The 115553-nt window shown below is 46.0% G+C and overlaps 4 protein-coding genes across 4 annotated transcripts; 3 read left to right on the top strand and 1 right to left on the bottom strand.

The window, feature by feature from the left end:
- Positions 1 to 35764: 35764 nt before the first annotated feature.
- On the top strand, positions 35765 to 49729 carry YWHAB (tyrosine 3-monooxygenase/tryptophan 5-monooxygenase activation protein beta). The gene is made up of 6 exons (XM_082293064.1): positions 35765 to 35872; positions 43392 to 43692; positions 44687 to 44810; positions 45762 to 45925; positions 47261 to 47356; positions 47820 to 49729. The coding sequence occupies exons 2-6, from the start codon at positions 43399 to 43401 to the stop codon at positions 47874 to 47876; spliced, it is 735 nt and encodes a 244-aa protein (XP_082149190.1). The 5' UTR covers positions 35765 to 35872; positions 43392 to 43398; the 3' UTR covers positions 47877 to 49729.
- Positions 49730 to 52881: 3152 nt separating this feature from the next.
- PABPC1L (poly(A) binding protein cytoplasmic 1 like) lies at positions 52882 to 63592 on the top strand (the record flags this gene model as incomplete). The annotated part of the gene is made up of 15 exons (XM_082292805.1): positions 52882 to 53074; positions 53800 to 53993; positions 54481 to 54596; positions 55366 to 55505; positions 56279 to 56373; positions 56627 to 56764; positions 57256 to 57351; positions 58199 to 58465; positions 58969 to 59059; positions 59350 to 59478; positions 60495 to 60634; positions 60957 to 61050; positions 61837 to 61967; positions 62783 to 62872; positions 63469 to 63592. 14 exons carry the CDS (start codon positions 52882 to 52884, stop codon positions 62864 to 62866), a joined length of 1908 nt encoding a protein of 635 aa, XP_082148931.1. The 3' UTR covers positions 62867 to 62872; positions 63469 to 63592.
- A 2922-nt stretch (positions 63593 to 66514) lies between these two features.
- TOMM34 (translocase of outer mitochondrial membrane 34) lies at positions 66515 to 70877 on the bottom strand. The gene is made up of 7 exons (XM_082292738.1): positions 70749 to 70877; positions 70552 to 70651; positions 70257 to 70409; positions 69483 to 69643; positions 69084 to 69228; positions 68330 to 68456; positions 66515 to 67541 (listed from the first exon to the last, which is right to left on the bottom strand). The coding sequence occupies exons 1-7, from the start codon at positions 70861 to 70863 to the stop codon at positions 67443 to 67445; spliced, it is 900 nt and encodes a 299-aa protein (XP_082148864.1). The 5' UTR covers positions 70864 to 70877; the 3' UTR covers positions 66515 to 67442.
- A 65-nt stretch (positions 70878 to 70942) lies between these two features.
- STK4 (serine/threonine kinase 4) lies at positions 70943 to 115339 on the top strand. Its single transcript, XM_082292665.1, has 11 exons — positions 70943 to 71047; positions 73597 to 73677; positions 74533 to 74661; positions 76532 to 76646; positions 77177 to 77341; positions 77737 to 77904; positions 78460 to 78597; positions 79266 to 79394; positions 81646 to 81832; positions 94029 to 94186; positions 114205 to 115339. Exons 1-11 carry the CDS (start codon positions 71016 to 71018, stop codon positions 114361 to 114363), a joined length of 1461 nt encoding a protein of 486 aa, XP_082148791.1. The 5' UTR covers positions 70943 to 71015; the 3' UTR covers positions 114364 to 115339.
- Positions 115340 to 115553: the final 214 nt, after the last annotated feature.

The raw sequence follows: 115553 nt of genomic DNA, 5'->3' as shown, positions 1-115553 counted from the left end.
GGGGAGCGGCCGCGGGCACCGCGATGCGCCTTCCCCGCCCTGCCCCGAGCCTGGCCCCGCTGAGCCCCCGTTATGTTCCAGCCTTCCCCGGGCCGGAGAAGGTCCTTCGCATCCCGAGCAGAGAGATAACGCAGATGTAGGTTTGCCTGTGAATTGATCTGGGGAAGTGAAATGGACAGAGGAAGAGATGCAGGTGGCTGAGCGTGGTCCTGGCTTTGATCTCACTGAGTGAAACGGTGGAAAACAGCCTTGAAGCTTTCAGGAGTAGAGCCTTGACGCTTTCTTCCAAAAGAGAGGAGATATAAGTGACACCGGTGTGAATGAAGGAGCAGCCCGGCTCCCAGCCTTCTCCCACGTACCTCTCTTCAGACACACAAAAAAAGCCACTGTTTGGATGTGTACAAGCCCCCAAGCAGAAAGCACATAGCGGGAGGTTTTCCTTGGTGTGTTATGTTAAATGGGAAGGCTGCTGCCTGTTGTGGCTCAGCATTCAGCTCATTCTGCAGCACACCATGGGATAGAAGCTGCTGTGCTCTGTGAAATGAGCGAATTTTAGATCCTTCCCCAAGCCTGATTTCTTTTCCAACAAGCTTTATGGAGAATTAGTGGCTCAAGAGTGCCAGCTGTCCACAGGTGCTGCCCATGGCAGAGACATCACAGCATCACCCATTCCTGCTTTGGGGAAGGAAACCCAGCATAGCCTTATTTATTCAGTGCAAAAAAACCTGGAATGGTATTAGACAGAGTGTTTTCCACTAGTGACGTGGTCTGCACAGAAAGGTTGCTGTTCCATCAGGGAGCAAAGGAAGATGTTCCCCATGCTTGGTCTGTCCCCCCATCCTGATAACTAAATGTCATCCCACTGAAATGACAGGCCTGCTTTTACTATTCCAAAACTGCGTATCAAGAGTCCAGTATTTCCCTTAGGAAAAGTGTGGCTAAAACTAGTACATGTTGAGTGCTACAGAACAACAGCCTGTATTCTTCTCTCAAACAGTTACTAAATCAATCCATTTAAAGTCTTCTATCTACTGAAAATCCTACCAGAGCTGTATTGTATTTGTGGCTGCCAGTGCCAAGAAGCAGCAAGAGCAGGACTGCTCCCAGGAAAGGGGTGCCAGGAGCAGCCTCTGCACAGGGCAGGAACAACCCTGTGACCAGGCACAGTCCCATACCATGGGAGATAGAGCAGGGGGTGATGGCAGTGGCTCCTATCAATACACCATCTCCAAAGTCATCCATGGAAGGCCAAACATCAGGTCAGGAACAGGTCTGAGACAGTCTCACCTACAGCCCAGGCAAGAACTAGAAGCCCCCCCAGGCTTGGAGGTTAAAAGGAGCTCCTGACAGAGAGGGTAAATGTAAGGCCCAAATGAAGCTTTTTGGGGGAATTAAGGCCAGTTAGTGTACTCCCAGCCCTGACATCCAGACTCTTCATTACTGGTGATGCATCCAGAATGACAGAGGTCATATGAATATTCATATACTAATGTATGCCAAGCTGAGTTTGCAGGACTTCCCAATAGAAAATATGTTATTTAATTCAAAAACTAATCAAAAATTTGGTCTGGAATTACTGAGTTATATGAATTACTTCATCAAAGCTAGGCCAGGCAGGCAGCAAAGCAGAAGGAACAGAATGAACTTATTACAGACAATGATATCTCCAGGTCTGAGTTTTGAAAGGCAGGGAAATCAGTGAGGAATGTATTTCCATATGTTTAAGAAGAGATTTCAATAGCACCAATCAAGGCATTAACAGCAGCTACAGGGACAAATTTAGGTGCATTAAAACTGTTGAGACAGCTCCTGTCTACCAGTCCTGCCAGCACATTTGATCAGAGGAGCAAGAGGCATCTGTGAATCAAAATTTTCTTCCAGGTTGCCAGGCACAGAAGTTACCTAAAAGTGCTGACCACTGGTTTATTTTCATTTAAAGACTTCAATAAAAAATTCAAATGGGGAATAGAAGTTTAATCTCAGCTTTATGCTGTGGCATCTAAATTGCTCGTTTTACTACATCCTGAAAGCACAGTGATGGCAGACACAGGCCTGTGGTTTGGAGAGCTCATCTCTGTCTCCAACACTCTGTCCTCTGTTTTCTTCACCAGCATGCTAGGACTGAAGACCCTTCTGCTTTTAGTGCTTTGAGACCTCCTTTAGAGGTGCTGAGGAGGACCATCATCACCCCCACACCACCTCTGTGCAGCTTTCTCCATGCTCATCCATCTGCCAGCTTCCTCCACAGACACAGTCTGAACCCCTTGCACCTGCACAGCTCAGCACCACTTGGTCACATCCTCTCAATGCTCCTTTTGTGCATTTTTTTCAGGCTGTCTTCCACCTCCCTCTTTGCCATATCTGTGGGACCAGCCATGCTCGAGTCCTTCCCTGCTCCTTTCTGCCACAGTGTATCTTGGGCTGTGTGCTCTAAACATCACCCCTTGGCTTTGGTGTCATCTGCCTCTCATTTGACTGCTACGTTTTGCTCCTCAGGGTGGGGACAAATATGTGTCCTGCAGGGCTCTTTGATTATTGGTTGGGCCAAAACATCCTTAACCAAAACCATCTGCCTTGAAGTGAGACAAAATGCATTGACAGCTGGAAATCAGATGGACAGTTAAAGGCGTAATGCCCTCTGGATGCTTGGAGGAAACTGTTTGTTTTGGCTACCTGTTTAAGGGAAATAGGGATTTGCAGTGAAGCTGGAAACTGTTAATCTGTAAGAGTTCTTCTCATTGATCGACATGGACAGAAAAATCCTTGGGAGGGACTTGCAGAAGTGAGGATAAACAAGGAGGAAGATTCCTGTGATGTTGTAAATAAGCTGAGAGTGCAACCGAGAACAAATGAACTCAAAGATTTACTACCTCCAGAACAGCACGTCTGTGGCTGCCCTAGTGGAAGTGGTTAATTGATTGTTTCCCCAGTGAAGCTGGCTCTGACTGATTGAACCATGGAAAGCTCTGATAGATTTTTCCTGCTGGCTCTTTCTCTTCCCACTAGTCACGTAGCTTATATTTTTGCCTTTACTCTTAGGTGTCTGGGTCAGCCTAGGAAGTTTGTTTTTATACTGGAGCAAGAGGATATGCTGCCCTCTCCCTCTTGTACTCCCTACGGTTCTGTGTATGCCTGTTTGGAAATAAAACCAAACTCTCTGATTTGTGTATGTTTGCTCTTTCTGCTCTCTCTGCCCACTGCTTGCTCAAAAAATAGTCCACATGCTGGGAGCTCAAATGCAGTAGAGAAACAAGCCCTGCTAGTGAAAACACATCTCATGCATAAATCTGCTCAGAGTAAATACAGCATTCCTGAGGGTGAGGAGGGTTGGGCTCCCCCCTGTCTCAAGCTATCCCTTCCCTGCCCTGAGCAAAGCTGATACTGGAGCCAGGCAACTCATGGTTGGCAGCACACTATGTTCTCCAGCACCCAAAAACAAATGCAGACTTGACCATCCCTGCTCTTCAGGGCTCTAATTGATTCCACTTACAAGTTCCTCTTGGTCTTTCTGGGCAGGCTGGAGGGCAGGAGGTGAGGTGTGCTGAACATGGATACACAGAACCAGGGACTGAACAGCGCAGAAGGGCCTGTGGTTCCATGGCATTGCATCAATGCAGGGTGACACTCAGAGGTACTGGCTCACCAAGTACCACAGCTTCACTGGGCTTGGTTGTTGTACACTTACATAACAATACACATTTTAACTAATTTATTCTTTCTTGCTATTTGTGTAGAGGGAATATTGCAGGCTGACGCCTCAAAGAACCAGGCACAGTATAAATACAGAGTGAAAGCCTTTCTCTTCCCCAAGTGCTCACTGTCCAAGTAGCCAAGACAAAGAACAGAAGGCAGTATAATTTTTTTTTTATACAAGTTCATGGTACAAAGCATGTGAGTTTTGCTTGGCTTGCCCAACACTGTATAAGAAAAGTCTCTGTTGGAGCTAGGAACTGACTGTAGATTTCCTGCCATAATCTCAAAACTACCTTCTGCTTTTCACTAATAGAAGCAATATTCTAACCTTAGCAAAATTAAATTATAAGCCAGACAGGTTTTTACAACATCCTTTGTTGGCTGGGATCCACGCAAGCCAGGAGTGCTCTGGTTTGTGCACAGCTGAACGGCATCTGTGCCCTAAAGAGCGAGCCAGGCTGCTACCTGTGTGGAGTCTTTCACAATGTTCTGCACTTACTTAAACCTGACACCCCATCTAGAAGCAGAGATCCTGTTGTTTTAGTCACTTCTCTCTCACGCCCTCTCTAGCTATCAAAAACAAGCCCACAAAGGTGCTAAACGACTAGAGAGACAGAGCCCAGAGGATGAGTAATGGGAGGCTGAGCCGTCAGCCTTGGGTCCCTTGCTAGCCCTGCTTCTTCTCACATTTGTCTAGCCAGGATTTTCCTGAGTTAAGAGAACTCAAGGCTTCTCAGCACGTGCTGTACTCTGTTTTTACTGTTGGTATCTGCTAAAACTGCATGGGTTCAGCCCATTCAGTGGCTTCCAACCCCTGGCAGCAGGAGTTTGAATGGGCTGGACACTCCCCTGGCGTATAACTCAGCAGACCATCTTCTGCTTCACTGTGTCCTCCTCAATGCTGGGGTTTGGTTTGGGCTTTTTTTGGTTCAGCCAGCCAGGATGGGTAAAAGGATATTAAATCAGGCAGATTGTCTTCTGATGACTAAAATGCAGACCCAGACTGATGAAGTGCAGGGTAGTGGTGATTTGCAGACACGTTGTCTGCTGCAATATTCAGTCACATGCGAAAGGGAAGAGGAAGCACCTGCATGTAGAAAGTGCTGTTAAGAGCAAGTACTTGCTTATCCACTTCCCTGATTTTTCATAAACAAACCATCTCCCCGGGGGCTGTGCTATTCCCCAGCTCTCCAGGCTGGGAAATGGCTAGGCACAGTGAGGAAAATCTTGAGATCTGGGAAAAAGAGAATGGAAGATCAAAAGAAAGAAGGAGGCTAAAAATGCTGAAGTGTGGGAGGCACAAGAGGAGAAGGAAAGGACTGGGGAGTTTAATCAGTCAAAAAAAGTTTTGCAGCCAGAGGCAAGTTCAAGAGAACTGAAGAAATGGACTTGGGCACATCCTGTGGCTGGGAGAAAAAGGGGCGCTTAGTAGGAGCTCATGTACATGAACAGCTCATCTAACTCCTCCAAAAAGAAAGAAGCCCACCTGGAAATTCCATCAATAATCACGAGCATCAGTGTTTTAAAGCACCTGGTTGACTGACCCAAACTGACAGAGGGGTGCAGCTCAGGCAGGTGGGTGTCTGTCCAGCGTGGGTGTGAAAACACAGAGGCTTCTTTGGAAACCTGAACCACAGTGTCTTCATTCTATGAAGCATCCAACAGAGCAGACATTTTGTGGCAAATAACCCAAGGGCTTGGGAGAGGAGTTCGGCAGATTGTGGCAGAATGAAAGGATGGAATTCTGCAGACAAACCACTTCCTTCAGTCCTTTCGTTCCTTTCCGCTCATGGTGTTGGCATTGTCACAGCGGAGGCAATGCTGGGAATGACAGGTGGAATTTAGTGCATTTGAATTTTAATCAGCAATTATTGTAAAACACAATAATGCTTCAACTGGTGGGTAATTTAGCTCCAATTCCAAAAATATAGACTCATCCACTCTAAATGTCCAATCTCTTTCCTCCAAGCAAACTAGCATATAGAAATGTATGAATGATAACCAAACAAAGTAATGATGGCTGGAGAATTAAGATGGCTCAGAACTACTCAGCCAAATTACATATTAATAGTATGGCAGCCATCCCAGGCCAGGCTTAGAGAGACTCAGGCTTGCTTCCCTCACTGACACTTGAAGGGCTGTGTCTCTATCTGATTGCCCTGTGCACTCACACAGGCACAGAGGGAAGGAGAGGAAATGTTTAAATACTGTTGTAGCAACAATATTCAGTGCCAAGACTGGGAAGTTCTGCTACCTGTGCAACTACAGCATTTCTTGGAAGGAATACAGAAAATAGAATCATAGAATCATAACATCACAGACATTTCATCTTTCTGATATTCTGAGCTGGTGACTTTAGCTTTTTAGCTAAGAATGCATTCTTAGCTGCCCCCACATCTGGTGTTCAGCAGCCCTCAGTGCTGAACACCTCCCAGCCACTCTGGGAAGCATTCCATAGCAGGGATCAGCCCATGCCCTGGACAGTCCCTCCTGCACTAAACCAGCTCAGACCCTCATTGGGAGGCGCAGAAACCCAGCAAATGAGGGTACATGAGCTCTGTGCCCAATGTGCTGCTGGGGCTCAGGCTGTCTGGGAGCAGGTTTTGTTTGGGTTTTATGAAATCACAGAATAGTTTAGGTTGGGAGGCACCCTGAAGACCATCTCATTCCACCCCCCTGCTGTGGGCACCTTCCACTTGACCAGGTTGCTCAGGGCCCCATCCAACCTGGCCTTGAACACTTCCAGGGGTGGGGCAGCCACAGCTTCGTTGGGGAACCTGTGCCAGTGCTCACCACTCTCATAGATAAGAGTTTTTTCCTAATATCTAATCTAATCCTGCCCTCTGGAAGTTTGAAGTCATTTCTCCTTGTCCTGTCAGTCCATGCAAATCCTTGTCCAAAGTCCCTCTCCAGCTCTCTGTAGCCCCTTAAGGCACTGGAAGGAGCTCTAAGGGCTCCCCAGAGCCTTCTCTCCTCCAGGCTGAGTGCCCCCAACTCTCCCAGCCTGTATCCAGAGCAGAGGGGCTCCAGCCCTCGGAGCATCTTTGTGACCTTCTCTGGTCTCACTCCAGCAGCTCCATGTTCTTATGTTGTGGTTCCCAGAGCTGGATGCAGCACTGCAGGTGGGGTCTCCCCAGAGCAGAGCAAAGCAGAGCAGAGGGAGAGAACCTCCCTAATCCTGCTGGTTTTGCTGCAATCCCTGGCATAAACCTCCCTTAGAGCAGAGACCTCTCAGCAGCTCAGTGAATGGTAATTTAATTCAGTTTTAATGTTAGGATTTGGGTCCTTCAGTTGCCAGAACATATAATCATGTGGACAAAATGTTCCTCGCTGCCACCTGCCTCATCTCAGCATTTCTGCTCCCCTGCAGGAGAGGCCCATCAGGGCCATGGATGCTGCTGAAGTCAGTGACTTTTGGACTACAGCCCCTTTACACACAGTTCTCAGCCTGGGAGGCAAGCAGTTTGTGAAATTTCTCTTTTAGATGAGTCTGCTGAGGCTGTAATAAGAAGAGGACAGAAATAATCCTCTGTGAGGCTTCCTACAGATGGGCTTTAGTACCTGTAAAAGTTGTAGCAAATGGATTTGCTCTGGGATTGGATGCACATTGGCACATTTATGGGATGAGATGATGCAGCTGCAGCACAACTGGAACTTGTGGGGAGAAATCCCTGCAAACACTTGAGGGTACTTCAGATGTGTTTCCATCTTGTGCCTGTGCTTGGGCTGGGGGTGGTCTCAGCCTAAGGGGTTTCTGTGCCCCACAGTGCTGGGCAAGGCACTAGAAGCCAATGGAGAAGGGGGAAAATGCTTTTTCTTCATCTCAAATGCCAACAACAGTTTGGCCAAACGTGTTTGCATGTTTATGGTGCTGCCACAGAAGCTGCTTTAACCCTTTCTCTTGTTTTGCCTTGCCTTTTCCTTCCCTCCTTCCTCCAGGCTGTGATAACTCTGTCCCCAAATGAAAGGAAGATTCACTTGTCTGCAGTTAGCAGAGGGGCTAAATTTGTTATACATTATGCACATTCTTCACGATGCAGCATTTTTTGCTGAACTTGAGAGGAATAATCTTACATAAGAAGCCCCTAACAGATTGTCTATAGAACACTGTACAAGACAAATAGATCAAAGCTGTGATTCAAACTGTGGGACTACAAACTGAAAGCAAGGCCAGTGCTGATCAACCAAGTGATAACACATGTTTGATCATAATACCCTAAAACATTGCATCTGCTTGAAAATAAACAGAGATCTCAATGACCCATTGTAGTTACCACCATCAAGCTCACATTTAGCTTCACAACTCCATTCTGTCTTCTGGCAGTCCCAAAATCAAAAAAAATGTGCTCTACCTTTCAAAATGCCTTATCTATATATGCCATCAACAGACTGCTCCTTCAAGTGTTGTAACTCCTCTCTCTAAGTATAGAAAACTATACAAGGAAATGTAGGGGATTCTGTACTGGGCAGAATGTGTATCTTCTGAAAGTTTAAAATTAAAGCAGCACACGATGAAATTCACTACAAGCATGTCTTGGAAATATATTTTTACATTGATTGTTTTTGTACTCTCAGAGTTATTATATTTCTTATCATCTGCCTATAAAGATACACTGGTAGTACCAGTGAAAATCCAGATAATGTTTTCATGTTTTTACAGACACTATATTTCACCCCAAGTACTGGAGTATATCACTCCATTTCTTATCGCACCAGTCTTGTTTTTATTCCCCTCTTCACATTTAATTTCAACTCTTTTTTACATTTGCCGTCTCATCAAATCATTCACCTTTTTTTCAGTCTGTTTGAGGGCATGGTTGCCAGTATTGCGAATGCAATTCAGGCTGCATTCACACTTTCCACAAGGAAAATTTTTCAAGTTCATTCAGATTGCTTCCAATCTTCAAAATATTAGGCCTACTCATTCAAATACTAAGTAAAAGTACTGTGAAACACTTCACCATATTTTGCTTTTGCTGCCAAAAAACTCCCTCACTTTAGAGTTCAGCTATTAAAGTGTTTATCATTATTTCCTGAAAATCTTCCCCTTTTTTTACTTCAATTTTTATCATTAATGGCTTGATGTCCCCCATTTTACATAGATATTGTGCTCAGTTGCCTTGACTCTAGTGCAGAACATGTTCAGTTTGCCTCTGACAAAATGGAGTTGCAGCAGTGATTCAGGATTGCTGAAAAACTGCTTCAATAAAACAGGACACTTGTCATGTGAAAGCAAATATGGTTTGAATGCATCTTAGAGGTCAATAAATCTGCTGCTGGCTGGCTGCAGAGGTAACTACCTTGTCTTACAAGGTCCGAGATTGCTTTTAGTTTATATCAGTAAAACTGTGGGGGATGTAGAAATATGGGCAGGAGGGATTCACTGCTCATAATGCATCAGCACAGATTGTGCCAGTTCCTGGTTGGATCCCTGATGGACTGGGGGACAACACAGTCCCCTCCCTGGAGGTCCAGGTTTAGGGTTTTTTTTAATTTTGTAAACACCATGTTAGTTTCTTTCTCTCCTGTCTCTCTAAAATTCACATCACTAAAGGAGACAGGGATTTTGTTTATCCAGCAGCACCTGCCCAAGGTCTTAATGGGCTGATGACACACTCCTCAACATTTGTACCAGCCTCACTGGGGGGGGTCCTGTGGCTTGAATCCACTTCAGTTTTCCTTGAACAAAAGGCCAAATTCAACTTGTATGTGTCAGCTCTGGCAGAGATGTACTGTGGGCATGTAAGCCCAGGAGATGTCCTGTTTCCCTGGGCCACTGGGACTGTGCTCTGTTACCGTGCAGCATCCCAGCTCCACTGCCTGCTCCACTTTTACCTTGAGCACAGATGTGCTCCTTCTCCAGCAGATGCATTGCTGCCCTGGGCTAATCACTTATTGGAGCAGATGCTGATTTTTGTTTTTCAAGGCAAAATGCACGCAATGCTGGAGCCCTGGACAGACGGGAGGAAGTGCTCCCCCTGTACACACTTCCCCAGTCTCCAGCTGATGCCTCTGCGGGCATCTGCCCACCTTCCCTGTGCCAGGGGCTCTACTTCCCAACAAAGCCACTTTTCATCGTGCCAGCGAGTGTTAGAGGGGCCTACACACCCAGATATTTGAAGGAAATGTGAAATACTGTCATAGGAAGAGAGGAGATGTTTGGGTAATTGAAGACCGGGGTGAAGCCCAGAGCCCTGAATTCCAGGCAAATTCTCCCATAATGGATTTTGCAGCAGAAACCTGTGCAGCCTGTGAGCTCTACCCCAGGTCTGAAGGGTTTGCTCCCATCACTGCTGGGGGAGCTGCAGGGTGCTGCAGCACCAGCTCTGTTGTCCCCACCTTGCTGGGATAGGACTCAGAGAGTGTGGGAACACTCCTGTCCCCACATATATGGTGTGGGTGTTTTGTGCATAGATGCAGTGGGAGAACCCACCCAAGTTCTTCCTCAAGCAGGAAACAGAGGCAGGAGCTGTTTGAACACCTGTAGGACATCTGCTCGTCACATCTCGAGTCCCCTTTGTCTCTCATCAGTGCACAACTTTATTCTGGAGGTTTTTACTTGATGAGAGGAGGAGAAGCTCCTCACTGGTAGCAGGGTTTCCCTGATTTTGCCTGGTTTTCCCAGGTTTTAGCCCTGGGCCATCTCCCTGCTCGTCCCTGTCCCGTCCATGAACACACAGGGAGCCGGAGGAGAGCGGTGCTGTACCAGCACCAGCGGGATGCCCAAGGGGCACTGCTCCTCTTGGCTGCCAATTAGAGAAAAAATCTGGAAACTGGATCCATCTCCAAGAGACTGATTTTTTAATTTGCTTTCTGCTTGATTTAGCTATTTTCTGAAACAATCTCAGCAGTGAAAAGCCTTTTCAGAATAGAACAGGAAGGTTTTCTTTCTTCTGAAAACGTTGAAACAAGATGTTTTGATTCTGCCAGATTTTTTGTTTGTTTGTTTCATTTCAAAACAAAATTCCAGTGAAATGCAGTCAGTTCAGTCAGTTTTGTGAAGTACTTTGATTCTGATGGTTCTGTGTATTCTGGCTTAAATATTTTTCCGGCTATCTCCATTTGGGAGAAGCGGGAGGGAAGGCAGAGCAGATGTCACACCATGCGTTGCAGAACTGGAGATCTGGCACCCATCCGGCAAACAGCCTCAGGAAGAGTGGGAACATGGTGTGGGTGCAGCTGGGGCCCAGGAAGGGACAGCTAAGGAAGAGGGAGAGTCATGGAAACCTGTCTGATGACAGGGCCACTAAACCACTGATGGCCTGGCTCTGGCACCAGCCTCTGCTGCTGATTTCCAAGTGGCCTTGAACAAATGTTTGTGGCCCCATGACCTGTGAGGAGGCAATAACAAAGTGACCACGTGGACCAGGTGTCTGCTAAAGATTTAGGCTTTTTAGGGCTGTGAGACCTTTTCATTGAATCATAGAATCACTCAGGTGGCAAGAGACCTATAAAATCATTGAACCCACCTTTAACCCAGCACTGCCCAGACCACAACTAATCCATGTTCCCAAGACACGCCATGTCTACATGTCTTTCAAATCCCCTCAGAGATGGCCACTCAACAAACTTTTGTGTTGTTATTTTGAACACAGCCCTCATCTAGACAGGGCTCTTTGCTCTGCAAAGCAAGCAAGAGCAGTAATTGCCTGGACCTGTGAATTTTTGTTAAGACAGGCAGTGTCAGAAGAATTTAAATGCAGATCCCAGCATCCTGCCGACACAAAAAGAAATCCAGGCTTTGCAAAGTCAAAGAGAAGCAGTTTTGTCCTCCTGGGAGCTACAAAATAGGTTGGGATGCCAAAAATAACTTGTTACTAGTTATAGATGCTCCAGCTCTTTTACCAAGACATGAAAACTTGAGCTGGGTTTAATACAAGACACTTGTTTAGTGTCACTGTGACCTTCTGCAGATTTGCCACCCCAGCTTTAACCAAATTAAAGACTAATCCATCCTGTCACTTCATCGCTTTATTCTTGCATGAAGCTTCCTCAGAGAGATTCAACTCCTTTTCCTAATGACTTCCTTTCCTCTCTGAATTTATTTGCATGAAAACCTGATTCCTGAGTAGTTGGTCCAAGTTGTCAGGAAAGAGAGAGGAATTCAGGCTCCAGTTCTCAGGAGCACACAAATGAAATGGGAGCTCTCACAGGTGGTTTTGGGACTTGGGGTTGCTGCTCCCATCAGTTTAGGGCCAGAGACCCAGCTGGCTTAGGATGTTTAACAGTTCCACACCTGCATTAACAGAGCAACAAGCTATGCCAGATTTCAGAGAGAAAACATTTGGCCCTCCTAAGAGAGTTACGGCCCAAGGATTTTTCTAAGGGAATTAATCTAAAACACAAATCAAGCTGGCAAAAAAAGAGCAAATCCTGCTCTAGAGAGCATTCTCTTGGACACAGGGAAAACAGAGGAAATCATCTGAGCTGGGCCACAGAGGTGCCCATAGTGCTGGGGCTTGGGGTGCTGGAGTGACACAGGCAGTGCCCACACAGGGTCCTTCTCCTCCCCACCTTTCTCAACCCAGCTATTCCATACTTCTGGTGCTCCTTTCCAGTCTCAGGAGTGCCAAGCCCTGCTCTGTGTTCTGGAGAAACCATGAGCTGGACAAGAGGCAGAATTTTATCTGGAAGTGGAGATGGCTTGGAGGAAAGATCAACAGCCTGATACTCAGGGCTGGGAATGATCACATCTCCTGCTCCTTCTGCCCTCGCTGCTGCAACGCCCAAGCAGAGGGGAGAGGAGAGGCAGCAAAGGGGGTCACTGGAACAGAGATAAACAAAGGATAATCTTTCAGGCAACAATTCATCATTTAAAGCTAAAGCAGAGAAACAATTTCCCAGCTAGCACAGCATTAAACAGATGGGCTAAACCACTTCAGCAGCAAGCAGGTGTCTCAGGGCTCAGAAAACCCATCCCTCCAAGGCCACAGGGCGATTATCCTGGGTGACTCAGGTGTTCCCAAGACAAGAAGGCCAAATCCCTTCCTGTAGCCACTGCTTTTATTGATTTATTTATTTGCACAAAGTGCCAGTGATGCCTCTGGGGGATGCCTGCAGTGGTACAGCCCCTGCCTGAGGAACAGATGCTCCTGGAGAATCATTTCCATTTGCAAGACCTCACATCAAGAGAGCAAACATGAGCCATTCGTGCTGCTTTCACCCCAGCCTCCCCCTCTGTGCCAGCTCTACCCTGCTCTTGCTACAGCCAGAGCTACTGTATTTTTTCAGTGCCAAAGCATGCAGAAACAGGTTTAGTCTCATCTGGTTTGCCTGGTTTGTTCAGGTAGAGCCCTGGCTTTGTCCAGGTCATGTGGGAGGAGGCAAGGAGAGTGGGAAGGCCTGGAGTTAGTGTTACACTCTGGCACCTGGCACATTCATGAATTTTCTGAAGCCAGAGAAGGGGCTATGGAGCACTTTGGTAGGTAAAACCCTGGGCGAGGTTTGGAAGGGTGTGAGGGGTGTGGGAAGTACAAGGCAGAACCTGTTCTGGCACAGTGCTGCTGTGAGATCCCAGCTCCCATTCCCACTCCCAGGTGCAGGCTGAGCCGAGCCTGTCCCAGCCCGTGGAGGTCAGGGCTCAGGGACAGGGAGGTGGCACTGGGCATTGTCCTGCCTGTGCCAGGATGTCTTCATCTCAGAGCTCCAACAGCTCTGGAGCCATGTGGCATCCAGGGAGCATCTCCCCTTTCCTCCTCCACCTGAGAGCTCCACAGGCAGCAGGCAGGTAAGTGCTGGGGCAGCCTGCTTGTCTGCTCCAAAACCGAGCCACGGAGGGAAAGAAGGAGGAGGAGGAGAAGGAGAGCTCGGAGCTCCCAGAGGCGGCTGATGCTGCTGTCGCCTTGGTAAGTTGTGCTCTCCAATACCTCGACACCTCGCTGTGCAACTCTGACGTCAGACGCCTCTGACAACTCTGCTGTCAGTCAAAAGCCCTTTCACAAACAGACACTGACAGTTTGCAGTGCAACCACCAATCCTGGCTGGCTCCTTTCCTTTCTTTTCTTTTTTAAGCACACAGATGTAAATTTTAAATTGCTGGTCTGTTGCTGGCCTCTTGAGCAAATGAACCTTCCCGTGGTCCCTACAGCTGTGTCCTCTCTTCTGCCTGTCCCCCGCCCACTGCCACAGCCCTCAGACCAGCCTTGTCCTTGGGGGCCTCCCTGCAGCAGGCAAGAGCCTCAAGCCTTGGATCCACCAACACGACGAAGCTCTCAGGAGTCAGGAGTGTGGGCGATGGTGACTGGAACAAAATCCTGCATCTCCTGGGGCTGGTCATGTTTAGCAGGTAGTTGAGACCCCTCATTTTTCCCCTTCTCCTTCCATTTATCTTCCTTTTCTTTTCTCCTTTTCCTCCTTGCAGGAGGAAGCAGAGCTGGCCCCTGCTTTGGAGATCCTGGGTCCTCCAGCCTGAGGCTCTGATGGAAGACAGAGATCACTGGGGTTTAGGTGCTTGTGCAGGGAGGCAGCCAGCCAGTACCTTTTTCTCCTTTATCCTGCTGTGCTGGATCCCAGGAAGTGTAATATTTGCTCAAACAGGTCAGTAAATCCCCCCTGTGCTACAGGAGGTCACCCTCCCTAATCTATGATGTCCAATTGCGTAACTGAGATACCAAACAAATAGCTTAAATTTAATCTGTGTTTGCTTCCATCTCAGGCATGGCAAATCAATTCCTGGGAAAGCACAGTTTTAGCACAGTGCTGGGAACGCACACTGGTCATGGTAACCTCCAAAAGAGCAGAAAAAAATAGAGCAATAAACCAAGTAAGGTTTTTCTGCCTGTTGCAGCACCTCTCCCTGTCAAATATCATTCCAAGGCTGGGGTTTTGATGCCTTCAGCAGAGATCAAGACTTGCTGTGTCCAGGTGAGGTTCTGGGACAAAAGCAGGAGACATTGCTCTGGATCTCAGCAGATGGGTGCAGTTTTGAGGAGCTTCGTGTCAGTGTTATGAGGCACCAACTCTCCTCTTCCCTGAAACCCTCTCACCTCATCCAATGGGAGTGTGGCAGATTAAAGACAGCAGAAAAAAGCAGAGGACAAGGGGCAACAGGACTGCAGCAGGGCTTGGAAGATGTTCTGTTAACAACGTGGGTGATGGGAGGCAGAGAGGGATTCAGTTCTCTTGTTTCTCTCCACGCTCATTTTTCTTTGCTTCATTAATGACCTTCCATTCAACAGCAGAGATATTAATAGGATGCTTCAATTCCAAATGTCCCCATCTCCCCTCTCTGCTTCCCCTCTCTTCACACTTTCTGGCATTCTAACAGTTTCCTTCACATTAATTAAAACAAATAACAAGCTTATACATCTCATCAGGGTAACTCAGAAATTAAACACATTGGCCATCTATTGCCCCAGGCACTGCGGATGGAGCAAATCCAGCTCTTTCTCCCCTGCCATAGTTTCTTCCCCTCCCATTTGGAACAAGGATGTGTTTTAAATGTCCATCCTCAGCCAGACACTACGGTGGGTAGGAAATGTGCCTCTAAACACCCACTGGATCCTGCCTGCTCCGCTGCCTTGCCTTGAGCTGCTCTGGCGGGTGTCAACCCCATGTCACAAGCTGTCACTCTCTTCTGCATGGCACAGATGTCCCAGGTGCTCTGAACCCTGGTAAGCACTGCCCCACTCCCTGTAGCAGCTCAGGGCTGTGGCTGCCCCAGCTCTGCAGCCACTTATTGCCTCTGGCATCCATTTCCCATGAGGGATGGATAAACAGTCCCTGGCATGCTGTGGTTTGGATCTGGCCCTTGAATGCCCCTCTGCAATCAGGGATACAGCCCAGCCCTTCCCACAGCAAACACAGCATAGGTCTGCTGATGCTTACAGCTTATTTCAGGCACCAAAATTCAGAAGCAAACTGTTTTCTACTCCCTTAGCAGAGAGTCTTTGAGTGAGATCCCATCAGACAGTGAGAGGGGGCCAACACAGAGATGGCTGGGGGTTCACACCACTCCTGGGGATGGGAAATAATTCTGCACATGGATCCCAGGCAGCTGGGGTTTGCATGGGCATGTGTGTGGCAGGAAGATGCCTCTATGGCTCCAAGCCTGGCACTGCCAGGAGGCAACAAGCATGGGTTTCCAAGGGAAAGACAGCAGAAATTGAGTGAAAAGGAGCACATACTCCTCCTTCCAGGGCTGAAAAGAAGCACCAAATCTTTGTCCCTGGAGGTAGCCAGGGAGAGGAGACTGCTCCCACTCCATAGAGCATCATCTGTACATGAAAAGCCTTAGCTTCAAATCTCCTAATTTACCCTGAGTTTTTCTCTTTAATAGTATTCATAGTGGGAGCCATCTGGACCTGGTACTTTATTAGCTTAGAATAATTCAGCTGCTTTGTTAATCTCATCCCATTTCGTAGGGTTCATTCCAGTTTGCTCACGGTGCATCCCAGGACAGGGCAGTGCTGCTGCCCTGGCTCTCCCATCACCCATGCTGCCAGCATGGAGCAGCCACCTCTGTGCAGGTCCTGTCTCTCCAAACACGGCCTCACAGATTTTTTTTTAATGTCTGACTCTCTCAGCAGGCAGTTGGAGGCTTCTAAATCCACTGGGGTTTCCTGCTGGTAACTGGGGACTGCAGTGAGTCCCTGCAGCCCCTCACAAAGCCTCCCCAGCCCCTGGTGGGGACAGAACTTGGCTGTCCCCAATGGCCCAGACTTCCAGTGCCACATCCCACATCAGGGACCCTCCCCAGCCCCCCAGGAGCCCAGCAAGCCAGGCTGCTCCTCAGCCACAGGAGCCGCTTGCTGCCCTAAATGCTGGCCTTGTTACAAAGCTGTAATTGAGCTCCTATCAGCCTAAATGATCAAATTGCCCTCTATTGAGAGAAACCAATTTGCCAGCAAATTTTCTTCCACTCTGCCTGTAGCACTGTATCACTGCTTTCTGAGCTTGTATAGGGGGACAACACTCATGGACATCATGTTCCTCTCCCTCCCCTCTCTTTCTCCTCTCTTTCTCCTCTCTTTCTCCTCTCTTTCTCCTCTCTTTCTCCTCTCTTTCTCCTCTCCTCTCCTCTCCTCTCCTCTCCTCTCCTCTCCTCTCCTCTCCTCTCCTCTCCTCTCCTCTCCTCTCCTCTCCGCCGGAGAAATAGCAGGAACCACGTGAATGAGATCATCTGCTCCAAAATTACTCACAGTGAATTAATCACCCAGAACGGCAGCAACCGCAGTGGGAGTGAGCCAGGGTCACTAGAAGGAGCTGGTGGCTCGGGGAGGAGGAAGCAGCCCTGCATCAGGGATGGTGCTGCTTGGGCGAAGATGCTGGAGGGAAGGGCCCTTGTTTTCCTTGTCGGCTGCTGACCTGGTGCTTGTGCAAGGCATGTGCTGTGGCAGGTGTGGGCAGACCTGAGAGGGCACTGCAGTGTGCCCAGCCAGCTTTTCCTCCCAGGAGGGCATAGGGAGCAAGTAGTGTCAGGAGGTGTGCAAGGTGGTCTGGCACTGCATCCCTGCAGAGATCATATTGCTGTGCCAGGGAAACAGCACTGGGTACATGGGAGCAAGGCTAGAGCCTTCAGTGTCCTGACAGAGAGCCTGGCTGCAGCCTCAGTGGGGCCATTTCCTGATGGGGAGCCTCCTCTGCCAGCTCCCTCCACAGAGCCAGTGCTCCACGCCACCAGGGTTAGGTTTGGGCTGATAGCAGAGTGCAGTTGCCAGAAAACATCAAATTACTTCCCTCTGTCACCATTAATTAGAAGTGCTCCTCCTGCTGAGAGAACAGGGTTTCTCCCCAGTACCGAGCCAGCCCTGAACTAGATGAATATTTCCCTGCCCTTTGCCTTCCTGCTGCCTGGCAGAGAAGTGGGCATGGGCAGGGAGGATGGTGTTGCCACCAGCAGGGAGGATGCTGCAGGCCAGCCCTGCTGGCCCAGGGATTGCAGCCAGCATTTGTAAAACTGTTGGACAGAAAGGGGCCTTTGCCTGGACCAGTCTGTAATGGCAGGTGACCACAGCCACGGTGACAAGGACGCTTTCACAGCAGTGTGTTACCACACTACTCCTCAAACCATGTTTAATACCCACATCCATGGTGCCCATGATGCTCTCAGAGGTGCAGCTCCCTGGTGCCCACCTCAGGCACCCTGGTGCACAATGCTGCCCCACTTTGCCTCGTCTTCTCCAAATGAAAAGCGCAAAGGTGAAAAGGTCCTTGGGACCTGCACAAGCTGGAATTGCCCAGACTGAGCCAATTTAGAACACCATGTCAATCCCAGCAGGAATAAAGCAACTGAGCTGGGCTGGAAAGTGCAAAGCAGCAAGCAGAGCTGGGAAGGGCGAGCCATTATCGAGCAGTGGTGAGCCAGCAGCCCCGCAGCGGGAGGTGACAGGGAGCAGACCATTGTTCTGCTGCCGTGGCAGCTGTGACAGCGCCTGGCCCCAGCAGGGTCTCGCCAGCCTGCACGGGAGCCCTGCCTGTGGGGAGGTGGCACAGATCCGGTGCAGAGACACAGCAGAGAAGTGTTTCTGGTGCCGTGGATCTGACCTGCAAACACTTCAGTGTGGGCTTAGTATTTTGCTCCCTGTCTCGGACTGCTCCTTCCTTCTCCCAGCTCTCGGCCTTCGTGGTTCATTTAATGACGAGTGATCTATACCCGTGTTCACCTGGCACGGACCTGCATTGCCTGTAGATAAAAGGTGTTCACATGCTCAGGTCTGGCAACAGGAGTGAGTTATTTCCCACAGAGGGTCTCAAAGCACTTTGCATTTGTCACCCCACATGCAGAGGTGCAGAGACAGGAGCAGGTTTGTTCAATACCACCTGGCAAGAAGAGCACTTGCTGCTGGGTGATGGCACCAAGGACAAGCTGTGGGGAGCTGCTGTATGGGGAGCTCAGGGCCAGCACTGCCTGCATCAAGCCAGAGAGACTAGTTTCTTCTTTCCCAGGTATTTCTGCAGGCAGTGCTGTTTTGATAGCATGACATTACCAATCACACAGCTGGAGAGGGATGCCACCATGCAGCTGGGGACAGCCAGGTCCATTCTGCTCTGAGCCCAGCTCCCGGTCCCAGAGTTGGCTGCTAGCTGAATAAAGCCCCTTGATCAGAGACATCAATGGGGAAAAGTATTTGTCCCAGCTCCTGCCCTCTCTGCTACAGCAGTGATGCTCACTCAAAACCAAACATTTGTCTTGCACAGATACATCCACTGCACACCAAGACATGATGTCTGTGTGTTTGGATTAATTTGTCAGGTGGAAGATGGATAGATGTGGATACAGACACAGGTGTGAGCCCCTGGCAGCCCCTGAGCCCCCAGCCCCCCACCACCATAAAGCCACATCGTGTGTCCAGCCAGGGCTGTGGCCATCCAGGCACTGACAGAGCCCTGTACAGTGCATTAATCCCACCCGGCATCCCCCCAGAGCTGGGCTGTGGTCCCTGGAGCTCTAAGATAACCAGGAGGTTGCTTCCCCAAGGGAATGTTTCTGTGGTGTGTTGATGCTGGGATCAGTTCAAAACAGGGATGCTCAGACATGTGCTTCCCAGCAGGGGTGTGGATGCAGAACAGGAGGGTTCCCAGCAATGGGTGTGTGCATGTGCTCAGGGCTTCTTTGGGGTTTTAGGAATACTAGGGAAATTAGATTTTTTTTGGACCTTTTTGTGCTTTCTGGAAAATTGCATGCCTTAATGAAATGCTTGTGTGTGGGCTCTAAATCGTCAGCAGCCAGATAAAGTCCAAATCCATTTGGTGTATGTTTTGCCTGTTTCAGAGAATCCAAACTATTTCAGGGGGATTTATGCCCATCATAAAATCAAGCTCCTGTCCCAAAACAGCCATAAGAAGGTACAACTGAAAATATAAAGGTTTAATAAAAACTTCTGGAGTAATTTGACTCTTAATCCCAAACACAATCTCTCCCCTCAAATAACTGCAGTCCCTGCAAGATTAAATTCTCCCTACGTATTGTTTTTAAGTCTGATACCTTCTATTGAGCTTAGCTGGGTTTTAAGTTCTTAAATCATGGCTCTGTAATTGCACATCTTATTCAGTTTGTCATGCAAAGAGTTCCCAAGGAAGATTTTGTAAAGATTTCTCCATGTCTGGCAGTAGGGTGTGACACGTGTCTGTATTTTGAAGCTGCACAGTGCAGGGAATGCAAGAGGTCGATATTTTTGAAAAGCAAGAGGAGGCTGTGGCCTGTGTTCTCATTTTACCTTTGAGCAGCAGGTCCCAGGAAAATCAGGACAACTGCAAACTGTTGTTGAACTGGGTGATTCATAAGTGATGGGGAGCGTGTTCCTGAGGCAGAAAGGGCTTGGGGAAAGGCAGGACTAGTCACCCCCTTTTTCCTGAGCTTCCCTTTCTTCCAGTAATTAGCAAAATCCCAATTCACAATGCATAACTGAACAGAAGTTTTAAGTGTGGGCGACAAGGAGAAATAGGCAGTGATAAAAAGAGGCCTGAAACTCAGGAGACCTGGTGCACCACCAGACCCTCCCAGATGACCTCCAGCAAGTCCTTTGATCCTTACATCCCCCTGGAAACACTGATGAGATGTCCCTCTCCACCTGCTCTCATCAGCCTGGACTGAAGCACCTGGGGGTGATGCATGAGCTCCAAATGGTGGTCCACATCCAGCTGGAGCTGTGGAGCCAAGGACACAGAGCTTGTAGCATGGGATGCCCACATCTTCTTTCTTTTTTAGGTTTCCTCAGGCCGGGAATGTGCAGTGCTTCATTCCCAGGGCTTAGAAGATATCCCTCAGCTTTATTGCAGTTTGCCAGGACAAAAGCAGGACCCTGCAAAGGACTGGCTATGTTGGCTCTGTCCATGCAAAGGTCTCTGAAGTACCTGCTTCACCTGCTCCCCTGGGGCTCGCTGGAGAAAAGCCCTGGAAACGGTGCCACTGCAACAAGCAGGTCCTGTCTGCATCTCGCTCACTCAGCAAAACGTCACCACCTGGTTATATTTAAGTCCTCAGCTTGAAAATCATTGTGGTAACCTCCCCTGTGATCTGCCTGGGCAGTGTCATAATTAATGGTGCCCTTGCTCAGAGTACAAGTGGAACATGTGATGGCTCAGTGAGCTATAAATCACGACAGAGTTTCCATCTGGTCCAGCATCTATTTATACCTCACCAACCCCAATTAACTTTGAAACTTGGGGCTGGTGATTAAGGAGAAAAATGCTTCTTGAAAAGTGTGATGGGATATGTGGCGATGTGGATGGGAGGGAAGAGATGGTGGAGGATGCTCGCTTCTCCACAGAGGGAACTGCATAGCCCAGTGCTCCAGAGGCCACTGAAATGCAGCTCCTGAGACCAGGTTGGTCTTTGAATCAGTTCAACAGCAGCTGTGAAATCCCATGGGACACATAGAAGTTCAGGGCTGACTGTCAGTCCTGGATCCTAACACACATTCCCTAGAGCCAGCCGGTTGTCTGCCTCCCCCAGGCATTGCCAGCCGTGGCTCTGGTCCTACATCTCAGCCAAAGCCAGCAGCTCCACCGAGGCAAGGGGGTTGTAGATCAGGTCCAGCAGCACAAGAAGAATGAGCTATGGGATGTGGGACCAGGCTTTGTGGCATGACAGTCTCCTCCATGAAGGACCCTGGTCCACTTTACCACCAAACATAATAGGTCATCCCCAGTATTGATACTGGGGAACTGAAGCACAGCATGAGACAGCCAAGAGAACCCAGCAGAACCCTGGATGCACATGATCATCCTGTGTGCATCTAGATTCCTTCAAATAGGGGCACAAAACTGAGCCAGGAGGGCTTGGCTCCATTTGAGAAAACTCCTCAGCAAAGACTCCTGCACTGCCTCCCTCAGAAAGCACAGAGGGTTTCCTCCTGGTTTATAGCCTGGCAGAGCCACTTCCCTGATGCACAAATCACCTGGCAGCTATTGAGTTAGAGAGCACAGCCTGACCTGGTGCTTGACAGCCCTGAAATGCCTGGAGGAGTCTGAATTCAGCAGGTTTCATCCAGCTCTGAGGAAGGTCACAGAGGTGAGGCTGAAACTGTGGATTGGTCTCTGCAAGCACCACAGCCCAGTGACAGGGGTTTCCTACCATCAGCTGAAGGCTGTGGCTCCCTGTTCTGTCCCCAGATGCTCCAACCCATCTACATATTCCTCACCAGATTCTGGGACTGCTTTGGGCTCAAATCCTTATGTGCCATTCCAGCAGCAGTCAGGTGTGGATGCACATTGGGTCTGGCACGGGGTGTAACATGGCCCAGTGCAGAGTCCCGTGGAGCTGCTCTGGGCTCTGTGTGAGGGGCTGTGGCTGGGACACAGCAGTGAGGGATGGTACATGGGGTACCTGGGCCAGAGCATCCCCTGGGCAGATCCCCAGCTCTGCAGGGGGATGGGGTGGCTGGGAAGGGTGCAGCAGGCACGCACATCTCTCTCTCCATCCTTGCTGGATCAAAGCCCCAGCGACAGGCATAGTGCAGAGATGCTGTGCTATTGCCTTCCTAAAGAGAGTAAAAATCTGTGCCTGGTTCTCCAGTACCCACCTCCCCCATCCCTCACTCCCTCACATTTTTCATCTTTTGCTCTTGCAGCACTATGGCTTCTGGAGTCCTGGCCAGCTCCCAGCTCAGGTAATTACATGCTGTCCTCCGGTATTTGAACAGGATATTTGTTCTCCATGGTTTCCTGTCCTGCATGCCTGTGCAGGGCTGCAGGCAGCCTGTCACCCTGAGCGAGTGTACTTCCCTGGCAAAGGCACTCATCCCAGTGTGTCCAGCTCCAGCACTAAGTGGGCATTTTGTAAACATGGGATTATGTGGATGCCCTCCCCAGGGAGTCCAGGTGGGCTCTAGGACCTCCTGGGCCAGACACACAGGTGTGGAGCTGTGGCACTATCCATATTCCCACTTCAGCAGGACAACATTCAGCCTGGATCTGAAAACTTCCAGACACCCAGCTCCCTCTTTATAAGGCTGTTTGTGGCTTACACTCTGTCACCTCTTCTTGTTTTGTACAAACTTTCCTTTCTGTTTACATCAATCATTTACAGACACAATCTCCAGCACATACGGCTCATACCTGGCAGGAGGGTCAGAGAAATGGAGCTAATGTACATCTGCCCTATTCTAAAATCCCACCAGGTGATCGTGAACAGAGCAGTAGCATGGAGCCCTTTGCCAGCCCTCCAGGAGTCCTGCTGAGCCAGGGATCCACCACCTGCCTCTGGGCTTGTTCCCGCCACACTGCCATGTCCGGGTGGATCACTGTCTTGCAGCTTTCTCCGTGGCAATAGGAACAATCTCTAGGGATAAAAGTCCTAGTTTCTAGCAAATCAGATCTATTCCTGTGCTTTATTGGACTCCCTGTAAAGGAATCTCGAAGAAAGTTGGCAACAATTTACTTTTTTTTTCAGAGTTTCTGGAGCAGGGATGTCTCGTTAACTAAAGACTGCAGGGAGAAAGGAAAGTTCTTAGAGGAAAAAGTGGAGCACAGTTCTGTTTCCTGAGGGAGGAGGGCAAATGCCCTGGATGGTGGAGCTCAACCCTGCTCTCCAAGAAAAAACTTTGTCAGTGCTACCTGTCCACTGCACAGCCTGCTAAACTCACCCTGTCCTTGGGCAGGAAGGAATTGGTTTTGCTGGCCAGGCTGGACTTGACATTCCGCCCTTCTGATACGAAGAGTCCTGGGGCTTAATCCCTTCAGCTCTGTGATGTCCACACGAAGCAGTGCAGCAGGTTATCAGCCCCATGCAGCTGCACTGGAGTCCCAGTCTGCAGAAGGCCAGACAAGGGGCAATCCTAAGATGCCAGCTCCTTCTGTCCAGCCTCTGCTGACTGTGGCACAGCTCTAGGCTTTGTTGGAGTCCTCACAGTGCTGTTGGGCTGCAGCTGATTACTGTAAACCCCTAGAGAATAGGAGCTGCATTAGAAAGCCACATTTTCCTTCTTGGGAAAGAACTCACTCGTAAGCAGTTCAGAAGATTGGCATTCTTTTTTCTTTGCAAAGTTTCTGGATTTGAGCTGGGTGGCAGACAGGTGCCAAGCAGCCTGGGAATCAAGAAAGATGCCTGGCACAGGTTTGCTCCTTGTGCAGCAGTGATAACCCAGAGCAGCTTCTCTCCGCCACCGGCCTCAGCTTCCCAAGTGAAGGGAGTGCTCCAAGAGGATGATTAGGCTGGGCCCACTATTTCCTCACTCACTTCCTATGAGGTTTCCTCACTCTGGTGTTCACAGAGTCTACTGGCTCGTAGCTTTCCTGTGCTCAAGCCTGCTTGGAGACACTATAATCCCAAGGGTTGAGCCCCAGGGCAGGCAGAGCAGATGGCTGTCTCCAACAGGAAGAAAATTAGGAGAGGAAAGGGAGAGGGTAGAGGACAGTAAAATCTGTGACACCTTTAGTGCTCTTCAATAATAGTTTCCTCTTAAAATGGCAAATTCTTCTAGTTCAAGGGGAGTTGTACCCGTAAAGAAGGCAATGGACCACATGTGGGAAACAGGCCCTATAGAAAGCAAACACCAGGTCCAGGCTATCTTGTGCACCCATGGTAGGGACCGGCATGCATTCCATGGCCATGCTGTGGATGGAAGGCAGACTCAGCCCTGCAGCATCTCAAGGGGAAACCAGGGGCATCTGAGCTGCAGAAGAGGAGCAAGGCTGGCAGAGGAATCAGCAGTTTGGTAGACCCTGTGCAGGCCGGGGAGCTGGGCTCCAAATCTGCTCAAATAAACCGAGGTGCAAGGGGCTGCACATGCACAAGTTCCACACCCCAACACAGCACGGAGTCAATCTGTCACTGTGAGCTGTCTCCTCTCTCTTTTTAGGGAGGTTTCTTCAGACTTTTGTGAGGAAGCCACTCAAGATGAAGTAATTTTGCCCCATGGAGATGGTGGTTGTGTGAACTGGGCAGACTGAGCAGCCCTCGGCTTCAGCCAGGCACTTGCAGGACACCGTGCAGTGCCCCCACCTCATTTCAGAGCCCACACTCGGCACCCCTGCATGGGGTAGCATTTGCTACCAGCCTCCTTCCCCCAGAGCTAGTTTGCAGCCTTGCTTTGCAGAGCAGCCACACACTCAGGCAGTGCTTGGGGACGGCTGGTGGCAGATGGTGTGTGTGTGGTGGCGAAGCAGTGCCGCGTCACAAGCTCTCTGAGACATTTGGCCGGGCTTCCTGACAGCCGCGTCCCACCACCCAGGAGTTCAGCTTCCTGGCAAAGCCACTCCACTTCTGAGGAGTGCTCCTGTCCCTGTCACTGGGCAGAGCTGACACCAAACACTTTCTCTTTGCTTCCTTGCAGGTGAGAGGCTCCTCGGTTGGTGGGGCTGCCTCCTGCCCAGGGCCAGAGAGATCTGCCACACAGCCGAACAGGGAACGATGGTCCCTGCCAGTCTGGAACACCCCCACCTGTTGCATCACATCCTAAACTGCACTCTGTGTTCCCTCTGGTGAGGAATATCTAATTCCCATGCTTTTGGCTAAAACCCAGCACAAACAAACCATTAAATTGTAGATATGACAAATAACAATGGTCATGGGAATAGTGGCATCACTGCTGCTCCAGTGTTTCTTCTCATCTCTTCCTTTATTTAGATATATGTGCAGAGAAGAGCACAGAGGTCTGGCCATAGAAAGAGAAGTGGGCAGATAAAGAGGCATTGAAGGGATGTATTATGAAGGACAGTAACACCAGTCCTCTGACAACTAGCAGAGTGTAGCAGCCTGGGCAGTCTGAGCTCACCCGCTCAGGAGCCCACACTGTGCTTTGTCTTGCTGCCTGCTGGTCACAAGCTCTGTGCAGCTGCACTGTGGACTTGTCATCACTGAGCTTCGGGGTGCAGTTCTCAGGACACTGTCCTGATCCCTTACAGTTATTGCCTGGGTTAATGCCATTAACCACAGGGCCATACGTGCCACAGGAGGTCCCTAGGCACTGTGACAGGGTTGTCACACCATGCACAGATCGAGGCTTGGCTGCCATCCTGCCCACCATGGGGGTTCCCCAGGCCCAAAGTGCAAAATGACAGCTTTGTCAGACGAATGTGGTGTGATAATGCTGTAAGAGGTCTTGATTGTGGCTCCTACAGTCACAGACGCGCTTCAGAAGAGCAAGGCTGCAGCCTCTCCTGCTCCCCTCCCTGCCTGCCTTTAGATGGCATTAACCATCAGCTAAAGCCCGTGCCTGGCAGCCCTGACAACTGACAGCTCTTTCACCAGCACTGCTGCACCCTGGGAAAAGGTTTTATCTCTCTTGCCTGCAGCTTTGGCTGCAGAAATGAACTCTCTGAGCACTCCCATTAGACTGCAGGAGAGGATCATCTGAGACCTGGGCCTGTTTGCAGCACAGGATCAGAACAGCCAGAGAAGTAGATGGCAGGATTTGATTGAGTCCAGAATATGGTCGCCTGACAGGGGTGTAGATTTGCCTCTATTCTTACTCAAAGGTCATTAAATTAAGATTTCATGAGACCCCACACTGCTATAAATGTTGCTGAGCCCATTTCCCGCACTGGGCAGTGATTTATCTCGCAGCCTTGATAAAATGACTAAGCTAAAAATGTCACGCAGTGTCACTGAGCTGTAAGTAAGGTAGAAGGAACAGGAGATCGACACGATGGATTTTCCTACCACAGGAAGCATTAATAAATGGTTTCTTTCTGATGTTCTCATTAGTTCTCTCTCATTCATCCTCAGGACCTGCAAGCACAAATGACACCACCATTCTGCACCAGAATAGAGAGCAGATGCCCCCATGCAACGTTTCTGCATCCAAAACCCCATTTCTATCTCACTCTGCTTAGTAGTTGATGTATTCAAGGGGAAGCAAGCAAGATATCAGAGTACCTGAAGAACCTTTTACTGTCACATCCAGCCTTGTCTCCTGAAATTTTTTATACTCTGTCTGGAATGGTTTGGAGATGGCAAATGGCAGCACCACAGTTCTCTGACACAACCCTTTCTCCCTCCTCATCCAGCAGTGCAGGAGGTCACTTACCAAAAAAGATTACGTCCTAGATTCATTTCCCTTCCTTTCTGTCTGTGAGAAGGTTGTAGACTCCTCTACTTTCTTTGAATCTAATCAAGAATATATTTTTTTTCCTTGAATCCTTACTCCCAGGAATGAATGCCAAAGAATTATTCCTGTTGCTTAGTTGTGACTGATCATGAATCACATTAAATTGCTTCTGTTCCTTTATTGGACACGCTGGCTGGATCCTGGTATGTGTTATTAAATTACTGCTCTGACAGAGAAGAAATAGCAACTGAGTGGCAAGTGAGTGCCATAGGAAAAAGGCAGATTGGGAACGTTGCAGGACCACAGTCTCTGTTTTTCCTGATAATCAGGAAAAAGTCATATGCAGGAGATTACTTCAAGAAGGAAGCAGAGCAGTGGGCTTCGAGAAATTTCCCCCAGGGTTTCTGAGCACCCCAAAATCACATGTGTGAGGGGTAGGCTCAGAGCAGTGCCAGGGTATGCTGTGCATGTTATTCTGCTTGGGCTCTATCAGATGGATTGAGCAACAGAGCAACATGGAGAAGAGAAATACGGGAGCCTTAACACAACACTCCAACACTGCAGAAGGCTTCATACAAGGAGAGATATGGCTGGTCATCATAAAGATTGTTCAGAGGAGAAGAATTAGCCAAGAATTGGAGGTGAAGAGAGGTTAAACCTAGGCTGAGGGAGGCCCTGCAGGCATCAGGATGTTGGAAAGGTGTATGTTTCTAAACCACTTCTGTGTGGAAGGAGCACAAGCCATGCTTGAGCCATTTTCTGTTTTCTTCCTCTGAGTGAGCTGTTCACAACTTTCTCCTGGGTCAAATGCAGAATCACAACACTTCTGAATATTATAGCAAAGCAATTAAAGGAAGGGAGAAACAGTGGGCGCAGAACAGTGCATGTGTGTATAGAAACTTGCATCATTGCAGCTTGCTGAGCAAAGCTGCTAAGCCACAAATAAGGAACAGGAAAAGAAAAGCAACTTGACATTGCACCTTTATGTGCACGTGCAGATCCCACAGTTACGCCAGCTTGACAAGATCAGAAAGATTTGCCTTCTGCTCTTCTGTATTGCTATTCTGAGGAGCTTATTAACACTGAAGTGTCAGCTTTCCCATCCCTCTTTGCTTCCCTGTTGTGGTAGCAGTGTTGCTGTACCCTTGTTTAAGGTAACAATAAATTAAGCAAGACCAGTTTTGGGATGTGGAAACTCTTCCTCAGATCCTTGTGTCCAGATTCCTCATTTCCTCACACCATTACAGGTACAACACAAGCCCTAAATAAGGACACGTAAGTGCTCATTCCAGACAGATCAATTAGTCTGTTAAATTATATCTTCTCTCCTGCACCACCAAGTTTGGCCCCTCTCTGTCTGCAGCTGATGGGTGCAGTTTGAATGCAGCTCTGGGACATCTAGTGGCTGGTAGCCCTTACAGTTCAGGGCTTACAACAGTTTAGTGGTGCTTCTTCCAAGAAATCTGTCAGAAAACTGATTTAAGCCAAAAAGACACACTCTGCCTCTATTTCTGGGGCTACAATGACTTCATCCCTTGATATACTCATGTTTGCAAAATGTTTAGGTGTGCATTTGTGATGACTTTGTTGTTCCTTTGGATCTCTGTCTCACCCAGCCTGGGGAGACATCTTCAGCTATTCTCATTTCATTGTTTCTTTACCACAGTTGTTTCTTTATTAAGGGCTTTCCATGTTCCAAGCAGCTGGCATTAGCAGAGATAATTGGATAATGTTTTGGCAATCCAAGAGTAAATGTGTTAACACATTCCCATGTACTGCCCTGGCCTTTGGCTGATCTGTGAGTATTTGATAAATGAATCAGGCCTGAAATAAAGATGACTTGCAAAAACCAGGCAGATCTTTAATATTAACAGGGAAGTGTCAGTTGGGATTTTCAAGAAAGCCTCAGTCTGCTATGGGGCCCAATCCTTATTCCCTCAGGACTGAACTTAGGCAGGAACCTAAAGGAGTCAAAGAAGCAGCAATAGGCTTAGAATGCTTTTATGAACCTGGATAGTCTCCAAGGAGCTGTAGTGACAGTTGATGGCTTTCTGGGGATTTGAGAAAAAATTTAGCTATGTCTTCTATTCAGTCTTCAATGCAGCCTGTACCTTTCCATCCCTGATGATACCTATTAACCCTGGACAAAGCAGAGAGTGTATCTCAGCCCTGGGGATTGCCAGGCTACCAGGAGAAAGGATACAGTGCTGAAAAGAGCTTTGTAACTGTGGCAATTTTTTCTGATTCATGTTTGTGTCTGCACTGCTCTGAAAAGGTGACTTGAGGCACAGCTGAAAGTGCAGCAAATTGCCCAGGGCAGACCCCCTGCTCTTTCCCTTGCTAAAGCCTTTGGGCAGCCTGTTGGGAATCTCCAGCAGTGAATCCAGGCTTGCAACATCGAACTAACTTTGTTATAAACTCCTGGGTGTCATGTACTCCAGAGTACACTCTGTCACGGGTTAGGTATTGAGTCATTTATACAAATGTTAAGAGGAGGATCAATTTTCCCCTGATTCTTCTCCAGGAATCCTGCTGAGAAAACTCAGGGGGCCCAGCGTCAGCCTAGAGACTGTTTTCCTGCTCTGTTCCTGGAAAGCAGGAGAAGAACACTCATGATGTCAAGGGGTTCATTAAAAAGTGCATGTCAAAAGTGACTCATTTGGAGAGTTTCTCCTGGAGTCAAGGGACAGTTTAAACAGCTTCTTTAAAAGCACAAATTAATGTGCAAAAAGCTGACTTGCACAGGAGACCAAATTCTGGCCATCTCAACTGCCCCCCATTGCTCACATCAAGGTCAGCAGGAAGGAACTTTTTGTTTACACTATTGTTGGCTTGTGCCTGGGATAAAAATATGGTCTGTGCTTGGAAATCATTGTGATTTCCAAATGCTTGTCACTGGGTAAGTCTCAAAGCTAAAGTGAATCTTGGTTTTGGATTCTCTTTTTTGTTTTGCCAGATCAGACTGTCTTACAGTTCAGCAGGGAAATGACATTTTGTTTTGTAAATACTCTCAGACAGAACTTGAGATTTCCCTTAAAGGCTTTAAGCTTTGTGAAAAAGTAGATCAAATCTAGTAACATATTGAATCTGGTTACTGAAATTTCAGGAAGAGCAGTGTGATGAAATGTCCTTACTTTGCCCTTGGGAGAAATGGTACCTTCATTATAACCAAACAGCTTTTTCATATGGAAATAGCAGGTGGCAGGAGTAGAAACAGACTTTCATTTTCAGAGAAACAGACGGAACAATTCCAGCAAAACTGGAATAGCAGAGCTAGGTTGAAATGGTTGGCAGTTTTATTCTGCAAAAATATTCTACTTTTGCCATGAGAAAAGGTGTCACTCCTTCCTCTCTGTGTTTTTCAGCCCCCTCAGTACAGCTCAAATACAAGTGTGTACAGTAACGACCAGAGTTTAAATATAATTTAGGAAGAAATCTAGTTCAGTTTGTTTGGGAAAACTCTCCAAATCTATCCCAGAGCTGCACACAAAATTCTGGGGAGAAAAAGCAATTAAGAGCACTGAATGTACAAAATAATCCTTAGAGCCAGTGTCAGACAAAACTGAACTCTCAGCTCTCAGGACTGTGATTTATTAATCCTTTTATCAGGCCTATGCCATTCTCTGAGTTATTTTCCAGCTCTGACTGCTGGAAAGCATTTCCTTGGAAGCTGTGGGCTGGTAAACTATTAACGGTCTAGTGGTAGGTGCTTATTAAGAAAAAGACACCTTGAACCACAAGCCAGAATAAAGAACAGATATCCAGCTGGAGTTGTGCTACTTCAGAACTCTCACCCTGGCTCTTCTGAGAAAAATCAAGTTTTTGAGAGTCAATTGAACGGGGAGGTGGATGAACAGTCATCTCCTCCTCTGCAATTGATTCATTGCACCCTGGAATTTGAGATTTGGGGCAGAAATGGAAGGAAGGAAATTGCTGTCCTATTTAGGAACAGATAAAACTCCACCCTGTGCTGTAAATTCTTTTTTAAAAGTCTGGGTTTTCACAGGATGAAGGTTAAATATTTAATGCATTTATACTAATTATAAAGAAACACTTTGGTGCTCCAGGCAGCTTGTATAGTTCTTTAAACTTCAGATTTTTAGCCCTTTGAATAGTTCCTGTTTAAAAGGAGAAAAGCAAACACCAAAAACTCATGCTGGACTTTGAAGTATGGCCTGAAACAGATACATATTGCTGTGAGAGAAGCTGCCTTTCCCTGGAGACATCCAGAGAAAACGTCATGCCAGGCTTCCCTATGCATTATACCAAAGAAGGAGCTCCACCATTCTGTGTATTAAGAAGAGTTTTCTCCCACATTTGCCATAAGGGGCCTGGACTTGTCCAAGTTGATCTCACCAAATCCCAGAGGGACTCATCCTTCTGCCAAGTGGAGGTTTCTTGTCTGGCTGCATCTCCCCATAAAGAATTCCAGCTGACCTGCACACACTGAGGAGTGAAACATTATCAAAACTTTAGCAGACCTTACTGTCATTACCACAGGGAGGGTTATTTCTTCCATAGCTGCTTTTCTAGAAGAAATCCCACTTCAAAGGCACCTGGAAGATAGCTGGTTGTGAGGAAGCTGGAGCTCTGTGGGACCCAGGTAGCCAAGTCTTGGAACAGACACCGGCTTGGAAGTTCTGCACTGCAGACTGGTATTAAATACCAAGAGAGAAAAGAATGAGAAATCAGGAAATGGAATAATATTGGTATTTCCTAAAGATCAGAGTTTCCTATGAAAATGAACACATGCCATGCAATTTCAAAATATCAAGATGTTTGCCTTTCTTTAGGGCTTGTCAGAAACAGATAATAAATAAAGTTCAGGGTTTGGGAAGTCACCTCTTCAAACCTCTCTTCACATGCTTTGAAACTGAATTTCCTTGGGGTCACTGAGTTGGCAGCTTTGAAGAGTTTGCTATGTGTTCTTTGGCTTGAATTCTTCTTAGGCATTACCTGGCATCAGATGTACATGACAACCCTCCAGGTCTCAGCAGCTACAAAATTTACAGCAATATATTCCATTCCATTTCTGCTTGGGTTTTTTTGCACTGCCACTTTTTATGAGCAGAACATAAATTACCTGAGTTTAATTCATGACCCAGAGTTCAGTGCATTTCCCCAGAAATAGCATTCTCCGTTTGGGGCTCTACTGCCAAAATTGCATTCCTGGAGCTGAACTCCTATCCCATCCAAGACATTTGTTCCAACCATATTTCCCATCATATTATTTTATACTATTTAGGTCGCTAATATTTTCATGCTCCCACAGTTACTTCTTGTAAGTTGCTTTGCAGTTATGCTCTTAACTGTGTTCTCTAAAGTCACCTTCAGACCTTTAAACACCTTCAAATTAAAACATTCGACTTTGGTTCAAATCACATTTAATAGAGAAGCTGCACTAAACCACTTGCATTCCTTGGACAGAAGGAAGAACTGAAAGATGCCCAAACAAAGTATTATTTAGTCTAGCATTTAGTTGGCAGGGACCATGAGGAAAACCTTTTAAATGTTCTAAAACATTTAAAAACCTTTTAAATGTTGCTTCAATAAAGTTAATAATAGTTCTATCCTATGCAAGATGTTTATCCCTGAGCCCAGTTTAGTTGTAATTTTAGTTCTAACTAACCTAATTCTAGTTTTAACTTCATCACAGTAGTCTGTAATGTCACAAGCAGCTTATGCACAGAGAAAATACAAGACAGACAAGAAATACAGAATTTTTTCCCTTGGAGCTTTCTTCATTTCCTATTGCAGAAATATTAATGAAAACCAATACTGTTTTCCTCTTTTGTGTTCCTTGTTGCTTCCTTACAAGTCTCCTTCTTAAGGTCATCATGTGCAACTCAAAGTGCACCACAACCAGCACTGACAAATTATGGAATTCTTAATATATTGATGAGACTTCTGGTGGACATCCCAGCTGTCAGCCCCAGCAGCTCCAGCAGGACAGTTGTGACAGCTGCCATAAACCACTACACCAGTTCCATTTGGGATCCATCACCTAATCCATTATTTAGTGATCTGTGAGATCCAGCTCTAGAACAATTGAAACATCCAGACTGTACAATCTCATACACAGAGCAGAGGATAGAGAAAATGAATACCAGAAGAATCAAGAAATAAAATATACTTAATAGGTGACGATTACATTTTGTGAGTGTCTTTCCTACAGCATGGAAGTGAAACACCCTGGTTTTTCATTCAGAGTCAGGCTGCAGGGAGACACCAACTGCAGGGACAGCGATCATGCAGTGCCATCAACTGTTTGCTTCTGGTACCCACAGCAGCTGAGCCCGACTGCTTTCAACACAAATGACCAAAAAAACTCACAAAAATTGAGCAACTCCTCAGGATGGCATTTCTGAACAAAGGTTTATCAACCGCAATACAATATTTTAGTACAAATCTCAGGTTCATTTTTCCTGTGCCAGAAGCCGCACACCTGAGGGCAGGTACGGGCTGCCGAGAGCAGAGACTGAAGCAGCTCGAGCTCTTGTGCCATCTGCTGGGAACAGTTTCTTTTGACATTGCTGCTCGCACGGGGAGCAGAGCCAGTCCTCCCTCTTTGGCAACTTACATCTTTGACAAAGAGCTTGTTCCACTTCTCTTAACTGCTATTGATGTTCAGTACTAACTTAGTGCAAGAGAAGCGTTTTGAAGACCGAAATCCCCTCTCTGTAGTGAAGCAGTTGCAAAAGACAGGAACGAATTGTCCTTGCAGCCCCAGCTGCCTGCAGAGAGGCTTCTTCGAGAGGTGAAGCCCGTAGTGTAGCCAGGGAAGGGCTCGGGTCTCTCAGTCCTTGTAAAGAACCACTCCCCTAATCAGGGGGCTCCACCTCGGCCATGAGCTGTCTCCTTTTCCAAAGCAAATCCTGTGATTTCCTGTCTTTTGGATCTACTCTCTGTGAGGCAGTAGCTCAGTGTGAGCACTCTCTTAGCGCAGCTGTTCTGTGCTCCCCAGGGCAGTGACTGACCAGCTGCTAAAGCCAAATTCCATTTGTACCTCACACTTATTTACCTGAAATGTGGCTCTTTGGGAGAACACATAGCAGGACATTTTCTGCTGGAGAGCCAGGCAGGCTGGTCCCTCTGCTGTGCTTGTTTATTCATGGATCCAGCCTGTCCCTGAGGTAAAGGCTATTCTTGCACAGAGTTTTGGATCTCCTGTCTCAGATCCTTTGAGCTGATGTGCACTTCCTCCTCTGAAAGGTGACACTTCGAGCCACTCGCTGCTGTTACAACCTTTTTCAGAGCTGAGGTTTGGTGTTGGTTTCAGCCTTCACCCCTCTGTGCCTGGAGGCCCTGCTTACCTCTTGCACCAGACCAGGCACACCAGCACTGAGAAGGCCCCAAGGTAGGAAGAGCTCAGGGAGGAATGACCTGTATCATTAACACAGTTCTGTCTCAGTGGCCTCTGGCCCAGCAGGGACCCAGCTGCAGGAGCTCTGTGAAAGTAGAGCGTGGTGTTTCACCTCTGTGACTACACAGCGTGGAATTGTCCTGCTGGGATATTGTGGTGGAGATTGCATGGTCCAAAAATACCAGCTGAGAAGGATTGCAAGCACTTCAGTGATGATGATGAGAATTTTGTGGACAAATTGGAGGAGCAGTATGAAGGGAGCTCAGTGCACCTCACTGGAAGTAAGAGGCATGAGCTGGGAGAAGGGTGAGGGAGGCACAGCAGGAATCTAAATGAACAGGTGTCGACAGCACACCTCTGCAAACTGAGTATGATACGCAGATATGCAGGCAAGGAGTGTAAGGAGTGTCAAAACCAAGTAATTCTGCCATGAATCAGCACCCCCAAGGCCTCAGCAAGAGCACTGGGAATGGCCCAAATAGAAACTGAGAAGATACAGACTATGGAGAAGATCGGGGGAAAAAACAAGTTTTGCCTAGAAAAGAAAAAAGAGTGATGACAGCAACCGATGGAGCTGAATCAGTGTTTGCAGCTTAAGATAACTTATGGGTGCCAAGTAATTTTCCTTCTGACTTTCCAAAGTAATTAACCTTTGGACTGAGACTAAGCAGGAAATAAATGAAGTCCTTCCATCACCAAAAAGGAATCTGACAGTGACTTTGATGGGCCCGGGACTGTATCTGAAAGTAGAAGAGAAAATTGAACTCCAGGATGCTGTAATTGAACTAAGCCCCAATAATAACACTTTGACAAGTGCTGCTGCCATAAATTTGAGATCTGGGTGCAGTGCAAGGGGTTGTGTGTCCTGTCACTTCTTATCCAAAAGGATTATATGGATTACAAAACTGAACTCTTTTACTTGGATTCCTTTTGGAGGCCAAGCTAGACTTTCCCTCATGCCCGAAAAATGTTCTCTCTTGCCATTTCCCTAGAAAATGTAGTTTATTAGTTGCATAAAACTCATCTAGCCAATAAGGATCTTGATTTTTCAGTGAAAACATGCAATTTAAGTTGTAGGGAAGAGCCACTACTAAAACAGCATTTCAAGATGATTTTGCAATTAAAAGCATTTGCGAAATTTTATTTCTGTGAGGGTGCACAGAATGCCCTCACTGCCTGTTTTCCACGGGTATGTCCCTTACACGTCCCTTTGGAATGGTCTGCTCAGGGAGGCGGTGCAGTCACGGTCCCTGGAGGTGTTTGAGACTGGGTGCAGCACTAGTGCCATGCTCTGGCATGGTGGTGCTCCCTCATAGGCTGGACTCCATGATTTTAGAGGTCTTTTCCAACCTCATCAATTCTCTGATTCTGTGACTCCTACCGCGAGGTCCAGCCAAAGAACAGCAGTGAGAAATGGCCAGAGAAAACCAGAAACTCTTTCTTTTGTTGCCGGAGAAGCTGCTGCACTTCCAGGCCGGAGCAGCCCCCTCCCCTGGACTCCCACCCCAGCGCTTCCTGCGGCACCACGGAGCTCCGAGGAGACAAAGAGCGCCCAGCGCGGCGGCTGCCGAGGTGCGAGCGTGCCACAGGCCGTGTCTCGGGGGTTCTCCCCGCTCCGGGTGTGCACACAGGGCGGGCGGGCGGGCACCGGCAGCCCCGGGCCCCGCTCAGCCCCGGGGCCGGCCCGGCCCGGGCGGGCTGAGCCCCCGTCGCCATGGCGACCGTCCCGCTGGGGCGGTGCGCGGGGCGGCGGCGCCCCCTGGCGCCGGAAGGGGCGTGCCGCGCGGCGGAAGCGGGGCCGAGCGCCGCAGGGTGTGTGCGCGTGTCCGTGCGAGCGGCCGCCGCTCCCGTCGCCTCCGCCCGTGGGATCCGAGCGCGCCGCCAGGTGAGGGGCCGCGCCCGGCATCGGGGTGGGCATCGGCGTCGGGGATCGAGATCGCGACCCGCGGGGGAGTCCGCCCCGGCCTGCCCGCCGTCCGCCCGGCCCGCTGCGCTCCACCCCGCGCGGGGAGCCGCAGGCCGCGGCGGGCGCGCCGCGCGGAGGTCCCAGCGGGAGGGTCCGCGGTGCTGCCTCCCCGCTCCTGCGTTCACCGGCCCGGCTAACGGTGTGACCCTCGCTCGGCGGCCGCTGGCGGGCCCGAGCGGGCGGTGCCGCCCCCTCCCCGAGCGCCCGGCGCTGCCCCGCCCCGGTGAGTCACTCGCTGCCCGGGGCGCGGCCGCGCTCACCTGGGCCCGCCCGGCGGGAAGGGCTGCGCGCCCGGGGCCGAGAGCGAGCCCCGCCACGCCGGGGCCGGCAGCCGGCACTGCCCGCAGCTCGCCCACGCCGCGGCAGGGTTGGGCCGGCCTCGGGCTTCCCGAAGCCGGGAGCTCCGTGCCCAGCCCGGGAGAGCGCAGCTGCCGTGTCCGTGCCGGTGGCTGTGAGCCGGCCCACGTAGGGCCGAAGGTGGTCGTGGCCGTGCATGAGCGCTTTAGAAGGGAATAAAATGCTTTTATTGTTACTCTCCAATTTTGATCATTCGTGTCCATTTGGGAATAGAGATGCGTTTAGGGAGCACTCCACAGGGAAAGAAGGTTGGTTCAAGCCAGTCCCAGCCTATAAAAAGGCTGGGCGGTAGCCCAGATCTAACGGCCATGGGTTTTGTTTGAGATATGTATAACCAGGTATTAATTGGGATGATGAAATGGCAGTGGCACACAATCACTGTATTGGCATAAATGCATCTCACACAAAGATCACAATATAAATTGGTTACTTTCAGATATATTTTTTTATTAATAGTTAAAATACCTTTTCCAGTGATAGGAAGACAAAAAAACACATCATGCAGCACCATAAAAACTAAATTCCCATGGAAAAATATCAGAGACTTTGGGAATGTTTGTAGTGTTTTGTATCTTCAGTGGCTGTAGGAATATTTGTGTTTTTACATGTTCGCTAATGAAGGACACCTCAGTCAAAATTTTTAATCCTTTTATATGAAAAAGATGAGCTTACTTTTATTTTAGAACAATAATGAGATATAATCTGGTCTAGAAAAGAAAACAAGCGCACAAGTGCCTTTTTCTCATATTAAAGGACTGCAAAAATATCCCGTGTATCATATTTTGTTTATTAAATTGGTACCAATAAAGTGATAGACTCCTTGCACAGATGGGCCTGGTGCAGTTTTCTCAACCTCATTATGTCAGTACCGCATGTTCTGATCTCTGCTATTTTGATGTTGAGTCTTTTTATTTTTTCCTGAGCAGGCCTGTGCCAGTATGCAGCTTTTTGTGATGCATGTGAATAAACTCGGATGAGGAGGAGTTCAGTAAATAATTATTTGGTTAATGAGGTAAAAGCTCCTACTCTGATCCGTGTGGTATCCTAATACCAGGCATTACAGTAGTGTGTCTGTTATATGGCCACACTTCTTGCCCCACCCTGTAATATAAATACTGTCAGTTTATTATTAACAAAAGTGATTTACCTGTGATATGAATACATTAATTTGGCATGAACTTTATGCCTGGGGGAAGATTTTTTGGGTTAACTCACTATTTCCACCTGGGTTCTAGCCAAAAACAGTTCTGCCAGTTGGAACAAAAAGGTGTTGCCATGTGGGTATGTTGTGCTGTGGAAGTGCCAGCACGTCTCCACCTGCAGCTGTCCTGAGCAAAGGGCCATAGGCAGGGAGCAGAGCTCTGCTTTTCAGCCTGGCATTAGGAAGAGCAAGGCTGCAGTCACTAAATTTAAGGTGTCCATACACCATCAGTGTTCCCACATGCTACTGGTAGTGGTCATAGGCGTTTTGTAATTCTCTATGGAGACTGAAAACCATTGAGTGTCATTTTATTCAATTTTAAGAAGCAACAAGTAATGATGGCAGCAGATGGCCAGAGCAGGGTGAGGCATGGCTTTACAGAATGTTAATTTTATCTCAACATTTGCATAGAGATTTGAGCTGAAGGCCAGGGTAGATGCAGAGGAGGCTAAAGTTATGTGCTGCACAAGGTCAGCAGGAATATCACAGCTGTGAAATCATTTTCCTTTTTCCCTCATTATGTTTGCAGGATATTTTACTGAACTTGCTATACCCAAGCTTCTGACAGGAAGATTTTACTGTTCAGATCTTACCAGAGCCATTCATTTTCTAATCGGTTATTTAACAATCCATGGTATAGCCTTTAAGGGAACCAACTAGAGAAACACAACTAATAAAATCCGATACCTAATACTGCAGTAAAGCAAGGAAGGTTGAAAGAGTTGCACTCCATTTCCTGTAAAAAATGTTTCAAGCGATGTCCAGTTGACAGGGAATGCCATCCCCATCATGCAGATACTTGTGTCAGCATGTGTGTACCTGAATGATGGAGAATGATTTTCTATTTATTTTAGAAATAATGTCTCCAAAGCTCTTACTCTGTAATTATAGAACTCTTAATTTGAAATACTACTCACCTCACTTGAATGTTTAATTTCGGAATGAATTGCCCATCCAGAAAACAAATAAGGTGTGTTCACATGTTGGTGGAATATTGAGCTGCAAATTCTGTACCAGTCTGCTGCTTCTCCTGCTAGAATTTGAGTGGACTTACAGAGCTTGTGACTGGGAAGTATGATTGCCTCCCATTTCACCAAATCTGGTTTTGTATTCCTTTCTCACAGTGAAATACACAGGTCTGTTAACCTGCAGCTCTACTCGACTCGTTAGGGACCAGTATGTCAAACCAATAACTACATTGCTTTCTCACCAGTTCTCTTCTGAAAAGTGGTAGTGTTTGTCTGATAGATTCTCATGCTTGCTGTAGAGAGAAAAACAGTGCACAAAAATCGATGACTTAATTAGCATCAGAAGAACAGGTCATCAAGAGCAGCAGACTTCAGACCAACGTAAGCTTATTAGTATTGTCCTGTCAGTTCGATATGTTATATAAGCCAGATTATTTTCAGTGTCAGTTTTCATTTGATTTCTACAGACTTTAAGCACAGTTAGTTCTGATCTGTTTTGGCTTTGTCCTAAAGAGCCCATTGGAATGGGAAACAATAAAGGCTACAGAGTAGATGGAGTAAGTGCTGAGGAGTAAGCTGTAGTTCTCAAAATCCTGCAGTCATCTGAGCAATGGTAGCTGCATGTTTTACCCCTCAGCTGTTAATGGGATGTAAACCTCCAGTTCTGTGTGTCCATCCACTCTTGAAAGATCCATGGTTGTACTGACTCCAGGTCCTGTTCCCAGGCTGGTCACACCGTCCCCTTCTACTGCATCTTCCACTGAAGGATGCAGGCAGCTACAAACTATTGAGTTTTACAGATTCTGACCTTTACTTTTGATGCTTTGTGATACGTTTCAGTCTTGTCTACACAGGCGTAAAGCTTTTCCGGGGTGGGAGTAAGCACTTGTAACTTACAGTGCCTGCATACATGCTCTTCTGCATTTGTAAGAGGGATTGAAAGAGCTCTAGGCTGTATGGGAGATAGAGGGAAAAAATAGTAAAAAAATTACATTTTGACTGTGGGACTTCAGGTGATTAAAATTTCTGGCAGCTGGTGCTATTGGCTGTGACTGCTGGGCAGTGGTTGGCATCCCGTGTTGTGAGCAGTGTCCAGCCACTGCTTTTTTGGAGGGCTACTAAGTTGTATTGGACAGATTCTTAAGAAGACAGTGTCTTAAGAATTTGAAGTGTGTTAATGCATCTAATATCAGAATCTTCTGCTTAGAACAGGCAACTTTCAGGACTCCTCCATGGCTGTAATCTGCACGTCTCTGCTCCTTTTTCCATCTTCCCTCTTTTCCCTTTGCCGCCATGGCATGGCTTTATTAGTGCTAGAATAGATCATTCCTGTCAGCCTCCTGTTCATCACCTCTGTGTGTTTTGCTCCTAGCTGCAGGTAACCTTTGGTAGATGGCTTCTGTGTGTGGCCTAGGTGTATTTTTAGCTCTAGGCTTTGCTTGTTTCAGACTGTGGCACACTGGTCCATTGTTAGAGTGTGGCTTTCATCTCCTCTCTGGGAGGGACCAGTTATAACTGATAGTTGCTTCTTTGCCTTTTCAAACATCACTCCTTTCCTTGTATCTTTTTTCCTTCTGGCAAACACTTCCTTCTTTGGAGCTCAAGTCAGCATAGCTCTGCAAAGCTCTCTCCAAGCTTCTAACAAGGTAAGCAATGGAGAATCAAATGAGGATTTTAAGTGTTCCTTTATGCAGCAGCATCCTGGAAAGGAAATTATGGTAGACTTGCTGTCATTGGCAGATATTTTGGTGTGGGCAATTATTTTCTTACCGCATTTAAGTTCTGTTAAATCCATGTTTCTGAATAATACTTGTGTTTCATAGCAAGCCTACTAACAGTACAGATATTAGCATGAATTAACTAAACTCAAGCCCCTGTACACTGAATTCTTACGTCAAAACTAAGTGAAGTTCTCAGAAGCTGCATCTTTAGTGATGAGTTTGAGTTTCATATATGCATAAATGAGTTTCGTGTGCATAAAGTAGTTACATTGCTGAGGAAAGTTGCTTGATGAGAAGCAACATTCTAATCTTTGTGCTGGTATTTTACTTGTATAATTGATATGTTAAACTGGTTTCTGGATCTTTTTTATCCATTAGGTCTTTGTGCCCCCATGTTTTCCTTCATGAGCAGTTCCCTTTGTGATTTCCTTCATGTGTCCTTATATGAACCCACTGACTACTGTGAACTGTCTTGCATCTAAATATAAATATGTCAGTGAGCTTGATAAAACAAACTCTGCACCCCTTCAAAACTGAATTCTATATTGTTTGTAAATGGAACTCTGCACAGATGACTTGTCTACAGATTAGACCACTATTGGCAAAGTGCAGATCACAGATAAAACTGACCTTTCAATGGCAAAATGTAAACTCAGTTGGGGCTACTTGCCTCTGCACTTGAACAAGTAGGCTGCTTCCACATAACAATCACATTCCATTAGAAGAAGAGGAGAAGATAAGATGTTTGCAGTATAAATACTTCTAGAAGCTCTGCAGACAATAAAGAAACTAAAAGTGCTCTGAAACTGTTTCGCTTCAATGTCCTGTTGTTTAAAGTTGGCTCTTGTAATGTAAAAAGCATTCTTCAGGTGTACTTTGCTCATGTTCAGATTTTAGTGAGTGGGTAGAGAAATACCACTCACAAATTACTTCCTGCCTTAAGCACATAGTCTGCAATTAGTGCTGAGTTAAGGGAATGGTTTACAAGGTTTGATAGACTCAACAGGGAAAAGTGGGATGGGTTTTCTCAAGGGGAAATGCTCTGATGATTTCCTTGGACTTGTTTTGCATTGGTGTTATGATAGCCTTCAAAGTAGGGAGAAACCATGCACATCACAAATCCCGCTTAACCTTTTCCATCATCAGGAGCTATCTGTTTGATAAGCCTGTGAAAACAAATGAAAATATCCCCAGGGTAAAAGCTTACTGGGGAAGAGAGCTGATGATTGAATGAATCATGCCTTACCACAAGTTGTCACACTGCTGCCCACAGTCACCCTGTCTTGTTGAGGGCTTTGATCTGAAGTCTATGGGGCACCTTTCAGTAGGTCCCAGAATCCACTGATTTAAACACAGTACTTGAAATGGAGCTGAAACAGAGCCCAACTTTACTTACCAGTCTGCAAAAGGTCCCTTTCCAGGAGGCTGGTTTTAGCATTCTGTGTCCTTACTTTGGGTGCCTTACGAGGATGGATGCATTAGGATCTACAAAGGATCAAACACAAGGAGGAGTGAGTGTGACTTGCAGATACAGAGCAGGTAGGTTTGGTTGCTGGGTTTGCTTCAGGAACTTTTGTGTGAAATGACAATGTTTGACTTGATATTCTGGGGGGTGTTTTGCTTTTTTTTTTTTTTGCTAAAGTGGAATATCTTCACCTGGAGGGACAGAATGTGCTCATCTCAAAATAATTTTGTAGTTAGGACTCGTCCTTGGCAGTATGAGCAGTGTATGAAACTGCTCATACACACAATGGGAATTTGGGTCTGCATCTCATTGTCCTGGTTGAGGATTTGGTACAGGGGACCGGTTTTCCTCTGTAATAGTGTGGTAGGTGATCCTTGGAGTAAAATACAAGCTGAGCACTGTGTGCAAGATGTTCTCCATCAGAAGCCTGTCAGACTAGAATCTTGAAAGGTGAGAGCCAGGGAAAAGGCTGCAGCAATCACATTCAGTATGTTGGGTCTTTCTAATAGGACTGTAGGTGCTTCTGTAACGAACAGAAGTCTGTGAAATACAAATGTAAACTTACTGTTCTTGTTTGGGTTTTATTGTTCTTTTAGAAGTTGTTTTTAGGCTGTTAAGTCTCAGCCTGACAACTTATCTAGACAGTGAGAGTTCTGATTAGGATTTAGGAGTAGGAGAGGATAATTATTGCACAGTACTAATGAGAATAACAGCTGGATGTGTCCAAAAGTGAACCTGCGCACCTGGAGAAATTTTACAGATGAATTTGGGATGTCTGTAAGTTTGTGAAGTGTTAAGGTCCGTTTTGATAAAGGCAAAGAAACTAATTTACTTTCTCCTGTGAGCCTGGCCCTGGGTGGTACACTCATTCTCCCTGGCTTAAGCTCTTCAGTGACCTTGTGGCCATGTGAGTAGCTGTGTTTTCACAGCTTTGGTTGCTAAACTGCATTATTAGAAATGATAAATGAGTTGTTTCCATATAAGCAACTTGTTTTTGTAGTAGTGACCATCATGTGGGCCATGTCCCATTCAGATTTTATGAATGTCAGTCTTATTTAAAAGGTCTTGAAAACCTGAGACTGCAGCCACCCTAGCTGTGTAGAATTGTCCATTATGTGTGTGTTGATGCATATGTAAAAAAAACCTCCACATTATTTTCTGGCAGAACAGTATAAATGTACTTTTCCATAGTTGCCAACAACTACAGCTTTCCTGGGTATGGTTTATGTAACCCACAGAAACATCTCCTTTTACTTGCCAAAATTTTCAGGGTCAGGAGGAGCTGTCCAGTGCTTCAGTGCTCCTAAGTAGTTGCTGTTGTATTGCAGTGGAGGGAAACAAACAACAACAAACAAACCAACCTGAAAAAACAACCAACCTGGTGGTTTGTTGGTTAGTATTTTCCCAGTTGAGCTGTGGCTGGTATAGGAAAGAGGACAGATTCATATAGGGCTGTGCTTAATGCCAGTATGACTTTTGCTGCATTTTGAAGAACGATGCTTTCATATCTTCAGGATTGTCATTAGTCATTTACACATGGAAATGATACATATTTGGCAAAAGGTCAAATACATTTTTAGAAAGAAACCCTTTGTATTACTTTATTACAGTTGATAGATTTCCCTCTTATTAATGACTGTAAGATCTGCTTCACCCTTCAGCATGAACTTCCCCAGTGCAGACAGTCGAGACATTTTTCTCTATTTTTATTCCTTGCTAATTGCAGGACAGCCATGGATAAAAGTGAGTTGGTACAGAAAGCCAAACTGGCTGAGCAAGCCGAGCGTTACGATGACATGGCTGCTGCTATGAAGGCTGTCACTGAGCAGGGACATGAGCTGTCCAATGAAGAAAGGAATCTCCTCTCCGTGGCCTACAAGAACGTGGTCGGTGCCCGTCGCTCCTCCTGGCGTGTGATTTCCAGCATCGAACAGAAAACAGAGAGAAACGAGAAGAAACAGCAGATGGGAAAAGAATATCGTGAGAAAATTGAGGCTGAATTGCAGGATATCTGCAATGATGTTCTGGTAATAATCCAACAGCAAAAATAACAGTAGTTAGTACTGCAGCATTCTTCAGAGAGGCTTAAGGAATTTTAGTAGTGCTGTAGACACTGCAGCACCTTAGCAGGGGAATAATTTTGCATAGCTACATACTTGGGTCCAATTCTAGCTCCTAAGTCATTTAGCTTGCTTCTTAAGAAATTTGTTATAAAAGAGTATACTTTTTAGCAGAAAAAAGCAAACAAGGCCATGTTGAAAACCCCTGGCTGCTGGCTGGAGAGGGTTCACCATGAAAACAAATGTAGATCTGGGGCACCAGCATGAGTCCTGCTAAAAGGCCTGCTGTTTAAATTCTTTCATTAATGAATGCTGACATCCTGAGTCTTTTTTATTACTTTTTTTTAATGGAGAAGGTGTGTAGCTCTTCTCCCAGACTGATTTTGCTTTTTCTTTCACTCAGACAAGATGCCTTTTATTGTTGTTTTGTTTGCTTAAGATCAGTCTGGAGCAGATGCTGTCAGTGCAGTCAGTCTTTGCATCTCTTTCTGAGTGCACATGTACTTCCTGTGCCACTGTCAAACTGTTCAGCTGACGTTGGAGATAGTATCAGTTCCTTGTGGACAATTTCACAGCTCTGCATAGAATTCAAATTTGTGGCAGCAAAAGTGACCAGAGGTGCTAATTTCCATCTGATGCTTTTCATTAGTTGGCTGTGGATGTGGGTTTGCATCAGCAAGCTTAAGCCCTGGTAGCCTTTAGATCCTGCAGGAGGGAATTGTGGGTCATCTCAACACAGCAAGTTTTCAGCTCTCCGTAGATTAGGCTACAAGTACTTTCTCTTTTTTTTTTTTCCCAGAGTTTAGACAGCAGTAGGCAAAGTGATTAGCACATGACTCTACGTAAGTCATGACAGAAGTCATTGTTACTGTTTGAACAGTTCATGCTCACCATTGTAACAAAGGGTCTGTTTCAGACATTATGACTCAGGAAACGTCACTTTGTTTTAAATCCTTCTCAGGAACTCCTGGATAAATACCTTATTGTCAATGCCACGCAGCCAGAAAGCAAGGTCTTCTATTTGAAAATGAAAGGTGATTACTACAGATACCTCTCAGAGGTGGCGTCTGGGGACAATAAGCAGAGTAAGTAGAAATGAAGTCTCTCATTCTGCAGAACAAGCACAATCAAGTGTAAAAAACACTTGCATTCTTTTCCCCAACATAAGTATTTATTTCTTCTCACTAATGCTCTGTGGTTATGAAGATAGGTGCAGTGCAAGTCACTTTTGGAGAAAGACTTCACTGAAATTAATAGAAGTGATTGACAGATAGATGTTCATCAATGCAGTCAAACTGCAAACATCAATGCAGCCCCTGACCACAGTGGCTAATTTTCAAGCATATGTGGCAGAGTAAAATCATTTTCCTGGAGAATGTAGGTTTCTTTCTCATGGAAAATGCTTTGTTCCTTTGATGTCATGTTTAAACTATGAATTTGGCTCAAGTCTTCACTGTTTGCAAACTCTCTGCATGCAAATATGGGATATTGGGTTCCTGGATTTTAAAGTAATTAATTCTCAAATGGGAAAGCAGTGCTGAACTGTGCCTGAATTCCTGTGAGTATCTGACCAGCACGGATCTTATTGTTACTCATTAGCCAGGAAGGGACTGTTGGCTTTGCCCTGAAACCCCAACCTGAAATACAAAGTTCATGACCTAACTGCAGGAGTTCAGTTATCTTTTACTCCCCGTATGGTTTTGTCTGAATTTATTATTGATAACTATGACTTCTTCAGCTGGGCTGAAAATGAATGTTTAAAACCAGAGCACTTTGACTTAAGTAGAGTTTGGGTCCATTCAGATTGGTTCGAATTTGTTGAAAAAATTTACTTTAAGTCTCTTTTAAAAAATCTATTTCAGCATTAGTAGTTCAGCAAGTGGAAGGCAGGCTTTTGCATGTAAAAACATTGAAGTGTCTGTGTATAGGTAATTGTATGAATTTCTGGTGGCACGGTAGTCTAGGCTGAGAATATAATTGCTTCCCCCATGTAGAGATGTACTGTGTATTTATGTGGTTGTAATTGCTTCTTGCAGCAACAGTAGCAAATTCCCAGCAAGCTTATCAGGAGGCATTTGAAATTAGCAAGAAAGAGATGCAGCCAACACACCCCATTCGACTCGGTTTGGCTCTAAATTTCTCTGTCTTCTACTATGAGATCCTAAATTCTCCTGAAAAAGCCTGTAATCTGGCAAAGACGGTAAGCAGACTCTTCATATCACCAATTTTTGTGGAGGCTGAGGAGGTAATTACATGGTTACAGTAGCACTTTGTAGATGATTATGCTTTTTCATATCAAATTCCTTAAAAATGCTGTCATTGAACTGTTGTCATTGTAGTATATTTTCAGGTAAGTTGGTTTGCTGGACTAGATTAACTTTGGGTAAGGCTGATTTGCTACTGCAGCTGTTCCAGTGACAGGGAAGACAAATTGCCTCTTTTTAATGTCCACCTAATTCTCTTAGAATGTGTTTGTGTCAAAATTGAAAACACTTGAATTAATTAAGCAGTTCTAAAGTGAAATATTTATTTAAATAGGAGCACTTAGCCAGTACATGAATGTTGGTGTTGTCTGTGTGCCCATCTTTGTAGCTCTAAATGTCCTTGTTATCCATATGCATGTGTACCCCTCTCTCCAGAGACCAAAAAGAGCTTTTGTGATGGGTTGTGGCAAACAAATAGCCAGTCATTTTTTCCTTAGCCTTCTCCCTAAAATAGGATTAGTCTTCTAAATGGAGCTTTTTGTGTCTGTGAAAATTGTCTGGTAGTAACTTGAATAACATGGCATTAGGTGAATCTTTGTGTTCTTAATAGGCACTTCAGTAAGACTTTGTAACAAGAAGTGATGTTTTGCTGTAAAATGTTGTTGCTGTTCTTGCTTTTTTTAGTTAAAATGCTTACATCTGTTTGAAACCTGAATGAAGAAATAGCACTTACGGCTCTCAGACTCACAGTATTGATTTTCATGTGTAACAGATGGATGGGAAGAATGGCTTTGTTAATCTCTAGTGGAACATACCTGACTTCCTCTGCTGTTGTGAAAAGAAATTGAAAACCTTCCTCCCCACTGTTGAAAAATCTTGTGTTCCATTTTCTTGTCTACTCACTCATGTACAGTATGTCTCTCCTAGTAATGGTACCTTTGTCTTTCACTGCTTATTTAGACCAATGAGACCTTCGTTTTTAATGAAAGTCTCTTTTTTTAAGTGTTGTTCTTAAACCTGACTTCAAGCTATGTGAACCATTTTTCAGCATGACACAGAGAATGCTCTTGCCTTTTCAATATTTGGTATTACCATGATTAGTAAAGTTTTTATGAGCTTTAATCTGAACACCCCTGAAGACTTCTGTTTTCCCCTGGCTGTCTAGGATCTGGTGCTCACTTTGGTTTGCATTTCTTCTTGTGGTGGAAAAGAAAAATACTGGAAGATTTTTTAACTGAATTTGGATAGTAATGTGGCAAATTTGTAAGCTCTGTATAAGCAGAAGTGACTCCAGAAAGCAGAGTGTGAAAGGGCTGTGTTTATGTTTTTAGGCATTTGATGAAGCAATAGCAGAGCTGGACACGCTGAATGAAGAGTCTTACAAAGACAGCACCCTGATCATGCAACTGCTTAGGGACAACCTCACTGTGAGTACCATGGGGCAAACCACTGCACTCTAGGCTGCTGCACTCTGTGAAGTGGGACTCAGCATCTGAAAGCTGATGCAGTTCTGTGCAATTAAGAGCTTTTTCTCAGGCGTTAACTGCATGTGTTAACTTCGATGCTTTTTGTAACCAGACCAGTTAGACTTGCTTGTTCAAACTAGGAATCACTTGTTAATTGCTGTAACAAACTCAGATTCTTTTTGTTAACAGAGTGGAGTTTGTTCTCAACAGTTTTATGTGGAACTTCTCAGCTTGTGCTGGCTTCTTGCTTATCTTTTATTCATGCTCTAGATTATTATTCCTTAGCTTTGCTATTAAGTTCAGTTCTGCATTGCTCTTAGCTGAGAAAGTTGCACAGCTACTACTAATTACGCTGTCTTCCCTTTCCTGACAATTGTAATTAACTGTGCTTCCAGCATAAACACGTGTTTGTATTTCCTTACAGCTATGGACGTCGGAAAACCAGGGAGATGAAGGGGATGCTGGGGAGGGAGAGAACTAATGGCTGTCACGCTTCACTATATGTTCAATGTCACCCTGTATCCTACACATAATCCCTTTGTGCGACAAGCAAAAAGAATAGTACATCGACTTTCACAACCTCAACGTAGCAAAAACTGTCTGTGGGGTAAAACCGGTTGGTTGGTGTTTTGTGTACCTAGAGCGGAGGTCGGTTATTCCAATGGCATTCCGAACTTTCCTATTCTGAACATTTACAGTTCCGATTACCGTGTTTATATTTTTAACTGAACACTGTGATAATAATAATAATGGGTTTTGTGATTGCAATTGACTTTACAAAACTCTTATTGGTAGAAAAGTAGACATCAATTATGTAACTCTGGCGAGCTTAATTTGGCACCAAAATAGTCGAAGTACAATTCTGTTGTAAAGTTGTACAGAAAGTTATAGAGATTCTATTGTGACACTGGGGCATGGAAGGAAAACAATCCAATGTATGGCATTCCAGTTAGGGATACTGCTATGAGGTAGTTGAACAGGCACACTCTGTAGACATTTGTAACCAAGTCTGAGGCACCGCTTTCAGTCAAAAGCTCACTTTGTCAATCCTGTCTTTCTGGGGATGGGGTTTGTTTCGGGGAGGAGGGAAACGGGGGAGTTAGCAGCTTGATTTCCAAACTCTTTACACTGGCAGATAACTGGGATTTGACTTCTCAAAGTGCTTTCATGCTCATACCACATGCATGACTAAGCCCCTTCCCACAGCAATAACTTTTACCTAGTTACAACTTAGATATTCTTCAGTAGTGAAAACTCTTGGTTTGCTGCCATGGACTTGCAATAGGAGAAGATTCAATTTTTTGAATGGCCTTATTATTTGGATGATACCATGAAGTGATCTGCCACTTTTGCATTACTTTACTCTTAGGTGAATCAAAATCTCCATGGTATTCCCATTCTCAATTTATCCTGAAAACTTCTAAAGTAATCACTGAGCCGTCTTTAAGTTCACTTTATAGAAATTTTTCTCCCACTGGACTCTGTTCATCCTTGACCCTCTCACCTGTTTAAACTCCATTAAAGCAATTTTGGACTCCCACATGCACATCATCTTTTCCACGGTTCCTGGTGGTGTCAGGATGGTGAATGAGGCCTGCACCTCACACCAAGGACAGGTTTCTTCCCTGGGTGTTTGAGAGCTGCCAGTGCTGTTGCATTCTTCAGCTCATGTCTGCCGTTCTTTGGTGGTACCAGGAAACCAGCTCAAGTACTGGCTCAAATATTCAGGATTTCCTATCTTGTACTGGAATGCAGACCTACACATCTGTAACGCTTGTAACTTGTAATATTTGAGCTCCAAACGTCCTCACCTTGTCATGTTTCAAACATGTCCCATTACACAAAACCTAGTAAGAGTTGCGTGAATAATGCAGTGGAAAAGATTAGGAATAGTCACCTATCAGTCCCGTGGTATCATCCCCTGCCTTCACATTCCACTTAGGTATAGGATCCATCTGTTTGTCCATCTGTCTGCTGAAAAGAATTTCATGCACTGATTTTAAAACTCCCCTCTACTAGCTGAACAAATTGTGCAGTTAATACTTGGCGCTTGATAAATGCAGTAGTGAATGTGGAACCGAGCCTGTCTGTATATCTGGTAGCTCTTTTCGCTTTGTTTTTACTGACCAGTATTCTGCCTAAAGTTTGCTTCTGTGACGGTTATATTGCCTAGCACACACGTGGTTGTGAGAATAGTATAGCAAAAAGAAATACCTGGTTATTGATGTACTAGATTTGTGTATGTCTTTTAAACAGTTCTAGTTTCACCTTACACAAAATAATCAGGAAAGTGTAAAAGAATTCAAAAGTGAATAATAAAAAAAAATTTTATCATTTGGTCGTGTCTGTTGTCTTTGCTGTAGTAGTGGCAAAACCTGTGGTAGTAAAATCACCACTTACATTCAGTTCTCAGTTTGTGGATTGTGTGAGTTGATTCATGGTTTACAAATACTGAGTTACTCATTCCTTTACCAAGAGACTTCCCCACACACCCTCCCAGATTTGTAGGAGAAAACACTGTTTCTGTTCTTTTTTGTTGAGGGCATACTTGTAATATATTGTCATTGCAGAGCTCAAGTGCAACTCTGAATAACCATTTAACTTGTCATGAGTCATCGCACATTGTAGGGTTGAACACACTGTAAATGAGAGAAGTCTGTTGGTTACATTTAGAGATTTTTCTTGGGAATCTTTTAAATACCCACTGTGAACACAGGGCTGGCCTCACCTCTGCACACCCAGCTCTGCTTGTCTCAGACTGTGCTGTGCTAGAGCAACACCAAGAGTGCAAAATAAGTGGAGGCGTCTTCCTGGACCTAAGAGCACTTGAAGGGATGGATGGCAGTAGCCAGGCGGCAGATGCTGGGCAGCCTAAAAGCTTGAAGGAGCTTGGTCCTGCTCCCAGAGCTTCCTGCTCCTGCAGTAGGGCAACACAGAAGTGTGCACGGTGGAAAATGTCACTTGGCTGCTCTTGATTGACCACTATGAAGGCTTTAGGCCAAATCTAACCAGCTGTTGCTTGACCACTGCTCTGCCCTGTGCCATAGCTTTACATGGTGGTCCCTCCATGTCTGTAATTATTGCTACATTGTCATTTTCTTCAGCCTTTATGGATATACCCAAATGTATGCACATATCAAGCATCTTAAATTATTTATAGTGTGCACTAACACCCAGTCTGAGTCACGCCAATGACATTGTCAGCTCTTGAGAAGAAAAATCCCTGTGTCTGCTAGCTGCTCATGTTCAGAGACCACCTCCTGTCCTAGTCCTCTCACACAACATCTCTCATCCTTACTGTCTGTTTTGGGGAAATTGTGAGCTGAGGAGGCTGGTCTGCAGCAGTGATGAGTTGAGGGGGTGTCTCAATTTTTTATTTAATTCTGTCTTTCTGGGAAAGGGCTTTCCAGCTGGCACAGCCACCGTACCAGTCCAGGTGCACTCTACGTGTTTAGCTCATCTTACTGTTGCTGCCGCAGCTTCTCATTCTTGGCGCTGATGCTCATCTGACCTTTGGGTGAGGCGTCTTTGTGTGGGAAACCACCAGAAGGCTTTTGTGAGTGTAAAGGTTCTCCTGATTGCCCCGCAGCTGACTTCCGAGGGTGCGGGTGGGGTGGAGCCGGATGCTGGGGAAACTGCTTTGGAATTGCACTGCCTGCGGCTCGAGGTTCTCGTGTGCTTTCATCCTGCGTTTCAGCAGCACAGTTACGTCCCGAACAGCTGGGGTGCGATCTCTATGGGTAAAAGTGACCTTACAGCTCTCCTGGGCTATACAAACAAGAAGTGACGATGGCAGAGGCCGCATCCCCTGGGTCTCTGTTGGGTCCTGAGGGAGATTGCTGTGGAGTTTGGAAATGCGTGAGCGCCCGGTGGTGAGGGATTTGTAACCGAGCTGTGTAAATCTCCTGCCTGTACTCCTTCAGAGGATTACATACCAGAAGGTGCATGTGATTTCCTAAAAGCGCGTGGGTGGCACCCGCTGTCAATGTTCCAGGGCGACACGCAGCGCGATTCCCCTTCCCTTCGTTTGGGAAAGCACGAGACGCGCAGGAGCTGCAATTCGCAAAAGTGGAGATGCAGCTGCTGAACCCCTGAGCCCCTCAGGTCCGCGGGGGCCGCCGCTGCCCGGCCGGACCCTGCCCTGCCCTGCCCGCGGGGGTGTCCGCACCGCATCGCTCCGCACGGGGCGGGGCAGGGCCGCACCTGGCCGGGGGTGGGGCGGTGGGCGGGGGTCCCGTCCCGCCCCCGGGGCCGCCGCGGAAGAGGCGGGCGGTGCCTGCAGCCGCACTGGAGCGGTGCTGCCGAGGCGAGCGCTCGGTGTGAGTGCGGGGCCGGCTCCCATCACCCAGCTCCGGCTGCCGGGGCCGTTTCTCCGGGGCGGGGGTGGCCGGGGGTCCCCGCCGGCAGGCGGGCTCGGGCAGGGTGAGCAGCGCTCCTCCGCAGCCCCGTCCCGTTGCCGGCGGTGTGCGCTGCCCTTGGCTCCCGCGGCGGGGCTGTGCCGCCTCTGCCCGGCTGGTCCTCCCTCGCCGCTCCAGCCGCCTCTTCCCCCTTTGAACTCCCTTTCCCCCCTGCCCCGCTGGTTGTGGCTGCTCTGTTACCCTGTGTTTGTTTTGGGGGGGGGCCTGGGAGGCGCCTCTGGTGGTGCGAGGAGCGAGGCTGTGTCACGGAGCCCTCTGCTCCACCGTGGGCTGCCCGCCGTCGATGTACCTCTCCTCTATATGCCTGTTAATTTTGCGTATCTTTAGGTATCTAAACAAGTGTCTCAGGACTTTTGAGCTTTCAGGTAAGAGCCCCAATGACAGGTTTATAAACTTTTGGGGCAGGACCTCCATTTTTGTGTTCCCAGGCAGTACCCTGGGGGTCTCAAGCAGTGACTGTCGTCTTCACACAGGCAGAGACTGAGCATCAATTTGCCTGCTCTGGGAACAGTAGTCAACAAGCTGAGAAACTGGGAAGGGGTGGCCGAAACTCTGTGTCTGCCTCGTTAGAGATGGAGTTATTTGCAGGGAGCAGCATGGGCTGCAGGTCTGCTCCCTGGGTATCAATACAAACCTACAGTCCTTGGGTCTGCTCTGGCTGCAGGAAGCTGTTAAGGAGTTAAAATGGAAGTCTCAGGTGGAGAAGGGCTGTTTGCCTTCTGAGGAATTAAGCTCCATTTTATTTCTCGGGGGGCTTGAGTGTTGAAAGGAGCAAATGTATGTGGTATGTCCCTCTGCGTGCTTCCAGGATGTGCAAGGGCTGTGAGGTGCAGATCATCCCAGCTCAACTTTTGCACCAAAATTGTTATGTCCTGGAAAGTTTTGGGGTTGCAGCTTCCTTGGGGAATTCCTGTTCCTGCTGGTGGGAAGGGAAGGGCATTGCTTGCACTTGTGCTGCTGCAGTGGGGCGAGCCCCAGTGTGGGTCTGTGGTTGCTGCAGACAATCTGAAGCCTTCACTCTGCAACCTCAGGTCTATCTCCCTCTGCAGCTGAACTCCGTGGGTGACCATGAATGCCAGTGGCCCTGGCTATCCCTTAGCCTCTCTCTACGTGGGAGACCTGCACCCGGACGTGACTGAAGCCATGCTCTATGAGAAGTTCTCACCTGCAGGGCCCATCATGTCCATCCGTGTCTGTCGGGACGTGGCCACGCGCCGGTCGCTGGGCTATGCCTACATAAACTTCCAGCAGCCTGTGGATGGTATGCTCCCCCAACACAGCTCTGAGGAACAGCCTCACAGTGGGAAATTGGGGTGTGCAAGTGATGTGAAGGGGGCAGTGGAAGAGGGGGGAGCAGTTGTCTGAATGGTTCCATCAGCTGCTGGGCCTTGGTTCTAACTAATCCCAATCTGCTTTCTGATGGTGACCCATCCTGCTTCCATCTCTTCTTAGGGTCTGGGAAAGGATGCAGCAGCTGGGCTTTGGTAAGGGGATGAAGGTGACTTGCAAGAGTTGCCTCCCTCCTCCTTCTCCATCAGAGAAGGGCACAAAACCCCTCCTTGCCCTTACCTAGGGCAGCCAGCTGCTCACTGGCTCACAGTGTGATGTGAGGCCACTCTCCTGGCAGGCATTGCCATGACACAGGATTGCAATTGGAAGATGTTCCATGCTGAAGTGAGGCTGTAGTGATGGGAAGGTGCTGATTTAGTTGCCCTAGAGACCAAAATCCTTGCTGGGTAAATTAGTTGGGCATCTGCCAGACTGGAGCTTGTAGTGAAATGGCTGATCCTTGGGAGTCAGACATGCTTTGGAGAGGGGAAAAAAAAAATTAATCAAAGAGTGGTGTGGCTGAAGGGGTGGGGAGCCGAGCTGCCTGTTCCATTTAGGTTAACAAGCCCCTGTCCCTGATTCCTGTGCCCATCTCAGCTGCTGGATGTGAGGGACATCTGTCTCTGTTACCCTCCTTTCCTCCTCTTTCTTTGCCAGCTGAGCGAGCCCTGGACACCATGAACTTCGAGGTGATCAAAGGCCGACCCATCCGCATCATGTGGTCCCAACGGGACCCTGGGCTCAGAAAATCAGGGGTTGGAAACGTCTTCATCAAGAACCTGGATGACTCCATTGATAACAAAGCCCTGTATGACACCTTCTCTACCTTTGGAAACATCCTGTCATGCAAGGTAGGTGTGCCCAGGGCCCTGCAGGAGAAGGCTTGCTGCAGAGCTGCCCTCACTCTTGGAAGCATGCTCCAGCCAGCTGGAATTCACTGTCTCATTTCACTTCCCACAACATCTCCTTTAAATTCCCACATGCTTTCAAGCCAAAAGGCCTTGCTATGTTTCCCCTCAGAATGGGGGCTTTTTCCCCAGTCCCTACACAGGGATGTTGTGTCCTCCTGTCCCAGCTCACTGCACCAGTGGTATGTGGGTCTTGGGGAGCCATAAGCTCCTGGATATCATATAAAGCACCATGGATCAGGTCCTGGGATTGTCCATATCCCTGACCTGCCATCAACACCGTGACAGAGCTCAGCTGCAGTGGGAGCAGGATGTCAGGGAGGGAAAATGCCCCTGGAAGATGGGGATGGGTTTTTCCTGTGATGTACTCTTATACAAACGCGGAGAAAAAGAGTGTCTGTCTCTTTCCTTTGCTCCTCTGTGTTTGTAGGTGGTTTGTGATGAAAATGGATCCCGTGGCTATGGCTTTGTCCACTTCGAGACACATGAGGCAGCGACTCGGGCCATTGAGACCATGAATGGGATGTTGCTCAATGACAGGAAGGTGTAAGTGCCAGAGAGAGGAGTCTGGGCCCTGCCCTTGGTTCTGCTCCTCCCTTGCCTTGGTCCACTACTGGGAGTAAAAGCATGCTCTGCTCAGGCATTCCTTTCCTGCTGTTCTCTGTGTTCTTCCCTTTTCCCACCCCTGCTGGGCATGGTGTCTGTGCTGCTCTCTGGGACAATGAGTCACTTGTGGTGAGTGCTGGTGGAAGTGTGATAGTGGTTTGGAGCTGTTCCCAGATGGTGGGGAAGGAGTCCAGCCCCAGGCTGGGTTTTATTGCTGAGGCAGTGTAATGAGTGCCCACAAAGTGGGGCTGGTCCTTGATCTTGGCTGCTGGCATCAGATAATCTGGGCAGGAAGGGGTTTTTTTGTTGTTGTTCCTCTCTCTGCTTGCATTGCATCACCTCCCTCTCTACATCCCACAGAGGCAAGGGCTGCCCAGAGTGTTTGAGAATGCTTTGGAGGAATAGAGCTGGCACTTGGTGGTATCCTTTGGGGTCTTTGGTGGTGGTGGCATCCTTTGAAGTCTTTTGATGTCTCCTGGGATGACACATCCCTACTTTTGGCAGTGACAAGGGGGAGTTTGGGTAGAGGTACACCAGAGTAGGACATGCTGAAGTTGCTGTATGTGAAACTCATGGTAAGCTTGTGGGTGGGCAAAGCATGGCCTGAGGATGGGATCTCTCTGGGCCTTACTGAGACAGGTGTACCTGTGTCCATCTTCCCTCTGCAAGGAACATGCAGGGTTTGAGGCCTATTCCTTTCTTCCTGCAGGTTTGTTGGACACTTCAAATCCCGCAAGGAGCGCGAGGCAGAGGTTGGGGCGAGGGCAATAGAGTTCACCAACGTCTACATCAAAAACTTTGGGGATGATATGGATGATGACAGACTGAGGGAAATATTCTCCAAGTTTGGTGAGCACAGTTGTTGAGGTATCCTTGTGTCTGATAAACTGGACTTGGGGCAATTGAAAAGGAAGCTGGGCAGAGTGCTTGGCTGAAGTAGCTAGCCCCTTTTCTCGTGAGATGTGACTTGTTTAAACATCCCCCACATAAAAGGACTGCAGTCACTTCAGCTGTCAGGATGCTACATGTGCTTTCCTGCTGTGAAGGAGGATAACTTGTACTTGGTGCTCTCTTGGAAAAAAGTAGGTTTTTTTCTTTCTTGGATAGTTTTTAAAATTGTCTTGTTACCAGCAGGCTGCCTGGTTACAGGAACCCTGGGAATAAGAATTGAGTCTGAATTTAAAGAAAACAGGCTTTTCAGTTTAGTCCACTACTGGAGGATGCCTCTGGTGATGGGGTTTAGTATTGTGCCAACCCATGGGCCATGCTGTTCATGCTTGGTCACTGTCAGCACAGGTAATTTGTGGTTGTCCTTCATATGAACCCAATATATGTGTTCATGTACAAAGGAGGTGAGATTTTTCTAGACAAAGGAACTCACTGCACTGGCTGGAGAGGCTGAAGAGCCCAGGGCAATGAGAGCAGCACTCAGGGTGGGAGGGATCACCCTCACCAACCCCCACAGCCTTCTGTCCCTGCCTCATGGGTATCCCACTGTCTGTCCTCCTGCTGGGCTCTTCCATGCTGCCATGGCCATCCAGTCTCCTCCCCGGGCTGGCATGTCATGGTGTCTCCTGAGCACAGCAGCACCCATCAGACCATACTGTCCTTCCCTCTTGCAGGAAAGACCTTGAGTGTCAAGGTCATGATGGACAACAGTGGCCGCTCAAAGGGCTTCGGATTCGTCAACTTTGAGAAGCACGAAGAAGCCCAGAAGGCAAGAGGCTCCTCACTCACTGCCCATCTCTCCCCTGAGACAGTCACCTGGTGATGTTCCCACCTCTCCTCAGGGGGAACCTCACCAGCTTTGTGCTCGTCTGGGAGCTGGCACTGGGTACCTGGATGGGCAGGGCCTGGCAAGGGGGAGCAGATCTCTGCTTGTGGTGGGACCGCCCTGGGGTGGTGGGTGAAGGGCAGAGCTGTGGCCATGGACTTCCCACTGAGCTCAGAGCCCTTCCCTTCCCCGGCAGGCGGTGGCTGACATGAATGGGAAGGAGATCAATGGGCGCGTGGTGTACGTGGGCCGGGCCCAGAAGCGGCTGGAGCGCCAGAGCGAGCTCAAGAGGAAGTTTGAGCAGATGAAACAGGAGCGAGTGAACAGGTACCAGGTAAGGGGAGAGCAGGGTGCTCCATCCTGCAGGTCTGCACCAGGGACGCCCTCAGCTTGGGTATAGCACAGAGCTCTCCAGAGCAGATTGGCGTGGTGGGCCCCTCCTGCAATTAAAGATCTGCACAGGGTCCAGTCACTGCCTGGGAATGTCCTGGGAAGCAGTATCAGGAAAGAGGAGAGGGATTTTAACCCAGGATGATGTTGGGAGGTGAGCAAGTGGGTCTGCTCATTTCCAGAAATATTAGTCTGGAAATGAGACAGCTTCATGAGGTCTTGGAGCAGGTTCACAGTGATGGTCTGGGTACCCTCTTCACTTGGGGTGTTTGTACTTTGGGTGGAGTTTATGCACAATCCTGGTCCCTCTCCATGTCAGTGCTCCTGCAGGGGCTGTCCCACCCTCCAGCTGAGCTGTTGGTGAAATGTATACCCAGTGTGACAAACTGTTGTAAACTTGGGGATCCCAAGCTGCTTTTATTTCATCGTGTGCAGGGGGTCAACCTCTATGTGAAGAACCTGGATGATGGGATAGACGACGAGAGGCTGAGGAAGGAGTTCTCTCCCTATGGCACCATCACCAGTGCCAAGGTGAGGGACTGGGGCTGCCCCTGGGGCTCCTGGGGTCAGTCAGCTGGTGCACTCGGCCCTTGCAGATGGATTTGGATTATCATCCTGTTGAATTACAGTTCCCTGCTAATGGCTTGTACCTCAAGCCAGGTGTGAGGGACATGCCACTTCACTCCAAGCTGTCCTGAGGAGCAAATATTTTGTAGTTTGATTGTGTTACCCCAGCCTTGGTGAGGTGCCAGCTGTGGGATCTTAAAGCTGCAACATTCTGAATGTTGCCCAGCTGCTCTGTGACACTGATACAAATAAAAATGACCCACAAGCCACCTCTCTCAGGACAGTGGGGTTGACAGGCTGGTGTTTGGCCTTTTGGAACACCATGGAAGTGTCAGTCTTTTCACTGGGACTGGTGTCAGCCTTCTCTTGAAGGGTGCAGAGGGGTGGTCCGGTTTCAAGGTCAGCTACCTGTAACCCACCAGGGACAGATGATGTCTGGCCCTTGTCAGGGCACAGTGTCCCACTGATCCCCATCCCTTGCTGGTTCCTGCAGTGTTTAGCACCAGAGCATTTCTGGCCCATGGGCCCTGTGGGGCTGAGGCACAGATTCCCCCAAGACAGTCACCAGCTCCAGATCTCAGGCTGGTCCAGACTCTGCCATCTTCATTTCCCAAACCTACTGCCTGAGCAAATCCTCCCCTACCCCAGAGAAACCTGTCTGTGAGAGAGGTGCAGTCCCATCCATCCCACCCTGGGTGTGGGGGCTGAAATGGGGTGCCTGTGGCTGGATCCCACCCCCCTCACTGCGCCGTGTTTTGTGTGTGCTGCAGCGATCTGTGGACTCAGCTGTCTTGTTCTAATCCAATTCTAGGTGATGACAGAGGGTGGCCGCAGCAAAGGGTTTGGGTTTGTATGCTTTTCATCCCCAGAAGAGGCCACCAAGGCCGTGACAGAAATGAACGGGCGGATCGTCAGCACAAAGCCTCTCTACGTCGCGCTCGCTCAGAGGAAGGAAGAGCGGAAAGCAATCCTCACCAACCAGTACATGCAGAGACTGGCCACCATGAGGGCCCTGCCTGGCCCTCTCCTGGGCTCTTTCCAGACCCCCCCAGGGTACTTCCTACCCCCCATGCCCCAGGTGAGTCCTGCTCCCCAGTGGCAGCCTTGCACAGGGACCCAGGTCTGCCCTGGAGTGGGGTGGCAGTCAGGCTGAGAAGCAGAGCTTGGGTTGTACAGACCTGGGCACACCCTGTGGAACCGGTGGGATCTGTGCTGGGCTTCCATGTGAGCAGCAGGGTGGGGTGCAGGTGCTCCAGGTAACGGGCTGGGGATTTTGTTGTTACTTACTGCTGCCCCTCAGAGGAGGAGGAAGCAAGGAGGAGTTTGGTGGGAGGGTGTGAGCATGGAGAGCAAGGGGAAAGGGTTACAGAGGTGCAGAATCTCCTGGGGAAGAGTTAAGTATAGCTGCTGGAGGACACGCTGGCAGCAGGGCTGGAGGTCGGTGTTTAAAATGCTCTGGCACCCTGCAGAGCCTGTTTTTGGCTTGTCTGTCTGTGTGCAGCAGCCACCAAGAGGCTCTGGGGTAGTTCTGGCTCAGCTCAGCTCCCCAGTCATGTTGGATAATGTGTTCTCCTTTCCCAGCCACAAACCAGAGCTGCCTTCTACGGCCCCAGCCCTGTTGTGCCAGTCCGCCCGGCCACTCGCTGGAGTGCACAGCCCTCCCGGCCTCCCTGTGAGTCTGCCTGTCTCTCCCTGGGGGCTCTTGGCACGAGCTGGGCTCAGTCAGGGACTGAGGGTCTCTAAAAGCAGCACAAAGTGTTGTAACCCTGGGGGTTTATCTTGGATAAGTGTGCAGGGGTTTGGTGCAGGGTCACGGTGATGGGCACCAGGAGGTGACAAGTTGGCGGTGACACCAGAGGTGAGGTGCTCCTGAACTGTCCCCAGCCACAGTCACTCCCCTGCCGTCTCCTTCCATGCCTCTGCTACCAAGTGGCTTCATTATGTGTGTGTTCTCTCCTACAGCAGTGTATCCTGAAACCACCCCCATCCTGAGGGCTGCCGTGCCCCCCCGGCGCCTGCTGTCCAACATCAGCACCACCAGACAGGCCTCCACCCAGGTGCCCCGTGTGCCCCCCCAGGCCCAGAGAGTGGGTGAGTGGGGGAAGGACCCCCACAATTTCCAGCTGGGACATCGCTGTGGTGGCAAGGGTGCTTACTGTGAGCTCAGGCCTCCTATGAGGATAGTTTGTTTTGTGGGATTTCTCATGGAGGAGCCTGATGGTGTGATGGTATTGGAGCAGTGTCTGTAGAAACTAAGTATGTAACTTTTGGGGAAGGTTGTGGTCTTTCAGGTAATGGGACAGGTCTCTGATATGCAGATTGGTCTTGTTGGTGGCTGCTCCTGGCCTATGATCCTTAAAGCAGATGGTGATGCAGCCACAGCACCTGGGCTTAGGCTCGGACAAAGGCAGAAGGTGGGAAAGGACCTGTGGGGCACAGGAAGGGGATCTCACAGGCTCTGGCTGAACTGCTGCCAGTGCCATGCCTCATGTTAGAGGGGTTTGGAGCTGAGGACCAGATCTTGCTGGCATCCCCGGTGCCTGGTTGTGCTGAGGCTGGCCCTGGGTCCTGGGGTGTCCCCTCCAGACAGGACCAGCTGGGGCAGTGACTGCCTACAGCCTTCCCATCTTCCTGGGATTTTGCCCGAAGTTATCTTTGGCATTGAGTGTCTAATTGCTGAAGTGAACAGTGGGACCAGGAGGGCTCTCTGTGGCTTGTCCCTTCTCCTTTTGTCATTGTCCTCTCATTTCTCTGCCCTCACCTTCCTTCAGGATGAGCTGGGAGACAGGGGTCTGCAGCCCACCCTCCTCAGTGGTGTTCCCATTCTCTGGCTGCTCATGCAGATGGGTTTCTGGAGGAGAGATGACGAGATGTGGGTGCCTTTGCCAGCTCTCCTGCCCTCTGCACAACATCAAACCACCCTACCCCAAGGGTGGCAGTGCCCTGCCTGTCCTGGGGAAGCTGCCTTTGACTGGGGGGCTGCTTTGAGCCCATGTAGGATTTTTCAGGCCCTCCAAACAAGCACACTGCCCTTGTGGCTTCAGCCTCCTTGGCATAGGTATGCATTTAAGGACTCCTCCTCACAAGTATTCTGGTCCCCATTGCAGCCAACATCGGGACACAGACGGTCAGCACCCGGCTGCCCTCCTCGTCTGCCCTGCCACGGGGTGCCCAGCAGTACAAGTACTCCTCATCTGCCAGGAACATGCAGCCCATGGGGCACATGCCACCCATGGTGGCCCCGCAGGTAAGTGCTCTGCAGCCACCATAATGTGACATTCTTGGTCCTGCTCTGGGCTAATGTGACTGCCGACCCCAGGACTCCCCATGGCTCCGTGACTGGTGCTGTGGGGGCCTTTCCTGGGGGCAGCTATGGATCCAGTAGCAAAACAGCTCTAATGCTTGACTCCAGCTTTGCTGCAGCTGGTGTTTGAGTACAAACACACAGTGCCAGCATTTGGAAGGCTGAAATGCCCCATTGTGGCTGGTATCCAGCACCATTCCTGCAAGCCAGGTAACTCATATCCCTTCCAGCCTTTGATTGCTGTTCTTCCCTGTTTTTCTTCCAGGTGGGAGAACCTGCTGTGCATGTCCAGGGGCAGGAGCCACTGACAGCATCCTTGCTTGCAGCAGCCCCTCCCCAGGAGCAGAAGCAAATGATCGGTGGGTGTCACAGCTGCTCTGCTGCAGGGTCCTGGGGCCATGTGGGCTTGCATGCACCAGGGCAAACTTAACTGCTGGGAGAAGCTGTAAGGCTTTGTGGGATTGCTGTGACATTATGCTGCTTAAAAAAAAAAACTAAATTCAGTCTGTATTGGAACTGGATGGGAGCAATAAAACCACTCCCTGTCTGCGTGAGCTGCCTGGCAGTGAGAGAGTGTCTGGTGGCGCTTTGCAGAGAGGCAGAGCTCCATCTGCCCTGCCTGTGCTGCCAGGCCATGCCAGGGCCTTTGCAATTCCCCTCAGCTCTGAACCACCCTGTACTGCTGCTCCTGGGCACTGATGAACAGCGTGGTGGCCATAGGGGTTAAGGTCAGCTCTGCCACACAACCCTTGGCTTTCAGGCGTTCTGTGGTGGAGCAGACAGTGCCCTGGGGTGGGACAGCATTGCTTGGCCTGGCCAAAGCACAGCAGGTCACAAACCAGCTCTTTCCTTCCCAAGAGGGAACTGCTCCTGCAGAAACTGTCATTCACCTTCACATGGGTGGGCAGGCGTGCTCAGCTCCACTGCCCTGTGCCCACTGTAGGCGCCTGCTGTTGACTTCACCCAGCAGCTTCCTGTTGCTGGGATGTGCTGGAGTAGCTTTGCTTGTGAGCAGTGGTTTTTCCACCACCACCATCACCACCCTTGTGTCCCATTTCAGTGGAGGGGGCAGGAGGGCTTGCAGTGGGTTTGAAAATGCTGGAGGGCTTGCACAGTGCTCATGTCCTTGCTGGTGTTTGGAGCAGGTGAACGCCTCTACCCTCTGATCCATGTGATGCATCCTGCACTGGCCGGCAAGATCACCGGGATGCTGCTGGAGATAGACAACTCTGAGCTGCTGCTGCTCCTGGAGTCCCCAGACTCCCTGCGCTCCAAGGTAGGAGGGACTCAGTGCCCAAACACATCCCTTTCCAAAGGGCTGATTGCCTGCTGCTGCAAGGAAAGATGAGCACAGCCCAGGACGCTGATCACCATGGGAAGAGCAAGTAGCTGCTGGTTTTATTTTCAAGGGAAAAAGTAGCCCCAGATTGATGTCACCACACCCAGTTGCCTGAATGTCTGCCTGCCTTCAGCAAAAGGAGAGGCTGGAAGCAGCTCCCTAAAGCACAGGCCAAGCCTGAGGGTGGTTTGGAGGTGGCTGGGAAGTGAGAGGGGAAAATCAGGGTGGTGTCTCTACAGGGAAGCAGCCAGGAAGATGCTCTTTCCTCAGAATAGAAATGAGCTATACTGCAGAGGGGCAGCAGTTTTTCTTCAGTTTCCTTCTTAATCCTGGTGAATATTTAGCTTTGGTTCCCATCAAAATAGTTGCAGTGAATTGACTGCATCTTTTTGTTGCTCCTTGGAGACAGGAGCTCCTTTCACCTTTTCACTGATGTTTTTTGAGGCGTCTGGGCTCTGTTGGGTGGTCAGGCAGCTTCACCTGTGAAATCTGACTTCTCTCTAGCAAGTTCCGACTTGGTAATAGAGGAGAGGTACCCCAGAATTCCCCTTGGTAAGAGACAGAAAAGGTCTTTGGGCTGATCAGCCTCCTGCAGAAGCAGCAGGCTTGGATTTTGTGATTATTCAAGTCCTTTACATTTTGGGTGGATCTGTATGGAGGCCACACTGGGACCTGAAATATTGAATTCCTGGTGCAGTGCACTCCTGCAGTGGAGCAACTCAACTTCTCCCCCTTGTGCTCTCTCTTGTAAGATCGAGGAAGCGGTCACTGTTCTCCAGGCACACCAGACCACCGAGACACCCCTCAAGGGCAGTGCTGGACCGTTCCTGCAGTGACTCCAGGTGGGTGCTGGGAGCTGTGGTGTGCTCAGAGTCTCTGGTTTCTGACTCTGAAACTGGGGATTGGGTTTCTCATCCAGGCCAAGCAAGGTTTAATAAGCAATATCAGTGTCTTTGACTGTAATATTCCATTCCTTAAATTGCATCCTCCATTTTCTGGACTTAGTTGTACTGCAGAGACCTGGTTATCTGTGGGCTCTTTCTGTGTTGATGAGGGCAATACTACCAGATGAGGACTGTGCTACCAGAAAGGAAGATAGGAAAGGTCCTTGTTTTTCTGTAGGTCTAGTGGGGACCAGCACAACCTTTCCTGGGAATTCCCAGTGGGTTTTTTGCAGAACCGTGGCAGTAGATACCCTATAAAATACCCTTTGTGTGCTTGACTAGGAGAGCTGGCCCTGCTGCTGAGGCTGGGATAGACACACTAACAAAGCAATTCAGACTGTATGTACCCCTTTGAAGATATTTCAGATATTTCCTTGGCTTATGATATGGCAGTAACTATGTTAACCCAAGTTCAGGTGAATTCCATCTTGTCTGGATGAAACTCTCCCTTTAGCACTTGAAAACTGCATATTTGGGTTCTCTGTTTCTTGCAGACTTTGGGACTGAGAGCAAGCCCTGAGAATGTTGTTGTTGAAGAACAGGAGCAGGAGCCCCACCACACTGTTGGAATCATGCCTGTACAGTGACCCTGGCTTTGTCTTCAAATGCCCCATCCTATTGTTCGTGTGTATTGCAACCCTTGTAAATTGCTTCCTCCTGCACCTGTGAAAATCCCCAAATTAAATCTCTTCTCACCACTGAAAGCATCTTGTGAAATATCATGTGAAACCCAGCCTGGGTCAGTTGCCCAGGAAATGATGGGTGCTGATGAATCATCATTATAGGGAATTTATTGGGTTTTGTAGTTTTATTTGTTCATGTAGCTGACACTAATAAAGAACTGGTACTTCCGTGCTCCCCCAGAAATGGGGGTTAGTTCCCTTGGCAGAAAGACAGCCCCTGCTTTGCTTCCTGCAGGTGGAAGGATGGACTCAGGCTGCAGTAATTAGTGTTTGAAGTTTGTGGTGCTGCTGGGGTGTCAGTCTGGAGAGCTGGCAGAAGGGACATACAGCATTACAGCATTACGTTTACAAATTGCCACCCAACAGGCTCCTCTAATCCTTTCTGATTCCCTAGGAGGATGGATTTAAGCAAAACAGGATGGATTCCTGTTGTTCTCCTTTTGTAATGAACCTTGTTCACCTGCAGTACTGGCCTCGAGTGTCTCCTGCTGGTCACCAGAGGGTGTGTCTGTGTTTGTGTTGCACAAGAGCAAGTTTTTGAGGTATTGTGGAGTAGCTGTACATCAAAAGCTGTGTTTCCAATGCGTGTCCCTGACCAGAGGTCTCAAGGAGTCACTAAAGAGCCCCAGCAAACAATCATGACCGCATTGTGTCCCACAGGGACACTCCCTGCTTGCAGGAGGAGCTGGGACCTGTTCTTGCTGGGCTCTGCTCTCTGTTGCTGTCATCACCCTGGCCTTAATCCTCTGCCCTTCCTAGTTAGGAAAGGAAGAGACTCCTTGGTACTTGAGGCTGGTGAAGCACTGACCTCACTTGACTCCTTCCCTGAGCTGGCAGGAGCACACCTCTGCCAGCACCACCCACCCTCTTCTGTGCAGTTTGTGCTGGTGTTGCTGTCTCAATCTTCCTTCTGTGCTGTATCATACTCTTGCTTCAGCTCCCTGCTGAGTCACCCCTCCTACCTCTTCTTTTCCTTCCAGCATTTTAATAGAACCACTTACACATTTGCTCCCGCATAGTGTCTGCTCTGCTGGGACTCTTCACTGGGGCTTTTCATCATTCCTTTTCCTCACCTTCATTTCACCAGTTCTTCCTCTGACCTCCTTAAGTATTTCTTTTCCTCTTGGTGGATGCCTCAGCCTGAGCTGTTCATTGTTTAGATATCATCTCCTCAGTGAGATGCTTATAAAGGACTTTAATTCACTTAATATACAGGACCTTCATTTGTTATTTCTCTAAAGTGTCACAGGCTGGAAGCTTTTCTGCTTGGTCTCTAGAGGAAGAACATGTATTTATTTGCATGAGTGTAATGCACACAAGGAGCTGGAATGGGGCTGTACAGGTAAACTTCATTCTGCTGTTGGTTAGCTTGGCTGCAGCCTTTTTTCAGGTGTAACAGGGCAGTTCAGGTGTGCCTGACACCACCTACAGTGCCAGGTGGCTGGGCTGGTGAGTCCTCTGTAAAGCCAGAGGGAATGCAAAGTGGTGCCCAGGAACACAGGGATAGCAGAATAGCCTAAGAGAGGATGTGAACAAGGACAAGTTCTAAAATGTTAATCAGAAAAGGTGAAGTTGGCACTTGGATCCCTGATGATACTAGAAATAATTCAGAGTAGCTCCCTGGCAGAAGTCCCTTGGTGAAGTCTGAGGCTTTAGGGAGTTGAGGCAGCAATGCAAATGAGCCTGGAGTCCCCAGCCTGGAACAGCTGCTGTTGTTTCTGAACGGGGCTGAGGAAGGTGTGTCCCTGTGACAAACCCTCTCTGTTGCCCTGTGGCCAGCACTACCTTTGCCCACCTGGGAATTGTCCTGCATGGACAGCAGCACCTCAGCAGGAGCAGAAGGGGAGACAGGAGCAGAAGTGACCCTGAGCTTGCAATAGTGTCTTGTTGCTGTGCATGACCTCTGTCTACCTGGTGCTGTTGCTGGGGAAAATCTTTGGTATCGGGCACAAACAAAACTGCTGTTTCGAGAGGAAGGAGATAGTGACTGCTGCTGGTTAGGGGTGCTCTGAGGAGCTGCTGTTGAACAGCGCAGGTTATCTGCCACTCAGGTAACAGCAGGGCTGCCAAAAGGATAGCTCTTAGTCAAGTGAAGCCAGTCCTTTCCCTGGATTCTGTGACCTTTCTCTGCTTATCTGTATAGTGCTCTGTGCTTCCCCACCCTGAAATCCATCACACCTGCTAAGAGCTTGGGTAAGTGCTGGCTGTGGGATCAGTGGAGCTGTCATGCTCAGAAGTGGGAGTAGAGTGGATGGAGCAATTTGTGCCCCTCGGGGAGGACTTGTTTCAAGCCCTGGCCCGTTACAGCTGATGGAGTACAGCCCTGGGACCTACAAAAAGCTGTTTAGTGTCAGGCTAAGGTAAGAAGTCTTTGTCTTAAATGGCATTAGAGGGATTGCTCTCTAAATTCAATTCAGCAGGGTACCTGCCTGAAACACTGCTGGGAGAGGCAAGGTGGGAAAAGAAGATTTTTGAACCTTGACCAAGGGCTAGCTTCTGTCTCCTGGTCTGTATTATGAGTTGGATCAGGTCTAGCATGGCCCAGCATCTTACCAGCTGAGGCAGAGTGCAAGGCTGAGCAATGGTTGGAAACCCTGATGCAGTGCTCTGCTCTCCTTAGCATGCCTTTCCCAGCCCCAGTGTCCCTGGAGCTGTAGGGACTCTGAACTCTAAATTTAATGGCCACTATGAGCTGAGGTCACTGTCTGAAAAAGCAAGGCACTGTATAGTGCTTGAAGTCCTCTGACAAAAAGAGGGGAGAGTATGAAGTGGTTAAGCAAGTGTTTCAGTTCCCTTATTCCATCCATCACAAAAAACACAGTTCTAGAGTGAAAATAAACATGGCTTTAATGAGAACAGGTTTTAACAGTTCACAAAGTAACTCCAAGTATCTCTTTATCTACCATTTAAAATCAGTGCCATCAATATCAGATCAGGAAAAGTTTACACATGCATTGAAGCAGTAAGCCAGACCTCAGCTGGGGTGTTACTGCATATTTTCTTCCCTGTAACACCCCATAGCAACTGCTCCAAAAGGCACAGAGGAGCTAAAGTGGTTTTTTTTTAAAAAAAAACAAGACAAAAAACCATTGCAAAATTCCCAAGCACCCAGAATCTGAAAGAATAGTGCACAGTGTAACAAGGCTAGCCTAACTTGCTGCTGTTTTCTTAATGTGCAGAATAATTAAAGAAAGCTGCTACCGTAAACGTCTGCCCAGCCACACTAAGCAGCAGAACCCAGCTGAGGGCCAGCAGGCATCAAGGGGGGGAGAGGGAACAAGGTTGGCCCTGTGCAAGTAACTGTGCCCCTGTTGTAAGAAAGGGTACGTGGTGCTCTGGCAACTACAGCAGTTCCTGCAGCGACTTTCTTTCAGTAATAGCAGCACAAACGCAGCAAAACTGTCACCTGAATAAGGACTGAAACCCCTCTGTTTGTAAGCACTTCAGACAGGAACAGCCACTTCCTGTGCATCTTAGCCAACAAGTAATGAGTCCCTGAGGCCAATAGTTAGAGGCAAGTTGACTTCAACCAGGAAAATTAACCTAAATGCCTCTTGGGGAGGGGCATTAAAACTATGCATGATCATAGAGCCAGCTTAATAGAGTTTGATACAGATTATGTCTTAACATTCATCGTGCTGGTACAGAACCTCTTAGATCTCAGCAGCACTGGAAGATAAGATTTCAACACCAATCCTGCATTGACTGGTCCCTGTAACAACATCAGAAAGGAGAAAGCTTTCCTCTGCAGTGGAAAAGAAAGCTTTCCTTGTTGCTTGGTTACCCTAGGCTCTGTTCAGTTCTTGCAGTAATCTCAGTGCGGCTGTGTTCTTTGGTTCAGTTTTCAACAAGCTCTTGATGTCAGCAATACTTGATTTGTAATCCTAGAAAGAGAGTATTTTTTAATGGTTAGTGTGTTAAAAAGGCACTCTAAGGCAGAACTACTACCCAGCAACAGAGGCAAAGACAACACAATTAAGCCTGTGACTCCCTCTCTGTAACTGCTCAAGCACTGGCATTGATGTAGCTGTTGTAAAACATGCTTAAACTAGGGCTGAGAACACAATTTCATCACTCAAGCAGGTTCTGAGTCCAACACCAATGCAGTATGTACGCCAGTACTGACTCCAGAATTTCTCATGAGACAAAAAGATAAAGCTTAACACAACACTGGTCTCTGTGGTAATCAAGGACAGGATCTGTGGGAATGGCCTGAAGTTGTGTCAGGGGAAGTTTGGGTTGGGTATTAGGAGAAGGTTCTTCACCCTGAAGGTGGCTGGACAGTGGAACAGGCTCCCCAGGGAAGTGGTCACAGCTCCAAGCCTGACAGTTCAAGAAGTGTTTGGACAACACTCTTGGGCACAGGGTGCCATTGCTGGGGATGGTGCTGTGCAGGGTGAGGAGCTGGACTTGAGGATCCTGTGGGCCCTTTCCAATTCAGCATATTCTGTGATTCTGTGAACAAACACTTGCTGTCAGCATCTGATGCTGACAAACTCATGAGATTCAAACAGTAAAGTGTGATGTCTTTGATTCTTAGTCTTTAAAGGTCTCAGCTATCTGATGGCAGATGTTATCTAGCACAGAAACAAGCCATAAAGGCCATCTCTAGCTCTGATCATACATCAACAGCCATCTAGTTCTAGCCTAAAGCCTAAAACTCCTGACTTACCTTCAGTTCTTTAAGTGCTTGAGCACGCCTGTAGAGTGCCTTAACGTTCTTAGGATCTAACTTCAGAGCTTCGGTGCAGTCCTGTGCTGCTTCCTTGTATTGCTTCAGGGTCAGGTAACAGAGAGCTCTGCAACACAGACACCTGCTTAGAGACCTTTGGCTGAAAGTAGCATCGACTGCTGCAACACAGAGAGCAGCTGTCAGTGCAGCACAAAGCTGGACTCCAAAACCATCCTCATGTGTTGTTCTTGAGCTCAAGTTTGTTTCATTTACAGGGAGGGGAAAAAAAAAGAAATGGCTTTTCAGTTTAAAGGAACAAAAAGGAAGATGTTTAGAGCAACCTGCTATAAAGCTAAAGAAGCTGCACTTGCATTTGAGGATGCAGGGTCCTGCCTCTGCCGGTGCAGCATATGCTCTGCTTGCTGCAACTGCCTTAGAAGTACAAGTGTCAAAGAACAGCAGTCTGCAGTTTGTGGTCTGTAGGGCAGCAGAGACTACTCACAACCCCAGTCCTGGCAAGACAAAGCAGTCAAGGGAGAAGTCCCTTAGCAGCCCAGAGAAGTGTCTCCAAGAAGTTCTGTAGCACCTGATCAAAGAAAGTTATACTACAGAGGAGGCACTTGGAGTAAACCTGAGGGGGCGGTTTTGTTTTATTCATTAGTTTGGGAGCAAACGTTAAACAGTTCTGCCAGGAAGTACCATGGTAGCTTTTATACAGGGCCAAGAAGTACTTAGGCAAAGAGCTGAACAGTACCTGTTGGTGTAAGTTGCACATTCCTTGTTGAGCTTTAAACTCTCACTGTACTTCTCAACTGCTTTTCTATGGTTTCCTTTCTTTACAAGTTCATTTCCTTCTTCCTTCAGCATTCGAGCTCTCTCCATGCCAGCAGCAGTCTGGTCTGGAAATGGTGGGAAAGGACACAGAACTCTATAAAACCACCAACAATATCACAGCCTCACAGAAAACAAATATCCCCATACCAGAGAGATCAAAGGAACCAGAATCAACCAAAAAGGCTGTGGCAGAACCAGGCCTGGGTTTCTTCAGGCCTCAGCCCCAGCTGCAGACACACCAAGCAGGTGTGGCAGCTGTCTTGTTCACCACCCTTAGGAGCTACAGGGCTCTCTGCCCAGCCCAAGGGCATGTTCCCACCTCGTTCTCCCTGTGGTGCAGTGGCAGGAGCAGTGCTTGCCCCAGGGGCCTGGGCAGAAGGAATGCTCCACCTCGTCTGGGCAGAAACGGGCACTCTGGGGATTGGCGGGAGCTTCTGACGCCAGTTCACGCCATCCTTCTCCAGCAGGGCTTTAGTCATCCTGCAAGAGACAGCTCCCAGTCATGCTGGCTGTCGGCTGGATGGGCCACGCAGTAACCAGCAGGGTCACTTTTAACCTGGCTTGTGTACTAAGAACAGCATCTCTCTGTCTGCTAATTTCTTTACATACATCTCAGTGGGTTCCTTCTACAGGACATTTATGAAGAGATTATCTTCATGCCAGCAGGGCTAAAAATAACATAGGACAAGGGCCGGGGCTGTCACTGCTCAGGTGAGCAAGAGACATGGATTTCACTCCTTGGTCTGGCAAGCCATGAAGCGAAGGAGAGAGCAACAGGAAGAAAACAGGACTACAGCAGCCTGTAAACACACTAAACATAGGGAGACTTAAAGGACAGTGTACTGAACTTTAGCTCATTATTTCCTTTAAACCAGACACTGAGCAAAGCAGAAACAGTCTCACAGAAATCATTCCCAGCTCTCAGTCAGCATCTTGAAAGGAGCTATAGGCACTAGCAGGCAAAGGGAACACGGCCAGGCCTTGCTTCACTCGTGTGCCCGGGACACAGCTTGCTCCTGCCGGCATGAGCACGGCTCGCAGCAGCAGCAGCACCCAGCAGCCCTATTCCCGAGCCCTAACGGGGCGGCTTTACCTGTTGACTCCATCGTGCGCCGCCTGGACGGAGCAGTCCACCTGCAGCACGGTCTTGTAGTCCACATAGGCCAGCGAGTACCTCTCCAGAGCCTCGTACGCCGCTGCCCGCCGCAGGAGGGGCTTGATCCCGAACGGGACCAGCTCGAGGGCGCTGCGGCGGAGGGGAGAGAGCGCCGTCAGTCCCGCGGCTCCGGGGCAGCCGCCGCCCCTTCGCCCGCCCCAGCCGAGCTGGGGGAAGCCGCTGAGCGCTCCCTCCGGCCCCGCCGGGTGCCCCCAGCCCCGCCGCCGCTCACCTGGTGCAGTCGGCCACGCAGAGGCTGCAGGCGCCGTCCTTGAGGTGGCAGGCGGCGCGGTTGGCCAGCAGCACGCTGCGCTCCTCGGCGGTGGCATCCCCTGCGCGGGCCACAAGCGGGACAGCCGCGATTCAGCCGCGATTCAGAGGGATCCCGCCGCCCGCTCGCTCGCTCGCCCGCCCCGGGTCGTGCCCTACCTGCGGCTTCCAGCTGCGCCAGCGCCCGGGAGTAGAGCTCGGCGGCCGGGCCGTACTGCCCGCGGCGGAACTCCTCGTTGCCGGCCCGCCGCAGCGCACCGGGGGACGCGGCCATCGCGCCGCTGCCGCCGCGCCCGGGAAGCCGCGCCCCTCCTTTCGGAGCCGGGGCGGGCGCTCCCCGCTGGCATCCGGCGGCGGGCGGAAGCGGCGGCCGAGCGGAGTGCCATGGAGCAGTGAGGGACCGACCCGGCTCGCCGACAGACCGCCATGGAGACGGTGCAGCTGCGGAACCCGCGCCGGTAAGCGCGGGGCGTGTTCCTGCCGGGACCGGGGATGCTCCGGCTCGTATCACCCGCCCTGCTGCCGGCGCGGGGCCGAGAGCGCGGCCGTGGGCGCGCCGAGCTCCGGCCCCCTCCGTCCTCCGGGGCGCTGCCGCTGCCCGGAGCCGCGGGGCCGTGGGCGGCAGTCGCCTGGCACCGGGCAGCGCCCGCAGGTCCCCGCTGGGACAGCACCGCGCTCAGGTGGGGGAAAACGGCTTAAACTGGAGCACTGGGGGAGCCTGTGCCACTGCGGGAGCTCCCACCGGGTACCGCGGCTGTACGAGGTGTTCTGGCCCGTGCCAGTGGTGTGACAAAGCTCCGGTCACTTGTTCTCCCGTCGTGTCTCTCCCAGTTTTGTGGGGGTCTGTCCCCCGGTGCCGTGTCCGGGCGCCGTGCCCAGCCCTGGCACAGCCGCCTTCCCGCCGGGCCCGGGCACACCGGGCACACCGAGCCCGGACCCTCGGACACCGCACGAAGCCGGGACTCCCCTATCTCGGGCTGCCAGGCCGAGCCGGGGCTGCGGGGCAGAGCTGGAGGCTGGCGGCAGCTTGAATGAAGTGTCAGTGTCAGAATCCTATCAGTGGTTCGCAGCTGGGGCCCAGGGAATGCTTCGGCAGCGAACAAAGGAAGCTGCTGGCGCTGGTCCCCAGTGACATTGGCCCGTTTGGTTAAACAGTGATGTATATTCTGTTTAAAAAAAAAGAAAAAAAAAAGCTTGGTTTTATTCTATAATTGCTTATGCCGGTGTTTACGGGGCAGGTGATTACGATTAGATCTGAATAACAACAAAGGTGAGATTGGGTTTGTGTTGCTGTTACATCTTTGTGGTATAAACATCCAGGAGAACGGCAGAGTGTGTCAGACAGCAGCGGGTGCACTCGATGGAACAGGACAAGTTCAAAGTAATTGGGCTCCTGGGCTATAGTAGAAAGTAGGCTGTTTGTTGCAAGTACAGTAGTTGTCTGGTCATTATGTTTAGGTGTATGAAAAGCGGTTTTTTTTCCTTTTATCCTGGTAGAATTTAGGCCTCAACTTCAACAAGAAGTGTCTGCCTCTTGCGTCGCCACTTTTTGGGCTCCTTGGAAATGGGGGCTTATGTGGTTTCTGGTGCATGTATTACTTTTTTTTCCCCTTTTCCCACACCTTCTTCCCTCTCTGTTTTCACAAGGACACATAAATTCTTTTTAATGCTTATGTGAGCAGGGAAGCTAGCAGCTACTTTCAGTATTTCACCACTTCCTGAGTCTGCTTCTATATAATGTTTCCTCTGCTTCAGGAAGCCATTGTATGTGCTCCATGCACGAGCTGCTCCTCCCGTGTGGCTTTTGTACATAAACATAATAGCCAGGGATCAGTGAATGGTTTTTCACTCTGTTTCTGAAGAAATTGGGGGGAAAAAAGTTACATATTTAGTATAAAAATTAGTATTCCTGTGACTGGAGTCCTGATCTGTAGCAGCAGCTGTAAGAGCTTTCAGGAGTAACTTGCAGTTGCAGGCAACCACGTGTGTTTTACTTTAAACACCAGTGAGCGCTAAAAGTGCTGAGATTCTTAAGTTTCTGTGTTTAAAAAACTTGTGTGAGCTGGTTTGGGGAGTTTGGAGGGATTTTTTGTTGGCTGGTTTTTGTTTATTGTTGTTTCAGAATTTTTTTTAGTTGATGTGAAAATGAAAGAGCGCTTGTTTGTGGACTGTTGGATACTCTTACCGCTGACAATAAAATACTGTTTTCAGACCTTTTTGTTATGTAGTCCTTAGCTGTTTCAGGAGGCTTGGTGAACAGCTCTCCAGTGTAGACTCAAACAAATATGATTGATCTGCTTGTTGCTTTGTGTACGGGATCTCCCTAAAAGCTGTACTGGAGGAAGGCGGGGGCCACGTGGAGAATCACAGCACATGGCAGGTTTTTATTCCTTAGAAATTATTTCAGCTGACTCTTATTAGCAATACATTTAACAGGGATGGAATTAAGATCCTGAGAGTCAGATACAGTTTCCTTTTTCATGATAGAATTTTCCTAGTATACGTCCAGGCCCATGAAGTTAAGATCTGAAGTTTTGATGTTAAAAATGTGCAGGTGAGATCAGTATTGCCTCCTGCGTCCCAACAAATGTATTCCACATGTACTCTAGGCATCAGGGAAGATGATGTTCCCTTTTTTTATGGCCTCAGTAGGTATCCTTCCAGTCCAGATGTTGAAATTTAGCAGGTATGTTCAATGGCTTCAAGACTCTGCTATGCTGAGTTGTGACCACCAGCATAGAGAGCCTGAAATTCATTTTTGCCAAGAGGAGCTGTAGATTTGTGTGCCTGATTACATTCTGTTCTTTGTAATTCCCAGCCTTTTTTTGCTATTGGATGCTGGTAATATTCAATCACCTTGTCAGGTGAAGTAAAGTTACTTCATAATCAGTTTACTTCATGCCAAACCTTTTGTGTGTTTAAGTGGTGCTATTTACTCTTCTGTTAAAGCAGAGCCCAAACTGCCATGAAATTAAATGTAGTAATTTCTCTCTTCTTAACCATGCAGGCAGCTGAAGAAGTTAGATGAAGACAGTTTAACCAAACAACCTGAAGAAGTATTTGATGTCCTGGAGAAGCTTGGAGAAGGGTATGTGTTGTGTTCCAATGTACATTGGCCCAATGTACATTTCTCTGAGAACACATCTGTCTAACAGGGGTGTGTTCAGTGGACTCTGATGTTTCACTATTGTCATGGTCCTACTTCTGAAAGATATGTACTAACATAGTGGCAGTGTTTGGTTAGTAACAGAATAAAACATTTGTTTCCCCAGAGTGTGATATCTTAACCCAAATAGCAGGTTATGGGTCAGCAGTAGGGAGTTGAAAGTTGTTGAAAAATGCCAGCCTGGAGTTGGTAGAGCTCTGTGGGAACTCAAGAGGTTTTGTAGTTCATCCCTGGTACCTCCTGTGGAAGATCTGCCTGGTGGAAGTGAACTTCAGTGACACTGTGCCATTTGGTGAGGCAGAGCAGCATGGGAACACTCCAGGAGTGACATGTTCACTGCCTTAAGCAGTTCATTGGAAAAGACTGAGTTGTAAATCTGCCTGCCTGCTGTAAGTAAAGAAGCTGGAAATAAGAATGAAAGTATCTTAGAAGAGCAGGCAAACCTCTCAGACCAGAGTTGTAGTTCTTACTGATGCTCATCTTGTACTCTATGCTGGAAAAAGAGAATTTTAGTTGTTGAATTTGTGCAAAAGGCCATTCCAAAGCTGTGGTCAGTGTAATGATGGTGTGCTCTTTCCTCACTGCCTCAGCGTGGTGATTTATTTGTATTACAGTGCTTAGAAGTTAGTGGGCTGATTATTTACATTAAAATGCAAAATATTTTTAATAAAATGATAGTTCATGTTTTACCTGATGGTTACACTCGCAAAAAAAAAAAGCCATAACATTTGCATTTTTAATGTTGCTATATTCAGTGTTTGATATTTTGTTTTCTAGTTCTTATGGCAGTGTGTTCAAAGCCATCCATAAAGAAACGGGTCAAGTTGTTGCAATTAAACAAGTTCCTGTGGAATCTGACCTGCAAGAGATCATAAAGGAAATATCCATAATGCAGCAATGTGATAGGTAAGTGTGTGCTGCAAAACCCTTTATTGGGATGCAAGGACAAGTATCCCCTGTGACCTGGCATTTAATCAAATAAAAGCCATCATGTTGCCTTAAATGTTTTTTAAAAGGCCGGACGTGTACAATCAAGTTACCTCCTATCAACTGAGTCATGTTAGCTGACCATTTGGGTAGTGCAAAGGTAAGACAACAAAAGGTAGCTTGCAGCAAGAGAGAGCACTGAGCTGAGTGGAGTAACCCTGCACTTGCTGCCAGCTGAGAGCCAAGCGTGTGAGCAGTCGCTGCCGTTCTGCCCGGGCTTCTTGAACAGTGGTAACTTGATTGTGTGCTGAGCAGCAGCTCCCGTGTCCACAGGGGTGGTGGCTTCCCAGCAAGGCATAGAAAACTGTTAAAAGGAGGTTTTTTTGTTTCTTTTTTAAAGGGCACGTGGATGAGAGCCACTAACGCATGACTGCTCTTGCATGTGCACAGCCTCCGTGCTGTCACCTGCTCGGGTGGCAGGACTGTCCTTCCTGGTCCTGTTCTGCCTGTGCAGGCTCTGCTGCAGTACAAGCTGTCTGCTGATCTGAGCATCCCCTGAATGACCTGCTGGCAGCTCTGTGGGCTGATGGTTGTCCCCCTCTCTGCATGTTTTTATGGGATAAGATGCTGCAGTGACTTAGACAGTGAAGAGCTTGTGTGTAGGAAAGACCTACCCACAAAGTGTATCTAAGGCTGAAGGTTTAAAATACACTCATTTCTTCTGGTATTATGAATCTGGCCTTAGGAAACACTACTTTGAAGGAATTCCTGCATGGAAAGCCATTTGAAATAAATTACATGAGCAGCTGTAGTCCCAGTCACTTACTCTCTTGCATTCCACTCTCACTGTATTTAAATGAAGATGACTTAGGGGCAGGCAGCAGAGTGTACCTTGAAAAGAAATTGTTCCTGAAAAATCTTACTGTAACTGTAAATCTTACTGTAACTTGAAATGCATTGCTAGGTGTCTCTAAGTGTTTGTATTGTAAGGCCTGAAGTGAGACCTTACAGTTGTGAACAGCAGAGGGAGTGAATCCCTGGAGCATCACACTTTCTGTGCAAGCATTAAGGGGCACTGTGCAGTGTGACTGCCTTGCTAGTTTTAGAGTTTTTCATTAGAAGATGTTCAGCAGAGAATAGATTAAACATGGTTTTGTTCCTTAGCTCCATTCCCATCAAATCAGGGACAGTCTTCCTGTTAGTTTCTGCTTTACCCTTTCCAGAGGACACGTGTTTTTTCTCACCAGTGTAACTTAACTAGGTTGTTTGCTTTTTGGGCAGCTATATAACTGACTGAGAGAGTCCTAGGTTGTACTGAGATCCTAAAATACATCCAGGACTAAACTGTAGAGACAAGTAGGTTCATGTGGTAGTGAGAGAACATTCATCTTAATGAGTGTGACAGCTATTTTCCAGCAAATTGTGGACTTTATTTAGTGTTTCCCTTTAGTTCCAAATGCTCTGCAGCAGCTTTACCAGGGAGTCCTGTGGCCTATTTCCCATTCCCATGTCCTGCCCCAGCACTGACCCTGTTGTAACCTGGTTCAGGGAGCTGAACCAGACTGAAGGCTAATCGCTCCTTGTTTCCGTGGGATTTGTCGGACAGTTTAGCTCCCTGGAGTGACTTACTGGCAGGTCATATGAGCCCTGCTGTGGGAACAGGCTTGGCAGGACTGTGGAAGCCCTGTGCAGAATTCAGGGTGTTCTGGAATACTTTTGGTCATGGTTTCAGTGGCGCTTCAACACTGAGTTTCTAAAACATACTTAGGGTCTCTGCAGTGTATTGTGCCTTTTCAGTGATGCTGGTTACTGGTGTTTGACCCTTTGTTTTTTCCTTCTTTTTTCCTAGTCCTCACGTGGTGAAATACTATGGCAGCTATTTTAAGAACACAGACCTGTGGATAGTCATGGAATACTGTGGTGCTGGATCTGTGTCTGACATTATTCGGTTACGAAATAAAACTGTACGTCCTTTCTCCTTTGGGTGTATGGATGGGAGCATGGGTGTCCAGCAGCTCAAGGAAGCTGAGTAGTTAGGGCATAATTCTTGGTGTTCAGTGCCTGACACAACCATTGGCCATAACTTGAGAGACAGGTGCTTTGTTCCTCTGAAAATGAGAAAGCTGATTACATTGCATTTTGATTACCTGGATAGTTTAATTGGTGGAGCAGGTTTTGGGGTGTTGGCTTTCCTGAAAACCCAGACTGATTCCAAGTAAGACCCTACTTTGCCTTGCTTTGGTTATTGCAGGATAAGAATTTCTAGCTGAGAGAGGACTATGGTATATGAAATATTGTGGGTGTTTATATGTATGCTGTTTGTGATCTAATTATGCTACATAATGCTGTAAGTCACTCATTTCCCATTGGTATGGCAACCTTTAATGAAGGCAATTAAGTGGCAATTAGTGAATCTCAGTAAAATACAGACCAAAGCACAAAAGTGCTGTGTCTCAGCCACTGATATGTTGGCAGTAACTCTTCTCTTCTTCAGCTCACAGAGGAGGAAATTGCTACAATAGTGCAGTCAACACTGAAAGGACTCGAGTACCTGCATTTTATGAGGAAAATACACAGGGACATCAAAGCTGGAAATATATTGCTAAACACAGAGGGACATGCTAAACTTGCTGATTTTGGTGTGGCAGGACAGCTTACAGTAAGTAAAAGCAGGGTGGTTTTGTACATTTCAATTTATCTTTTTAACCTGTGTGTGAGTGTGATGGGATTGTGGAGATTGAGAAATTGTTCATAGCTGATTTTTAGCACTTTGCATCAACATGGGATGCTAAACCAGCAGCAGATTAGAGCAGATCTTCCTCTGTGGAAGCTGTTACAACTAAATAATGGTTTGCAATAGCATTTGCTGCTTTTTTTAGGATACTTTTGAGTTCTGTGAGCACATTTTAATTCTTCTTTGCAGCATTCCATATTCTAGTTTTGTTGAGTCTAATAATCTGCATGCCTGCAGGATAATTAGGGTGATAATTCATTAATGACTGTTTTTGGCTAATACAGTTGCCGTTGTCTGGATCTTTATGCTTCTCTCCTCAGGACACCATGGCAAAGCGGAACACAGTCATAGGGACCCCATTCTGGATGGCTCCAGAAGTGATTCAGGAAATTGGATATAACTGTGTTGCAGACATCTGGTCCCTGGGAATCACTGCAATAGAAATGGCTGAAGGAAAGCCACCATATGCAGATATTCATCCCATGAGGGTAAGGACTGTGGCCTTAAATGTCTTGTTCTGTGGAAAAGGTTTGCTATCATAGCTGGCTGGATCACATATCAGCATGCAATCTTGCTTTTAATGTATAGGACAAGTTGTTTCCTGTCAGTTCTTTGTACTGTTGATTAAATGAAAAACAGGTCTTTGTCAAGAAGGATCTGCATGGGAATAAAAAAAATCACAGTCGTTGTCTGTTAAGACATAGCTCTGTGTTGGATGTGAAGAAACATATTTTCAGCTGGATTATCCAAAGTGGATTTTTTTTTTTTTTTTTTTAAATGCAAGCACAAGACTTAAAATGTCAAATTCACAGTTTTTGGGGCACGTAATGGCTCAGCCAGGTGTGAGCACCTAGTGAGAAAAGTCTGTTTTCTTGCTACTTGATCCCTGTGAGCAGATTTGTGTGTAATACTGTCACAAACTCCTCACAGGCAGCACCTTGAAAAGTCCACTCTTCTTTAGTACCAGTGTGTATTTGGGTGTATTTATATTGAATTGTTGGTTTTAAGCTTTGTTGTGGAAACCTGGAATATTCTGCTTTCAGGCAATTTTCATGATTCCTACCAATCCGCCTCCAACATTCCGGAAACCAGAGCTCTGGTCAGACAATTTTACAGACTTTGTGAAGCAGTGTCTTGTGAAGAGCCCGGAGCAGCGAGCCACTGCAACACAGCTGCTGCAGGTCTGTCTTTTCTTAGGAGAACATGAGCTCTGGGGGAGGCTTGCCCGGGGTAGGCCGTGCTGTGTGGCTCTTGAGATGTTGGTTTCATTTCTTGCTACTCCTGCTTATTACAGATTTTACGTTTTAATAACTCGTTTTAAAAATCTCACGCTCAACTTCAACTTTTCAGTTCTTCTCTAAGAACCAGTCTGACTTCAACTTCCTTTGTCTTCTCTGGGTTGTTTTGGCTTTCGGAGTTTGTTGTTGGTTTGCTGGTTTTGTTTGGTTTGGATTTGTTGTTTTACTTTCAAATTCCCACCAGCACTGCCAAGAAACTGTCTCTTAGAACACTAAACAGGGCAGGCTAAATGTAAGTGGTTGCTCAGAATGTTCCAGACATGGTAATGGTCTGTGTAATTGGTTCTTGACAGCTAAGCTAAGGAGAGAAGTAAGTGAAGTTGTGGGAGGGGAATGAGCCCCAAGTCTCGCATCAGTAGTGCCCTTGGAGCCTGCTCTTGTTTGGAGGGTGGAAGGCCTCCTTCCTGTGCCAAACAGAAGAACTGGATCTTTATTTTAGTAATGTTTCGAGTTAAACTGTAATTTTATTTGAAGTAGGCCACAGTAACAGTGTTTTACTGTTATATTCTGCTTTGGATGCAATGCTTATTTGTTTTTAAAATATTTCTCAGCATCCATTTGTTAAAAGTGCCAAAGGAGTATCAATTCTGCGGGACCTAATTAATGAAGCAATGGACATCAAGCTGAAACGCCAAGAGGCACAACAGCGTGAACTCGATCAAGAGGATGAAGAAAATTCAGTGAGTATTTAATAGCAACAATGTGCAAAGTCCAAACTCTTGCTCCTTTCATAAGGCTTAACTGCTTTGGGTTTTGTTTTTGCAATATTTTGTCCAATTGCCAGTGGATTTGACTTAGTTCTGGAGTTTTCTATTTTATGACTGGATAACCCGATGTTTGGTCCCTGCTCAAGCTGTATTTGAGTGGGACAGATGGCATGTGTGGGGTACTGTTCACCTTATAATGTAGCTTGAGAGCTGGGGTTGAGCAGGCCTACAAAGTACTGCATGCAGAAGACTTGGTAACATTTTCCCAGTTGGATTAAATTATTTATGCAGTAGTGAGAATTTTTTCATTGTAGACTGCTCTCCTCGTTTGGAATAATAATATCATCTCTGATGTTCTGTGATACAAGTCTGTTGTGTTGTTTTACTATTGTGCTTTAGAACATCCCTTATAGAAACTTTCTTCTACACAAGAGCAACCGTCAGAAGCCTGAGGTGAGGGCACGGGAAGTGTTCAGGGCTTGCTGTGAATTTCGGTTCGGCTCTTTGTTTCAGTGGTTACAGCATGTGAATTTGGGAAGCATGTTGAAAGCTGGTTTTTGAGCCTCTGCCTGCTTCAGCCTGAATAAATGAAATGGGCAACACAAGGCCTTGTGTGCCAGCCCTCCTCAGGGGTGACACTTGAACAGCATGGTCCATGGCATCTGTGCTGAACACATTGTGCATCTGGTTTTGCAGTCTAGGACTGGATATTTATTCAGTGTGGAAGTAACTTTATTGGTCATGTTGCCATGATGTCAATTCTATGAGTACTGTCCCTACCCTGAGTTTTGTCTTTGTCATCCCTTCTTCATTTCTGACTGATCTGGGGTCACAATGCTGAGAGGTGATGTCTGTGTAGTGGAGTTGAGTCCTCTCTGTCGGTGTGTGTGTTTTCCTGAAGCTTCTCTACTCCGTGTCTGCTAGCAGAAAAGTTTCCCAAATACTTCCCAAGTGCTGTGGAAACTTCTGATGTAGTCCTTTGTTAAATGATGTGTAGCTAACAAATTTATTACTTCCTCTCACCCACTCAACTCCACACAAAATTACTTTTTCTCTATTAACATCTTGTGTGGTTTTCTCCTCTCTTGCTATTGGTTTTGAGGTTGGGAAGTAAATTTTACAGACACTCTTGACACAACAGGTAAAACACTTGGAGCACTAGAATGTGGAGAGGTGAATTCTCTCTTTCCATGACATTGAGGTGGAGTACTACAGCTTGATGTGCAATAGCTGTGGGTTTTCCCTCTAACACAGATCAGTAAGGCCATGGTCAGGCATTCTGAGAACCAAACATGAGCATCTCATCTACTGTAAACCTAGAAAGGGCTTCAGTTCATGCAGTTGCATAGCTGGTGCACATTTCCAAGAAGCCAAATGGATTGTGGGAATCTTGACCCTGTTCTTCATGAAATCCTAGTCACAATACACACTTAGTGAAGCACACACCACCTGATGAAACTGCCACCTTTGGCTAACGTAACTCTGCCAGGAAGTTGTTCTGCCATAACTGGTTTGAAGAGGTTATATTTTCCTACAGGCAGTCTCTTAAGCCTTGGCAGCAGGAATTCCAATTTCTATTATTAGTCCCTTTCAACAAATAGAAAGATAAAAAGTAATTTTCACTGAAAAAAGTTACCAAACCTTGATAATTTATTTGAATCCTTTTTAAAGGTTTGCAATTGCAGTTCATTTTTCTTCAGTGCTACTGAGGTTTATAACGAGTAAAATTGCCTAAATGTTAAAAATAGAAAAAAAGTAGGATGAGGGGGGTTTCTTTCCATGTGCCACATACTCTCCAGACTTAGACCTGGTGGTGTCAAGTAACTGGTGACTCCTCAGTGAGCTGGACCACTGGAGACAGTGGGTTAGGGTCAGCTCTCAGAACTGCCAGCATGAATAAAAACACTAACGACTGATTGAGTGTTCTAATCTACTCTTACGGACACTTCACCAGCTCAGAAATGAGATACAACTTGCACTGAGAAGTCTCTGCTGATTATTTATCTGTTTTATTATTTATCATGCTGGCAGAAAAGTATTCATTAGTTTTCATTACCTGTTTGGAGATGACAGGGAGAGAACAAAGTGCATAAACCAAATGTTGCTTCTGTGTGTGTCTGGAAAAATCTCTGAATTAGTGTGACTTGCCAGTGTCCTTCAATACAGACATTCTTCATGGGACTTCACCACCAGTAAAACCTGTATTTGTGGCATGTTTGAACAGGAGGAGGATGAGACGGATTCGGGTACCATGGTACGGGCAAGTGGAGATGAAACTGGCACAATCAGAGCTGTGAACACCATGAGTGATGGAGCCAACACCATGATAGAGCACGATGGCACCCTGGAGTCCCAGCTGGGCACAATGGTCATCAACACAGAGGAGGAAGAGGAGGAGGGCACCATGAAAAGTAAGAAAACATCTCTGACTTTTAGAATATTAAATCTTCGTGTGGGCTATGATATGTATTCCCAACCTGCTTTGATGTTTTTGGTAGATTATTGTGTCTTTTGGTTGTAGGGAGCCAAAACTCTTAGGTCAGTGCCCTCTGGCAGCAGAGAAACCTTTCTAGGTCCAAATTTCAAGCCATGCTTTGTAGTCATGCACGTGGTCTAGCTGATGTGCACAATTTCCACAGGCTTTTGCGTTAAATAAGATCTGATTCTAGCTAGTAATCTTTTTTTGTGTCAGTTCTTTTTTGCTGGTTCTGTATTTTTACACAGAATGTAGAGGGGGACTCTAACAAAGGGTTGATCACAAAATGTGTGTTGCTTTAGATGATGATGTGGCTGTAACCTGGCATCTGAAAGCAGTAAGTCTGTTTTAGGATTGATGCATCCAATGAAGAGCCAGATTTATGAAATGACAAATATCTTGCAGGCTTCAAGCACAGCAGGACACGCAGTGGGAGGGGTTGGCATCTCTCTAGACTGGTGTGTTTCTTTAGTGTTACTGTAATCACTGAGGGCAACCCAATGAGCTCTGTTGCTGTTTCAGACATGCAAGTTGAAATCCGTTCTGCCCTAAAAGAGGAGAGCTTACTGAAGCTACAATCCTTGTCAGAGAATGTAAGATTTAGAATTATGTGACTGATTGTCTATGGAAGACCTTACAGCTTGAGCTGGAAAAGGGTTGAAAATGTTTCTTTGATTAAAGAAATGGCAGGGAAAGCCTTCCTGGAAAAGTATGACTTCAAGAAGAGGAATCTTTTCTGAATTATGGATTCTCACAGAAATCTGTTCCCACTGGTTTGTTAACCTCACAGTTCTGAGGCAGAGGTAGTCAGGGATGACTCAACTGGCCAGCCTGAATGTTTGTTTGCTCAAGGACTGGGGAAAGTGCTGACTGGGGGCTCAGCAGTACTCAAATATGACCATCACACGCAAGCCTTGTTCTTTTGGCTTTGGCACTGCTTCCAAAGACTTCCTTGGCCATCTGATATTGAGCCTTTAGCTATTCTTCACAGGAGTTTGGAAAAATCCTTTCCTCAGGAATTTCTGTGTTGAAACCTTCTTCCCTGTCAGGGCCCTTTGAAGCTTGTGGAACGATGCTGGGTTTGAGAGTGAAATTTCAGCAGAATCCCTTTAAAGATTTTTCCAAGCTTTGATAAACATGACTCAGCACATCAAAACCCAGAGGTGTCAGTCCGTGTAGCAGCTTGGGGCAACAAAGACGATGGTGGGGTGGAACAAGGTCGATCTAGCAAGGAGATGGATGGATGCTTAGAGTAGCTAAAATGTCATCCAAAGAAAGGGACATTTCAACAGTATTAAATAAACCTGGTGAAGCTGCAGTTTCTTTACGAGCAGACAGCACTGATAGTTTCTCAATCATCAGTGTGTACTGTTCCATTTCGTGGCTCACAATACAAGAGGTTTTGCTGTCTGGTGCTCCTGCACTGCCAGCACTGTGTAAGTGAAGCACCTCTTGAGTTTATCTTCCGTGTTTGACATGTGCTTATCTTCTCACTATCTTTTTAAGACTGCATTGCTTGTAACTCAAAAGCACCTCGTGCTGCCTGTGAAGTGGTGTTCAGAGGCTCGAGGAGATGCCTTTGATAGTATCTGTTTTGCAAGGGCACGCTCTGGTTTTGAGCAGAACGAGTTACGAGGATGCAGCGGTGCCTTTAGCACAGGGCAGTCTCTACCCTCAAGAGGGAGCTCCACAACAAGCTCCCACACTCGACATCTCCGTGACTGGAAAGGGGAGTTCTTATCTTAAACCCTCCTTCAGGCTTTTTAAAAACTCCCGTGTTCTTCAGCTGCTGCTGTGCAAGGTGCTCTCAGCTGGGGGTGTGGCAGAGGGGCTGGAGGAGGCATTTGGAGGTCCTGGCTGCAGGTGGTGGCTGACACAGGGACCACTTCCATGCCCGTGGGCTTCACACAGGGATGCCCAGTGAGCCCACTCTCTGCTGCAGGTTATGCTGCATTTTGACTGCTTGTAGCTTCATTCCAGCAAATCTGATGTTAATGAAAATAATACTTCCTTAACACCTTTTTCTCCTCCTTGCTTGGTAGTGTAGCTCTGAAATACTGGCTGCTGCATAGAGCAGTTCCCAGTTTTTTGGGGGGGATGCTAGGCAGTGTCTCTGAGCAGCTTCCCCCTCATGAGAGTTGCCTGCAGCTCCGTTTTTCAGCTTGCCATTTACATATTCATAACATTCAGTTAAATGGATTTAGCCCTAAAGCTCATCAGCCTGCTGCAGAACCCTCTGGAGCAAGTGGTTTTTTGTAATCTTAAATATAAATATAATAATGCTGTTGGGGAATAACAGAGTTTGAAGGAGTTTCATTGATTCGTATTTTTAAAGACATCTATATATTTTTTTGGCAGTTTGTGTTATGACTCACAATAGAACCTATTTTTAAGTCAATAAAAAACTTCTGGGTTTTTTTACATGGCATTACAGCTTCCCTAGGTGTCCTGGGCTTCTTAACTGGAGGTTTCTGCAGTTGTGTTCTAGCCTTTCTTTCTAGTTAAAAAAAAAAAAATCTGTGTCTTAACTAGTTTTTTGTTTGGTTGTATTTCTTTTTAATATCAAAAGTGTTTAAAGCATCATGTTTCAATGTTTTATAGATAGGATTGTCTTAGAAATCTCTAGCATACAACTTGCAGTAGCCTTGAAAGTGCAAACAACTTCCAGTAGACTTGAAAGTGATTGTTGCATAAATCAATTTGTGACTTCTTAGGCTCAGAGGAATCTTAAATTCCAGTATTTTACATTGTAGGGGAAGTTTTGTTTTGCGGTCAATTGAGCTGTAATTGTGTTTGCTTAAAATCTTTCATTTGCTTGGCTTTATTCTGGGCACTCAATATAAATAGTCAGGCAGCATTAAAAATGTCACTGTGACATTCTGTTACACATTCTGAAAGCACTCAAGTGATTGCCTGAGACCGCAGATTCTAAATTGTGCTGCGACACATTTTACTTCTAAATCGATTGCTGAAAGATTACTTATGGATTGCAGTTAAACTATTCCAGGAAAACTTTAAATGTAGCTGGAGAACTATAGATGAGCAATGATTTGTAATGACAGACATTTCCATTGTGCTCGAGAGCTGGAATAACTTTTGAGCTGTTAATATGTCTGGAAGTGTCGTTTTTTAATTTTTCTATGAGAGAATATATAGTGCTAGTAAACAGGGCAGCATTTTTTACTCTTCATGCTTTTACTCTTCCTTTTTCTGCTTTGCTTGCTGTATTTGTTTAGATAGTGGAATCTTGGCATGAATTTGTCTCTTTGATTTAAAGAGTGGAACATAATTTTATAATAATGTTGCCTTCCTTGAGCACTGCAATATGATCAGATCCAAGTGAAATTGGATCTAGTTTGTCTGGTACTAGAGTCTGCCCTATTTTCTCTGTTAAAATACATCTTGCTTGTTTAAACATCAAATAATTGGTGAATTATATTGGAGAGTGCAGAACTGCCAGCAGTAGTGTGAGTTGGGCTGCCTGGTCTTTGGGTTGAGATGAATGAGGAGCCTGGAGACAGGGGAGGGATTGTGGGTGTGGGTTTTTTGTTCGTGTGGCACACACTCAGTACAGTGTGTGGTGCAGGGGTGGACCAGAAGCTTTAATAGCACTGTTGTCTCTACCTTGGTCATGTAATGTGCTGGTAAAAATTCTTTAGAGTTTGTAAGTGTTTAAAATAAAAAAATTCAGACTTCGTTCTTACACAGTTAGGGGGTTGTTGTGCTTTTACCATGCCCACACTGCTAAGCATGGTTGTGTAATTTTAAAAAAGTATTTCCCCTTTTGAGGGGGAATTGGGCTTCATTAGCAAATTAAATGAGCTAAGATGCAAACTTGGCACTTTCCTATTTGAAAAATGATTCAGAGTAAGCTTGTCATCTTGGTGGCTGTGTGAGACATCCAGTGGGTGACACTTAAACCTAAGCCAGAGAAATGTTTCTGCCAAGGCTCAGGAAACGTTTCTTCCCCATGAATTAACCTGAGATTTTTCACGTAAAGCAATGACTGTAAAAGCTGCAGCGTGAGCAGCAGAATGAGTATGGGTGGCAGAAGGATTATGTGATTGCATTAATATTGTAATTGACTAAAGTATTACTGGGGTATAGCTGAGGTAGCCATAGATGATATCATCATCTGTCCAGAAAAGTGCAGTGGCACGTTATCCAAATTGCTCATGCAGCTACTGTGGAGAATAACTCCATGTCCTGTCAGGATTTGCATCATGTGTGCGTCAAAGATACTGGCCAAAGGTGCTTGTTTTGCCTCTGGTTTTCTCCATAGACAATAATAGCTCTTTGCAGCAGCTTCCCACTACTTAGTGTTATTAATGTCCAGTGGTACAGTGCTGTGTTTAAAGCAAATTGGTCCATTTAGCCAAAATTGAATCATAAAACACTCTCAGCATTATGCATTTAAATAACATGCTGCTTATACAAACTCCTACATTGATTAAATTGTTCTCGAACTGTAAGAATCATCCTGCTGCCACTCTTGGGGTGTGGAGAATACTAATCTTCACAGAGAAGTGTTCCTGTTGCTTTTTGACCTCGAATAGCAGCCTTGCTGGCAAGCTTGACATAAGCAGTGGCCAGTAAAATTTGTGTAGGAGTATGAAGCAGTGTGAACGTGCAGACAGCATTTCTGAGGGATGGGAGGAGTTGTGTGTGCTGTCATTTTGTTGTAGAGTTTTTGTTGTGTGTTTTTTTTTTCCTTTCCTACACTGGCCCTAGTAATTGAAATAGTGGCTCTGTGCAGGCTGAAGCATGAAGAGGAGTTAAGTCCAGGATCCAAGTGGGATGCTTGTCCACCTTTGGTTGTCCTGCATATTTGACAAAGCTTCAGTGCTAAGACAAAGTTAATTATCTGTTTATATTTTCAGTGATACTGAAATTGGAGAAAGGATGTGTGTGTTCAATAGAGTTACTTTTGCTGGTGTTAGCAACTTATTGTTGAGCACTCCTGTATTTGGTATGGTGGGGGATAGAAAGTAGGGGATTTTTTATTTTTTTCCTGGACAGAAACATTTTTCTTGGAGAAGATGGGAGGTGTGGCTAACAGGGTCCTGAGCACTGTACAAGAGGCAGTGTGCTTCAGGACACTCAACCAAGAGACAGAGTAGTAGTAAATCACTAAGAAAGTACACCTCTGTCCCATGCACGTTCGTGCATTTGCACATCCAGGCAAACTGGAGCCTACCTGTCTCTTCTAAGAATAAACTCACTCCCTACTGGATCAAAATAAACCCTGGAGAAAGCCTTACTCCTGAGCAGGAATAAGAAAAAGTGTAAACTCTTAAATTCCTTCATTGCAGAAGTTCAAAACCAAATTTGTTTTTACCAGCAGATTTTCAAGCTTTGGGGGAAAGAAATGTTCATTGCAGTGTTGTTTTCTGTTCTCTCTAGATAAGCAAATGAGTTTCTGGCTTATGAATAGAAAGGGAGCTGGGAAGTGCTTACTTGGTTCTGTGCCATCTGGGGAGCCTGAGCTGTTATCCACAGGTGCTGGATGTGAAGACTACATCCCTGCTGATGAGGTTGTTTCTCATTTAGATTTATCAGGAGCTGAGCCAGAGGATGCAGAATAGGAAATGTTCACTTCTTTCTCAATGCACCTTCACATCTCCCTGCCTGTCACATGCTGTGGCTGCTGGACTAAATTAGCAATTCAAGCTAATGAGGTGAAAGACATGAGGTGTCCACTGAAAATCTGTGATGGAGGAAGAAAGCTGCTCTATATTTATAATCATGTCTGAGATTTAAAGCAAAAGAGATATAAGAGGAGGTAGCCTGGTCTTAAGCACCTTCAATTACTGTGAGGATTTCCTCCCCTATTTTTGGAAGGGTTCTCACTAGAAATGTTACAGCTTTGGGTGTGTTGATGCTCTTCTCCTTAGATGTCTTTCACACCTTATTCATTAAGAGATTTAGGTTGATTCTTATGTTCACTTAGGAGTTTCTTATTAATAGCAGAACCTGTTGGGAGTGTTTTGCTTTGATTTAATTTGAGATAGGCCATAATTATGGGGAGATTTGTCCTCATAAAGAGATAAAAAGTGTTACGTGTTCTGCTTTTAATATGAGGAAATTTCAGCTCCTCTTGCCATGGGATGAACTTATTAATGATGGAGCAATTTTTGCTCTGGTTGAATAATTTGACATCTCTCTGCTCTGCTGCTTAAAATGACTCAGTCCTCTTCAGACTGTACAAATTATGCTGTCCAGCTGCTAAAGTTCATCTGTGATCTCTAAAAAATAGCCCGAAGCAAATAAAACTGCAGTTCCATTTGAAATTTAATATTAATGAAGCATTGCTTACACATGACCATCAGGCACTTTTTTGTGCATCCTAAATATGTATTTTCAGTCTTAAAGTTACATAATTGAATATAAAGCAGCAGCAGCTTACTGAGGCTAGTGAGGACTAAGGCTTTGTAGAGATTGCAGCCCCTGAATTTTTGACAAATACACATACATGTACCAAGGATCACATTCTTGTTCAAAATCCCTAATGTAGTAATTGATTGCTTCATTGTTGTTGATTTATGTCAGGTTCATAGTAAATTAATTTGTAGCATTATCTCCTGACTGTTCCCAGCCATAACTCCAGCTCCAGTTTTTGTGGTATGGGGAGGAATCTGATCATTGTGACTTCAAGAACAGGTATTTAAGTATTAACTGTATAAACTGGCTTGAGTGAAGTGCACAAAAAATGTGTTCCTGAGGTTATCTTACTGTCCCTCTCATGGCAAGCTTTGTAACTCCAGAATATTCACCCTAGGTAGACCTTAGCAATCCCTTTCAAGAGGAAAGAATAATAAAACAAGGATTCTTCTGATGTCAAGTTTGAGTAGAGAAGAATAATTTTAGAGAAAAGCAGAAATTTTAGTTTCATTGCTCAGCAAGCCTGTTCAGATAGATAGAAGGACTTTGTAAATCTCCCTTTCTTTTTGAAAGCATCCTTTGAAGCTTGTGAGCTTCTGAAAATTTTCAATTGTGAGAGCTAATTTGACAAAATCAACGAAATGAGTCTTTTGATTTCTGGGGCTAGATGATAGCAAATGATCTGGTTTCATGGATATTCTTTGCTGCTGGGAATGAAAAGTAAATGTCTTGCTGGTTTGATTGACTAGGCTGTTTCTTCTTTATCATTCTCCTTTCTCTGCAGCATCATATGGAAATGCAAATGACTTGGAGGCTCTCCACACCTTCTTTGTCATCTTTTGCTCCATGTGAGGTGCTCTGTATGCTGCAGTCAGCCCCTAAGACTGACCTGTTCCATTTCCTCAGCTATTCAGACAGGTGACATTTTTGGAAACGAGCAGATTGTTCAGTTTTTTCCTTGCACCTTGCCCTTGCTGTAGCCTGGCAGGGGAGAGGATCCAGTGCTGGCTTCTTGCAGAGCCCTGTCTGTACCTGTCAGTTGTCTTTTGTCTTGTCTGGGCTGTTTGTGCTTGGAGAGGGACTGTCCCAGCTTGCACACGACCCTGTGCAGTTGGGCATGGCTTTCCAGTGCTGAAGGATACCACAGAATTCAAAGTTCACAGGGGTATTTGTTGTGCCCAACTTAAAGCATTCTCTACCTTTGGACCCCCTAGTTTCACCCCTTTTTCTGTCCTCAGACACAACAGTACTGATATTATTACACTTTTTAAACATGACTTTAAAACCAGGCAACACCCTTGAGTTTTCCATGGGCGGCTTCTCCTCTTCACAGGACGCAGGCTGAGCTCAGAGCAGCCCTCCCAGTGCCTGTGGCTCTGCACAGCCACTCTGAACCTGCAATTCTGCAGTCAGTTGGACCAGCCCCAGCAGAGCTGTGGTGTTCCATTTGTGTAATTAATATAGCTCCTAAAAGATGACTGTGTATCTAAATGATAGACCTTTAATGGCTCCAGGGAGCTCTCATGGCTCATCTTCATAAGCAACTCTTTAGATTCCAAAATAGATGCAACAGTGAAGCCCTTCTTGTCACCACAGGGTGACCTTCTCATAAAAGGTTCTTCTCTACCACAGTTGTGATCTCACTTTCTGTCAAATGTTCATCTTTTAGCCTAACCCTATAAAATTAGGAAGTTAAATGCTTTTTGGCACAGACACGTTTGGTGCGGTGTCATCTCTCAGCAGCATCTGCTTCTGCAAATAGCAGGGATCGATTTTTGTCTTTGGCTGCCTGTTATCAAAATTTTAAAGATATAGTAGTGTGGCTCTTGTGTTGAATTAATAGCAGGTCATCTTTGGAAAGATGACACTGCTGTTAAGTGCTAAGACTGACGAAAAGAAATTCAGTCGTGCTGGGATGATAATTGATTTGGTGTAATGTCTTTCTGTCTCTGGGAGCATTTCTGTCGGTCTTGCTGCATCCACACCCCTACAGAGATCATAGCAGCAACTAAAATTTCAGATATCTTAGATTGGCATCACAGTTACTTCTCCTTTTATATTACCCTCTTTTTTTTTTTTCCCCATTTTCTTTGTCAGTTAGCAATCTCTGCTTTATATCAGCTAAAAAACAAAGCAACACTAAGATGCAGTGTTATATGTTGATGAGTGGAAATGTACTTAAGTTGGTGACTAAATGTACTTAAATTGATGACTAAATGTACTTAAATTGATGACTAAGTGTTGCTTGTGTTTGCAAGGCCTGAGGTGACTGCAGGGTTAGAGGTGTCTGATGGTGGCTGTGAAGAGCGTGTGCCACAAAAGCACTTGGGTGGGCAGGGAGCTCTGGCACTCATCAGTCTGATACCCTGTGTGGAATTGTCCCCCGAATGGGGCAACTACAATGTCAGATCTGGTTGCTCAAGGCCTTGCAAAGTCACTCCAGTCCCATTCTGTTGCACAACCGTCCCTGTTGTGAAACTTTCTTCCTTGTGTTCAGCCGAGTCACCCTTTGCTGCAGTTCAGTTCCCCTCATCCTCTCACTGGGAGAGTGAGGAGCTCACACAAAAAGTTCATTGTCCTGCACTTCAGGAGAGCAGATTTTGGCTTCTTCAGGAATAAGCTTGGTAGAATGTCATGGGATAAAGTTGTGGAGGGAGAAGGGGCCCAAAAAAGCTGGTTCATATCCAAGGCTAACTTCCTCCAAGCTCAGGAGCGATGCATCCTGACAAAGGGAAAGTCAGGCAAAAGTGCCATGAGGCCTGCATGGATGAACAAGGGACTCCTGGACAAACTCAGCCACAAAAAGGAAGCGTACAGAGGGTAGAAGCAAGGACAGGTAGCCTGGGAGAAATACAAAGAGATTGTCCGAGCCAGGGGTCAGGTCAGGAAAGCTAAAACGCTGATAGAATTAAATATGGCCAGGGACATCAAGGGCAGCAAGAAAATCTTTTATAGGTACATAATTTTCCCTGTTCTTCCTTTTATCACTGACAGCACTGAGCTGTGTGGTGCAGTTGAGATGCTGGAGGGAAGGGATGCCCTCCAGAGAGACCTGGGCACACTGGAGAGGTGGGACACTGCAAATCTCTTCTGCCAAGTGCAAATACTGCAGTTCTTGGTAAAACACAAGATGTGAGGAAATGAGCATGATTATTTTAACTGACACTCAGAATGAAGCTCTGTTTTGAGTGAACAGTTTTTTAAAAAGTAAATAGAAAAGAACTGAATAAGCCAATGTCACTGGAGTGAAACATTTGCTTTTACAGTCTGCTGTGCTGCAAACAGTAATCTTCAAAACAGAATACAAACATGATGTAGATTTTCTTCTTTTTTTCCCCCTAGGAAGGCTGAATTACTGAGACCCAGGCTGGCTGTCAGTGAGCTGTGTATAGATTAGCCTGGCTAGTTATGAATTCCTCTCTTTCTACAAAATTAGTTGGTGTTAAACATTGCCATGATTGTCCATAACAACTTACCTCCTGCTTCAAGCAGGCTGAGCTGCAGCAGAGTACAAGGGGTGTGTTTACTTCATTCTAAATAAATGTTTTATCACTCAGCAGTAATTGGATTGTGATTGTATTTCAGTAATTATTCCCAGCAGCAAATCTGTTCTCCAGTTCGCAGACGTGTTCCCTGCCTGACCTTCACGCTGCTGGTCTGAAGGTGTCTTTCTTGATCTAATTATGTATGATGAGATTTTTAGTTTTGTTTTTTTAAAAAGGGGAACTACTGCCAGGGGTATAATAATTTGTCTTTGCTCCAGTTATCATGGTGCAGAAGTATCAGCACTTCAGTTCATGCTTGAGCTTTTAGCTGGCCCTGGAGAGACAGAACAATGCAGGGCTTTTTCAAAATGCATCATGACATTTAGGGCTGTGCAGAATCACACTTCTCTTAGCATCACAACCCAAATATCCTGCCAAGATTTCTCATACTTTGTAGAAATTTGTTCTGTATTTAACATGAGTATAGACAAATAATTTCCTGGAGTATCTTGTAGCTGACCAAGGAATTCATCCACTTCTCTGAAGATCATGCAGAGTCTGCCAGTGAAGTTCTGGATCACTGGCTGGCAATTTTATATGCAAGAATAATATTCTGTGATTAAATCCTAATGAGTTTCCAGAGCAGCTAATATTTTTTCAAGAGGAAAGCTCTGCTGAGTGTCCTTAGAGAGGACTGTTTTGTGACAGCTTGCCTTCTGTACAGACTCTTGTGGGAGAGTCTCTGCATTACGCAGACCCTGCCAACCCATCACAGGACATCCCCTGTGTGCGTGTTTGAAGCTCTAAACTCTTGGTTGGTTGCCTGCCTGACAGATTATATTTATTTCAAAGGTATGGCATTCAGCACTGAGCTTATTTCCGCAGTCCAGACTTAGGCTGTTCTGATGCCATTTGCTGTTAACTCCAGTCCTCATCCTGCTTTCTGAAAATTATGGTTTCTGCATCACCTAAAACATATGTTCCAAGTATGAGTAACTTATTCTAGAGAACCTTGTGTTACAGAACAAAACCATTTAGTAAGTTCCAGTGCTTGCTTCCAGGATGCTTACAGGTTTTGGGGGAGCATTTCATCATCAAGAGCAGTGCAGTGGCATTAAGCTGTGAGCTGCATCTGCAGCTCTCATGGTCCTGTGCTGCAGCCCTGTTAAAGCATGTTTGCTGTACAAGCCTGCCTCTTCGTTTGGATTGGGACTCTTCTCAAGGAATTGGCTGTGCTGTAGCTCAGGACAGGCCAGTTTAAGTGTGCAGAGCCTGGGCACCGTCTGGTGCTGGACTTGTTGCACTACTGAGGAAATCTTGCCTTGGAGATGCTGGAAGCCTTGTGACCTTGACTTGCTGTGAAGTTAAATTTCATGTTTTCTTCCTGTGTTGGCTTTTTTTGCTGTCTGTGTTAGGAATCAGCATTTCCATCCTCTCACATTTCATCACTTCCTTATTGTGCTGTCATCACCCTGCAAATGAAGCCACCTCCCGTTTCTTATTACCCCAAGTTTCTTAATTTCAGCCTAGAATTGAATGGTTAATCTATGTATCTGGCTTGTTTGAGTCTAAATCTCAGCCTTTCTTCCGCTAAGAAAGTCGGTTCAGAAGAACTAATTTACAAAAAGAAAACTGGGGCAGTAAACTTGAACACCTACTGACTATTTATAAAAAGAAGAAAAAAGAAGTTTTGCAGGCTAAATAAGCTTTTCTACTCAAACAATATAGAAACTTGACCACTTCTACCCAAGGCAAATTGTGTGGTATTTGTAAGGTGTTTGTGGTCTTTGAAAGCCTCATTTCTGTGCTGTTCTGATCACAAATATAAAGGTGAATTTCTGCTTGTAAAACAGCACTGTTTATTTTTGAAGCTTGCTTATTTTGCAGTGCATGGAACCTGGCTGGGATGAAAAACCCCAGCCTGTCTCGGCTGCAGCTGTTCAGTTCTGGCATTCAGTGCATGCAGCTGGTTACCTGGAGTGTGCTGTCAGGGATGGATTGCAGGTCTAGAGGCCAAGGCCTCCAGCATTGCAATCACTTCTGTGGTGGGCTTTAAGCTTTCCTTCTCCACTTTTCTCACTGTGCAGTCAGTTTTATGATGGAAAAGCTGCTGAAAAATAGTATTTTAGCAAGTACTTCAGCAGTACTATGTGATTTAGTGTGTGCTAAAAGAAATAAAATCACTTTTGGGCATGATGTAGGGCTGTATAACCGAAACTGTATTTTTCAAAACAACTATTGTTTTATTATTTTTAATATTTCCAGGGAGGGATGAAACGATGCAGCCAGCCAGACCATCATTCCTTGAATACTTTGAACAGAAGGAGAAGGAGAATCAAATCAATAGCTTTGGGAAGAATGTGTCTGGCCAGACAAAAAATTCATCTGATTGGAAAGTACCACAGGATGGAGACTACGAATTTGTAAGTCTATACTTTGAAATTCAATCAATGTGACAATCTTTAAGAATTTGAGTCAGCTGCCATGAGATTATTTCTTGTTTTGACAGACTAATGGAAACTTAAGGAGGTTTGCTAATGCATTTGGATGGGGCATTTTGAAAAACTCGTTTTCTTTATGTATTTCTCAGTAATCATAGCCAGTCATTATCTGTAAACGTTCCTTGTTTAAAAGCAAACAAAGGAACAAAAAAGCATGAGGACATGAAGGTATAAAGTGTCTTGCTTTGGTTCCCCATTATGCATTTAAAAATTAAAAAAAAAAAAAAAAAAAATCCAGACGGCAGTTGTAAAATGCAAATCCTCAACATGTAGTGTTTGACAAAGAACAGTGTTAGAACCATTGAATTTCCTTGTTTTTCTCAAGCTTTGGCACTGGGTTTTGTTTTTATTATATAAACATTAAGCTTGTCTTCATTTTTCTTTTCAAATCCTTATTTCCATTCTTCCTTACTAAGGCTGACATGCTCAGAATTTTCAGGAACTTTTCAGAAGTTCAAAGAAAGAGCTATTATTCATAAATTTGATTTGTTTTTCTGTGTGTGTGTGAGGATGTAAAATTTCATGTTTTATTTCAAAAAGCCAGAAGAGGCTGAACATTGTTCCCTCCTCATTTTTCTTCAGTGATCTTTCACTGCAAGCTCCTGTAGCTCTGTGTGCCCTTTCAGTGCCTGTTCATGCTGCCCACGGTTCAGGTTGTCTCTCTGGCAGTAGCTGGTGATATTCACTCCACAAAGTGTGCAAAGCAAAATCCCTCTGCCATTCACAGCTCGAGGAGATGCCTCCCTTCAAGGCTGGAATAACAGCTGGAGCTTTTCATTCTCTTTCTATAGGTTGTATAGATTTACTGCTGTTATTTTGTTGTCTTTGCTCCTGCTTCTCTTATTTTCTTATTCTGGCTGCAAAGAATAGCTGAGGAGACCTCCTGCATTCCCTCCCTCGTAGCCCTTTGCGCTACGTTCTCTTTGGTCTCAAGGCATAAAGCCACTGCATAAACACGTTTTGTGCAAAAATAACCCACAGGGCCTGGGCCCAACACACAATTCCAGTTGAGTCAGATACTTCATTTATCTCATTCACCTCATGCTGTACCTTAATTGAATGATAAACAATTGTTTTTCAACGTGTGGCATTTCCCAGGAGAGATGGGCTGCTTCGGAGTATCTTCGGAGTCTTCTGTAGTCTGCAGAGGATGGCCCAGGGGGAAATTTGCTGTAATTATTTTAGTTTCTAATTTGGTTGATAACACGTTTAGCAGTGTATTTCCTCTGAGTGGGATGCGCTCCCCTGGGCACTCTGGGAGCTGTAGGTGCAGGGTACACCCAGCCAGCACAGGCAACAAAAGCAAAGGTCGCTGCCTTTCCAGCAAGCAGGACCCACAAATATTTTTAGAATGTGGAAAGCAACTCTTGTGACACGTGTGACCCTGTTTACTGATTTCCATTAGTACTGCAGCACTGCCATGTGCACACATTCCCAGTGTGCTGGAAGCAACAGAAGCGAGCAATAAATTGGCCTTTTGGTCACCTTTGTGAATTAATTTGTAGAAATTTTCACTTCCCAGCTCTATGTGTTTCTCCAGTTCAGTGGTATATGAATGTACCAGCCTGCCTTGCATATAAATTTTGGAACAGAGCTACTTTTCTTTTCTGTAGGATGAGAAAATTACTTGAAAGCAGCCTTAATAAATAATGTGGGTGTTTGTATAGCCCTTATCTGAGAGTTAGTAGCAAGCTCATGTTGTATAATGTACTCAAAGACTTAAAATCATGTATTTTTCCCATTTGGCTAAAAATTGATTGATTGATTGATGGCTATCTATGGGTAAAAGTCATGTTTATTAATGATTTATTAATTGAACGCGTCAACGTAATAAGCACTGTGGAATGAGAAAAAAAGGCATTCATCAGTTGTATCCAGTACATCTGTCCTAGACCTGCCTGCAGCTATAACTTCTGCATTGTCAAAGCAGGCAGGTTTGAGGAGCCTTTTTCTACAGAGGTTGCAGCATTCCAAGTAGAGATGAGATCAGTGAGATGCAGGGTAAATATTAGTTCCTCTGGGCCTTAAGAAGTGATTGAAATATTATTGCTTTCTGCTACTGCAGACTAGATAAATATGCCTTCTCTTCTCTTCTGTATTCCTCGCCCTCCTGTGTGACTAACACCTGGAGTCTCCTGTCTTCAAAAAAAAAAAAAAAAAAAGGGCAGTATTAAATTACAAAAGATTTTTGCTCTTTTTTTCCCCCATGGCAAAACCATTTGACCTTTTCTTGACTAACATTGTTCTTCTGAAGCAGGCAAATAAGACACTATTTATATCACAATGGCAATGTCAGATGAGAGTTAGATTGAGTCAACCCCATCCACTGCAGAGCTGAGAACCCAGAGATCCTGTTTTGAAAGGTGATGAACTCCATTCCTCCTGAATGAGATGCTCTGGCTGTGTTCTGGTGGTGGTCAGAGATGGCATTAGTCCAGAGTATTTCCAGAAAAGTGTTTCCAGCCTTGGAATTCTGAAGTAGAAGTTGTTATTAAATGATTAGTCAGTGCCTGATGCTGTTAACGTTTATCTCCTCTCACGTTTGAACAAGGATCTTTTAAGCCCTGATTGACTGCAAACAATGTTTTCAACAACATTATGATTTATTTAATGTGGGGAAAAAAATACTAATTATGGGCAAAAATTCTTGCTTTTAGGAAGAATGTAACAAACTCTAACAGGAGACTGCTGCAGGGGTAGACTGATAATGGGCAGGCTGCACTGTATGGATAATTCCTAACTGCCATAATCAGATCTCAGAATTTTTGTAGTTGAATTTAATTTTGCCTGTGAACATTAGTCACATGCTGTTGCAGACTTAATAATGCTAGATTTGTTTAGACAATGTCCTACATTTTTTCACTTTAATCTTTCAGTAGTACTGCAACATGTAAGAAAATTAGTTGTGTAGTGATTCCTGCCCTTAGACACAACAAGCCCTTTACTTATCCCTATTTTAAAAGCCTTCTAACTGCTGTGAGCAGGTCAGTATTGTAGTATCACTTGTGGCTAAAGTAGAATCACGTGTTTTTATTCTGCTTGAAAGGCTCTCAGTGTTGCCAAACCTATTGTAGCACGTATTTGTGGATCAGCCAGTCATGAATGTTTTGTATTACATCAGTAATCCTTTTATTGAAAGCCTGTTTTGTTAGCAAATTAGCAGGTGCCAGCCACTCCTGGCTTATGGGAGCTGTGACAACACTGAAACCTTTTCAGTTTTATTTCATGAGTGTGGTTCCACAGGCAAAAATCAGTGGCAGTTGAGCCCTAGACAGTCTCAAGTTTTGCCATCATGATGCGACTGCTGGGTTATTTTAATACCTGTAGTGTTGAGCTTAGGTTTTGCTGTATCTGGGTCATAACTTATTCATTTATCAGTGAAGTTTTGCTATCCTGTGGGCTCATTTTGAATGTGAAGTCAAGTAGGACGTGAACTTTTAACAGAGATTAGGGCAAGAGTACCACAGGACGTGAAGTCTTCACAGAACTGGAGCTGTTTGCTCCAAGGCTTTTTTTCATTCCAGCATCTGTGTATCTGCCAAGCATCCTTGCCTGTGTAAGGCTGCCTGTCGAGAGCTGAATTGGTACAGACACCTTTACACTGTCTGTAGCTGCTCTCTGTGCTGCTCTGGAACAGCAGCAGGAGGGAGCTGGGCTGTTGAATGCAGGCAGTGCCATTCCCCTGCAGGACCTCATCGTTTTCTGCGCTGGTAATCTCCATCCTGCTGCCTCAGAACTGGGAAGGAAGATAACAACCAGAATCAAGGCTTATGTCTCTTTCCTAAGAAGTATGCTGCTTCTTTTGGGAAAACCTTGATTTGCTTGCATCTGCAAGGTCTTGGTGAGTCAGACCTTTCCCATTCCTGAAATTATCAACAGCCTTGATATGGGTCCGTCCTTCTCTCTCCTTGGGTTAATGAAGAGGATCTGAGGATCTGTATTCACAGGTTTTCTCACTGAAGCAGAAACACTTTGGAGCAGAGCTTCTGTCCTTAGAAAAATAAAACTGACATACACCCTTGAGAATGGCAGGCTTTGCAGAAGTGGAAGAAGTGGGCATGGCCAGTTTCTCAGATTTCTGTGGAAGGTGGCTGTTGCCGTGGCCTTTGGTCACAGTGCTACCACCCTGCAGTGTGCTGGGAGGAAACCTTTGTTTCAGCTCTGTGTTTCCATGCTGTGAGTGCCATTCCCTGCATTAGCTCAACTTTTTAGCTCCCTCTGAGCAGTGTCTCACTGGCTGCTGATGGGAATTTCTTTGGACAGGAAAGATTGCTGTGATTTCCCTGGATTCCAAAGCAGACTTCATCACTTCTCAGTGCACAGTGTCATCTGTTTCTCTACTGCTGGGGAAGGCTGTCCTGCAAGCAATAGAGCTGTGGCTTATGAAATTTTTCCAGGGCAAAATAAAGAAGGATGAGGAGGAGGTGGTAATTGCCTCTAACTGGGAGGAAGAATGCAGGAGCTCATCAGCTGCCACTTTTGTCAGGGCTACACTGGCAGACAGTTCTGGTCTCCACGATCTGCCTGTCAGGGATGGGCACAGCAGGAGCTTCACTGAGTTGCAGGAGTTGTGGGATCACCCCCAGCTCTTCCCCCACCTATAGATCTCTTTCCACTTGTTTGACCTGTTGCTTCCAAAGTGCTCAGGCCAGGGCTTGCTGTCCACGTGTGACTTCTCTGTGGAACGTGCTCCTTAAAATAGACCAGTGTTGAAACAAGACATCTTCATTTCAAAAGTGTCTGTACACCACTTACTGTGGCCTCTGTTCTGTTTGCTTACCCTGGGTCCTGCCCAGGGCTCCTTGGAACTGGAGCTGTAGGAGTTGGATGCTGGCTCACCAAGCTAGTGGGACAAAGGAGTGGACAATAGAAACCTATTTCACACTTGGAATTGCAGTTTGTTCACATAAGAGACAAAGCAATGGTCTGGCAAGTGATTGAAGCAAAGCATCAAGAAAACACTTAAATTTTAGTTAAGTCCAGTTTTGAAAAGTATATTTGCATCTTTTGGAGATCTTAAATTACCTGCATTGCAAAAGTTGGTATCACAACTGCAGTCTTCTTCAAATAGCTGAGTAACTGTATGTTCATTTATAATTACTTGATAGGAAACTGCAATATTCTCTGTGTGTCTGTAAGCAGCTTCTAGCCAGGGCTTTCAGCAGCTACTGCTTGGGTTTTTCCTTTTTTCAAGTACAATGTAGATAAAAGCAAACCTTCCTCTTCCCTGAGTGAGGGTATAATTTTTTTCTTGAAGTAGTAAAGAAAAATGAAATTTTCTGTTAACTGGAGACAGTGTTTCATGAGGCTGATCTCACCTGGGGTATTCTGTTTTTATTTGCATGCTCATTTCTCTGCTTTTACTTAGTAGTTCAAAACGTTGCATTGGAAATGCAATTTTAAAATTAAATAAATAAGTAAACCCACTTCTGGTATCTTGACCAGCAGAAAAGGAAAATGTGTTGGTCTAATGGTGTCTTCAGCTTGTTCAGCCTGAACAGCAGGCTGTTTGTTTGCAGTGAAAATGTGAACGTGAATCTGTTTCCTTACAGTTAGACAAATTAGGTATTGGCATGATAGCAAGAAATTGAAGTTGCTGAGAAGTGTACAGAAAGCTGAATTCTTTCAGAGCAAGGCTGTCAGAGCATTAGGATCGTGGTGTATTTTTGATATGTATTTCAGTGTGTATTTTGTGGGCAGACAGCAGCCTGGCAGTGCCTGCAGATCAGAATCTGCTTGTGCATGTCAGGTGTGGTCCAGGCAGGAAGGATCCAGCCGTGAGGGATCACCGTGGGCTGGGGTCCAGGCCTGGGAAGTGCAGTGAGGATGCCCTCTGGAGCACCAGGTGCTGCTCATCCTGGCACCACCCAGCCACAATCACAGCTGGAATCTCAGGTGCAGGGAATTACAGCTCCTGCTGCTCCCCTGCACCCCTGTGGAACAACTGCAGTTAATGTGGTCATGGCTCAGCACAGCACATTCCCTCTGCCAGCCCAGGCTGTGGTGAAGAATGGCTGCATACTGGAACCATCTGTTTCTTTCATTGGAAGTGATTTATAGGGAGGAACTGTTTGGAGGGCAAGTGATTTATTGCTTATCAATAACAGTAAACACACGCTGCTTTACAATGACCAGAGTCTCTAATTTATTGTATTCTGTCTGTGAAGGTGTCATTTGTCTTGTGAACAGCTCCTTGTCTGCCAGTACCTGGAACATTCAACGTCTTTGGTTCCTCTGAACATCCATTTGGATAGCAATTGTTAGCAATCTAATATTGATGCTTTATAGCTTTACTGCCTTTTGTCCTTTTAAAAGTTCAATCGATTAAAAACTTGAGAGTATTTTCTGTGCAGTGGCCAGCTTTGAAAATAATGGCAGACTGAATAATTGGCTCTTATTTTGTTGGAACTGGTCTTTGGGTCTTTGCTAGCAGTAGGAAGAAGGCATGCTGAGGATACAGGGTTAAGGCAGATGCCAGGAGTACTTGCATTATATTGGGTAAGCTGCTAGTGTGTGACTTTGTATAATTTATCATTTTACAGTGTTTCCTGACTTTGCTATGATCCTCTTAGGTTTATCTTATTTTTACTTCTGCCTTTTAAGCAGCTTGGTAAAGGTGTCAGGTGCAGGCCTCTGCACTAATCTTTCTCTTCCTCCTTTTTCCTGGCCAAATTACTCAAGTGAGTAATTTGAGTTGGTTACTCAAGTCTGTCTGCTTGGACAGGAGCAAACAAAAGCTGTATTTGAGTGTGCACATTTGTAGATCATTTAAATGGCATTACTGAAAATTAAATAATCTTGCAACTTCTATTGAATTATTATGAAACTTAGATTACATTCTTTATTTTCTAAGAGAGCAAGTTTTTCTGATCCTTGTGCGATGAATGAAGATTGATTGTTCAAAAAATTCATTTGAATATGTATAGTTTTGTGTACAAGAAGAAAAAAGTTTGGTTAAAGAAGAGCTTTTTTCAATAACATTTTTTGAAGGCTAAACTAAACACTCTAAATCTACAGGGATTTCTCTGTCCAAATGTTTCTTCCCTTCATCTATCATGAACTCTCCTTTTTCCCCATGGTGACTGGAATAAAAATTGTTTCTCAGGCACTGATTTCTTCCAATAGTCTTACTTTGAACATAAAGTGAACTTATTTGCTAGGGCATTCATCAGTTTGAGAGATAAAGCCAGATCTGGGATGGCTGATTGATATCTCTCTCTAGGCCCTATGGAACCAGGGCAGATTCCTGGTTGGGAAGCAAGAAAACTTGAGATACTTGTTTCTGCTGTGTTGAATCTAAAATAAAGATTTCTTTCTGTGGGAGAGCATTAAGGCTGCAAATTTTTTTTTTTTTTTTTTTTTTTTTTGTGGGAGGGAGTGAAGTAAACTCAAATAAAAGGACTGGTTTTTGACAACAGGAGTCCAGGAGAGACAACTATTCACTTTCAAACCTGAATTGTACCTCCATGCTATCTCCTGCTTATTGAGGAGGATCTTCACGTGTATTACTTAGATGTAGTTCCACTGTGAAGTATGACTTATAAATAGAGACAGGTTTTTGTCATGTTTTATTCATTGGTTTTAAATGTCACCTGTCTTGATTCATAACACTGACATCCCTTGAATGGATTTCCTTTTTTTTTTTCTCTTCAGCCATCTGCCAAGACTTTTAAAAGCTCTGTTAATTGTTTATGTCTCTTTTAAGCATTACCTTTCCAGCATATTTAGTGCATTCTTCCCAGCAAATACTTTTAACTTGTGACATCTTTATTAAGGACAAATGGTTCATTCTGTCACCTTGTAGTCAAAACAATCTTTTTAAAAATAAGCCCAGGAGCAGCTTGCTTCTCTCTTTTATTGTTTGTTAAGTAGTCTTGAATCTTCTGTAACATTTGCATGAGGAAGACACTCTGAACCTCACTGCAAACCTCATCGGATTCGTGGCTGTGTCAAGCCACCAATGTGATTCACAGCAAGTTCTGTGTATGTAGGTTTTATAAACCTTTCCAAATTCCCTTTATAACAACAAACAACAACAACAAAAAGAATATACCGCATTTGGTTTTAAAATTCGTTAGCAATATTTAAAATTGAAAAAGGTTCTTCAGAGATGTGACTCTCATATCTGCTGGGGAAGAGAATAGATTCCTGCTCTCTTCCATTTGGTAACAGGGTCATTGCTCACCACCTGCTTTCACTTTGGTGCAAATTGACATTGATTGCAAAGCACTTACTGCCACAACTTGCTGTCAAATTTTCATTTTTGCTATATTTTTGTATAGAGCAGGCCTTCTGTGACATGAGGCTTTTAGATGAAACTTGCAGTGAGTGGGAAGTAAAATGAGTTGCTGTAGTTTGTGTTGAATTGCTTAGGTCATAGCCCTTAATGGAGACTGAAATAATGTAACCTGAAATCGACTTCATATCAGAGTACTCAGACTTGTAAATTCAACATCCTGGACTGTAGATTTGATCTGCTAAGACATTGACTGAAAGTTTTGCAGATGAACTAAGTAACTACCAGAACTTCATCCTAGGTCTGTGATTACTGGGTTTGTTCCACTGCTGCTGACATGCAACGTCAGGCTGTAACATGCATTTCTGCTTTGGGAGAAAGGGGAGAGGAATTAGTAATTGAAGGTGTGATGCTGGAAAAATACTCTCTGAGCACACTGGATTCTTTAGAAGACCTGTTTGAGCCTTGTTATGCCTTGAGATTTGTTTTCAGGGCTGGATGTGTTCTTGGCACAGCATTTCCCTTAAAGAAAGAACACTGCTGCTGAAACAAGATCTATTTGAAATGCTTCTGAAATCTTCTTCCAGCTCATCTGTCAGTACAAATGTTTGTAAAGGGTAATATAGCTTAAAAAGACAAGCTTGTCCAGGTTTTTCTCATCTGTAGCAAAAAGGGCTCCTTTTGGAGACTCTTTGCTTGGAGAGTCTGCTATAGCTGCCCTGGATTGACTCTTGGGAAATGGAGTCTGGACCATCTGGAAAAGCTGGGGGATGAAGCCTCCATCAGGCCTCTGTGAACACTTTTCCAGTGGGCAGGATCTCGTCTGGACAAGTGCCTGAAATGAACTGTGAGAGGAGCAAAGTTATCTCAGCTCTGACTGCTGGACCTGGTGCATTTGACCTTGTGCAGCCTCTTCTTGTATTACTTTGAAACCTGCAGAAACATCGAGGTGTTGCTTATTGCCAGTGTAACTGGTGTGTGTAACTTTAGAGTATCTTAGATCAGATATTGGGGTGAAATCCTTCCCTGGGAGGATGCTGAGGCCCTGGCACAGGGTGCCCAGAGAAGCTGTGGCTGCCACTGGATCCCTGGAAGTGTCCAAGGCCAGGCTGGACAGGGCTTGGAGCAACCTGGGCTAGTGGAAGGTGTCCCTGCCCATGGCAGGGGTGGGACTGGATGATCTTTAAGGTCCCTTCCAACCCAAACCATTTTGTGATTCACAGTCAAAGCTTTGACCTTCGGGAAGAAGGAGGAAGAGCAGCTTTATACATATAGACTGATACAGTCTGAAAGGAATATTATTCAGAAATTAAGTGTTTAATTCCTTCTTGTTTTGTGTCCTGCCATTGTGCCAGGATCATTATAAATGGATACCCAAGGAATAGTGAACAACTGGGGAAACCTTTCATAGTGAATTGTGCAGGTTCATTTGAGATAGATTTTGTGGAGATGGTTCACCTGGGGACTGGCCCAAAAAATATTTCCCTCTTAAATATTAAACACATGCCCCTGGTTTTAAAGACAACTGCATGGACATGCAGCTGTTCATTTTTTCGGAATGTTCTGGAAATCTCTGTAGTTCAGTCTTTCCTCAGAAAGCTTTTAATTCTCTTTCCAGTCTTCTTTGCCTTCAAGCTGCAGCTGTTTCCTCCTTTCCCTCAAAGAGGGGAGCCAGAGGAGCATGAGACCAAGGTTTTGCAATAAGCCTCACTCACAAGACAAGGTGGGATCTTCCTGGAAACAAACCCCTTTCAGCAGCTCTCCTGGAGCTGGAAATAAAGTGGGAGACTAGGACTCAAAAATGTTTGTTGAATAAAGTTTAATGCTCTTACGTGTTAAGATAAATAGGCCCAAGTTATTTAAACCTATAATGGCTCCTTGCCATGGATGATGTAGTCTTAAGTCTTTGAAACTGAAACTGTGTTTTAAGCCTTCACTGTTCCTTGCAGATTGGAGTGTGTGAAGTCTTCAGATATGTTAATGATGCTTCTTACTCCCCATCATTAATGAAGGCTGTATTCAAGTACTGATGTAGTGTTAATTAATTGGTTGCCACTTCTGTTCCATTTGTGTTTCATACTGAGCAATGTTGTATGAATGAATCACTCGGAGTTCAGGTGTTCTTACTTCTTCAGTTGTTCTGCTTTATTCAGCAAAACTGATCCTGAATAAAGAAATTCATTGTTAATCCTTCAGCAAATAGAGCCCTTAGGAGCAATGGAGAGGGAAGTGAAGGGTACTTGGGATTGGAAGGAAGCTCCTTTATGGATGTATGTACCCTTCCTAGAAAAACTTAGTTAAACCTTTCAGATTTGTAAAAAAAATTTATTTGGTTTAAAGGAAACAGCATTTTCTTTCAGATTGCTCTTCTTAAAAAAAAGGGAAAGACCCCGTGTTGGTCAGCTCTGTACTTTATAGCTGAGTTGTGCAGCGAGCCAGATCCTCATGGCCTAATGACATGATTTATTTTAGCATGTTCAGAGGTATTTTTGTACTCTTACTTAAGAAAATTAAATCATAGTCACTTAGAGAAGGAAAAAAAAACCCGCTGTTTTTATTTAATCAAACCTCTGGCAAGCAAGTGCTTTTTAAAAGCAAATGGTACTCCTTTTTGCACTTTTTTTTTTTTTTTTTTTACTTGCTTGTCCAGACAGGCTGACCTTTTAGCTTGGTTTATAATTCAGTTACTGAAAAATAACAACAGTGAGATAACTTGTCTTTGTGGTTATAGGATTAGTCATCCACTTTCTAAGTTTCTAAAGGATTTCAAGGTTTGGACTTCCTGAAGTTCAGTGCTGCAAAATAAACTGACACAATTTGTCATTCCCTTTGTTTAGATTAAGTGTGTACAGTACTTGGGATGATTTTGGAAGTGAATGGGGCTATTCATACTCATAATTGACACTATGGCTAAAAAAAGAAAATTAATCTTGGAGCTTAGAAGATTAAAATGAATTGCTCTTTTTAAAAAAAGCTTTGTTTTTTTAATGACCACTCAGCACTCATATCAATGAGTAGACCTTTGGATGGGTTTTCTTCCTTAATACTTCAGTACAATGCTGAAGGTAATAACAGCTTGCAGAGAGTCTATGGTTGTGCTGGCTGTGACACCAAAATGTTCCTGAGCCTTGTGAGGATTACAGTAGGGATTAGTGAAGTGCAGTTCTTGACTAAGAGCAGCCCAGGGATGCCAGTGTTGATCCAGGCTGTTGGTGTTCCCACAGTTCTGCAATCCCTGCTCTCTGTAATTCTGTCTGGGTAGCCAGGCAGAGTGAGATGTTTGCTGTAATCCTCTGAAATGGGGGATTTTCTGATACCTTGCCAACAGCAAAGCTGCTCTCTGGTTCCTAAAGACTTTCGAGGAATAGGGGAAAACTTCCAAACTGTGGGGAGGGTGGGAAGGCAGAGGTGTCTGTGAGCTGGTGAGGAGCAGCTCTGGGTCCAGAGCATGTGTGTCTCCTCCAGAGCAGCCACAGGAATGGGCTGCTCAAGGTGTGATTGAGAAAGGTCCTTGCTGAACCAGCAGGATGGAACACCATGGGTGTAACTACAGCGGATAAGAGATAAGAGAGATAAGAAGGAGATAAGAGAGAGAGCAGAGTAGCAAAGCTGTGGCAGTTCTTGCTAGAGAAGAGCAGTGGCCTCAGCTGGTGAGACTCCAGCAGTGAAGCCAGGCTGGAACAGAGGGGCAGCTTCCTGAGGAGCTGTGCTCCTGTGCCTGCCTGGGAGAAGCCTTGCTGAGGCAGCAGGATGCCAGGCTGGAGAGAGAGGTCTTGGCAGCTTGTCCTTCCTGCAGATGCAGTTTCCAGTTTAGACATGATCTTCCCAGTGTGTAGATACAAAAATGCTGCTAGCGAGGATTTTCTTGCTATTTTCTAAGTCCGTGAGAGACTTTTCTCTCTCACAGAAGAGGTAGCAGAGTTATGTAAACAACCAAGCCACCTGCAACCTTGGAAAGCCTTGTTTATGGTACAGTAGAAAAATATTTTGACAATGGATGTTTTAGGATTTTAGCCAATCACCCCAAGAGGTGGCTGATCCTTGTCCAACTAGACTATGAAGAAAAAAGTCTATAGAAGAGTTTGTAAAATAATTAAATAAACCAATCTTGCTGCACAATTCCTGCCTGCTGGATCTTCTCTCCTCCTCCTCCCTATGGCTGCAGGACACGGTGATGTACCCTGGGGCCAGGCCTGCAGTAATACCAGTGTGTCAGGCAGGGAGAAGGATGGCACACATGGCCCTCCAAAATTCTGAAGGGATAGTACAGATACCATGGTCTGGTGTTGTGAACCTTTATTTTAGTCAAGTAAGCAGAGCTACATGGAAAATGAACTGGAATCCTTACTAGCATCATAACAATAGGGTGCTTCACTTTCAGTAACCATAAAACTCCACAGCTGTGCAAGTGAGGTAGAGCCATCCCAAACACTTCACTTGAGAGCCCTGGGTCCCGACCTCTGTTGCAGCTCTCTATTAAGATACACTTTCCCAGTTCAGCTGGGGATCAAAAGCTGAGTGTGTGGTAGTGTCCATCTTTTCTTCCACAAAAAGTGGTGCTGTGATTGCATTTATGTGATTATATTTAACTGGCTTAAGCTGACTTGACCTCTAGGTCGTATGATGATCTCATTGAAAGTGGTGTTTCTTTGTGGAAAGCCATCTGCTATTCAGGTGAGGTGGCCTGAGACCAGTCTCCAGATGTGCACTGATCACAGCTCCTGTTTGGGAAGTTGTAGCTGCAGTGCTGTTTTGGCTGGTGCTGGATGCTGCAGCCCATGATGTGTTTTGCCAGTACATTGCCTAAATAATTAAGGTGCGTTAAAAGCAGAAGCTTGTGCTGCTGAGACTTCTTTTTCAAATCTTTTGAAAGATTAATATCTGTATTTTTAATCTTGCATGAAATCCCGCAATGAGTGCATTTCATCCACTGCTTTCATAACAGTGAGAAACTTCACTGACGTGCTGATGCTAAAAGGGAGGGAAATCAAGATAATTAGTGCTTGTGTAGGCACAAGGGCTTGTTCTGATTTACTGCAGCCCCTCTGTAGCATGGCTGCTTGACAGATCTGTGAAGTTGTAGGGACCTGATGGATGAGGAGAAATCATCAGAAAGTGCCAGTAGGTCCTTGTGCCCTTTGCATTTGACAACTCTAAGTGAATAAATAGTTAATGCCTGCTCATACATTACATCAAGGCCTCCTTGTGCTGGAAACGTAAATGAGAACAAGGCACTTAATTTTTAGAGTAGTGATTGAAAGTATGCCAAGTGATATTGAGGCAGCATTTCAGGAAAAATGCTATGGGAAAAAATGGCATGCTATTCCAACACCAATTTATATCACCATCTTCAAGATCTAAAGTCTGGAGCACTGCTTAGCGTGAGAAATTACCTTCTACATTTGATTTTGGCCAGAGAAATTGAGGACGGGTTTTTTTCAGGTTTTAAAAAAGTGCACAGTACCTTTGAGTAATCTTTGTCCTCAGAGTATATTTCATATGAGCATTTAATTGATACCTTGTTTAACCAGTCTTTCAAGTTACAGAAAGCTAATTCCAGGGTAATCTCAGCTCTTACACTCATCAGAGCTCACATTCATGAATCCTTGAGTTCTGACACCCCTCCCTGGCTCGTGCTCTCCGTAGCACACTGCACTCAGCGTGCTGCAGGCTGAGCTCTGCCCCAGGGTGGTTGCTACAAACAGCCACAACAAGTGGCATCCGATGGGAGAGCTCCTCCCGAAAATAAAACTCTGTTTGAGGAGGTGACAGAAGAAAAGTTCAGGAGTTGAGGTGGATACACATCAAATTGATCTGCAGGGTTCTGGAGAAGGAAGTGTGAGTGTGCCCTTGGTTTTATCAGCAGGGAAGCATCATGATAGCCTTGGTGATAGCCTAGGTCAAGTGAAGCAGGAGTTTAATTGTTCCCTTCGGTGAAGAGCCTCCCTTCCCGAAGGACGCCTGAACACTTAATTGACTGCTTGTAGGAATTGTTTTATACTTGTTTCTGATATGTAGCCACTTCTGCTGTCGAGTGTGATCATCAACAGCCTCCCTTGAGGGGCTTCCACACAATTGAGGTCCCAGTTGGTTGTTCTGGTTTTGTTTTTCCAAAGTAGACTGTTGCTACTCTATTACCGTGGTGATACTTTTCATTATCTCTAACAGCAAATTCCTGTTTGGCATTTAATGTTTAGCATAGCTTGGGTAACTTGATTTGAGTAAAACCCCCTCTCAAGCCACGTTTAGAGTTTGCCTGTCTAAATACACACAAATAAATGATGGGTTGTGCTCCCTGCTGATGCGATTGATTAATTTCTTGGGGGGATTTGACCACTGGGTATGCAGTCAAGAACTGTTAGATTGCAGCATAAAACTAGGCTTAAAAGGAAGCTATAACAATAAAAGCTGTGCTAAATAGACAATTAATTTGTTTTTTCCTTAGTTCCCATCTAGCTCATATCTTTTCTACTAAGAATTTATTTCCCTGTGTAGCGTGGGAAGCTGCAATTTTATTACTTCTGTATTTTAGTCTTCAAACTCCCACTGCCCCTTATGAAGTGATAATTGCTAAAGCCAGTTTTTCTAAAGGCTATATAAAACTTAAAAGTTTGACATCAAGTTATGTTGAGCAGTAAATGCCACCTGGAATATCTGGGTGAAAGGCAGGCAGAGCGATTGCTGCAGCTGGGTGTTTTCTTTCTAAGAAAGCCACACAGGCTGTTGGTAACAGTGGGAGGATATTGGGAAAATACCCTGAGCATGTGGAAGACAAGTGTTCAAACTCCCAGAAATTATGGTTGAGGGGTATGACTAGAGGGCTAAGGAAGAAGAGAACAACTTCCTAATTTTGTTTGTAGGATTGACTGTAGTATCAAGACTTGAAAATATCCTCCTTCTGAGAAGCTGTTCAAATGCTTTCACCACGAGGAAAGTAACTTCATCTCAGCAGTCTCATACATATTCCAGTTTTGTTCCAGAAGTCAGGGTCCATCTGCATGTTTGAAAAGTGATGGTAGAAAAACTGCATCCCCACCCAGGGGATGGAGGGTTCCTGTTTGGCACAAGCCTCAAGACTTCAAAGACAGTGTTTAAAAGCAAAGCCTAGATAGCTTGAAATGTTGCAGACATGCCAAGAAAAGGCTTTGTGCTAAATGCAGGGATCAAATGCAGTGTCAGTGAGTAAAAAGAAAGTTTCAGGAGGAACATGTTTTCCACTGGCCCCAAGATAATATTTTTTTATTCTGGTGCAGTCAGTGAGCTAGAGCTTGGCCAAGACTCTTTGTTGGGGGAGAAATGTGTGAAAGCTGCTGGGAAGCAGCTCATTTCTGTTTGATGCTCATAGTTCCTGCAGCAAGGGCATTTTGCTGGCAGTGTTTTTGGTAGAGGAGCAAGAATGATGGCTGGAGTGACTCGGGGGTTACTGGATGACCATATTTAGGTCAGTAGTGCAGGCTGGTCCAGGCAGTGGTGACCTTGTGCTGCTCAAGGACTGTTGAGGGACCAGAAAATGTGCCAAGTCCCAAACTGGTCAAGCTACAGACCTTTCTGTAGGCAAACCAGCATGGGTGCTGCTCAGTGTGAGGGCTGTGGGTACTAAGAGGCCTATGGTAAATCATTTGCATCAGCTTCTAATTCAAAAAGTTTTCACCATTTGGGGTTTTTGTGAGGGCAGGGCAGAGGCTGAGTTAATTCTCTAGGCTTTGTGTTTTACAACAGATTTTTTTGGTTTATGAGAAACAGAAATCTGGCATGGTCTGTTTAAAAATACTGTGGCAGGGTTTTGGGCTGTGTCCTGCTTAGGGCAGAACAGCAGAGGTGTAAAGTTCAGACCATGGTGCCCTTGAATATCAAACCTGTGGCTGCATCTAATATGTCTGCAGAGAGCTTATATTTATTCTCCTTTTGCTGCCTAGGTTCATTTACATTCAGCAGAATATCATGTTGCTGGGACACTTTACCTGACTGTAAGAAATGCAAGTGGGGTTTTTTTCCCCCTGTTTTTAAAATGCTGATTTGAAGGAACTGGAACTCAGAAGCAGTTTGCTGAGTTGAACATTATTCAGTGGGGTAGTTGTCTGCAAATCTGTCAGAAATGCTGACAAAGGAATGTCATGAATAGCTTACTAATCTTCTCCTTGAGGAAGAAATTGTATTTCAAATGATCTGTTCCTGATTTGTCCATCACTACTGTGTAGGCATAGAAAGGCTGTAGGTTATGTCCTTCCAAAGAATATAATTACGTATGTCCTTGTGAATTATACAGTGGAAATCATCAGCATATTAAAACAAGATGTTGCTGTCAGTGGTGTCTGAAGAAAACAAACAGCATGGCTGTGGGCGAGAGGCTTTCAGATGAACACTTCCACCTCTGACGTTTGTCTTCACTTGGGCATTTTTACAGAGTTAAGATCGTTTTCAAAACCTCAAGTGAAAATAAAACTGTTAATCAAATGGTTAAAAATTAGCTTTCTCAACATACAAGCTTGCTGGAGTGTTTCACTGTGCTGCCTCCTCACCATTTTGATGGATTTGTTTGGCCAACCTTAGAACAAGTATTTTTTATCTGGCTTTACATTTGAAATGAGATTCCTTCCTTTAAAAGTTTGTCTTAGGTATTTGATCAGCATGGACAAAAATAGATACCTTTTACAGAGACAGAGCAGAGGAATTGCTGAGAAGTGAGGAGAGGAATGGGACTGAGCCCATGGCTAAAACCAGCTCTAATTGCAGCTGCTCAGCACTGAGACTTTACCCCGAGTAACCGTCTGTCATGAGATGCTGTCCTTGTCTTTCTTGTCTTATTTTGCTCCTGGCATTTCTCTAAGAGAATAATGTCAGTGTCCCAGGAGTGCACCGCTGTAGAAACAGATATACTGGAATCTAAAACTCCATTTCTGGGAGAAAGTCTGTCTGTGGCATTGGCTTACAGTGAAATGCCAGGCAGTAAAGTGAAATGAAGACCATCACATTTGGAACAGGTTTTTTTTTTCCTTCTAAAGATGTGTGTGAGAGTGGAAGGACAGGCTGAGTAATTGCCCAGGCCAGGTCCCCAGGCTTTTGCTGTCGCAGCCTGAGGCACAGGAGGAACAGAGGGCTGGGTGTCCCAGCTCTTCATGGCTCTCGTGGCTCTCATTAGCCATTGAAGACCTGTCGGTCTCCCATTAGCTCATCTGGGCTGAGCAGTCACCTCCTGGACCTTTCACCAGTGCTGCCCTTTGGCTTCTCTGCCTCTTCCAGGAGTAGCGTGGCACTCACAGCCAGGGTGCCGTTATAGCAGAGGAAAACTCTGCGAATAGTTCATCCTCACTGACACAGCACTGCACACAGGATGTTCCTGTGCTCCCAGATTCCTGCACCACATGGACTTGCCTCCCTTCCTTCCCCCACCATCCCCGTCATGTTTAACCCGTGATCAGGCTCCCTTAGCAGCCACTTTGCCCTGCGTCACGCAGGTAACCCACTTCCCAGTTGATTCATATTAATATAAATCTGTGGGCTCTGCCCACTCCAGACTTAGCTGTGCTCCAGCATCTTCCATACTGTTCAACCATCTGTCCTGACAAACACAGTCCCGGGAATTGCCAAAGCTGTTGTGTCCCTTGGCAAGCAGTTCTTTCGCTTTGCAGGGAGACTTTGTGTGTCGGTGTCCACGAAGGATGTCCCGTGATGCTCCATCCTGTTCAAGGACAGCAGTAGGGCAGGGTTCTCTTACTGCCACGTGTTCTGGAGAGACCATCTCCCTACATCTGCTCTGCCAGCTCAGGCACTTTGTTTCTGGCTCTAAGCAGCACCCGGCACTTGAGGAGGATGGCAGAGAAGGCTCAAAGGGCATCCATGGAAGATTGCAGCCCTAGGGCAATTTCTGACATCTAATGCTTGGCTTAAGCCTTGAGCAAGGTGTTTTAGATTTGTTCCAATACTCTCTTTAAGCAGTCCAGCACTGGGAGAGCTGTAGCTGCTTAGTGTATGTATTCAGTCCTTGTATTAATATTTTCTTCTGGTTTTCATTTTTATTTGACTTTTCAATTCCCTAGACTGTGAGGAAGTGGAATTAAGACTGCTCCTTAATAAATTAGTGTGAAAAGGCAACTGGTGCCATGCATCAACTTAAACTGCTGTCTGTTAAAGTTGCATTAATGTGTATAAATAATACATATCTTTGTGGAGGAAGTGCTTTGTCTTTCTAATGAACAGTTGCCTGACTGGAAAGGCTGAAAGACTCTATACCCTGGGCAGAAAGGTTGTTTTACATGTGCCTGGATTATTAAAATGGATTTGTGATCCTGAAACAGCAACTAGGGAAGATCTTGTTTAGCAGAATATGCTAAAGAACTTCAAAAGACATTGTGAGAAATCAGGTAGCAGGTGACTTTGTGATTTAGGGACTTGTATCTCTTCCACCTCAGGAAAAGGCATCAGGTTTCCATATCTTAGTTTTAAGGAGTGATGCAAACTACCATTAAGCATTGATTTGTTGCCTTATAGTAGGCAGCAAACATTTCACTGCGTGTTTTGGTTCAGAAATGGCTTGAAGAATAACCATGACAGCTGACTAATTAACAGCTAAACTAGAACAGCCCCACTTGCATGAAAATAAAGATAAGTCACTTAATTATTATATTTGTTGAAAGCAAAAAAACCTGACAGTTCCTTGTGCACAAGAAAAAAACCCAAATTATTTTGTATATTCTTAGCATCCACAGCAGGTGCTCACTGATAGCAGGTGCTGCACAGTCATTTCTGTCCTGCTGCAGTGCCTGTAAAACAGTCTCTCCTGTGGTCACTTGGTCTTGGATGGGAAAAGGACTGGTGCTTAAGTAAACATTTGAAGCACTTCCAGTGTCCGTATTTTTAATGTTATACTAAAATCCCGTCTGTTCCACAGGTTATAATATTATAACATTACATAAAGGGTGTAGCTCTGGACAGCTGTAGACTGTCCCAGGCCACACTTGGCATCTGTAATCACAGAGCAAAACTTTTCAGTGCCAGTTCTGAGAAAATTGGCACGGACAAGAGAGCCAGTTAAACAAAGGGCAGGCAGAGAGAGAATTCAGGGAGAGGGAGCTTGTCCAGATGAGCCTGACATCTTCACGTGTACAGGAAAATACAAATTGTACTTGCATATTTTATCAGTACAAGGCTGACCCAAAGTGACCTGGTGTGCATTTGTGCTCTGGGATTTCTGGTGTAGCAGAGTCTGAATTCCTCACCATGATTGAGATTCAGCCTCATTGTACATAATTGCCTTTTTTTTTGACCTGCAGCTTTTGTCAGTGATACGATTTTATTCCTGTTCCCTCTGTCTCCTTTTGTCATTTAGCATGAGGAGGTTTAGTTGCAAGGAAAGGGGAGAAGAAGAGAGCTTTGCTTTCCTTCCATCTCAATGCCGCATTTCTGTCCTAAGCCTGCAAAACGAAGCATTAAAAAAGCAACTCTGTGGGGGAAACATTTCACTGGTTGGTTGTATGCTCACACTGCCAGTAACCAGAGCATGTAACGTACCTGTGAAATGAGCAGAAGCAGTATCCTGAGGCTCACTCCACTCTCACTGAGAGCAGCAGCCTGGAGCAGAGCTCTGCGTGTCTTTCCCTGCTGGAAGATGCGCTCCGGCCGTCAGAGGAGCAGCAGGATCCCTGCAGGTGTGTGGGCAGTGGCTGCACTGATGCCGGTGTCTGTTCCTCTTTTGTCTCCCTGCTAGCTGAAGACTTGGAGCGTGGATGAGCTTCAGAAGAGGCTCTCTGCCCTAGATCCCATGATGGAACAGGAGATTGAGGAGATTCGCCAGAAGTACCAATCCAAGCGGCAGCCGATCCTCGATGCCATCGAAGCCAAGAAGCGGCGGCAGCAGAACTTCTGAGCCACGGGTAGAATGTTCTTCCATCCTCAAACAATCAGCCCCTTGCTTTTATGACTACTGAACAGATTGATTTCTATTGAAATATGCTAGCAAAATAGAGGGCAATACTTCTGCTCGTTTATTTTTCCATAGCACCTTTGTGAACTCAGGAATGCCATTACGTGGAAAATCCTGATTGTATGTTTTAATGTTAGACATATATTTAAAACGTTATTCCAAAAGAGTTCTCTTACTGTTTTTAGGAGGATTGTTTTTAAACCAGAGGAACCAGATAGAAATAGGCTATTGAAAGTTGGCTCACTCTCTTTTCAACTGAACTTTCAGGAGTGCATTTTGGTTTAAGTTAATACAGATTGTTGTCTGTAACAGCTGATTCATTTGTGGTTTTCTGTTTTTGTTTTTCTTTGTGAGTGCGCAGACTGCATTCAATCTCAAGCTGTTAGCTGTTTCTGCTGTTAAGGTACTGATAAGTTTTAGGTCACTGAAGAGAGCAGGTGAGAACATGTTCAAACTGTTCCAGCCTTTTGAAAGAAACTTCAATCTCAGTTTTTAAAAAGCCTGTAATAAGCCCCATGCCTTACACTGTGTGCTTTTAGCAAGTGTGATTTCTTCAAGACCTCAGTTTTGTCCTCGTTTTGTGTACTTTATGAATTTATACGACTAGATAAAGCATGTTGTGCCTCCATAAGAAATGGCATTCTGTAATTTAAAATCTGCACCCACTTAAAACCAAAAGCCAGTCAGTGATCTGATACCCCTTTGTCTGTCTGTTTGGAAATGTCCTTCAGGGAGACCCTGCTGAGAATGGAGTGCTGGGAAAAGGAAACAGCATTTGAATGGGTGGAAGTTGTGTGAACCTCTCTCAGGAATTAGGTACTTCGGCTGTGTCTAAGAGGACTTAAAAATCTCCACAGCTTGTGAAATATTTTATAAGCTTCATTTCAAATTTACATCTTTAGATGCTTGAATAAAAACTTGATTTCACAATCCTTCACATTTCCGCAAGGTTTAGCACATCAGGAGAGCTGAACTAAAAGTAAAGACTGTTGAATTAACAAAGATGTGCATTTATGGTGGTGGAGCAAAGGCGGAGTTGATCTGGATGAGAAGGCAATTACCAACGTCCTGCTGGAAGAGGTTCAGTCTCTTCCAGTTCCTCTGGATGCTCTTGTGTTGTTTTTTTTTAATTT

This window comes from Coloeus monedula (genome assembly GCF_965178545.1).
Source record: "Coloeus monedula genome assembly, chromosome: 17".
NCBI lineage: Eukaryota > Metazoa > Chordata > Aves > Passeriformes > Corvidae > Coloeus > Coloeus monedula.
The sequence above is the reverse complement of the archived record's forward strand: the minus strand, read 5'-3'. Positions and strand labels throughout refer to the sequence as shown.

What these genes read in the sequence shown, in the direction of transcription:
- YWHAB (XM_082293064.1), top strand. Translation starts at nt 43,399, where the DNA reads ATGGATAAAAGTGAGTTGGTACAGAAAGCCAAACTGGCTGAGCAAGCC. An exon ending in ATATCTGCAATGATGTTCTG is followed by an intron (nt 43,693 to 44,686) that starts GTAATAATCCAA and finishes AATCCTTCTCAG; the next exon opens with GAACTCCTGGATAAATACCT. An exon ending in TGCTTAGGGACAACCTCACT is followed by an intron (nt 47,357 to 47,819) that starts GTGAGTACCATG and finishes ATTTCCTTACAG; the next exon opens with CTATGGACGTCGGAAAACCA.
- TOMM34 (XM_082292738.1), bottom strand. Translation starts at nt 70,863, where the DNA reads ATGGCCGCGTCCCCCGGTGCGCTGCGGCGGGCCGGCAACGAGGAGTTC. An exon ending in GGCGCAGCTGGAAGCCGCAG is followed by an intron (nt 70,652 to 70,748) that starts GTAGGGCACGAC and finishes TGGCCCGCGCAG; the next exon opens with GGGATGCCACCGCCGAGGAG. An exon ending in TGTGCAACTTACACCAACAG is followed by an intron (nt 68,457 to 69,083) that starts GTACTGTTCAGC and finishes TCTGTGTTGCAG; the next exon opens with AGCTCTCTGTTACCTGACCC.
- STK4 (XM_082292665.1), top strand. Translation starts at nt 71,016, where the DNA reads ATGGAGACGGTGCAGCTGCGGAACCCGCGCCG. An exon ending in CAGCTGCGGAACCCGCGCCG is followed by an intron (nt 71,048 to 73,596) that starts GTAAGCGCGGGG and finishes TTAACCATGCAG; the next exon opens with GCAGCTGAAGAAGTTAGATG. An exon ending in GGAGGAGGGCACCATGAAAA is followed by an intron (nt 81,833 to 94,028) that starts GTAAGAAAACAT and finishes TAATATTTCCAG; the next exon opens with GGAGGGATGAAACGATGCAG.